The sequence below is a fragment of the Acipenser ruthenus genome, chromosome 2 (genome assembly GCF_902713425.1).
Source record: "Acipenser ruthenus chromosome 2, fAciRut3.2 maternal haplotype, whole genome shotgun sequence".
Classification (NCBI taxonomy): Eukaryota; Metazoa; Chordata; class Actinopteri; order Acipenseriformes; family Acipenseridae; genus Acipenser; species Acipenser ruthenus.
Window position 1 is genome coordinate 65,830,746 of NC_081190.1, and position 122,624 is coordinate 65,953,369.

Genomic DNA, 122,624 nt, shown 5'->3' on the forward strand with positions numbered 1-122,624 from the left:
TTAAATGCAGTTATATATGTAGAAAATATTTCAGTAGCACTCATGCGTTTGGTTGACCCCAAAGTTTCTTGCTGTGATCATGACATTTCTGGCTATAACTATCACAGACTGGGTAATATGTCTCAGAATGCTGGTACAACACCGTGCATACAGTGGATTTGTGTTATTTGGATTAACCAAGCCATTTATTGAGTGATCTGTAGAAGAGAAATAATTGTGTGACTTAAGTTTTCTGTTTTAAAGGACTTTGTTCCTTGGTATTTGAGGCATGCATTGATTTAAGGAAGATTGAGACCTGTGTTCTGGCAACTTTTACCAAACATTATGTCTTAATTTTCTAAAAGGTAAAAGCCTTCTCCAGCATGAATAACTAAGCAGTAATTATTTATTATTCTATTAGTCAGTAGTTTATTAAGGATAATGGTGCTACTGCATTTAATACTTTTTGCCCCTTTTTAGCAGTATTGATTTTATTCAATATGGTGTTTCAGCGCCACCCATAAAACAATAAAATACAAAATCAGAACTATTTTCAATTTAAGTGTGAACGAACGGCATGATATATTGAGGCAGGAAATTAAATGTCTTGATCTGTAGCAGAGTTTATTGCATTTCCTGCAGGCTTTCTCCTGGGCCTCAGTGACCAGTAAAAACTTGCCTCCTAGTGGTACTGTCCCTTCCTCTGGAATTCCACCCCATGTTGTTAAAGCACCAGCCTCACAGGTAATCAATCTGTGAATGGATTGGCCATTTCTATCTTTTCTTCTCCCCCACCCCCCCCCCCCCCCCCACCACCACAAGTAGAGTAAACGGTAATTGTTGGTTTGTTTTGTATGAATCTAGCAGTATACATTCTCCTCCAGGGCTGCCTTTTAGTTAGAACCTGGAGACTGACACCGGATGGCTCACTTTATTCCAAGCTATGTCTTCATTTAGGGCACAGCGGTGATGGTTTATTAACAAAAAAAACAAAAAAAAGCTGCTTTCTTTAAAGTAGTTGCTTTTCTAAATGGACATAATCAGTAATCAGCTAGCCTCCCCTTAGTCTTGAAACTGACTGCTGCACCATTACTGGTTAAGGTGCTGATGTCTAATCTTTCTGGTCACATGGGCGACTTCTGTCGACGGCAACAAGAGGAACACATTTGTCGCCTGCATGTTGCGGTGGTCACACGAGACAAGCATGTGGTCGACAAGCTGGCAACAATGTAATGCAAATCACTCATAATGCACGTTTTTGTCATGAGACGTAAACATGCTGCGAAGGAAGGCTGCTTCCACTGCTTTAATAGCAATGTTAGACGAGGAGGAGAGTAGGAAAATAAAATAGTTTGGGTTTCGACTCTGGGTTTTGAATGAAAAAATATTATTGTATCATTTGTTTTTAAACTTGCACAAAAAACAAACCTTACGACTTTTTTTTCTAAAATGTGAAGTAGGTTGTTTTTTTTTTTACTGTTACAAAAATGCAACCATTACAGTTTTTTTTTTCTCGTGATTAAAAAATAAATGTCATTTTGTTTTCATTGTAAAAAAAACAAAACAAAGGAAACACGAACTAACAGATGGCATTCATGGGAACCTTTTATTTTCTTATATGTAATTATTTCTGAAATCAAATCATGCGTCCGCATCGTCATTTGATGATCATGTGACACTGCTGTCAAATATGCTTGTGTTGCCCTTGTGTCGCCTGAAAAATAGATCGTCCTAAGTGGGAGACACGTTGCTGGTGTGTCGCCGTGGTGTCGACCAGGATGGTCACACGAGGCGACAAGCCGGCAACAGGTGTCGTCCCCTTGTTGCCGTTAACAAGTCACCTGTGTGACCAGGTCTTAAGGATGACCAAAAAAAAGCTTTTTAGCACTTTAGTATCTAAATTGCAATCTTTTAAATTAAGTTAATTTTATATGCTTAGAGTTGAAAAGCTGTAAAAAATAAATAAATAAAAATAAAAAAAAAAATTCATTCAGGTCTGCATTGTCACATTTTCCTGTACTCTTCATGTTAATACTTTCTTCCACTGTGCTATTTCAGAACAGAATGGAGAACAAATCAGAGGTACAGGCTCCACCCCCCAGAGTCCGGGATCAACGCACCAGGGAGAGACCAGGGTTTGTTCCCAGAGGGCCCAGGCCTGGTAAGTTACCTTAACGAGACCTCAAACCCACACGTTCATTTCCTTCTTTTTTTTTTTTTTTTTTGGTTTGGTTGGGCCTGGTATAACACATGCAGTTTTACAGCTTTATTGTACAGTGGAAACACTACTTAATTGGCTTTTACGTTTTTTTGTTTTGGGGTTTTTTAAATTTTGAAGGTGTTTAGGGCCATAAAAAGATATCTCTAGAGGGGTCATAATTAACCTGGTGATTCTCTTGCTCTCATTGAATTTGTAGGACGAGGAGAGTCTGAGCCGAGTGACATGGATAACCGGAGAACAGTGCGCTATCCAGATAGCCACCAGCTCTTTGTTGGTAATCTGCCTCATGATATTGATGAGAATGAGCTCAAAGACTTTTTCATGAGTAAGTTGTTTCATTTTTTTTCCCCCCCAGATGTCTTGTCGTCTTTTTTATTTTATTTATTTATTTTATAATCATGGCTACATATGTAACTCCTTGGATATGGCAAGATGATGGCTGCTTTGTTCCATCTTTTTGTTTGCTTAATTACTTTTTTTTTGTATTTGGTTAATGTATGTGCATGGAAAAATTATGTATGTTTATATATATGTATGTAGTCGAATACACGAAAATAAACTATTAGAATAGCATATTACATATTCGAGGTACACGAAAAAAGCCTTGTATATTAGCTACTAGTAGAGCAAACGCATCTTTAAGTGTGAATAGCAAGATACTTGAAAGGAGGTTGTTTTATATATATATATAAATGCTGGAATGCAGTTCAATGTAAAACATGTACTGTTGACTTTCTGTGAATGGATAGTGATGTCAACATTTGAACTGACCATTAAGTACAACCAGGTATGTTCCAGGTTGTTGAACAAAGTAACTTAACTGGTTCATCTGATGTTGGTACTTAGTGGCTAGTAGTAATGTTAAACTATTGTAATGTTGGCATGTGTTTTCTATTTTGACCAGGTTACTATATTTGCACTATTCAGATTACTTAATGAATGTTATTTGTTAGAATTAAACAGATGTAGAATATTTATGTTGCTATATGAGAAGTGTTTTATTCTGAATACAGCAAAACAACATTTTTGGTAATCTGTTTTGTACTGCGCAGCATTATGCTACTGTAGCTTTAATTGGAAGAGATATGACCTGTGACATTGCTGCTCAACTGTGTTTTGGTACAAGTTTCATTGAGTTCAGTATTTAAATTCAGTAAACAAAAGGAAAAACCGGTGCTTAAGGAATTGGAGTAATGAACGAAGAAATCTCATCCGAGACATTGTGCGTACACTTCGTGAACCTGGCTGGCTTATCCGAAGAGTAAACTTAAACTTTACCGTCTTACCCTATTATGCTGTCTACTTGTGGTACACACGTTTGTCTTGGGAGCATAAGAGCATGGACTAAAGTTCGGGTAATCGAATACACAAAGATGTTGGACCCTGTTTGAAATTATTTGAATAATTCCTATCTGCTATCTCTCTCCATCTAATCTAAGTTCAAATGTATTTTTAAAGATTATTGGCTTGTAGGAATTAAATACTGTGTTTTTCATCCATTTTAGCATTTGGCAATGTAGTTGAACTGCGCATCAACACCAAGGGAGTTGGCGGCAAACTACCCAACTTTGGGTTTGTGGTTTTTGATGACTCCGATCCTGTACAGAGAATCTTGGGTGCAAAGGTAGGGGGGGCAAGTATTAAAATGTTCTTTTCCCTCATCCACGGGTAATATGGTGGTGACTTAAAATAATGCACTATTACAAAATGGATCAGAGATTTCCTTTTAGCTAGTTTACGGACCTCATATTTATCAATCTCTGGCAAATGTTATCTTTCAAACCTGTTTTAATCACTGTTGTAAATCAAGCTGCTGGAAAATGCATCCGTTCAGTATTTATTTATGCAATTTACCTTTTGTCTGCTTGAAGAAAGAAAATCTCTAGTACGTGCCGCCTTAATGTTGTCTTTCAACGCAGACTAAAGTCTGCGTCCTTGCTGTCATCCGTTCAATCTATCTGTTTAAATGTAGTATAGCAAATAACGGTATACAGACAGATCACAAAACATGTTCACCTTTGCAGGGCTTCAGAGTGCGACTAAAATGGTTGCTACTGTCTTTTGGGGATTAGGTGCCATGGATGTCCAACACAAAAATACTGACTCTCGCTAGCTTTTAAGGACCGTGATCGGGTAAACACGATTGTACTAAAGTGTCATTCTGGGACCGTGATTGGGTAAACGCTCTTTGTTTCTTTGACTTACTAGGCCACCGTACTTTGCAGTACAGTTTAACACATATCATTGGAGGTGGGGGGTGAATTTCACTGCTTGCTTGCTTTTTTTCATGATGTCAGAGGGCATTTAATTTAAAGGGCCGACACATTTTTAGCAAGTACGCAGAAACAAAACGTGACAAGAACTTGTTTACAGCTAAGAAAAAATGTGCAATCACTGTAAATCTGTATTTGACAATTATATTGGAGCATTTATTCTGTCTTGTTTTAATATATATGTTTACAACATTTATAAATACCAAAATATTAGTGGAGATAATATTACATGAACTAAATCTATCTGGTAACCCCCCCCCCCCCCCCCCATTATTACTGATAATGTAATGAATAACTATTTCATTTATACATAATTATTTAAGAAGAAAATAGAGTAGTGTCCATTATTGCTTATAAAGACCCTAAGAATGTCTTGTAATTTGCCCAAACGTCGGGTAATAGAATAACACGTTTGTATACGTGTATCTACGCAGAGTACATAATACTAAAAAAAAAAAAAATACTTGGTTTAAAAAGTGTTGAAACAAATAAAGCAAGCTAAAAGTTGGTACTTTATAATGTTCCCCAGAGTGTTCTCACATGTGCCCCGAAAACCTTAGTTTAGTAATGGTCTTGCGAACAAAAGGGTTGAGAATTAAACAAAATAGCAAGAGGTAATTGAAAAGGTTACCATATCAAGCTGGTACAGGTTTGTTTGTGAACTGTGCAGCCTCCAGTAAACCAATGTAGACTTTGCTGGTATAGTACAAAGCCTTAGTTTTGAGTCATGTCAAAGAAATACCAGATTTGTTCTATAGTTTGCAGTACAACTAGTGCTAGATGCAGCAGAGTCTGCATCTACAGTAGATCTAGACTCCGCTCGTGTTAAATCGAGAATTTGTCAAAGATAATTAAAAATTGCGCAGCAGCATTACGATTCAGACCTCCACGGCCAAAAAAGCAAGCATAGCATTTTAAGAGTTACCCTGGTTACAGTACAATAATGATAAACAGAAAATGTTTTGCACTGAAGCAGGCCCAGCTGTTGCAGGGAAAACTTATTTATTCTTGGAAGATAAATGCTAGGGACTGTTATTGCAAAGTGTACACCAACCCAGAGAATAGCCAGAGCAATGGCTCATGCTACTGAAGTGAATGCAGAACAAAAACCTACAGAGAATTAAATGAAATTCAATGCAGCTTATATGATTGCAGTAGAAGAACTGCCATTCACTAAACTTCACTCTTGGATTGTGCTAATGAGGAATGGTTTGGAAGTATCTAAAACATGACAATGATACAGCATGTGCTTATGAAATGAGGTGATTTACAGAAAGGAGTTCAAAAGTGTAGCTGGGAGAGAATGTAATGGTGTACAGGCTTAGAAACTTAACAATTTTGAAACTTGCTAGTCCTGATGTAAACTTACCAGTTCTTATGTGAAGTGCCTAAGTTGGAGTCCCTAAAAATAGGCTTATGTTTTATTTTCCTAAAAAATAGTATTAAATTGTAGATTTAAAAAAAAAAAGAAATTTAACAAAGCCACATTAGTAGACGCTTCTACAGATTGATCAATTGCCTGTTTGCACCTCGTTACTGAGCGACTGCTGTACTGTGTGCTGAGAAACTGACACTGACAGCACCAGATGGGATAACAGGAAGAAAATTCTCTCGGGCGTGTCACCAATTTCTGCCTGAAATTGACAACGACACAAATAAAATGTTTGTTTTATTGTTCATTACATGTGTTGCTATTTACAAAAATGCTGGCTGGTTTGTGGAGTTGGTGGTTACAGCCTGCAAGTGATTTAAATAACTATGAATTACTACCTACAATAATAAATTACTAGCGTACACACGCGGTCTTCACTAAAGTCCTAATTTAAAGACAGTACTTTTCACTGTAGCCCTCGGGATGAAATTGTTAGCTAGGTGGCTACATTTAAATTATTATTTTTTATTTAAATTAGCAGTGGGAGAAAAAAACTTCAGTACGTCCAGTAGAATCTGCCAGAACTGACGGACGTTGAATCTACTAGGTTGGATACTAATAAGAGCATAACAAATACAAAAGAAAAACTAGGAAAACGCAGATCTTTTCTAGAAAGCTTTGTATAAATGGATTTCAGTATATGAAGGATCACCTTCAGGTTTGTCCGAGCTGCCAATAAATGTTTTACTTTTTAAACGCTGCAATAACAGTTCTGATTGTGAAGCATCCACACTAATTTGATGGAACAGGTGATTTATTTGCACTTTGTAGGACCTTATTTTTTCCACTACTGGTGCTTGAGCCCTGGAGCACTCGCAGAATCGCCACCTACGCACCTAATATCAGTGATTTTAAAGCCTGTTTTTTAAGCGAACTGATTATTGCTCACCAGTACTCTATTGGTATAGAAAAGTAATTTCAGCTTCCAGTCACTCAAGTATGCTGAAGATAATGTAAACAACACCAAGCTAGATAGCGAGTCGCAAACGTTTGTTACTGTTTATAGGTAAGAACTCAACTTCATTATGAATATTGTTGTGTTTTAAGCAACACTGCAATGATGTTCATTACGGTAATTGTTTTTTAATTAGTTTTAAAATGTTTACTAAAACGTGGCCCATTTTTTCACCTCGTTGGTACAACCGCGGCCCCCTTTGCTAATTACATCTTCAGTCTTTTGAACAGCATATTAATTTCATTGCTTGCCCCATAGGCTTGAATTAGCAGAGTTAAGTGCTCAGATCCGTTTCCATGATTGAAAACGTAGACGACCTTCTGCAGTTGGTGTGGAAAACCTACCCTTCCAGTCCAAAAAGAAAGTGAGTTGAAAGCAATTGGTGCTGAGTTAGGCTGTACAATTAGGACACCTTTGGCTGTAAAGACACAGCGCTGGCTGCCTCACATGTATCGTGCATTGTCTGGTTGTTTTTTGGGTTTTTTTTGCAGTCAAATGAGAATCTTGCTACTGGAGAGGAACAATAAACTGCTGTGCATCACCACATGGAGCACCTCGCTTCCCATTCTAAAAACAGACATTAAAGGAAGAGCAAAGCATGTTGTACAGGAAATGGAAAAACTTGCTTTGTAGTGTTGTCATTTTTACATGATCTCTCTTCAGAGGTATCAAAGCTTAGTCTTGCACGCCAAAAGAATAGTCTAATTCTTCCCCAAGCTGTCGCAAGCAATTGAGAATTGTGTCTTGACAGTTAAAAGTAAAAGGGAAAAGCCATTAAAAAAAAAAAAATGGCAGACAAGAGAAATTTTTGCAGCAAGTGGATTCCCAACCAGCCAGATCCACAGCAGTAAGGACAGAACCACCAACAGTATTTCCCAGCATTACATTTCAGGATATTAAACCTTGGCCCATGACATTTTTAAAAATTACCTAAAGGTGTCCTTTTATGTTTACTTGTTAATTTTAAATAGTGTTTCCGCTGTGCGGATGTTTGTGCCGTGCTTGAATAAAACTTTTGAGTTGTATCGGATAGGTTTGTCAATCCTGATGTTTAAAATGTAACTGTCATAATGACTGCCTGCGGCGGTTTTAGGTGGGAGTATAACCATGACAGTTCTAGTGTTAACATTGTAATAATAAAAAAATACTATTTTAACAGAAGTAATTTCTATCTGAACTATCGTTGTTCATTACTGTTAACATTATGTCCAAAAGCAAAACATTTGTCTTAATCTCACAAATCCTGACTAATTTAACTATCGTACTAAATTGTTGCTTTTTATATAATATTGCCATATAACCCGAACACAACATTCTTTGAAACCAAAAGCTAAATTGGTAGATTTAATAGATTTAAAACATTTTGCCTTAACTTTTAAATAAATTTTTAAAAAAAACAAAAAACGTGAATACAATATGTCTACTTCTGATTTGGCTTGTCTAACACAAATGTAGAGGCCTGAAGTGTGTAGCCTAGCAACGCGCTAATCTACCGTACTAGCACTAAAAGAAGCGCACATATTCCAATACATTTTCCGAAAACAACTGTGTTTACATGACTTTTGATATTGGAATTAGTTTTCTGAAAACTTAGTTTTCCGAAAAATATCGGAATTCTTATGCTCATATTGTATAACCCTAGTATGTTTTCAAATCTATAATTAGGGCTTGATTTTTGGTGTTTTACTCCGACTTTTATACTCTCCTTTTAAGAATTCAATTGATACCCGTTAAGGCTTTTGTATCTGTCACAACTGAGATATGTGTTAACGGTAAAATTGATTTAATTTTTTTTTGTTTGTTCTGTGAAAAAAGTTGCAGTTAAAAGAAAGTGTGATTGCACTCTGTCAGTCTATTCTCAGGTGTCATTTACATGGCACATTTAAGTTCACTCCCTCCCAGCGCACACTCGCGTGTACTACAATACCCAGTTCGACTGTGTGTGTTGTACACACACTTTGTAAATTACATTACAAATGCGACCTAAAGATTTAAAAAAATAAATAAATAAATAAATTAACCATGCACATTTAAAACGAGGCATTTTACATTTTTCCAATAAAGAAATGTTTGTTTTAAAACAGTGCTATGTCCAAGATATCCTCTTTACAACACACAGTAACGCTTACACAGGCTTTCTTCTACTCCCAACCCCGACCTAGTGTGTGCGTGGTTTGTCTGTGCCCTGAAGATTTCACATTCTGCAACCCCGTTAGAACCATTGTGTGCATTTCAACCTACCCCCTGAAAAAAAGAACACATATAAAATTATAATGCTGCATAAATCTGAAATGTTTTTTTGTCTTCCTGCCCAGTAGTTTGTTTAGTGAATGAGTGAAATACACTTCTGTATTGTTTACACCAATTAAACTACAGAAATTGTTTGTGTAAAAAAAAAAAAAAAAAAAAGTTAATAAATATTTCCTTTCACTTTTTCTTTAGCCCATAATGTTCCGTGGAGAGGTACGGCTGAATGTGGAAGAGAAGAAAACACGTGTGTTCAGGGAGAGAGACATGCGAGGCGGCGATGACCGCAGAGACATGCGGCGCAATGACAGAGGCCCTGGGGGACCCCGCGGCATCGTGGGAGGCAGCATGATGCGGGATCGGGATGGAAGAGGACCGCCACCCAGGGGAGGCTTGGCTCAGAAACCAGGGCTTGGCTCAGGAAGAGGAGCTGGCCAGGGAGAGAGCCGCTTTACAGCACCGCGCCGTTGAGAGCGCAGCCTGCAGTTTGGAAGTAGTACCATGTTCATCTTTGCGTTCTTGTTAACGAATTCCACGTATATAAATATATATAAATATACTTTTTTTTTTGGGAGGGGGGGGGCTTTGGAATGTGACACAGCCTGTCAACCGTTTCTTTGTGAAAAACTGCATTACTTTACCAACTATACGAGCATTAACATCCTTGCCTGTGTTCAACAGGGTTCAAAAACAATTTATAGTTTAAAAGAAATCTGAAAAGTGAAAGGGACTGAAAGACTTCATTTCAATAGTACAGCCCATCATTTGGAGAAGAGATTAAAAAAACAAATGCCTCAAGTTAAAGGGGAGCTTGTCTTTGAATCCCTCTACTGCACATTTTGTAAAATCGTGATCTGCCCATTACTGTTGGAAACAAATGGTGAAAACGTGCAATTGGAAAAACTTGCCTTTTTTATTTTTTTTGTTAAAACAAAAACTTGCATTTATGCACTCATCAATATGCACTAATGGGTACTCTTGTAGTTTTACATAGATATCTGTGGGATGAGGCTGGAGAACACCCTACAGTTTTCTGTTCTATAGCAAGTCAAATTACACAATGGCAGGTCTTAAATTCTGCTTGCTGTGACAAATATACTTTTTTTTCACACCTTTAACCCTATTTATGCTTCATTTACAGTTGGATAACGAGAAGTCTTTTTATTTTCTTGTAAACTAATAGAGTAATCCTGGACTTCAAAGAAAAAAGGAAAAACAAATACCACCCTGAACACTAGGAGAGTTTGGTGGGTCATTTTTTTGTACTTTTTTAAAAAAAAAATTTGCCCAAATGCAATATCGGGATTGGTCCTCCTCTCAGCCCTTCTACTGAAAGTACTGGACAATGCAAATATACAGCAAAGTCATAGCTTACTGTATGCTCTTGAGTTCTTTTTTGTAATGTAAAAAAGCATGATGGTGCCTTCTATTACATCATTCCAGTCTCTAGTAACTGCAGCGTGATGCTCTATTGTATCGTGAACGCCAAAAATGCTGCAAAGTGGTTGCTCTGAAGTTTTGTAAATAAGTTGCAGTATCCTTGTAGGAGGAAGGGTTTGCATACCTTTCTTCTGTTTTCTGATCCATTTCCACCTTTTGATCGGTTCAGGGAGAGTTAAATTAATATGTTTACTATGATTGATCTAGTTGGATCCAAAGTCCATGAATTGGGTTTCTGCTTTGAAAGGCAACATAGTATTAAAGCATCTAGCTCTGTAAAAGGTGCCTACAAGTTTATATTCAATTTGTTTGGATGTTTTAATATGTTAAAGTATGAAGTTTATTTTTTTTTATTTTTGGGGTTTCTTAATTTTGTTTGTGACATCACAGCCTGGCAAGGATACTGCGCCTTTTAATACAAGTAACAGCGGCTTTAAATAGTTAAATGATTTTACTGAAATACCTAATTTATGTTGTATGTGGTTACCCAGTCCTAAATACAACAATGTTATAAAGCAGTTCTAGAGGTTTATAAATCAGCACTTCAGACAAAATGTTTGGGCAGCGGAAAAAATGGCACTGTGTGTAAAGCCTTGATGTTTTTGACAGCACTGATACAGGGATCATTCTCTCCATTCATGGGGTGACCCAGTAGAACATAAGCTGAACAGTTCTAGGATGAACAAATCAAACGACTAAAAAAAAAAATAGACTTTAGTCAATTCTGTAAGTCACATTGAGTGAACATCATCATAGCACTTCATCTTACGGACTGGAGTACTTATTTCTGATTCCAAGAATGAAAGGTGCTGTGGGGTGTGGGTGGTTTTTTTTTTTTTCTTCTCTGAACACTTCAGAACCGGTAAAGAACTTTTGATCTTTTTGCCATCATTCAAATGCTGTTGGCAGCCCTTTTTGTAATTATCTGTTCAGTTTTACAGAAGGTTATGGCCTTTTTGCCCCCCCCCCCCATTTATTTTTCCTTTCCCCATCAATATGTTTTCATGCTGATATTCAGTGTGCTTAACTGCATTATATCTCATCCTAGTTTTGAGGCAGCTGTCAGTTGAAAAGGTTATTCTAGTGGTCTGCCAATAGGCATGGAAGCATCTTAAAGCTGCTCTTGGTAACGGAAGACCTCCATAGCCTGCAGCTCCTAGGGGATGACAAATGCACAAGTAGTAATTTGTTTACACACTGAACTGCAGCGGTTGCTTACCAACCGGTCTTCTCAAACTTTACTCTGATTTTTATATAGCGCCTTTGTAAATTTACTTTTGAGGTCTTCCTTGTTTGATGGTAGTCTTGCACAATTTCCAACATTTCTGGGACACAGACACTTGTTTTGTTTTCATCACATGAATTACTTTCTTTTAGAATTTTCAGTACTGTTGTGGCCTAGAAGTACACATACTTGAAATTTCCCATCAGGCAAGGAAGGGAGTAAGGTGGGAGTCTCTCTCTCTCTTTCTCCTCCCCCCCCCCCCCCCCCCCCCAATATTTGATGGTTACCCTGGGCTTCAATTCTTCCAAATCATTTTTGGCTGGTCAGTTTAACCTGATTTTTTTTTTTTATTTCTTTAGATTATCAAACTTTCCATGCTTTGGCTCGCTCACCAGCTTTTTTTTTAATTTTTATTGTTATTTTTTTGACAAATCATCCTGGAACTAAAGACCTAACTAATAAGAACTGAAATAGAGGGGGAGAAAATAAAAAATCTGAGGAGCTCAAGCTCTGGCTAACTTCCGAAATGAATGCTATGAACTAAACTCTACATCAAAGTTTACCTGGTGTTTTGTTTTTTCTCCTTATTTACTATGGACTCTACTGTTCCCCCTCCCCCCCTCTTTGTTTTAAGGTACCTCCTAAAGCAAAGCCAGTAAACTTTTCCACTATGGCGAGTGCAGTAGGTGGTTTGTATGAAAGTTATAAGAGAGCAATATGTGTATCATTCCAGTCCTTTATTTTGTTTTCAAGGGAATTGACTTACCTTCTTGGCTTTGGCAGGTATGGTAAACAGTGGTTTGCCATCTTAATTTTTCTGTGTTAAAGCATCTTTATGCTAGTAGGAAACTAGTTTAATGTATTGCAGGTGGAGAGTATTTTTATTTTGTTTTCCATTTTGAATGTGTTGGACTTGACATACAATAAACTACTGATGTCTGCATAATTCACTGTCCTGTTCTCTTCCAAAGTTGCAGTTTCTTATGTTGGACACCACTCTTGGCTGTTACAAAAAATGTATATGGTGGTTATGTATTCTCATGTGAAGTCATTATGGGAATGTTAATTTAAATACAATGCGGTGCTTCAAAGCTGAAACTTGGTCAGAGGCGGCCATCTAGGTTCCCCACCACCCTTTAGGGGGCCCCAAGCTCAACCGGACTGCCGTGAGATTTAATGTCTTCGTTACGTGTACGCAAAACGTTTGTGTGCAAATTGGGTACCTCGTATAGCCGGCCGGATTTTCGCAGTGGATGCAGCCCAGAGCCTCAGATTTTAAGGGGCCCCAATCAGGTTACGTGCCACTTTTATCAGGTGTGTTGTGGTGTGAACGTGACGCAGATCAGAATCTGTCATCTGCACCTAGGATGTATGAGAGTGATGCTGAAAAGCAGAAACACCAAGTACAGTGTCATGGCAAGGAAGATATGTTGAACAAAACAACGATGACACGCTATTTTACTACAATGCCAACAAATGTAGGTACCAGTACTTCAGAAAATACATTGGAGAGAAATCAACAGGAAGAAATGACCTAGGTTTATATGGATTATAGTGGGGCAATCTCCATGGAAAAATAAAAATGTCTCGCCTTTTTCTCACTATTTTGGTAGTAGTTTTGTGTTGTGTGTTTCCATGTAGTTTTCTTTTTAAACTGAAGTTCACGTTCCAAATGCAAATAAACTAATTCATATTAAAATACGGGGGGCTGGTTTTGTGCCAGAGTTACAATTTGGCCTTGCGTGACTTACTGATATCGTACAGCTTTATTAAAGCGGGTTTCCATGAAGTTTTTAGGTTGTCTTGAAACACAGACTTCCTCATTTGGTCCCCCCCAAAAAAGACAAGCTGTAGCGTTACACAAATAATAATAATAAAAAACATAAAGCACTGTGCTATCCTTGTATTTGCTAAACTTTTTTTGACTGCATATATATTTACTACAAACCTACGTATGTACATATTTGTAAGAGGTAAGGACAACACATTTCCAGATAACTTGGTTTTACGACAAGTCTGCAGTTTGCTCTTACCACTTTGTATTTGAAACTGCCAGTAACTAACGCCGGAGCCAATGCTCATTTTCAAAACTGGTGCTAATTCAAACATCGAATCAAGTCAAATATGAATCCGCTAAGACTGAATAATTTGACATTAATGTTAATCAACTGTGGTGGTAGTAAAACAATAAATGGAAGCAAATTGATATGCAAAACGATAACCCCAGGCCCCCATTAAACTTAATACGGCCCTGCGTATAGCGCCAGCAACATTAAATTCTGGCACCAGTAGACGTTTAAATTATTCCTTAGTAACCATAGATGATAGTTTCTCATTGGGTCTGGACTACTCCACTTACATAGGAGAGAAGGTTTGTGTTGTAAAGTGGTATCAAACATGTCGCAGCACATTTTTTCACGGTTATCAGTTATATCTGTTCAGCATGTGATGTGGGCAATAGTAGACTTTAACAGGTAACAGAACCAGATCTCTTTCCCAGAGATCCTTTTAATGATCCTCATTGATGCCAAATATGTGCTCCTCCTCCATAACCCCCACCCCCCCCCCCCCATATACCCAAGTCAGGTTGTCCAAATTTCTCCTGCGTTTGCTTTGGTAAAGACTAACATGCATTTCGCTTTATTTTATTTTTAATGCTTCTATGTCTTCCATCTGTTTTAAGTGTGGTTGCCCATTTTCCCCATCTTCTAACAAAGTTATGTTTAATGTGTGTAGATACGTCGGTCATTCCAACTCACAAGGAAGTTCCATCCCCTTTGTTGGTTCACTGTTCTGATAAAGGTCATTCTACACCCTCTACTTTTAAAAAAGCAGGCAGCCCCAGAGAACAACAGGGTTCAGGTTTTTCTCCTTCTAGGCAAAGAATGAGAAAATCCACACTCCTGCAGCAGCAGGGAGAGATGTGCTGGAGAAATCAGCGACCACCATTACAGAGGCTCCAGTCACAGCTCAGCCATCCCCTTCGCAGTTACCAATGCCTAAAGATATATTTTTTCAATGGCTAAAGGAATATGAGCAGTTAAAACAGGCTCAACCTTTACAGCCTGTAGCTCACAGCAAGTTCTGGGACCGTTGCACCTGGAAGTACACAGGAGCAGTACTTTCCAGTCACCCTAGGGGCCGATGATGTCATGGATTCAGCCCCCTAGGAGGATGTATTTGAATACACAGACGGCTCCTCTCCCATATACAGAGATGCAGATGCTGTACCGAGAAGGATTTCATCCTCTCAAAGTACAACCCCAGACCTGTGCAGATCAGGATGACTTCCTTAGCATCTTACACAAGGGATAAAAAAAAAGCCTTTGAAGGGTACCATCTGCTACTTCTGCACCATACCTGCCCAGAGTAGATTAATTCTGCAGAGTACCAGTGGATCATAAAAACCACCTTTTCAAACAACCTAAACTGGATACCATCATGGCTACACCAACTGCAGGTATGTCCTCTAGATCTGCTTCTTTGAATGGATCTGATTTAAAAAAAAAAAAAAAAAAAAAAAAAAAAATGCTAATTTTACAGTCACCTACACCTGAAAATCTAGAGGTGGCCATGCAGCTGGCAGAAGGAAAAAACAGCCAAAGTTCAACTGCAAGCAGCATGTGACACCAGTGATGCACCAGAGCTGTAGCTAATGTCATCTCTGCAAGACGGTGCATCCAGATGAAAACCTTCTCTGTCTGGGGACACCCAGACAAAAATATTGGAGTTACCCTTTCAGGGGGATCTTTTATTTGGCACCAGCCTGAAGGATTCCCTGCCGGACATGAAGGAGGCTAGACAGATGATTAGATCTTGCTCTGCTACAGGGAGAGGTGCACCGTGCAACAGGGTTTTTTTCAATAGACAAAGTTAATTCAGAAACCAGCCATCTCTACCATGGTTCAACAAGCAGGGCCGTTTTCAACGTGGCCAGGAGTTCAGACCACATAGAACAGTACATGGCTATTATAAAGATCTCAGCCTTCCAATCCTAACCCGATCCCTTCCACTGCCAAAGGGAGGAAGGGTGTCTCATTTTCTAACTAGCTGGGGAAAAAAAATACATCAAACCCCTGGTTCCTGAGGCTTATTCAGCAGGGTTACAGGATTGTGTTCCACATTTTACCACCATCAACCAGCATCATCCAGACACTATTAGACTGGTCAAAGCCAAAGGGCCTCCGCCTGCAAGAGGAAACAACAAATATGCTGTATTCCCATGCCATAGAAGAGGTCCCCTTATTTTCACAGACCCAGGGCCATTACTCAATATACTTTCTATTTTTTTTTTTTTTCTGCAGACCCTGGCATTTTTATCCATTTAATGACAATTAACTTGTTTTGTCAACATGAAAATATACTAGGGAATGCAGTTATTGTGACGTCTATATTAAATTATTTATTTCTGTTTTAAAATGGAACATTTGCCTGCAAAAAAAATCTTTATGTAAATATAAAAAAAATGGTCTGACATACGTGGGATTTGAAACTATAACCTACAGTTTGCAAGCGTGTTGTGTTATTGTCAGTGCTACACGATTTGAAAGACTAAGTTAGCCAGCTGAAAATTCATTGTGTAATATTTTGGAGATATTTCAAGTCATCATTCATCATCATCATCATTCTGAGATTCTGATCCTGTTAGTGTAACGCTCATTGCGGACCCTATTGGCACAAGGAAGTACGGTTCCTCTCGATACTGTTTACTGTGGTGGGTATCCAGCGATCAGAGGGGCAAGGAGCTAATGTTTACAGTCGGCTTTTATACTTTTCAAACAACGGAATTATTTGAATTTCCCACTGCATGCTCTGATTGACTAGTTTGTGCCTGAATGGGCTTGAAAGCTTGATTGATCGCTGCCTCCTTCCTCTTGTCTGATTAGTTTATTATCATAATCTGGAAAGGGGAACCTTTTAAAACGTGCATAATTTTTGCTAAATAATTCTGATTTTACCATAAGAAATTACATTTCTTTAGACACCAGATATGTCGGGTTGCGACTTTGGTTAGACATTGCAAACAGTTTAATTCTCTTAGGAATTTATTACCTGGGTTCTTCTTTAAAGTTAATTGAATTAACTTTAATTTGTCTAGCTTTGCCTAGCAATAAGGGCAGCAATGTGGAGTAGTGGTTAGGGCTTTGGACTCTTGACCGGAGGGTCGTGGGTTCAATCCCCGGTGGGGACACTGCTGCTGTACCCTTGAGCAAGGTACTTCACCTAGATTGCTCCAGTAAAACCTCAACTGTATAAATGGGTAATTGTATGTAAAAACAAAAAGGAAAAAAAAAATGATATATTGTAAGTTGCCCTGGATAAGGTTGTCTGGTAACAAATAAATAATAATTATGTGCTTGTTAGGCTGTTTTAAGAATAAAAACGTTTGCATCTTGTACTTGTAATGAGTTTTAAATCTGTATGATGTGAAATTTGTCTTAAATCTCTTGTTTTCTTTAAGCTAATTTAAAGTGGTCATTTTTCTCTTTCTTTCAGGCTTTGTGTTAAACCACCTTCCTCTCACTTGACTGGGTAATTCAATCGCAGACAGGTTTGATTATCCTTTTGTTTCCTGAGTGCTTGATGCATTCAAGGTATTAGATTGATCATTATCGCTAGGCAAAGCTAGACAAATTAGATTAAAGTTAATTCAATTTAGCTTTCTATTAAAATATACAATATCCATGACATTTGCAATATATTTCTGATGACAAAGACTGTATGATCTACAGCCCTAAGGAGGACAGACGGTCCCATTCAGGGGCCAGACCTACAGTTGGAGTCTGCCCGGTTCTGGGTGCCAGAGGGTGCCTTGCGTCTGACTGAGGAGATCCATGCGTAGTAGGATCTCCCAGGGCTGGCCCTGCAGCAGCTGGCAAAGATTCAAAAAACACATCTGCATATCACTCCAATCACTGCATCTTCGCGCAGGTGGGAGGTTTGTCTTCACCAGCTTAGGGCTTCCCAATATGAGAGAGACTCCGTCAGCCAACGATGGCTGTCTTGCTTGGGGTGTAGGCAAAAGGCATTGAGCCACGCTTGAAGCGGGTGCATACGTAGTAACCCCAGTTGGATAGCTGATGAGGCTGCGGCCATCAGACCTAATAGATTTTGACACAACTGTAGCTGCACTGTGGACCACTATTGAAACCGGGCCAGACAGTTTTGAATAACCACTACTCTGTTGTCTGACAGATAGGCTCGCATGGTGAGGGAATCCAGCCGGAGACCCAGGAAAACCCAATCTCGCTAGATGGGTTGTCACTGTCGCTGTGTGGGCCACTGCTCCTTCCCGTGACTGGGAACAGATCAACCAGTTGTCCAGGTAGTTCAGCACCCTGATCCCTTGCAGCCTCAAGGGAGCTAGGATTGCATCCACACACTTCGAAAAGGTGCAGGGGGCTAAGGAGAGGCCAAAAGGCAGCACGGAAAACTCGAAGACGCTCCCCTGAAAGGGGACGGATAGGAACGTGAAAATACGTGTCCTTCAAGTCCACTGTTGTAAACCAATTGCCCGGCCGGAACAGACTGGAGGATGTGGCGATGCGTGACCATCTGGAACCTCCTCTCCCTCAATAACCCGTTGAGATGTCTCAGGTCTAGGATGTGGCGAAAGCCAACGTCCTTTTTTGGCACCAGAAAGTATCTCGAGTAGAACCCCTGTCTTTGAGGGGTGTGTTCTACGAGACGCAGAGCTTGCCCCTGAAGGCCGGAGATCTGGAACAGCATGCCTGAAAGGAGGCGTAATTCAGAAGTCACCAGCTCAAGGAGCAGGGCTTCCCACAGTATGCCATCCAGATAGGCAGTCAGGATACTCGCTGTATTCATCAGGCAAGTCATTTGTGATTCAGCTGCGTATGCCGCTTCAAATACGTCTCTGTGACCCAGCATTGCGGTGGAGTCCACTGGGGGAAACCCAGCCAGGCCCATCTTGTCCACAACCTCTAAAGAAGCGAGCGGGCCGCTTGCTTCAGCACACTTGAATTAGCATTTTTTGCAAAACTCAAAAAATGCTAATTCAAAAGTATTCATACACTGACAAGGAAAATGAAACGAATAGCTAGTTGAGGCACCTTTAGCACTAATAACTTATTTTAAACTATTAGGATATTTGCCAATGAACTTTTGGCACGATTCTTTAGGGATTTTTGACCATTCTTCAATGTGTAATTGTTCCAGTTCATTCAAATTCCGAGGATTCTTGTGCACAGCCTTCTTCAACTCATACCAAAGAGCTCGATTTTTGTTTCATCACTCCACAAAACCTTTGACCGGAACTCATATCCATCATTTAAATGCCATTTTGCCAACTTTAAGCGATTGTCCTTGTGATTTTTTCCAAAGAGTGGCTTTTTCCTTGGCCTGAGACCAATGAGACCTTCACCATGCAATATTCGACCTATGGTTGAAATGGAAACCCCAGTCCCACTTGCAATCAATTCACTTTGAATATTTTTGGCAGTCAATCTTGGATTGTTATTAATCTTCCTCACAATTCTTCTACTTGTTCTTGGTGAAAGAACCTTCTTTCTTCCAGACCAAATAGGCACAACTGTAAAACTGGTGGGGGCCAAGGTTGCCCCAGTTGTTTCTTCTAACTTGTGTAAAAAACACAAGCTAAGTTAGAAGAAACAATTGGAGCAACCTTGGCCAGCACCAAGCATATAGGCACAACTGTAAACGCGGAGGGGTTCAATGTTGCCCCAACTGTTTCTACTAACTTGGCTTGTGTTTTTCAGGCACAATAAAAGCGGATGGAACTTGCATGAAAAACACAAGCAAAGTTAGTAGAAACAATTGGGGCTACCTTGGTCGGTTTTACAGTTGTGCCTATATAATGTGATATCTTGTAACAATTGTAAGTCGCCCTGGATAAGGGCGTCTGCTAAGAAATAAAAAAAAAATGGCTGGGCACTTTTGATAACTTGATGTTTTTTCACATTTCCAATGTGTTTTTGTTCTATTATTTATATATATATATATATATATATATATATATATATATATATATATATATGCGTGACCAATTTTTCAAATCTGAAAAGATTTCTTACACCCGAGTAGTAATTTCCTTATTAGCTTTTGTTAAGTTGATAAATACAGTATTGGTTCTCTCTCCACCCTGATAATGATGGTGATGTCTCCTCCCCTGCACCACCAAATTCAGAGTTGCCTTTTACATTAAACATTCCATACTTTCAAGCAGATTCAGTTTTGTTGTTTTTTAGGCAGAATGGTGATTTTGCAGATTTCTGACCAATCTGCAACTCATGTTGAGAATGTTACTTCACTCATAAATGTGACTAAACAGCTTACCTTGTTGTCCCTAAAACGATGAGAAAATGTGCATTTGTGTAACTTTAAGCATTAATATTATTTTTTAATTAATCTGGCCAATGATCCAATGAAATGCTGAAGATAGACAAAAGTTTTCAAGAATGTAATCCTCTGATAACACTAGTGGGTGCTCAAAACAAAATATTCAAGTATGTAACAATTTACAATTGTATACCTGATTCACTATGTGACACAATTGTTGTTCCAGGGTAGTAAGTGTTATTTCCTAATTGCTTATGCCTCAAAAGTATAGAAAATGGCTATTATTCCCCACAAACTTTGCTTTTGTGACCAGGACAGTGATATTTTGAAATGTACCTATTTCCAATGAGAAAATGGGCGAATTTGTGTCTTTTCGTTCACATAAAGTCAGAAAAAACAACATATGAATCCAAATTAACATGTATTTTTACTAAAGTAATACAAAAATGACTACAAAAGATTTAGAAGTGAGTAGTTTTTCGAGATTTACGATTGTACTGTAAATCACTTTCATGAATCAGCCCCCAAATGTAGTCTCCCATCATGTTCTTGTTATACTGTCCTTGGTAGCAGCGTTCAAAGTCCAGTATATCTTGGCGGAAGCACTCGCCTTGCTCCTCCGAGTACGCTCCCATGTTCTCCTTGAATTTATCAAGATGAGCATCAAGGATATGGACTTTGAGGGACATCCTACAGCCCATTGTGCCGTAGTTCTTCACCAGAGTCTCAACCAGCTCCACATAGTTTTCGGCCTTGTGATTGCCCAGGAAGCCCCGAACCACTGCGACAAAGCTGTTCCAAGCCGCTTTCTCCTTACTAGTGAGCTTCTTGGGGAATTCATTGCACTCCAGGATCTTCTTTATCTGTGGTCCGACGAAGACACCGGCTTTGACCTTTGCCTCAGACAGCTTAGGGAAGAAGTCTTGAAGGTACTTGAAGGCTGCCGACTCCTTATCTAGAGCTCTGACAAATTGTTTCATAAGGCCCAATTTGATGTGCAGTGGTGGCATCAGCACCTTCCGGGGGTCCACCAGTGGCTCCCACTTGACGTTGTTCCTCCCCACAGAGAACTCGGTCCGCTGTGGCCAGTCCCACCTGTGGTAGTGCGCCTTGGAATCCCTGCTGTCCCAAAGGCAAAGATAGCAGGGAAACTTGGTAAAACTGCCTTGGAGACCCATCAGGAATGCCACCATTTTGAAGTCTCCTATGACCTCCCAGCCGTACTCATCATACTTCAAGGTGTCCAGCAATGTCTTGATGCTGTTGTAATCCTCTTTGAGGTGCACCGAGTGAGCCAGGGGAAGAGACGGGTACTTGTTACCATTATGGAGCAGCACGGCTTTGAGGCTCCTGGATGAGCTGTCAATGAAGAGGCGCCACTCATTCTGGTTACAGGCGATTCCGATTGCCTCGAACAGACTGGTCACATTGTGGCAGAAGCAGAGCCCATCTTGACGGGTGAAGAAGCTGGAAAAAGGTTGGTGACGCTTCCTCTGATCTGCGACTTGCACACTTTCATCCAACAAGTTCCACTGCTTGAGCCTAGACGTCAAAAGCTCGGCATTGGACTTGGTGAGACCAAGATCTCTTGTCAAGTCGTTGAGGTCTTTTTGGTTGGGGTAGTATGGGTTTCTCTCCTCAGCTCCACCTCTGAAATTGTCATCTGGATCTACAACGTCTTCCTCGCTCTCTGACTTGCTGCTCTCTTCTAAAGACGGCTGCTCTCTCTCCGGAGAAGTGGGTACGGGGAGCTCATGGCAGTGTGGCACCGGGGCGATGGATGAAGGAAGGTCCGGATACGTGATAGCAGGTGCATTCTTGCCAGTCCGACGTTTGGAAGGGTCCACCATGCAGAAGTAGCAGTTGCTTGAGTGGTCAGTGGGTTCCCGCCAAATTCTTGGGATAGCGAACTTCGTGGCTCTCTTTTCCCCTCTGTACCATCCTACAAAAATACATTTATTTCACCCATGACTAATGTGCAACATTTTTCATATATGATATATTTTTTCAATAACATTGAAAATTGTAAAACATTTTAAAATTAAAAACTTTTACAATTTTAAAAATTTTAACAAATTTTATAACATAAAATTCCGAGCAACAATTGTCCATCTTACTTTCCAGAGTTTTTTTGCAGTGCTCGCAGGTGAAATGAGGTGCCCAGGGTTTGTCTTGATCCCCGACAGGCATGCCGAAATATGCCTTGTAGGCCTCACACATCTTAGCAGATGCTTCCACGGAGTACTTTTTCGCTCTTGTCTTGATAAATTGGCCGCAGACATAGCAAAATGCGTCTGCCAGATGCTTGCAGCCTCTTGATGCCATCTCAGAAAAATGCAGATATGTATCCACTTAGGCAGCTGGAACTAAACTGAACTGGTGGGCTTAAGGCCCCTGTATTTATACTACTATTTATATTACTGGAAAGTTCTAGAAGTTACTCCAAGTTTACTCAGCACTGAATCTATCTGGAATGTTCTGGAAAATAGGTAAATTTCAAAATATCACTGTCCTGGTCACAAAAGCAAAGTTTGTGGGGAATAATAGCCATTTTCTATACTTTTGAGGCATAAGCAATTAGGAAATAACACTTACTACCCAGGAACAAAAAAAAAAAAAAAAAAATTGTTACACAGTGTTATATTATATCCAATACTGAGTGATCATTTTTGATCTGCTATTAACAAATCATGTGACACTGTGACCTTTTAACTCTGCCAGCAACCTACTCAACATTTATAGAGACAGAAAAGGGAAAATCAAAGCCTGGTTATTCTCTCAAAATTGGAGCAAAATCAACCAGAATTCTGGCAATGGTTGCAAATACCATAATATAGACTGAGCTCAAGGGAAGTTTCCTTCCTGTGGTAGATTCCAGCAATGACCAGCATTGGTGGTTTGCAGTTTCAGGAGTCTTGGTACTGGTTAAGGAGCTGATTAAAATGGTCCTAGAAATCATTTACTTTAAAGTTCAGGTCAGCTGTCTGTCTACACTCCATGCTAATCTTACCTGCTGAATATTTGTTCCAATTTCCAACTGGTCATCATGAGTAGTAGCTACAATTTTCCAAAGTTTACTTTTTTAAAATTATTATTATTATTAATATTATTATTTATTTCTTAGCAGACGCCCTTATCCAGGGCGACTTACAATTGTTACAAGATATCACATTATACATTATTTCACATATCACATTATTTTACATACAATTACCCATTTATACAGTTGGGTTTTTAGATAAAGTACCTTGCTAAAGGGTACAACAGCAGTGTCCCCCACTGGGGATTGAACCCACAACCCTCCGGTCAAGAGTCCAGAGCCCTAACCACTACTCCACACTGCTGCCCTTGGACTGTATTTATATGTTTTAAAGCGTTAATATATAGTCTATATTAAATAATAAGCCACACGTGACACTTCTGTCTCCCAAAGTTAAACATGTTGAAGGACAGCTATCTCGGTCGTTAGGGTTAAACTCCAACAGTGTGCAAATTGCAAATATTTCAATATTGAGATGTGGTGTTAGCTACAGTATCCGTATATATATATATATATATATATATATATATATATATATATATATATATATATATATATAATCACACACACTTTTAGGGATTTCTTCTTTATGGGAGGTGGGGTAATGATGTAATTAAATAGAGTGATTTTAATTAAATAAGATTTACCTCTCGCCGCGTCTGTTTATGAATGTGATACTAGTGTAACTGAATTTGCCCTTGACTGTTGTAGTATCAACAGCATGACTGCAGCGGTGACGTTTTTTTTCTTCTGTTTACTGAATATGAGATCAGTTGCTATTGGTAACGCTTCTATTGCCCAGTGACTCCTACTTCATTCTTTTTGTGAAAAACAAACAACCGAACATAATCGTAAATCATCCTTCGATTTACACGACACACGCATGCTGTTTCTAAACAAACTTGTTGTTTCTGGTAACATTTAAGGTTACATACAAACTCTAAAACAAGTCAAAAATTCGCAAGACAGACATTTTTTTCAAACGTATCCAAAGAGGCAACTGGAATTTGTATTGTTTTGTTTATTATTTTATTTATTATATATTAAACTGTGAAGAACACAACGGCAAATGTTTGAGTATTGTTGATGGAGTGGAGTTAATCTGACGGACGACAAAACAAGCACAGAAGGTAAGTCAATGCAAACATCGTGACATGTTTGTAGTAGTTTACGATACTTAATATTATTAATATGTCGTGTTTTGCTTTTTGGATGAGTCCTGGTCAGTCGGTTGACCAGGAATTAGTTTTCAGCACATTTTAAAACAAATGAATGGAACAGTGATTCCAGTATACCCTTTAAATGTATATGCTCACATTTGAAAGGATACACACAGTGACAGATAATTTAGTTTTGTGTTTGCTGCTGCTGCGACTTGACTCACTGAGATAATAATTATTAAAGTTACTCTAAGCAGTAGGAGGATTCTAGAGTAATGACGACGTGCCGTTAATATATTAATATGAAGTAAAAAAAAAAATCGGTATGAATTTATTTTCAAATGTTACAAATAAGTTGTAAAAATATATTTTTAAACTGGTTATAGTTCATTAAATCATTGTATTTTAGGTCAAACATTTGAATGTATCCCTTTCCATCCGCAGTAGTCTGAATCAGGTTTTTAAAAAATGACATATTGTAGTAACCTTTTGCCCCCACCATCGTTCACTAGCAGAGTCCAGATAGCTGCTGGGCTATCCTCTGGGCAAACATGGACAAATATGAGAACCTGGGGCTTGTCGGTGAAGGCAGCTATGGAATGGTGATGAAATGCAGGAACAAAGAAAACGGAAGGATAGTTGCAATAAAGAAATTTCTGGAAAGTGATGATGACAAAACGGTGAAGAAAATTGCCATGAGAGAAATAAAGTTGTTAAAGGTCAGTGGTTTGTTGAGGTGTTTTTTAAAAAAACAAAATAAAATAATTAACACTGCAAATTGTCATACATTTAACAACGAATACCTAGAGAATATGGGCCCTATTTTCTACCATGGGCAAGTTGCCTATAATGGGAAAATACAAGAATCTTCATAAAAATATGTTCCTCCACTAAGAAAATGTCTGCATTTTTGGAACTTAAAAGAACTGTACAGTAATATTACTTATCCACAAAGCCCACAAAGCCCTCTAATTGTAGAACACTAAAAGTGGTATGTGGAATACTTTGTACATTCCCAGTCCATGGCACTCTGCCCTAGAAGTCATGAGCGCATAACCTCACAGCTCAGTTAGAACATCTGGTTCCTGAACACTAAAATATGCTGCTCTACTGCACCAGTGGTCAGTATATTGTTGAAAGGTAGTTGTGTTGGTTAGCAGTTAAGCTAGGCTCACCACTAGGGTGACCACCTGTCCCTAATTGGATGGCACAGTCCCTAAATATAAAGATCAAGTCCCAGTCCCGGGCTAAATGATTTCGGGATGGAATCTGTCCCGGATTCCTAGACACAGTGCAATCTTACAGTTTAGCGCCACAGTCAAACCATAGTATATCTGTTTGGAGCAAAGCCCTGCCCCTGCTGCATCATTTTGCAATACCTTACAGCGCCCCAGAATGATTGACACATTGGATAGACAATCTAAGACATACAACTACATAGTCCCACTATCATGTGACTTTTTACACTCACATCACAGCAAACAAAATACAATTTGTACAATATTTTAATTTCAGTGTTCTCTTTGTTTATGTGAAATGGCTGACTGTAAAAGTTGACGTGACACTGGTAGATACGTCGGTAAAGGGAGTACCCTATAAGGCCTACTCCACCAAAAAAAAAGTAAGCACCTGTGCAAATTCAGAGAGTTTTTTTATACATTTTGTAGAAAACATTTTAGAATTGGATACTGAGGTGAAAACGATATTAAGAAGCATTCAAAATTGGTAAGTTAATATTTAATTTTGAAATACTGTTATTAAATATACAGTATAAAATATGTTAATATACAATCCCCCCCTCCCCTTTTGAAAAGGTGGTCACCCTACTCACCACATATTTGCATAGTTTTTCATGCAAATACATACATACACAAATGCAACAACATTCTGAAACCTTGTTTCAGTGATACGCTAAGGGACACCTTTGTTATGACCTGTTGTGTGATCTATATTTAAAACAAGACTATCCTGTTTCACACATTCGAGCACCTAGCTGTCAAGATTTAATAATTTATGTTTAAGGAGACGATGAACAACAAAGTAAGTTCTTCTGGGGGGGGGGCTTCCTTGTTGGGGGAGATGTCTGTAAAAAGGCTTTTCATGATGCATTACTAGAGCAGGTTTTGTACAACTGTGTGGTGTGTTGGATCTCTTGAGAAGCACCTGTGGTACGGTTGTACAGACTTTTCTGTGCCATCGGGAGTTTAGGGGGACTGGTTTTACCAGACATATAGGATACGCATTAAAAAAGTGTTTTTTTCTTTTTTTGATCATTTGTTGGGAGTCCCCAATCCCATTTCAAAGTGTAAACTGTATACAAATGGACTGATTTTCGTTTGCCACATCTTCTCAACCTACTAATTTGTATTAATGGTGAACCACATACAATTATCGCTGACCATTTAATGATTACAATGGGATTGTTATACGTAGAACTAGTGTTTTTTTGAAGTTACTGAAAAGTTAGGGTATTTTCTGGTTAATGTTTTATGCTTAATATGTTATATGTAATCTATTCATTAACACGTTAGTTAATGAATAGATGAAAGAATGTTTGTTTGTTATCCTGAAGCAAGCCCCCCTGCATGGAAGGACAAGCCCAGGCAGTCTCTAATGCTGCCGACTGGAATGTTTTTGATATCTTATGCTATGCTCATTACATTATAATCCTGCTGTTTCAAATGTGTTCACTCTTGAGGACAGGTTTTCATGTGTAAATAGGAAGTCCTTCAGACTGCATTTATTACAAAATAAAAGCCATAATGAACAACAGTTGAGCTGGTTTAATCAATCACCAATAGAAGGGCAAATTAATTCCCTATTTATGTGTGGGTCCACAAGCTGTTTTGGCCTCAATTGTTTTACAGTCAGGTCTTTCAAAGCATATGGAGGTCTGGATTGTGCCATCGATGTGGAGTATTTGTGGTGTGGTAATGATCATTAGAAAATGATTCAGTATCATCAGCCAGTCGGCTTTAAAAGCAGATTTTAAATCAATCAGCGCAAGTACTAGCTTTTTCATTTTGGGTGGGGGGGTTGGTCTTTTTAGCAGACCAGTTCCTAATATCTGTTATAATTGGGCTTTTGTGGTGTATCTGTTTTCTTTAGGTAAGTTCAGTTCTAGTGATTAAAGGTTAAGACTATCAAACACACAGTAAATTTGCTGTCGTCGCTCAAACAAAGCTAATTGCTGCTCTTTACAAACCCTACTGATGTTAATGGAAGTTGGTGATTAACTTTTATTATACCTGTTTGTTCCCCTGGAATCACAAAGCAAACAAGTCAATACAAATGGCTGACATTATAATTTGCTGTGGCCAAACAATTCATATACACAGGCTGTCTTTTGCAGATAATTTCTACATGATTTAAAATGACCCAACAAACTTAAATGGTAAACGGGCCTGTATCTGAAAATATGTATTGGCTTTGAACTTTCTTGACGGTCTTTTCTGGTAATACATTTTTATTCCCGATTCTTCAGAAGTCATGCAATTTCATGTTGGTGGGGGAGAAGACATTCAGAAAGAAATATGTGAATTTTGTCTTTTTTTTTGTGTAATTGTTCACTGCCAGTTTGTCTTTGTTACAGCAACTCAGACATGAGAATTTGGTCAATCTTCTTGAGGTGTGCAAGAAAAAGAGACGCTGGTATCTCGTGTTTGAGTTTGTGGACCGTACTCTCTTAGATGATCTGGAACAGTTTCCAAATGGACTTGACTACAACAAAGTCAAAAAATATCTCTTCCAGATTCTGAGGGCCATCACTTTTTGCCATCATCATAGTGTGAGTGTTTCCAAATGGTCTGAGGTGAAGCCTGTTTTGTTGGCAATTACTTAAAAGAACTCTGCGTATTACACCAGTAAATATAGAGTGCACTTATTGGTATGTTAATTATCTGAGGCATAGTGGTATTGCTGTGGTGTGTAATAATGGAGTTCCGGAGTCAAACCTTGAGACCAGAGATAGAGATCAGTATTTCAACAAGTGTTTAATTATTACCAAGGAACATGCCACACCATCACCATTGTACTACAACTTTTTAAAGTTATTTATTTACCTTTGGTTGTTTTAAATAAAACATTATAGTCCACTGAAATAAGTAATCTTTTTCAGAAAAGGTGAGCTTTGTTTGCCATTTGGTTATCGAGTAGTAAAAGAATGGCTCACCACCTCCATAGAAATCAATGGGAGAACAGTATCCTGTTGTGTAATTATGAATATAGATCAATGTATCTTATCCAGTGCCAAATGACCAATACAGCCAATTGGAAGTTGGGATTTTTTTTAAAGTTGTTTAATATTAACTCCCAAAAGAGGAGTTACAAAGTTATACAACCACCTACATCCCCTCCCTATGTAGTATGTATGTGTTTTTTTTTTTTTAATGGTTCTTCATGTTGACCTACTTCCACTACTTATATGTATCATGTATACATGTATTTATACTTTTATACCCTGGATGATGTGTATCAGAGCACAGTATAATTTTGTATGTCATTTTCTGTTGCAGATTATACACCGTGATATAAAACCTGAGAACATATTGGTATCTCAGTATGGGGTTGTCAAATTGTGTGATTTTGGTTTTGCCAGAACGATGGCAGCCCCTGGTGAGGTATATACTGATTACGTGGCCACACGCTGGTACAGAGCTCCAGAACTACTCGTAGGAGACACAAAGTATGGCAAGTATGTACATTGAAAAAGGCTTGTGATCAAGGTAGAATATGTTCATTAAAGTAAATTTAAAGTTGAAGTTACTACTACAGAAAATAGTCCACTGGTTAGTTAATGAGTTAAAAGATTTTTAAATGGGCATGAAAAGTATGGAGGATTTGAAGGGACAGAGGTCATATGTTATGGATGACAAAGGTAAACGCATCATTTTCTGCTATTGTAATTCAAAAATCGTGTTACAGTGTGGCATAATATCACAGGACCTATCATCAGAAAGAGACAATTGACACTTAAGTGGAAGACCTTTTCCTGACCCAAGCTACACTTCCCAGGTTTCACAAACTGAAACATGATTCCTGTGCTGCGCATGGTGTGCACTCTTTCTGTGTACTGTTATACCATGATCTTTATTTTTCAGAGCTGTAGATGTATGGGCTGTTGGTTGTTTGATTGTTGAGATGCTTACAGGAGAACCTCTTTTCCCAGGAGATTCTGATATTGATCAGGTGTATCATGTCATGAGGTGTTTTGGTGAGTTTGCTGTCATATTAATAGATTGTCAATTCTCCATCAGAGATGACCAACCTTCATTTTACTTTCAACAGATCACCAAAATAAATATGACCATTTTAAATTATATCATTTTTTTTTGGCAGGTAATTTAACCCAAAGGCATCAAGAACTATTCTACAAAAACCCAACTTTTGCAGGAGTGAGACTCCCTGAAATAAAAGAAATGGAACCTCTGGAAAGACGTTTTTCAAAGCTATCATCAGTTGTTTTAGATTTGGTAAAGGTAACTGTCTTTCCGTGCTTGGTTTTACTGTCGGATAACTATTTGCCATCCTGCTTCTGTACATACTACTGCTAATATCTCAAAAACCACTTCAGCTCTGGCAAATCTAATTGCACCATTCACTTTGACTGTGACCTAATATGTCTGCCATATTGTGGTAATGTGACTTTTTGGTTTCCAGGGGCTGGTTTTTCAAAACTTTTAATCTGGATCAAAGTGATCTGGATTTTGTAATCCTAGATTTTGTGATCGAGAGTACTTTTATCTGGATCATTTTGATCTGCTTTTTCAGAAAATGTCACTGCTGGATTACATTTATCCAGATAACAAATAATCACGATTACAAAATCCAGTTTTTTGAATAGGCTAGTTATTAATATGTATTTATAATTTATTTTCTTTATTATTTAAGAGGCCTTATTTATGATACCTAAATTAACAAAATAAATAAGATTGTGGTAATAATAATTAATACATAACGTTATTTATTTTGTTTTATATTATTTTTTTTTAACAAAATCTAAATCACTTTTAATGTTAGTGCACATATAATGCATGCAAATAACGGTTATTTTATTTATGCCTACTTAGCAGAAATTAAATAACTAAATCTGAATTGAATAAAAATAAAACTTTTGAAAAAAAGGATATGTGTTTTTAGACATCTTCATCGTCTTCCTCGTTGGTCGGGAGTCCAGCATCTCTCAGACGAGCTTTAAGGAGGCGTATGTGTATGCTTATGCTTTTTTATTAAAGCTATACCACTAAATACGTGTTTTCCTTTTTGCTTGGATACAAAACTTAAATAAATATGTAAATATTATATTCTAACACTGTATTTGGACATATGGTGTGTGTTTGCTATGACAATTCAAACAAAATATCGATGTTCTATGATTTAAAAGCTGAATCCACCTCCGTAGTAGGATCACAAAAATCCTGGTATTTTGGATCCAAGTAATCCTAATCTCCTCTTTAAATTCTGAAAAACCCAATTGCAACATTTAATCGTGATTAAAAGAAATCCAGATCACAGTAATCCCGATCGCATTTCGATGTTTTGAAAAACCCAATTGTACAATATAACCCAAACGCAGAAATTCGATTACCAAAGCAGGCCCGGCTTTACGGGCGGGCCTAAGGGTGCCTGGCCCGTCCAGTTTAGGTCCAGTGCTCCCCCTGTTTCAGATTTTAAAATTGATTCAGTACCGTCAGCTTCCAGTTCTAGCAGTAGATGCCCGCTGGAATGTCTCAGCACCAGCTGTGAATCAAATTTAAAATCAATCCGCGCAAGTGCTGTTTTTTTCTTTTTGACTTGCTGTATTTTTAAGTGTAGTTCACTATTGGACAGTAAATACTAAACAAAGACACAATTGGTCCAAATTAATCTTATTATCCACCAAAACCAGCCAACCAATACTTTACGTCGACGAAAGCAGCCAATACTGTACCTGCAACTGCCGAAAGCCAATCACAGGCTGTCAGCTCGACTGGAGCACAGACATGGCATCTTTCATCAACAACAAAGCGAGACGTGGACAGTTCAGTAATATTGCTCCACTCATATGTAGGTTCAAGAGAGAAAGGCTTTGGCTGAAGGTTGAAACATGGTGAGTTAGGAGGCATGTTAGACTGTCCTGCAATTGCTCTGTTCATTCCTTAGGAAATGTCCAGATTATAAATAACAAGTTAATAAAACATTTAAATCAATTTACTAATTAAAAATGCATCATTTTTCTCTTTATATGTATGTCATCCTTGTTTTTTATTAAAAAAAAATGTTGGACTATTTTCTTAGAACATCTTTACTCAGAGTTAAGGTACCCGGCGCATCAGTACAAGTTCAAGGTAAATTTAGGTTTTAAGGTGTTTGTTTTCTTTAAAAAAAAAAGAAAAAATGGTCAAATAATGTTCTAATAGCGATAGTGCCCTCTCGATGATGGCTCTACCGTGTGATAGTTGACTTTGACTTTCGTTAGTGTCCTCGTCTTGGGCTCAGGACGCATAACTCCAGTCGCGGTCAACTATCACACGTAGAGCCATCATCGACGGGCACTATCGCTTAAACAAAAAAAAAATCTATGAGAAGTCATTAATCAAATCAAATTAAAGTAAAGCAAAGCATAATAATAATAATAATAATAATAATTTAAAATGTCTAGTTGCTTCTGGTGTTTGGAAACCCCTTCGTAGGGCCGCCTTGTCGGATTGTTTACACGAGCGTCTGCTTTTTAGATTCAGTATTGAATAGTAAGCATTATATGTACATTCATTACTTTACAGTAATTTGGAGTGTGTGGGAATCTGTTTCAATCTCTGTAGAGGGTCTGCTAACTGTATGATTGTATTCATTTTAAGTATTGTTGCTCAGACACCCCGTTGTTGCTAATGCGGTAATAATAATAATTTAAAAGAAGAAGAAAAAAAAACTTTTCCAGAAAGAGCAGTGGTAATTCGTGCTGTGTGGATAGTTCATAACATTGCCCTGTCATATGATTTATTTATTTATTTGCTTGTTTATTGTCATCACAGTTAAGTAAAATAGTAGAGAATATGAGCTGATTGATTTGTTTTTCCAAAATGAGCCCGTCCTAAAAAAGTGGATGCCCCCCACAGCGTTCACGCTGCCACCGGGCCTGTACCAAAGTTTTGAAAAACCAGCCCCTGGTGATAAAGACCTAATGCTGTGCACAATGTTAATATGTTTGAGTGGCTCTGACTGTTTTTAAAGAGAAGTAATTAGTAAACATCATTACTTCCATTGTTTTAAGCTAATGGTTATATAGAACATTTATACAATTGTAAATTATAAAAAATAATTATATATTTACATATTACATTCTGAAATGCGCTTTTGGCTAGTTTCACAGACCCTGGTACACCTAAGGCTGCATTTGGTAATATAATATGTGCTTTATAGGGTAGATGAAACCAGCTGGTTGCGCTATTATTGAACTTGTTTTTATTTTGTTCTGTACAGAAATGTTTACAGATTGATCCAGACAATAGGCTGTCCTGCAGTGAGCTGCTGCAACACGAGTATTTTAACAAAGATGGCTTTGCTGAAAGGTAAGAAGAGTTATTTCTCCATTAAAGCTACTCTTAAAAAAGCACTGTTAACTAAACTTTTATGCAGATTTACCCTTAATCTTTACCAGGGGGTTCTTTGCGTCTACATTCTCTGACTGTATTTCAACATATATGGCAATAAATCACACATACCAGGCTTATCCAGTTCCTTCGAAATGGACACCCATATATTACCTTTCAAATCTGTATGTTTATAATTGCAAGGATCTTTGTGATAAAACTCTGGGTAATTTTCCACGGCAAGTATTATTTTTTCATTTTGTCATGTTGGATAGTGCGTTACCCTGCTGGACCACGTGTATTGAAGCTGTTCTCTGATTGGTCAATTCTCTAGTTGTCACATGACAAATTGCAAAAAAATAGGATTCAATCGTATTTATTTAGTGTCGCCCCCGTGTCGCCTGTGATGTCAGAGATACTTATCAAAAGTATAGGGTCTATTCATTTTGTCGCATCGCTGCACAGTTTCGCCTGTCACGTCGTATCTGGTGTGTAGCAGCCTTTGCACAATGTAATGTAAAAAGTGTTTTACTTGAGTAAGTTCAATGTATTACACACATGTGGGTTACAAATCTGATTGGCTACTTATTTAAATAAATATATAAAAAACACCAGGACACAAACCTGGTAATCAAACAAAGTAAACTGATGTATATGAATTCTTACCGTTGTCTGGTTCATTTATTTATCTGAAGCCTGAAGATGTTACTCTCTGGATGCCCACGTGCTGAATTTGAACATGAGGTTTTGTTTTTCACGACAGAAGGGTAATTCGGAGTACTCGCTCATTGGTTACTAGTAATGATGTTAGAACATTTACAATTGTTACAAATTACCAGAGAGAGAAAAAAACTGGCCTCTTTCCTTTCCTAGTCTATTTTTTACAGTAACATCTCTTTTTTTCCACACAATTTAGTATTTTATGTATTCCTTTTTGTGTTTTCTAAGAGAAATGTACAAAAGCATTTTATTCTATATTTGAAATATTGACAAAATACAAGACAGTCTTTCACCTGAGTGATTTTATGGATTTAGAGCCTTTTTGTTAAAAAACAAACGCAAAACATGGTTTTAGGACTGAACATTTATTAAAAAATTATAATAATACGGAGAACACCTATATTATATAAACTGAACCACTGTCAGAAAATTCTGATTCACAAGAATCAGACGCCAGTATTTCTGCCAACAGTGATTCATCTAATCATCTTGCCATCTTGAAATGAAATTCTGTAGAACAGAAGTGTTTATATTATTGTGTATATCAATTTCTGTACATAAACAGTAAACATATACACAGAATATCCTATTATAAAAGCAGTATTTTACAAACAGCAAGAACAACAGAATAAATCGTGCTAAATAAACTACAAAATGCTAACAAGTCTCAAAAGTTTGAGTTTGGCCTTATTCCTTTTGAGGCCATTAATTGGCATTTGGAACATTTGGCCTGTCATTGGGTAAACAGTAAAAAAACACACTTTATTTTAGTCTTACTGGGCCACCAGAGTGCCGTACAGGTCGGAAATGCAGATCATTGGATATTTATTTTTATTTTTTATTTTAAAAGGGTGGAGAATGTTTTCAGCAGCACATAGAGAGAAAACGTCACAATAACTTGTTTAGAGATAAGAAAGAAACAGAAAAACACTGCAAATCTGATTATATTACAACATTTATTCTGTCTTGTGTTTTATTTATATGTTTTTACAAAATGTATAAATATCAAGAAATGAGTGGATATAAGCAACTAATGTTTCATGAACAAAATGTATATTAGTTATGTTTTTTTTTCATTACTGATAAAGGAATTAACTATTTTTTTTATAAATATTTATTTTGAGAAAAAAGAGAGTAGTGCCCATTATTGCTTATAAAGATCCTGAGAATAAACGTTTATTATGGCATTGCAATTACTGTAAAGCCATAAATATGTGAGTCTTTTATGAGTTTTTCGCATATGAAAACATATATATAACAGTTGGAGCCAATATCTGTCCTCGAGTCTGTGGGAAAAGCTTTGTGTTCTTACCCAAAATCAAGACCTGTATTGCTATACAGAAAGCCCAAGCTAGTGTGGTGAGTGAAGTTACTAATGGCAACCCCCCCACCAAAAAAAAACAACCAACCATCTGTTTTTGCTGACTATCTCCAGTCACCTGATAAGTGAGATACAGTAGGTTTGCTTTTACTGGCAAGCCCTTCTGATGCAGTCCACCACCGCCCCCACCAGGCTTTTCTTTTTATTTTCTTTTATTGACGAGTGTTTCAGATACAGTTTGTAAAAGTGGCACATTTTTCAGAAATTCTTTGTTCTTCCAGGTCCAAAGGTCAAAGTCCTGTAGACAGAATGAAGATAATACACACCTACAGTACAACAATGTGTAATTCTTTCACTATAATTGGTTGGTTCCAATGCTTCCTGTTGGATCCTTTACAAATAGGATGCTTTTGTTTTTGGAATTTCCCTACAACTACTTTCACATAAAGTAACAAGGGAATCAATTGTGACCTTGAGAAATATTATTTTTCTTATGCACTGTAATAAATCTTCCCTCAACCCCTGCCCCTCTTAAAAAATATTATTTTTTGTTTATTTGTTTTACAGTAAGGTCATACGTTTGTGTATTTGAAAACATTTAAGTTGCTTTTATTTACCAGATTCACACAAGAGCTTAATACTAAAATCCAGAAGGGCCTGAAAGAGAACACTCCTGTACCCAAAAAGTCAAAAATGACAAAAAGGGATAAAGACGATTCATTAGTAGAGGATAAGAAACTAAGAAGCCAGGTTAGTGGTCTCTAAAATATCTATGAAAGAAAAGTGCATTAATCTGATCAGTGCAATGATCATACATACATGGAGCCCTCCACTTCTTTTTTTGCTAGTTGTTGTTGTATATATACAATGCCTAAATAAACAAGGTGTATGACCTTTGTTTTTGTTTTTTAGGACTCTAATGCAGATATAAAAAACAAAGATAATAAACCCAATGTCAAAATAAGGTCAAAAGAGTTGAGAGCCGAGGTTGAAAAGCTTGGCAGATCAGCTACTACAAATGGGAATGAGATCCTGGAAAAGACTACCGAAAGCAGGGCAAGCCTCAGCAAGGCTGTGCCTCCATCTCTTAAAGATGTAAATGGCAACCATGACCGTCCCAAGTCTCCAGCGGGGACCCTCATTCCTCCCATCTCACACTATCCTTTAGCCATCACAACCAGCTGCATGAACCTGAATGCTGGGTCTGGGACTGTTCCAGGACCTCACAGCTTCAGGTACAACAACACCTAAAGTACCAAATGAAACTGCAACCAGCGCAAACATATTGTCTTGCTCGGGGGGTCTTGTAAAGCAATAGCTTAAATGGTTACAAACTGCTAGTTGCAAAAACACATTGCCTAATAGTGCTTGGCAACATAATAGTTTTGCACAAAGTGCATTTCAGAAGACAAGGTCAGCTGATTTTATTTCCATGAATTAACACAAAAGTAGTTTTGCCATTCTTAGATGGCTTGTGAAAGCTAATGATAGCAGTGAAGTTGACAGGTAAGTTAAATAAGTATTAATCAAGGATGCCAGTATCCTGAACTTACACTTTTTTTTTTTTTTAATCGGTGTTCTCCTATTGTTACCCAGTGAAACTTAATACTGACAGGCAATTTTGTTGCGCTTTTGTGCTGCTTGAAACAACCAAAAATGAAAAATGTCAAAGGATCTTGCTTTAAAAATAATATTGTCACTAAAAGACCTACTGCCTTTTGTAACTTTACTAATTTCACATATCCATGACATTTTATATATTTTCTTTTTCTTAAAGGGCAAATGAGAAGATGAAAAAACATATGCCCCTTTTTAAAAAACAAAGCCAACAACCCATGTCGAGTCACTACAATGTAAGCCTTGCTGCCCGGGTAGGTTATTTGAAATAAATAAATCACTACATTCTGTAATAGGTTTGTGCTGCCTCCTAATGTTTTATACAGCTATGTCTCCAGTGAGAAGATGTATTTCAGTGCCATAAGCCACGATTAGTAAGTGTAAACTGAAATACGTTAACAGCATAGGATAGGTATCTAACAATTGCGGATTATATTTTAAGAGAGAGAGAGAGAGAGAGAGAGAGAGAGAGAGAGAGAGAGAGAGAGAGAGAGAGAGAGAGAGAGAGAGAGAGAGAGAGAGAGAGAGAGAGAGAGAGAGAGAGAACAATGTTTGTCAATAGTATTAATCAACATGTAGTTAATCAGCAGTGACTTATCATATAGTTTAGGAAGTATTAGACATGTTGTGTTTTTTTGCAAGCTCTTATTTTGAAGCTCAACTTTCAAGTCTGACCATACAGGCTTTTGAAGAATACGTACAGCTCTGTGATTATATTTTTTTTATTTATTAAGTTGCAATAGTATAGTGTTTAGTTTTTGAGCTCTGTTATAATATATAAGTGTATTGGTTATAACAAATGTTTTAATCACTCCAGTTCCCAAATGAAAGGAGTGGTATTCAAGAGCGGTCAATTCATACTGATCGAATGGGGCATGCAATCAAGAAAAAATGGGAATTCTGCAAATCAGATGTTCATCTCCCAGAACTGAACAGTAATCATCTACCTGAGCTAAAAGGAGTCGAAGGTGCTTTTTGTTGTTTTAGCTGAGGCTTAGCACAGCAGAGCAGTAATTTCATAACATAACATCCGTCATTCTCCACCACCTTAACAATTGGTTATAGTTTAAGGTACAACAGGTTTAAATGTACAATTGTCCTATTCAGAATACCTAAATAATACATGATAATTGCATATTGTTGATCATTCATTATTTAGGTTGTGTGAATAATGAAATTGTATACATAATGTTTCAGGTAAACCATTCCAACTAGACACTTCACTATTAGAGTAAGGGTTATTTTCCATGTGTTTGTCACACTTAAAACATTTCTGTGACATCTCCCTTGGATATTTTTGATTGATTGATTCTACGAATATTCTAACGAAAAGTGTCTGTGTGGCTATGAGTCCACAGGAAACTGTTTATTAGTCAACTAAACCAGTCACAACAATTCAACAGAAAAGCAAAATCCATTTTATTACACAACAATCATTTAAACAATTAGTTAATTATAGTTAAGGATACAATTTTGTCACGGAGGTCACAGAAATCATGAATTTGTAAAAACACATTTGGTTTTCACAATAAAGTAAAACCTACCATTTATCAGTTGTTTCTGACAAGTCTAATACCATACAATATAACTTGATACTGAGGTGTGAATCACTTGTAATTAACATGCATTTGTGTATCAGTTGCAGCACAGCACATACCTGATTTTAGAGAATTTTTTTTCCACACTTCACTGGTACAGTATTTATTATTTAATACTAAAGAAATAACATACCAATACTGCAGTAAATATTTTAACAGAGGTTGTAATCTAAGTACTGAACACGCACTTGTGTATTTTTTGTATGTTTATATCTATATTAAAAGTACTATATTCCCATTTAGGCAAAAATTCAAAGATATTAAAGAAAGAAAACAGGAAAGTTCCAGAATCCCGTATACCTTCTCTAGCTGCAATGGACCTTCACTCCAGTGTGCCTTCGCAACAGGTACTGTAGTAGGATAAAGATTTATAAAAGAATGTACATTTCATATACAATAAGATATTCAACTATAAAATCCCTCTCTGTTGAACACCACTACCATGTCCTCTTTCTTTTTAGATATCTGGAAGCTCATTTCACGAACCCACAGAAGCAAACTTCCCCCGTGTTGAGTACTAAACCGTGGTGTTTTTAGAGCATTACTCTGTACAAATTTACTCCTATCTACAGAATCCGTTTGTATACAGTAATGGATATTTATCTATATATATATATATATATATATATATATATATATATATATATATATATATATATATATATATATATGAGAGAATGTATTGTATTTTGCTTGTAGGATTTGCAATATATTCAATAATTTAATAAATATGTAGTGTATTTCTGAAATACTATGCATCATGGTCTTTTTTTTATTTCATTTTTGACATGCTGTAAAAAAAGAGTAAACTTTACTTACTGTATAAAGTAACCCTATTTAAGGTGGTTACATTGTAAGATTTGTATTTTATTTAATTTGATCTTTTTAGTAGTTCATTTGTAAATCCTGTCTTATGGAGATTACCAATTTCTGTGTGGTCTTTTTTTTTTTCTTCCCCAATTTATGCTGTGATTCAAACACAAATTCTGTGATATGTTAGTTATAGCCATGTCCGTAAAAATACAAAATAAATGCAACCAACTGTGTTTGGTATAAGATTGTGTGCATTCAGTTGTGGGTTTCATTTTAGATGTAATACTGTATATTCAGTATTATTAAGAAAGGGAGTTTACACCCGATGATGCACAGTTACTGTAACCATCTTTCGACCAGGAAGGAATATTTGTTTTATTTCATGTCACTGCTGTGTTGGACCAGGGCCTCGCAGGGTCACAACCCTGCTGAGCCTTGTTGCTGGCTCCAACATGTCACCCTCCTGCTGAAGCTTCAAAGTCAGTAACAGAACCGATATGCTGCTGGGTGTGCAACGAGGTGGGGCATATCTCCAGGGAGTGCGCCACCATGGATTGCCATTTCACCCAGTCGGCTCGGCCCACCCAGCAAGTGCAACCACTCCAGCTCAAGGGTTTTGTGCTTCCTGTGACAGTGGAAGGTACACAAACCCGAGTCCTTCTTGACTCGGGGTGTATTCAGTCTCTGATTCGGGAAGAGTTGATCTCACTGGGGCACAGGTGATTAAGGGGACGGGTAGCAGTATGTCCATATCTATCCAAAGGTGAGTATGATGGTTAGAGACCATACTGACAAGGAGGAAGCGACCCGGCTTGGTTTTGCAATAAATTCAAACCCTGTAAAACGAAAAGAGAATGCAGGCTGCTAACAGTGAGGGGTGACAGTGGAGGCAGTCCGGTTCAGTGCAATTGGGGGGTGGTTGATGAAGGTTCCGGGGCAGAAGTGGGGGAGCTAGCAGCTGCAGCTGGTCCCTCTGAATCTGTGGGGGACCCGAACGATCCCAATCTCAGAGCCAAGGGAACTGATTTTTTTAGTTTGCTCCCGTGACTTCAGGCTCGAGTAAAGTCGCACTGTGCTGGCTCTTCGACCAGGCAATTGTCATTATTGGTCGGGTGGTCGATTCCAGATGTGCAGCCGTCTACCCCCATTTTGAATCGATTCCTTTTCGGGACTGGCGGTCTATTGCCGAAAAATGTATCCCAAACCTTGCTTCCATAGCCACTCCCTTGACGACCTCACCTGGAAGGCCAAATACAGTGTAGTGGACAGAGCATGCAAGTGGGCCTTTCAGATGTTGAAGACGAAACTGTGTAACAAGCCAGTGCTGCGCAGTCCAGATTTCAGCAGGGGGTTTATCTGAGACAGGTCTGGGTGCAGTGCTGTCCCAGGAGGGAGCAGGGAAGAAGCACTCAATCTTGTAGAACAGCAGGAAGCTCCTTCTCTGCAGTGGTGTAGTGCTATATTTAGAAGTGAGGGGGTCGCTATTATCTACCCCCCCCCCCCCCCCCCCCATCCCCGCTCTCTCAACCCTACCACGCTGCCTGCAGTCCCCGTTTCCCCATACACTCAACAGAACTGCAGTTTATCACTAGTAGTTACGATATTTGAAAGGGCTAACAAGTGTACCAATTGATTACAAATTCAGATAATCAGGTTTTGAGGTATAACTGTAAAGAAACTAGACTTACAGCTATTTATATTAAAGATAAATAAATACACACATACTGTACATATTTTCACAACCAGTTTCATACACTAATACACACATGATTAAAACACTGTTATTATTATTATTATTATTATTATTATTATTATTAATCCTATGCATAATACTCCCCCACTCCCCCGTATATTGAATGGTTTGGTCCAGAATCAGCTCGTTTCACTGTCGTATTGCAGCCGCTTAAGAGCGAATTAGACTGAGGTTTTGAAACAGAAGTGCATCCGTTTGCAAAAAAAGATGTGTAAGGCCACAGGTACCCGTTATTTGCTTGTTGCGATTCACTTTTATCTTTTAAATAAATATTAAGCTTATTTTATCTACATTATGTCTTATATATGGGTCTAAAAATAAGAACGATTCCAATTATTACATCTAATTGTAAAACGCTGCCACCTTAGCACAGCGTTAATACAGGTTCCCTTCACCTCTCTACATTATTTACACCTGTTGTTCCAGACCAGGCACGATATAATCAAACTTTTTTCATTATTTATCTCAAGGGTTTCTTACAGTTATTGTATTCTTTGCTTATTTGTATGGGTTATACACATGTATATCTCCATATATTAATTGGAACATAACAGTTCAATAATCTACATGTGAAGTACAAAAGCAGTGCTCTCCCTGCCCAAGAGAAGTGGGGGAGCGGCACCCCCCCCCCCCCCCCCCCCCGTGACCCCCCAGCACTACACCCCTGCTTCTCTGTAAGTAAAACCACAGTAACATCGAGGAGTGCCTGCAGTAAAATGGGCAGTCAAGGTACTTAACTCTGGGTTGACACTTAACTCTGGTCATCGACCATGCCCCCTTGAAATGGTTTCACCAGATGAAGGATATAAATGCCAGAATCACACGGTGGTACTTGACTCTGCAACCCAGTGCTGACAGGGTAATTCACCAAGCAGGGAGAATGCACCAAAATGCAGACTTTTTCTCTCGGGGAAGGTGTTGGATTGTACAATTGAATGGACTGGTGGTGCCATTCTGAGAGAGAGGGTATGTTACAGGGGAGGGCCTGTCACTGACTTCTTATTTGTTGCTGTGTTTTACTTTTGGGCACTTGTGTCACTGTTTTGTTTCGACTGTGTATTGTTTTAAACGTAATACTGGTCACCAGGGTATACCATTGCTGGTACTCTAGCAGTGGCCACCTGCAACTGCAAGTGAATAAATTAACTTTGTAAAAAATAAATCTGAGTGCCTGTGAGGCGTAGTCAACAGTACCATCTGTGTCCATCTGCTATATACCATGAATTACTCACTCCCCCTTCCACAGAGGGAAAAAAGTAATGAAATGTGAATGTACCCAAATATGGATACTACTTGCCAAGTGAAATTGTTGCGCCTGGTAATTTCTGCACAGGTCGTCATATGCTGTCTTAATTATAAGTCAATTACACTCACCCGTAACGATAATTGGGAGTAGTAAAGATTATTTTATTTCTTAGAAAGATTGAGTGAGTTTTTTTGCTGTTAAATCTGAAACACACATGTCTAACAAACTTAATCCAAAGCTGATGCCAGAGGGATGTATTCCTTTTGAATACCTGTTACAAAATCTGAAGTGTTGGCAAGGTTGCTTTAGGCTTTTTGTATGTACAATTTTTTGCAACATTTCCTCAATAATGTCATACGTACAGAACATCCAGTGATTTATGGTAAACAATTCTTACAGTAATTAACTTGGTTTTTATGATGCCACAGAACATTTTGAGAACTCTTGTTTAAAATCTAGTAAGTAATGCAACTATGTTTTCAGAAATTGGTGCCTTTATCAAACTGAGATGCCCTTAAAGTATATATATATATATATATATATATATATATATACATATATATATATATATATATATATATATATATATATATATATATATATATATATATAATGTTACCTCACCAATCAACAAACCTTTTGAGAGAAAACTAAATCAGAGACAGACCTTTTCTTTACCCCGGATACTTACATACAACAGTGAACACCATTTAGCCATGCATTGACAGCACATTAGTGTGTATGCAAGAATCCATCCTTTATAAAAACATGAATATATATAGTTAATATGGGCTTCTATATACAACCTAATATAATGTCATTCATGCATTACAAGTGTGCTTATGTAGACATGTAGATTACATTCACATATAACACGACAATACAAACATAAATGTATAAATGAACACTATTAAAAATGAATAAAAAAATCTGAGGATCAGAAAATATTGCATTGATCATGTTCTGCTTTCTCTTTTATCTCAGATAGGTATGTTGCTAAGGAGCTGTAGCCCACACTTCTGTCATCCATGTCTGTGTCTGTTTCTGTTGGCATTTCAGAATGGATGACCTTGGCAGTAGGATTAATGTTTACTGTTTCCAGTGTGTCAGGCTTTATGTCAGCTGCCTTCCTTGACAAAATGTTCTTAATTTTATAGTGGAGCGAGAACAAAATGCCTGTTTCTCCTTCCCTGATGGCATTGTCGTCTTGTGGGTGGATTTCCCTTTTCCCTCTTTTGTATTCTTCAGAAGATTCTGAGACAAATCCCCAGCCAAAGCTACGCATGGGATAGGCCGAACCAGGCCCATTGGGCACAAGGCCATTTCTGGGATATAATCCATTGGTGGAAGCAAAGACATTTGGTAAAACCTGTGTCTTTGTGGGAAATAACCCGTTTGTGGGTGCAATACTATTTATTGGTACCAGTCTGTTTGGGGGAATAATGCCATTTCTTGGAAATAATCCAACAGTTATAACTCTGCCATTTGTGGGAATGAAGCCATTCGCTAGCACCCTTCTGTTTACAGGAATGAAACCATTATCTGGTGCCAATCTGTTTGAGGGAATCAGGTCATTATATGAAACTAAACCAATAGTGGGATCAAAAAAGCGGCCATTGGCATCATACGTGAACGCTTTAGGTCCTCCATATACAGTGACATGTGGAATAATTGCAACTTCACCACCAAAAGGGTTATTAGGCCTGTTTTGCACCTGTGGGCCTTTAGGATAAACAGGGTGTGTTGGAGGTATTTTGTGAGCTGTTTTTGTTGTAATTGTGGTTGGCTTTGTGGCTGTGGTTGGAAGGGGATTGTTGGTGATTGGAAAAATCTGGCAGGGTGTCCGTGTTGGCTCTCCGTCTATATCAATGGACTCATATCCATTTAATGATGTATCGTAATAGTCTGCACACTTCTGCATTCCTGTTAGGAGGTAAAGGATGGAAGAACTACATCAGGTAACTGTGCTTTAATCTAATAGAAAAGTAAAAGTCTAATAAATTATTACTAACACAACCAATACTATCCATTAGTTGCTTCATGTTACTAGCGTTTGAAATGAACATTGCAATGAGGCTGTTAAAATGCTGAATCAGCAAGGTAGTAATTGTACAATTCAATGCTTTTCTATTTTAAAGTGCCATTTTGTACTGGAGATCAAGACACAACTGCTGCAAAGGAAATAAGAGGCTGGGCTGGTATTATGAAGTAAGTCTTGTTGCTCATAACTGCAACTGCCATTGGTTTCTAAGCAACTGTAAAACTATAATTAAAGAAAAATACAAGTAGTAGGATATCTTGCAGGTGTACTTTACTAAAATAAAGATTGCAGAAAAATGTTATCTAAGAAAACGCTTTCAGAATGGACAATTCTGTATTAAGTTTTTGATATTGATAGTAATTTAAAATATAGTAAAAGTAATCACATTACATGTAATTTTAGTATATAATCCATTCATTTAAGCAAGCAAATATCTAAAGTTTGTTCATTTCTTTACATGGATTTTTTTTTTTTTTTTGATAAATTTAGTCGTTGCCAATTATTTTTATTATTTTCTCCTCATTTAGAATGGCCATATATATATATATAACTATATACTGTACTTATGTACTCCAATATTCACACTTACCTGCATCTACAGTTGCTGCAGACACTTGAACGATGAATAGAAGACAGTATGCAGACTTGATATTGTTTTGGTTGTCTGCGATAATTAATGTTTTCCATCAAACTCAATGTGGGTGACCACATATTTTTCCATCAGGTTTGTTGGTGTTTGTAGTCAAATGTATTTGTTGCTATGGGTATGGACATGGATGGAGTCTGCCTTTAGCCCTGACTGTCTGTCTATGACATAGCTCATTGCTCACATTTCATTTTTGATGAATCGGTGCTTCTGTTGTTCTGCTGCAGTTCAGCCTCGTTCTAAAGGTTCTTGATTATTTTCTTTGGTAGTAATCTTTTTCAAGTTATTTGTCTAGGACAAAGTTTATAAAAGTTATACCTTTTGCAAGAGTCAAAATTAGAGACAACCAATTAAAGTGATGGGAAATACAGACTTACATTGCAATATTAAACTTGTCGCACAAATCATTACTAGAGAGGGGACAGCAAAATACCGTTGCCAAACTCCAACACCCAGTACCATCTGCAATGTAGTGAGCCAACTACGCCACAGAGTTATTAAACAGGTTACTTGGACCCCTAAACCAATAGCAACTTGAGCTGACAGAATATTGAAAGAAAGACATAGAATCCTTATTGCAACTTTGAACTGATTCCCCTTCCCACAGGTTCAAAATGTGTATCTAGGTTTGGAACAGCTGTACCACTCCTCCCATACAGAGGGAAAGACACACTGACTTGTTTGAAAGAATACTTTTATTCTATAAACAGTATTTTAAAAAGGCCAAGTAAAACTCCACCAATTGTAACTAGGAGTTAGTGTCAATGGAACAAAACCCAGGGGTACTCCCTCCTTTAACTGGGAGTAAAAGGAACAAAAGAAAAGACAAAAATACAATAAACAGTCCCAAGAAAATCCTTGCAGGCTCTTCGTACTGATGGTACTGACGCAAGGAATCCAACAAGTTCAGTGGAATATAATTGTCCCAACGAATGTGTTCAGGTTCGAAAAACAAAACAAAAACTTGTGACAATAAAATCGAATTCTTTCCCAATTAAAGGACTAACCCCCTTCTCTTGTCTTCACTCTTAGTAGCTATATCGGGGAAATTTTGATTTATAAATGATAAAATCTGGCCAATAGTTTAAAACAGTCGTTATCCACTTAAAATGCAAAGTCACGATTTATCATTCTCAGTTATAAAAAAAAATAGAGTGGGGGTTCTCTATTAATACTATGTTACATAATAAGCACAAAAACTTAAAATAGGGGAACTTATTTCAGGAAAGTGACTGCAAAGACCCCCAATAGCGAGTGCACTGCTGACAGACCACAGTCATCCTGTGTCAACGCGTTGTACCCTCGATCCCAGCGGTCTGGTTCCTGGGCCTGGTCTTTCCAAGCTTTTGCTCGCTCCTCTCGCACTATTTTGTCTGCTGAATGTAATCCGGTCTGGCTGTCCAACACGCCCTGTTCTGCTCTTCTCTCCCGCTCCTGCACACAGCTTTGCCACACATTGCTAAACTACAACTTGTATTGTTTATACGTAAAATCAACTGTTGTAAAAAAAAAAAGTGATTTATAAGGCATACCAAGCAGAAAATATCAAAGGTTACAGTATATATAGTATGAGGCTGTCATGCCATGGACTGCAAAGTGCTAGCTGAGTGTGAGCAAGAAGATGTTCTACCACAACTGTACGTTTTAGGCATAGCATAATTCATATTTTTGTTAATTTTAATTCCATGCATTTTCACCCACTCACTTAAAAATGGTTTGTCCCTCTCATGAAAAAATAAAATGTCTCGGAATATCAGTCCCAATTTACTACATACCTTTTTTCAAAGCTCAACACGTTATTAAATTCCAAATCTGCTATATTTTACTTGCTTCCTAATTTTATTAAGAAGATTGGCCACAGTGGTAATTTTATAAAACTAGCCTACTAGCGCCAACATTACCCGCTAACTTTTATGACATTTTTGAAGCAGATAAAATGGGGGGAAACTTGCACTGGTGCAAACAGAATGAAAATGTAATCCTAGATGCATTCTCGTACTTAATTGCAATGGGTATCAGTCTGCATAGGTAGGGTTTCTCTTCTATCCCTGTTATACTTTTTAGAGGAGGAGTCAGCTTTAGGTGTTTCAAGTTGTGGGGACAGGCGTAAATGACAGAAACGACAAAAAAATCGGATGCAAGTTTAACATTCACTAGGTAGCTGGATCATCACTGGTCAATCAGGTCTCACTTGAGATCCAAAATCTGAAGCCTATGATGCTGAACCACGACTGAGTACCTGAATAATGACCAGTTGATTAGATCTTACTTGAGATCCACTTGCTGAGGGATTAGTCCCTGCACTGTATATAACTGGATTACAGCTTCTTCTGGGAGGAATGATGACTGTTGGTAGTGAAGGACCACTATTACCATTAATATTTACATTTATGGGTACTTTGGACCCACCTGTGGAGATAACTGATGGTCCTTTTGGACTGTGGCACAACTGAGGGCTGCCAACAACTATTACAGGATTAGATAAAGCTCCATTGTTGTTAGTTGATAATGAGGTAGACCCAAAAGAGCCCAAATATAACCAGTGTTGACATACCTGAGAAAAATATCCCCACATTAAGAGTACAGCATGAGGCACTATTTATTTTTGAAAGGTTGGAAGCAGAATATGTCTACAATAATTGGGCATAGAAAATATCCACGGTCAGGTTTGTAGCTTTTGTGATGTTGGAACAGGGGTAGTGACGTCATAGATCTGGCACTTGTTTTCCCCTTCAGAAGAACCCTAAAACCTTCTAAAATTAGTAGTCATAGTCTGAACACTTTTGTAATCCAACAACAGTAAGACCAAAGCAGTCAACACAAGTTCTCACTGTTACATATGTTACCTGTTTTTTTTTTATTTGCTATTTTATACATCAGATCTTCAATATTATTTTCCAATAACGTTTCTTACATTTGTTAAGACTGAAAGCCTGTGTCGACAGCCAAACCTTTTTTTTTTTTTCTTTCCTGGCATTTTATATCCAGATGACTTGAAATTGGAAATAGGCAGGTGAAGGTGTGATTGACACTTGGTGCATCTGTATGCACTGAAATGGATGCAGCAGTGTTTATTAAGAATAAAGTACGATTACCCGTGTTTATTAAAAAAACAACATTTTATAGGCCACTAAAATGTGATTAATGTGGACCACGGACCACGCCTACCAAAAACACAACCTTTTTGTACCACATCACGTGTGACGTTTCAAAAGGGAAACAGTTATCGGCCTGTATGTCTGGCCTACAGGTCTGTAGCATTCAACTTGACTTGACTTGTAGGTTGTAAGATAAAACTTGACTGTTTATGTAACACAGGCATGGATCTATTACAATTTTGTACTTCTCATAAATTACTTTAAACACTATTAAATGTTTATTTTTAATAAATATATCATTGAGGTTTTATAGGATACCACCAGGATAAATATATACCCATATTAGACCAAATATAAGGCAAGGTTTATTTTTTTATGAAAATAAGATTTTAAAAATACTGTACAACTCCCTTGTCAAGTCAAGGCTGTTGTGAAAGTGTGTATTGAGTACAGTATACAGTAATGAAAATGGATAGAACTAGCTGCAGTGATCATGTGGAAAGGAGTGGATTGAAAAGTGGTCAAGTATCAAAGGGATTACGAAGAAGTTATGATGCAATTTTTAAGATCATCAGAAAAGCTGATTCATCCAGCAATTATCGTGCTGCTGAAAAATTCGTGTCACCTAAAACAACACAGACGGGGACAAAACAACTGCTATTGAAATCCCACTCAAAGGAAATCATTTTGTGGACTGTGGGTTGTCTGTGTCTTAATTTTCTTGCTTACCTAACGAGTAAGTAATTTACAGTATTTCAGTTACATTACTATTTTTGACAGAAACTTACGGTCATAATATCGGGACTCACTTTTTAAATTATATAGAGACTTTAATTATTGTGTGTGCATCATCAGGATACAAAGCATGTAAATAGTTGTTATGGCATTACCATTTTGGAATATAAACCTGTATTTCTGGATTACAAACAACTATCTGAACTTTACTGCATCAGAAAATTTGTACCACTGACGTAATAGTGAGTAAAGAAACATTTGTTTTTCTATATTCATTGCTTAAGTTGTCTTATCTGCTTTATATAATGCCATCTTATCAATCCTTATGTCTACTGTACATTATTGCAATGTTTGTAATTTATCGTCTTTGAAAAGATTTCACCGTGTCATTGTCTGTGGTCTGCTGTTCTGTGACAGTCTGTGGCCTGTGATCACAGACAAAATATCTATTGATGAAATCTATACAGAAATGTATTGGTGTGTTTGACCTGCAAGATACACTTTAAAGTGTGGTATGAAGTCTTTTTGTAACAGTTATTGAAATTGCAACCCCTCGAGGGTCAAAAGCGTATTTCAAAATAAAAGTCTCAAATAATCTGCTAAAAAAAATGCCTCATTGTATTTATCTTTATTTTTGTTTATATTGCTTATTGTATTTATATTTGTTTATGTTGCTTATTTTATTTATATTTCTTTATATTTCTATTCTATTATATATTTTGTATGTAAAGATCTGTCGTGTATATTTCATACATTAAGCGATAAAAAAAGGCCAATAAGATGCTCAGATATATAGTGAAAAGGGTATGAATACTTTTGAATTAGCATTTTTGGAGTTTTGCAAAAAAATTGCTGAAATAAATAATTGTAGACATCTATTTCTTATAACTTTTTTTTCTCCTCATCCACAAAAGCAAAACTTGCTACAGAAGATTGTTTCCTAAAAATCTTTGTTTTCGATAAATTTCTAGAAATTATAAATTTCCATTGGGGTATGTAAACTTTTGACTACAACTGTATGTGTGTGTGTATATATATATATATATATATATATATATATATATATATATATATATATATATATATATACAAAGACAATCCTGCTGATGTAAATTTGTACTAACTGCCTGGCATTAAGGAGATCTAAAGACTGTAGTTTAATCAAAACCCCTTTATATACTTGAAATCAAATTGACTGAAATCAACTTGTTTGCTTGGAAAACAAATGCATATGTAAAGTAATAAGGTATGGGCATATAAATATACAGAGCTTTGAACGGGTAATCGTACTTTATGCAGCAGCTGAAAGTAGTATTAAAATAGTCACGACAGATAGCAGTTGAACAGTTGCTTTGATGTTCATGTCTGCAGATGAACAGAAGACCCTGCAGGAAGCTTTGCTTTTAATGTGTTCAATGTAAATCATGCCCTTTTCTATTGCCAACATTTGCAGAAAAACAAATGTGTGTCATAACTATTTCATTATGAGTTTTGGCTATCAGGGTATAATCAAACTGGGCATGCAATTGTATGCAGATAATTACATAAGATGTGATTTCATTAGTGTTTGGCTTTAAGTTTAACATGAACACCACTTCATTAACTGACACAGGTTTTCTTTATCAACAAAGTTTAAACTGATACTTGACAAGTATTGAAAATGACCCTTCATTTAAGTTAAATATTCCATTATAAAGGGAATGTAATTTGAAAATAAATGTAATATACAGAAATGTAAAAAAGGTGTAATTATAGAAAGCGTGGGCATCATATTTTGACCTTACTAAATTAAATGTCATGTCTGATTATTATAGAACTGTGGAAACTAGAGCTCTATGGCACTTACAATTGAACCAGCTGTCAATGTAGAGGATATTTTTACAGCCATATTGTCTCTACATGCTGCTTCAGCAGAGCAACAGAGACACTTCAAATTATAGGAACATGTATGCACACTGTAGCTATAATTTTCTAATACTGATCACATTTTGCAATCAGTCATGTGATTTGTGAGGATAAAACTCCATACATTAATAAATGTAATTAATTATGTTGTATGTATAAGTACATACATTAAATAATGTAACAAATGGGCAAGTACAAACCATTTTTAAAGTTAAGCCCTCTATGTGACAAATGGCCATTTTAGGCACCTAATCCTGTGACATATATAGGCTTCATAGTCATAAGCGGCAGTACTGTCCTAAGAGAGAAACACATTTCTGGGCAAAGCTGAAGCAAACCATTAGTACATTATTATAGAAATGTGTCTTCTTGCCTTGGGGAATTACAAGTGGTTTTGAAGACATGACCAAAATGTTCTTTGCTAAACTTGCTGATTTCTGTTTATACTGTATGTCCAGAGATTCTTACAAAAATATGAAATTAATCTGACTAATGTAAAAAATCTGAGACAAGGAATTGAAAGGTTCTCCTTTGTGAAGAATCAGGATATCAACTGTACTGTTTCTCAACATTCCCCTTTTAAAATAATGCTCAACTAACTAGAAGGCTTTTCTGAAATATCTTTTAGAATAATCTTTTTTTTTTTGTACATTTGAAGATTCCTGCGCAATTATGAAAGAAAATCTACAATTTAGCTGAGCTTTGAGAGCAAGAGAAATGTATAGGCTTATGATTGATACCAATGAAATTAAAGTCAGCTCAACTGGTTTTGTTCAGATAATATTTGTATTCGTATGTATTCTCCTCTATTTTCCAGGAAATTGAAGAAAGGCCAGCTGGCAAAGTTCCTTCCATCAATACCAAACAGTTGTGTTTATTTGACCATAGCCAGAGGCAATGCTGTTGTAATTAGATTGGAAAGTTGAGATAAGTGCTGAACTGACTTAGAAGAGGTGTCCGCAAGGTGTGCCTCACATTATTGTGCAGACGTGCATATCTCTAGTAAAGAAAATACATAATAAACCAAAACGGGGACATGCACAAGCTGAAGTTTATGCAATAACCATCTTCATTTTTACAGCTACTGTAGTTCTTTCCTTTTGGAAAGTGTTAGAATAAAAATGACCCAATATTCCACAAAAATAAAAGCTACTGTTACACAACCCAGGATGTGACCAAATAAATGATTGCAGGCGGGTTTATTGTGCAAAATAATGCTATATTACCATACAAATGAAAATGAATGCCTTCACCCAAATCATTCCAAACGTGTCTCCAGATTGTGAGAAGAGTATGGTATGTGTCTACACTGGTTTCATTTGCAATCACTCAATTGTTTTCTTATTTATAGACTAGGGTTCTCTTCTCCTACATGATGCTTTATTAAGCTTACACTGTAGAAATAAGCTTATTTAGTATGTTGCTTTTAAAATAATTTACTAAAATTCAGAATTACAAGAACATTATGGGGAAGCTCTTATTTTGCATGCCCATATCAATAAGAATGTACCCTCCTTATAATGGCGTTACCACCCTTTCATCGAAATGTGCTGGTGATGCCCTGTATGTTGTAAGGTTTCATTTGCTAATTGATTTGATAGTATCACACACAAGGTGTGTATTTTATTGAGGGTAAAAAGGAATTTAGCATCAGGATTCAGCATGTCGTATGGTTTCAATAATATGCCATCAAGTTAATATGCAATGTGAATTCAGAGTGTGATGTTTTCCTGAACTGTTATCAAAAGAGGTGATACCAGTACATTGTGTGACTTTGTGCACATTTCTACACAGTGAAAAATAAATAGTAACATCATTGTCATGTTTGAAATCACTTTGAGCTAAAAGAAGTCACAGGAATAATACAATAATTCTCTCAATTTGGGAACCATGAATACAGGAGGCAAAGGAATAACGTTTGGAGGGTGTGCTTGCTTTTGAATATGTTCCATTTCATCCATTCATCAATCTGTACATCCATCCATCCCCCAATTCATCTATGTATTACTGCTGGACTATCTTAAGACTGAACTTACCTTGAATACAAGTTTAACCTCAACAGTGTTATCCCTGGTAACAAATATATTTTGATTTAGCTAAATCGGGATTTAAGAAAAAGAACATGATATGTTGGCTGCCCAGTATTTACATTATCACAGTTTGATAGTCAGAGGAGGGCCCTTGAAGAAAAGTGAATATCTCCACTGAAACAAGCCAGCCTAACACCATACAAGTGCCAAAGGCAATAAGGAACTAAACAGCGAAAGTAAAAGCAGGACTACAGAGGAAATATCGATTATCTCAGGACGTCTGCCACAGTACCCACTAAAATGGCAACACATCCCACCAAATTAATACAGTGCTCCTATAAAATAGAGTTAAGCAATAAATGCAGAGATGTCGATAACAGATCAGGAAAGGTGTTCCGTATTAACACTACCTGACTACAAAGAATGCTTTCAGTTTAAGGGACTTTGACAGTTATGTGTGATCTTTCTCCTACCTGGATTGACTACATAACAGTTTTGATGGGACACTCCTAATCAGTGTCTGATAACCGTCACATATTTTAAATGTTTGCAGAGTCATGAGTCACACACATCTCTTGCACAATTGTCTGATTTCAGTCAGTCGTCCTTGTGATGCAATGAAGAAAACATTAGGGACTTCTATTACAAACTACAGTAATACTTTAAGAAGGCTAATATTTTTTTTTAGTAAAAATGCTGACGAAGATTACAGCAAAAGTTCATCCTATGACTGTGCCACGGGTTTAAAGCTGCTTTATATATCGGTTAGTGCAGAGACCCAGGGTTTGGAATGAATGACTGACCTTACTTTTAATATTTTATATATTGTAACGTTGAGCACGTGGTGAGGGAAACAAGACTCGGGGAGACCAGATGGGATTCAAACTTGCTGCTTTTAATAACTGAACTTAAAATAAAACAAACACAGAATCCCTGTTTGGGCCAGGGTTCATGCTAAAGTAATCACATAAACTAATGCCCTCACTTGCTGCTTTTTCCCTCGTTTTTATCATGCTCACTGCTTGTCTTCTCTCATACACTCGCAGACACACTTCGGGTTCGTCTCACTGCTTCTTAGGTGAGGACCTCACTTCCAGCCTCACACTATCCCTCACAGTCACAACAACCACTCCAGTCTCAGTCTGTGCGCCTTCTCCCCCTTGTGGCTCTGCCCTCCACTACTTATAGCCTTGGGGAGGGTTCTGCCCACCATGCACACGCACACACACACACACACACACACACACACATACACACACACTAACGACGTGCCCTGTACCCTTATAATACACATAACACTAAACGAGAAATAAAAAAACAAACAAGACAAACAGATTGTCCAGGACAATGTCATCACCAGGGCCGTTACATACTCCCCATCATGAGCAGGGCTGGAGTGCAGGCAGTTGAGTCCTGCACAGCAAAACAACAGGCCAGCAGCACCAGAGGCAGGTGGGCGTCCCAGTCCCTTTGGTGGTTGGCGGTGGTCACAGCCAGCTGTATGGCCAGCGTGCCGTTAAACCGTTCCACCAATCCGTCACACTGCGGGTGGAGTGAGCTGGTCCTGGTCTTCTGGAACTCCAGGCGCCGGCACATCTCCACAAAGACCTGGGACTCGAAGTTGCGCCACTGGTCTGAATGCAGCTCTTGCGGGATCCCGAACCGGCTGAAAACCCCCTCCAGCAGTGCTTCAGCAACCGTCTCCGCCTCCTGGTCTGGCACAGAGTATGCCTCCGGCCACTTGGTGAAATAGTCAAAGGCCACCAAGACGAACCAGTTCCACTTCTCTGAGTGTGGAAAGGGCCCCAGGACATCTACGCCGACTTCGCCAAACTGATACTGCTGGAGGGGGGTGTGTGACCGGCCCGGGGGTCCTTTCCGGGCAGTGCAGATGTCACAGCACCGACAGTGGTCCTCCAAGTCCTGTCTGCACTGTCCCCAGTAGAATGCCTGAGGGACCACCACCTGCCACCTCACCTCCCCCGTCGCTGGCTCGTTCCAGTGCCGCTGGAAGACTCCATTGGCTAAATTAGTACGCGTTGTATTAGAATTACAACACATAGTAAAGTCAAATGAGAATTTGTAGTAATATGGAAGGCCATCTGAATGTGCCACGTTTCAAATAAATTACTACGTGTAGTACTGTGATACACTACGCGTTCTATTTTGTTAACTACATGTACAAATTTGGGCCAATCAGTTCTTTAGAACCAATAAAAAACAGCCAATTGGTTCTAAGAGCCAATAAATTTAAATAAACTAGTACGTGTACTAAATGATCCAATGAAAAGTTGCCTCACATTTTCCATGCTCTTCCAAAAGTGCTCTTGCAAATATGGTGGCGAGAGATTTTCTTCTGCGCTGGAAGCATACATTTGCTGAGTGCAGCCGTCTCATTGAGGTTTGGCATTTGTTATTTTACGTGGCGTGGTCCTGGTCCGGACAGGGACCTTGTTTATTATCAAGTATAATTAATTTGTTAATAATTGTTATCTCTCAGTCTCCTTCTTTACTGTCAAACATAGTACGGGTCATCACAACCTATTATTATTATTATTATTATTATTATTATTATTATTACTACTACTACTACTACTACTACTACTACTACTACTACTACTACTACTACTACTACTACGACTACTACTACTACTACTACTACTAATAATAATAATAATAATAATAATAATAATAATAATAATAATTTTATTTTGTATAGCACCAGGGGCGTTTCTTTACAATATTTGTCAGAAGCCCTGCCAACTATTGAGACCCAGTTTTTATTACGTAACATCACTAACATCTTCAAATATCGGTACTTAAGATGCAATCATGGAGAAGCCACTAACATACAAACTTACAGCTTTAACATAACTAAATTGCAGCTTTCCAGCAACATCATTAAAAGGTTATGTCAGTGGGTATTAAGAAACAGTTTTATTTTATAACAATGCCACTGTATTGTACGCCCCCAAAGTATAAAGTAAAAGTAAACAACGGTATGCAAAACGTTAGAAAATGAACAAGCAGAAGAACAAATCTGCATTGAAAAACTGAATTGCATCTACCACTGTTAATAATAATAAAAACAATGAAATCCACAGTGTAACGCGCATTATATTATTATTCATAACAAAAGACCTGGCGATTATTGGAAGTTTTATGGTGGCAGAAATAAAAAAAAATAAACAAATAAATAAATACTACAGGAAAAGTAAATGTATATAAAAAAACACTGTACAAACAGAAGTTAAACAATTGGAAAGGCAAGTTTAAAAAAGTATGTTTTGAGACGGCTTTTAAACATATTCAAAGGCTCAGATTCCCTGATTACTTTTGGAAGAGCATGGAAAATATGAGGCGACTTTTCATTGGATCATTTAGTACATGTACTATTTTCTTTAAATTCATTGGCTCTTATTTCATTTCTAAAGAACTGATTGGCCTAAATTTGTACGTGTAGAACATAATACATACAGGGCATCGTGGTGATTCAGGTTCTGCACTGGAGATTACCTCATAATCCAAAGGAATAGAAAAAAAACATGCATGATAAAAATCTTGAAGATACAAACCAAAATCCCATGAGTTGTGCCGGCCATTCCCCAGAATCCCATGTTCCAAATTCATTACAATTTATAATTCTGGTTTCGGCTTTGTGAACTTGTCTACTGGCTCAAGATTCGCTCACTTCCTAGTACTACCATTTTGTGTGTCTTGAGCACCTAGAAGTACTTGAGTGCCTAGTAAAACCACTGTCACTTTAAGCAAGTCATACAAGCTGGTTTAAATCCCTTTTGGGGAGCATTGCTGATTTTCTCTGAGGGTCACAAGGGGCGCTGACCTTAGGGTGTCCTCTGTTATCCTCCTCTGATAAATATTTGCTTCTACCCATTTCACAGTCAACTAAGTACATGGTTTAGTTCTTTTGCATACAGTAACATTACCTCATGATGTGACTACTTTGACTGCTCCCAGTTTTAGCTGTTAATTAGCAGTTTTTAGATGTTAATTGTTAAGATATCAACTTGAATGTATACTGTGAATTTAATTAAATTAACTTAAAAAGTTCAGAAAAGGCAATATTATTTGACAGCTACCAAGTTTTTTGTGTTACTTTTTATTTTTAACAGTGTATAACAACTAGAGAAATATACTGACTATAGTATATCAGCAATATAGGGCTATACTTAATTTACAGTGCAGTGAAACTAATGTAGCCTTATTGCAGTTTTTCATGTCATAAAAGCACATCTGAGGATCTCCTTTCTACAAATATTTAATATTGTGGTCCAGTGGTTAAAGAAAAGGGCTTGTAACCAGGAGGTCTCCAGTTCAAATCCCACCTCAACCACTGACTCATTGTGTGACCCTGAGCAAGTCATTTAACCTCCTTGTGCTCCGTCTTTCAGGTGAGACGTAATTGTAAGTGACTCTGCAGCTGTTGCATAGTTCACACACTCTAGTCTCTGTAAGTCGCCTTGGATAAAGGTGTCTGCTAAATAAACAAATAATAATAATTTACATTGCACTTCTTTTACAAATCCCTGGGTCCATATTTGATTTATACATAGGAAGACTATCTCACCCTGTTGCAATAGTAATTCATGATTCCCTGGTCAAACCTTTCAGCAGAACAATAACACAAATACTTTGTCAAGCAGCCCCACCCAGGGGAAATAATGCACAGCCAAGTCTGAATAATCAGCTAAATAAACTGGAGACATCTGCAAAAACAAAGAATCAGCCATAATATAATCATAAGACACAAAAATGACCAGGAAGAAAAGACATTGATCTGTCCAGTCAGTTGTTAACTCATATTGTTAAATACTGACATACGGTCTCATGGGCCATGTACCATGAATTTTCCTAGAAACAGGAGAAAATGCTTTGAATATATGCTCCTATTATCGAGATTCAAATGAACTTAGTGCATCGTTTACAGCATTTCCTAAAAGGGAAAAGCCAACTGGTAATGTTACACATGTAGCAAAAACAAACGGAACTAAAAGTTATTCATTTTAAGTTTTGGAACATTACCAGTTAGTTTTTCAATTCAGAAATAAAATGCTGCAAACACAACACTAAAGAAAACATTCTCTGCATCTGGTCATTGAGTCATACCATTTGTTTCCAAGGGTGTCCTAAAGGGACAACAGCAACACAATATAAACCAGCAGCAGTATATAAATGAAATAAATCATAAAATTAAATACATTGGAAAATCATTTCAGAACTTTGTCCATTTAAACAGCAATTCTGAGGATGTACAGATTCAATGATGTCATTTATTTCTGCAAAAAGGGAATCCACCCCCCCCCCCCACCACATTCATTAATCCAAGCATCCCTCACTCTTCTGAGACTTGTGAGCACTCCTTTAGATCTTAAAGAATAGGAGGACAAGTTGACATGTGCAAATTTCTAATCGCCGCATCAGGAAGTGTACCACAGACGCCATCCTGAAGCCAATGCGGTCTCTGCAGGTGTGTGGTTTTATACAGCTCTTAATTACTCACTTCTACAATGGTTTGCACCTTGTAAGAAGAGGTGTAAAGTTTTTGGAGGGTCAGCAATTGCCTAATTGCAAGGAAAATCCTTACATCACATTATAATGTTTGCACCCGCTTAGTATCCAGATCCCAATACCAGGCCCTTTTCTTCATTTGAAAGCAATTCCAGGCTCCTTTCTTCATTTGAATGTATTTTTGAATGCATTTGGATTAATGATGGCAAAGTGCAAATTTGATAGCGGGTGCAGAACGCCAGGTGAACACCATTCTTTACATACGCCACATTTTTAGCGGCCACAAAAATCTGACTTTACAGCTGCTAATCACTTTGCGCGTATCCTTACAGCTACGCATAGAAAGCATAATCAGTAGTATCAATTCATGAATAATTGGATATAAAGGATCCAGCTACTTTAAGGATTTTTCTTGTTCAGTAAGGACTTTCTAATGCTGTATATTGATCAACTATCAAACGTATGGGTCAATAGTAGCTACTTGTATTCTGTATCTGAAAAAAGCCTATTATTATTATTATTATTATTATTATTATTATTATTATTATTATTATTATTATATCTCATAACATCAAGAAGCAAATCTGGTAAACCTTGACTTTTTTCAACAGTGCACCTGACACCATGTGATGTTTTTTAAGTCTTTGCTGCTGGAACACTTTACTGCAGCTGCAGTCTCTCTCTCTCTGTTATTAATTGTTTGAATGTTTCAATGTCCTCTGGAACTATTGTATGTATTTTTACATAAGGGCATTGTAAATGGATTTTCACATCTGCAATTTACTGATATTCTTATTTTATATTACCAAAGGCAGCTCCTAACTCCCTCAAGTACTGAGATGTTGCTTTAGAATGCCTCAGATCAGCTGTGATTAAACATTTGTTGGAAAGCAATAGATATAAATACAGTCATTTTTACTTGCAACAGACACTCTCCTCATCCCTGCAATCCTTCACTGGAGGGCTGCAATTCATCTTGTCTTATCCAGTTCAAGATCTAGAGCTTGATTTCCAAATCCTGACATCATTTCCCAAAATAAACCATGGTCTACACTGCCAGTCACATTAACAAAAGGTTCTGTAACTTGAGTTCTGAAAAAGGATAACTATAAACAGAAGAAGTGATTAAATGCCCAATTAGATTGGGGGTTACGTACATGTTACCAAATTTACTGTGGGGTTCAACATTGTACTCCACACTAGTAACACCCTTGGTTGGCAGGCACTCAAAACTTTAAACTTGTGGAAGTACTGGTATGGTAAAAATATAAGAGCAAATCTGTTTAAATGCACAGAGAGGGTAATTATACAGGATGACCAAAATGTTTGGTGTATGGCTCATAATCACAAACAAAGAAATACAACACAGGGGTTTATTAAGTAATAAAAAACTAAGAAAAAAGAAAAAGCTAAATATTAGTAATGCCCCAAGAAAGCTTCACAAATGTGAACATTACACTATGTAACACAATTTTTATTCCTGGGTAGTAAGTGTTATTTCCTAATTGCTTATGCCTCAAAAGTATAGAAAATGGCTATTATTCCCCACAAACTTTGCTTTTGTCACCAGGACAGTGATATTTTGAAATGTACCTATTTCCAATGAGAAAACGGGCGAATTTGTGTCTTTTCGTTCACATAAAGTCAGAAAAAAACAACATATGAATCCAAATTAACATGTATTTATACTAAAGTAATACAAAAATGACTACAAAAGATTTAGAAGTGAGTAGTCTTTTTGGTTGGGGTAGTATGGGTTTCTCTCCTCAGCTCCACCTCTGAAATTGTCATCTGGATCTACAACGTCTTCCTCGCTCTCTGACTTGCTGCTCTCTTCTAAAGACGGCTGCTCTCTCTCCGGAGGAGTGGGTACGGGGAGCTCATGGCAGTGTGGCACCGGGGCGATGGATGAAGGAAGGTCCGGATACGTGATAGCAGGTGCATTCTTGCCAGTCCGACGTTTGGAAGGGTCCACCTTGCAGAAGTAGCAGTTGCTTGAGTGGTCAGTGGGTTCCCGCCAAATTCTTGGGATAGCGAACTTCATGGCTCTCTTTTCCCCTCTGTACCATCCTACAAAAATACATTTATTTCACCCATGACTAATGTGCAACATTTTTCATATATGATATATTTTTTCAATAACATTGAAAATTGTAAAACATTTTAAAATTAAAAACTTTTACAATTTTAAAAATTTTAACAAATTTTATAACATAAAATTCCGAGCAACAATTGTCCATCTTACCTTCCAGAGTTTTTTTGCAGTGCTCGCAGGTGAAATGAGGTGCCCAGGGTTTGTCTTGATCCCCGACAGGCATGCCGAAATATGCCTTGTAGGCCTCTCACATCTTAGCAGATGCTTCCATGGAGTACTTTTTCGCTCTTGTCTTGATAAATTGGCCGCAGACATAGCAAAATGCGTCTGCCGGATGCTTGCAGCCTCTTGATGCCATCTCAGAAAAATGCAGATATGTATCCACTTAGGCAGCTGGAACTAAACTGAACTGGTGGGCTTAAGGCCACTGTATTTATACTACTATTTATATTACTGGAAAGTTCTAGAACGTTCTAGAAGTTACTCCAAGTTTACTCAGCACTGAATCTATCTGGAATGTTCTGGAAAATAGGTAAATTTCAAAATATCACTGTCCTGGTCACAAAAGCAAAGTTAGTGGGGAATAATAGCCATTTTCTATACTTTTGAGGCATAAGCAATTAGGAAATAACACTTACTACCCAGGAACAAAAAAAAAAAAAAAAATTTGTTACACGCTGTTATCACAAATTAATAGAATATGCATGTGGGCAAGTACATTTCAAGATAAATGTACCACAGAAACAAATGTAAATGCTTAAATAATTTGTTGTATGGGGAAAATATGTGATTACTCAAATATTTTCTTTCAAACTTGCATCTATATTGTAGTTTCTACAATAGTGGACAGTGGGCTTTCCATACATCTATTGAAATAATGTATTAACTATACATCACTTATTCTCTTCTTTTTTCATGTTGTTTCTAGATTTGTTAAATTCCTTGTTTAGGCTTGCATTTCTTTTCCCCACCCTTCAGATACTGATTGGATTAATCGTGACAGTCACTTTTATAGCTGGCCTCTTGCATCAAATTTGTACAGAAAGATGAAGTGGGGATGTAAGGTTGCCTACAATTACATAATAATGTAATTGTATGTAAAAAATAATGTGATATCTTGTAACAATTGTAAGTCGCCCTGGATAAGGGCGTCTGCTAAGAAATAAATAATAATAATAAATAATAACAAAGTCAAACATGCATAAATAGTTACCTAATGTTGCTGTGCTGGTGTGGAACATGCTGTATTTTAGCCACTAAAGCTGCTGAATTTACAGTTTGACATATTACTGGGACTTACTTGGTGATCGTGTTTTTTTTTATTGTTTTTGTAAAAAATAATTCATCTTGGCACTGGTCTTACATATTAATAGGCTTTAACATGAAGTACAAAACATTATTTTACTAGGTGTAATGCTTGTCCATTTATTAACAATAACAAAAATATGTACTTTTTCTAGTTTCCCCCAATACTTGTGGTCAGTTTTCTATCACGAGAGGCAAACTCATTAATGAAAGCAACATTATACCCACACAAACACCTTACACTGATTTTACTAATATTTACTACAAAAAGTTTTCATTTAGGACATTAACACAAGTGCTTGAGTAACTTGTTTTTTGCAACACCTGTTTGTTTGTTTTTTGTTTTTTTGTTTGTACCAAAGGAGAGTCGGTTTGAGAAATATCTACCAGGAAGAAGTATTTAAAGTAAATCATAACTTAGACATAGTTTACTTTTAGTAGGCTACCATAAAACAAATGTTGTGTCGACCACTAGATAATAATATACGAACAAATGAAATGTGCATGGTTTTAATTTAACACTACCACATCCATGTTCCATGTTAGCTGAGCAATAAATTAAGAAAATTAAAAAAAGACTTGCAGATTAAGTATTATATGCTGTCAAAAATAGTTATATAGGACTTTGCCGGCATTTAAATTGTGGCAATTTATTGTGGAAAAAACTACGCGTACAGCTCCTGAAGCCACTTGGGTTTGTGATGACGCTATAACGAGCCTGAATGTAACCCGATTCCAACAAGTGAGACTCCGAGAGTTTGAGAAACAAGGAGGGACAAGATGGCTGGCTTTGGTATAAGTGTTTTTCTTTAGTTTTAATTTGTGAAGTATACTCGGCAATTTATGGAGTAGACTTGGGACAATGAAAATAAAGAGGTTTTTCTTTTGGTTTTGTTACACTGGGTAATAAAAGGGACTAGTTTGACGTGTTAAGGAAGTGTAGTTGCAGGTCGGTTTCCTTAATTGTAAAGTTGCTTTTTTTGGTTCGTTGCTATGATGATCTAGCCTACTGTGAAAAGAGACGAACAATTAAAAAAACAAAAAAAAAAAACAAAAAAAAAAAACAGAATTACATTTTAAAAATTGCGTTTTATTTGGTCTGCGTGCGAATTACTGTACTTTGGTGAAAGTTTTCACCATACCAAAAAAACATAAAGTAACTACATTTTTTTATTATTAGATTTTCTGATCTACAGAATATATGAATGTGTTTACTGTGTAAAGATTTCTAATGAAAGAAGGAGAACAGTATTTCGTGTGCATGTTAAACTAAAACTCAAAGTAAATAAATGCAACTAACATTCCGTGCATTGAACTTGAACGGATGCGATGAGCTCAAGTCGTGTAACACCTCAGCAGCGGCAGCCCCTGCCTGGTCACAACTCCTCGGGCGCAACTGGTCCGACAGGCACTAGACGAGACCCAAACGATCGCGGGATGGATATAGAAATGATTCACCACCCGGACCGTGGTCCCGGGAGTACCACCGGCACACCTCCCTCTTCTTCCTGCTCCAGACAGGCCTGGAGCAGGGTAAATCCTGGATTTGAACCCGAGGAAGAAATGCTGGAGGCAGGCTGGCCTCCTGCGAACCCTGGAAGAAGGTCGGTGTCCACAGCGTCCAGCAGTACCAGCAGCGGGAGTATAGGTTACATCAGAGGTGGTGGTACACGGGGGAATAGGGGACTGTGCCCGACCCCTACTGTGGAAATACTGCACCGCCAAGATAGAACTGAGCACAGTGGGTGTGGGAAAAGGATACTGCAAAAACTTCGAGGTAAGTCTTGATTAGCTTTAGTCTTTTTGGGGGAATTATGTACAGGACAAAAAGAAAACTTATCTGGCGTGTGTTATTTAGGGTGTCTTTTAGTGCTCATACTTAAGAGTATTGAAGTGGGGTCAAATACTTTATCCCAAGGTTGCCCATCGTGCTAATTTTGATGGTGGTTAAGAAAGAGTTGAGTCCTTGGCTGGACTGAGAGGAATGCAATTGCAGAGGCGGCAGGTTTGCCAGTGGTAATAACTGCTGCAATAGATACTTTATAAAATGTGACCACGTAACACATAATAAAATGTAGCCATTTATTTCCAGTAAGCTGCATAAAATAACACATTATGTCCCAAAGTATTTCAGATACATAACTCTTTCAGTGAATTTTTGCTTCATTGAGACCTTTGTTGGTGGGCATGCCATCATGAATCAAATACTGTGTGTGGTAGCATAGCAGGTGCTTTAGGTACAGTATGCGATGCACAGCACTATATATGTTTTCTGTAATAGGTGAAGATGCCAAGGAGGGAGTGTTCTTTATCCTCAGACAGTTTATACTTGAAGCTTCATCCAGTAGTTTGACTTGGTTTAATATTTCATTTTTTGTGTTCATTTTCAGTCCTATGGGGAACGAGGTTGATGGAGGATAGCGGTGCAAGCAGAGAAAAGTACCTGAAGTATGTACTGCGAGAGCTGATTACTTACATCATTTTCCTGGTGATACTGTGTTTTTGTAAGTATCACACCTTTACTATGTTGTGCTTGTAAAACATGTAGGGTGAATGGCTGACTGAAATGCTTTGTTTGTGTACATGCCCCCTTCCTAGGATTCAGAATGTATCTCTTCCTCCATCAGTAGCCATTCATTCATTGTACAGAAAGTGTTTGAAAAAGTAATAATTGATTGCATACAATGAATGATTTGTGATATGGACGTGGTGGGGTCAGATCAATTGCTGTAAACTGTGGCAGATTTGAAAAAAAAAAAAAATACGGTTTAATTCTGTAAAGATACGGCCCCATATTATTATTTAGATATCCCACTGTTTTGATCAATTGAATGGACACTCATACATAAGAACATAAGAAAGTTTACAAACGAGAGGAGGCCATTCAGCCCATCTTGCTCGTTTGGTTGTTAGTAGCTTATTGATCCCAGTGTCTCATCAAGCAGCTTCTTGAAGGATCCCAGGGTGTCAGCTTCAACAACATTACTGGGGAGTTGGTTTCATACCCTCACAATTCTCTGCGTAAAAAAGTGCCTCCTATTTTCTGACTAGGCGAGCACTATGAAATGGATTCAAAGATTAGACTGCCTGTATAGATTAGATTAGACTAGACTGCCTGTATAAGGCTGAATTTATATTGCATGATCCTGGGAGCATTTAAATGCTTAAAATTGGCCATTTAGAAATTGAAAACTTTGATAGGATTACATTGGTTATGTTAATTATACAGCATGCCCATGTCCCCTTACTAAGAATCTTACAATGTTAATATAATAAATACATCATTGTACTGGTATCAGTTATGAGACAAAACAGAATAGTGCATTGTACAGGAATTCCTTTTCTGCATGTCAATGAGATGTACTGAATGTTTTTCAGAACTTTGTATTTCCACCTGTATCTACAATTTAAAAGCCACAAATATTTACTGATCATGTTAATATATATATATATATATATATATATATATATATATATAGTGCCGTGAAAGTATTTGCCCCCTGTCTGATTTTCTGCATTTTTGCATATTTTTGACACTGAATGTTATCAGATCTTCAACCAAAACCTAATATTAGATAAAAGGGACCCTGAGTGAACAAATAACACAAAAATGTGATACAGATTTCATTTATTTATTAAAGAAAGTTATGTAACACCCAATGTCCCCGTGTGAAAAAGTAATCGTCCCCTTAGACTCCATAACTGGTTATGCCACCTTTAGCAGCAATAACTGCAACCAAACGCTTCCTGTAGTTATTGATTAGTCTCTCACAGCGCCGTGGAGGAATTTTGGCCCACTCCTCCATGCAGAACTGCTTCAACTCAGTGACATTTGTGGGTTTTCGAGCATGAACTGCTCGTTTCAGGTCCTGCCACAACATGTCAATGGGGTCTAGGTCTGGATTTTGACTAGGCCATTCCAAAACTTTAAACTTCTTGTTCTTCATCCATTCTGGTGTAGACTTGCTTGTGTGTTTCGGATCATTGTCTTGCTGCATGACCCAGCTGCGCTTCAGCTTCAGCTCACGGATGGATGCCCTGACATTCTCCTGTAGAATTCTCTGATACAGAGCAGAAGTCATGGTTCCTTCAATGGTGGCAAGGCGTCCAGGTCCTGATGCAGCAAAGCATCCCCAAACCATGACACTAGCACCACCATGTTTGACCGTTGATATGATGTTCTTACTGTGGAATGCAGTGTTTGGTTTTCACCAGACATAACGGGGCCTATGTCAGCCAAAAAGTTCCACTTTTGACTCATCTGTCCATAGAACATTGTTCCAGAACTCTTGAGGATCATCCAGGTGCTTTTTGGCAAACTTGAGACGAGCATTCATGTTCTTCTTAGTGAGCAATGGTTTCTGCCTTGCTCCTCTGCCATGAATCCCATTTTTGCCCAGTGTCTTTCTGATGGTGGAGTCATTAACACTGACGTTAGCCGAGGTGAGAGAGGCCTGCAGATCCCTGGATGTTGTTCTAGGGTTCTTTGTGACTTCCTGGACGATTTTACGCCTTGCTTTTGGAGAGATTTTGGCAGGACGGCCACTCCTGGGAAGATTCACTACTGTCCCAAACTTTCTCCATTTGGACAATGTGGCTCTGACTGTGGTTAGGTGGAGCCCCAGAGCCTTAGAAATGGCTTTGTAACCCTTTCCAGACTGATAGGCATCAACAACTTTTTTCCAGAGGTCTTCAGGAATTTCTTTTGTTCGTGGCTTGATGTGCCTCTAGAACCTGTGTGCTGACAACTTCACTCTGATGGTATGGGCCAAAGTTAGTCAGATTTATATTGGGCAGGGCTGGCCCAAATCAGGCCTGGTTGTTAACCTAAGTACTCAAACAGCTGACCCTAATTATCCCTTTAATTGGGTTGAGTTAACTGGGGGGGGGGCAATAACTTTTTCACACCTGATGATTGCATGTTTGATTACCTTGCACACCAAACAAATGAAAGAAGCACCAAACTTTGGTGTCATTTTTTCTCTCAGACTCCCTCTATATACTACTACAACCCACAAAAAAATCTGACCAAATACAATGTGAAAAATGTGCAAAAATGCAGAAAATCAGACAGGGGGCAAATACTTTTTCACGGCACTGTATATATATATATATATATATATATATATATAATATAATATATATATATATATATATATATATATAACTTGGGCGTATATATATATATATATATATATCTCCATGGAATAAGGTAACCAAGTATTTTCATAGATTCAAGTATGGCCCTCAAATTAAAAAGGCAACTGTATGCATAGAAGACCAGAGACTGTGTATGCTTTGAAAGCTGCAGTGAAGTACATTTGTCTTGCACAAGGGCAGGTGCTGTTCATTTCTTATAAATATGTTACCAATCTGGTCTAGCCTTTCATAGTTACAGATGTTTGGAGGGAAAGTAAGAGAGGCGGGTTACCCGTGCCAGAAAATGCTTTTTGGGTGGATCGAGAAAAGTATTTCCTGACAGACTGGATAAGTGTCTGTCTGAGCCAGGACTGTGTTGTACAGAGGTGTTTTATACTGTATTTGAGGTTTTTGCTGGAAAACTAATTAAAGGCAATGAAGAAATGTGAGGCTGAAAAGAGGTTAAAATCGCAAACATTCTGCCTGTGCCTGTATGTGTTTTAACATGTTTGTTTGGCCGTTATTAATTCACTTTTTATCATAGTCAGTATTGTGGTTTTATTTTGTGATAATCCACCAGAATTGAGGACCTTTGTTAATACTTGTAGTGTTTTTCACACAAAAGAAGCATTACTTGTCTTCTATATTAGATTAGATAGACAGTTTGATACTAAGAAGCATATTTGTGTTTTTAAATTTGCACTACACTACTGTATACTGTGCTTCCCTAATGCATTCAGCTTTCAATATGATTATGTATGATGTCAGTGACATGCTTTTTACTGTACAGTGTCTATTTCGGTATTTAAAGAATGCTTCTCTTCTCCACAGTCAACCCCCTGCAGTGTAGATTCAATTCTGGAAACAAAAGTAAATATTAACAAACCAGTGAACTGTATAACTTGGGCGTATTGACTGGAAATTGATCTTTATTTGTATCTAACAGCCTTAGAAGAGAATGATTAAAACAGTTGTAGAAGCCAAAGGAACGCCAACGTTGTTGCTCATTTAGAAGCCCATTGTACAGTATATTACAGAAAACAATGTAAAACTGTATTATGAAATCCACATCCGCTCTAGTGTTTGTCTGGTGAATCAAATAAATCAGCAATGTAGCTTTTTCTGCTGTTTGAAAATTGCCATGTTATATTTTGTGACCCACTCACAGTCAGGTTCAGTTTAGAATTAGTTTTGTTTACATTTTCCAAATTAAATAAAAAATGAATCATCATAGCTTTTCTTTAGAGTCATTCCAAGTGAATACTGTGTTGGTTACAGATCTGCAGGTATTTATCATTTCACTGCTTTTTAAAATTGATACTGTGAATAAAGCTTGTTCTGGGGAAAATCTTTATTTTATTATTTTTTTTTTTACCCCCACTCCCACTGAAAACTATAAGCTTGCAGTATTGCACCCAACTGCTGGGATATATCTTGAAAGAGCTGGTGTTAAGATTGGGGTTTTGATGCATCTGTGTTTATTTTTAAACTTTTGTTTTAATGTCTTGCAGTGACATATGGGATGGTGAGCTCCAGCATGTATTATTACACAAAGGTCATGTCACAGCTGTTCCTGGACACTCCTCTATCAAGTGGGGAGAAGACAAATTTCAAAACTTTGGCAAGCATGGGTGACTTCTGGAAGGTACTGACTGTTTCAGGTCTGCTTCCTGACATCAGCAAGAGGAAGTGACACATGTAGACAATGGTTTTCCAAATTAACCCTTCCTGTTCTCCTAATGATGGAGACCATCTAGTGTGATGGTGTTCTTGGATTAGTATGTGGGACATTTCACAGCTTTGCAAAACAGCTTCCAAAGAAGGTTTCTCTTTATTGATAAGGCTGGGTGAAAGTCATTGAAACATAAAAAGAGAAGGAATTGTTTTGTTGTGGAAAAAGCTGAAAGATTTTATTGTAGACTAAATAAACCCTGTTTAAAAAAGCAAACATGAGGGAGAAAACTTAACATTGAACTGTGTTGCTTGTTGTGCTTTCCTTCCAGTTCACAGAAGGTCCATTAGTGGGTGGCCTGTATTGGGATGCCTGGTATAACAACAAAACCCTGCCTGAGAACCAGAGTTTAATTTACTATGAGAACCTGCTTCTGGGTGTACCTCGCTTAAGACAGCTAAAAGTTAGGAACGAGTCGTGTGTGATCCATGAAGACTTGAGAGATGAAATCCAGGATTGTTACAACATGTATTCAATGGGAAATGAGGACACCTCTCCATTTGGTCTTTTAACTGGAACTGCGTGAGTACCCGTTTTTAGGACTGCACAAAAATCTATAAGTCTGACCTCTGGTTGTTTGTTTGAACTGTTACACAACATTGCACTGTTTATAAATTTATTTATGTTACAAGAAATAATTTACTGCCCTTAGTTGCTTTTCCACAATGCTTCAATAATTAGGGGTAGCAGCAGTAAGACTAACAAAAAATCTTAGATTTGCATCTGAATGATGAATCTTTTGAAATGGCCTTTAGCGTAATTCGCACTTGACTAAAAACCAGGTGTCCCCAGTGTTGGTCAAAAGCAGGGGACGTCTAGTTACCTCCCAGTCGTGGATTCAAAATGAAATGCGAAGTTGTGGCCAGAGAAGGCGCTACTGTGCATGATTTGTAAACCATTAACCGGGTGTAGGTAAATTATTTCGTTGTACCTTCTTTTCCAAAGGCTAGAATAACCATTTCGGTCAGCAATTATGTTTTGTATTTTCACCCGTCCCCAGTTTGGTTGTGCACAATCGTAGCATTTTACTGAACTGGAGAATCTAAGGACAGATCATGCAATTTTTTTTTGTTTGTTTGTTTTTTAATAAATTTAGTCGTTGCCAATTATTTTTATTACTTTCTTCCAATTTGGAATGGCCAATTATTTTCAGGCTCAGCTCACCGCTACCACCCCTGTGCTGACTCGGGAGGACGAAGACGAACACACGCTGTCTTCCGAAGCGTGTGCTGTCAGCCGACCGCTTTTTTTCACACAGATTCACCACTCGGGAGCCCCTTGATCATACTAATTTTAATATAATATTATGGTTTATTATCCAAAACCCTGCTGCTTGCCTTGTCTTTTCCCTTCCTCGTTTCTCCCACGCTACACTGCTGCTCCGCTCACTGCACTAACTCCATATCGCTGCTTGCATCCAATTCAAAGCTCTTGTACTCGCCTATCACTGTCTTGACCTTTCTGCTACCTCCTATCTCCCTACACCCCCTCGCCCCCTCTGCTCCTACACCTCTGGCAGACTAGCTGTACCCCCCTCTGCTCCCCTGCCTAGTGTAAACACCTTTTTTTTTTTTTTTTAAATCAACAGCTGGACTTACGCTAAAGAAGAGGATTTGAATGGAAGCCATCACTGGGGTCTGATCACTACCTATAGTGGCGGGGGGTACTATCTGGACCTCTCACGGACCAGAGAAAAGACAGCTGCAAAAGTGAAAACACTTAAAGAGAACCTGTGGCTGGACAGAGGAACCCGCGTGGTGTTCATTGATTTCTCGGTTTACAATGCCAATATCAATCTCTTTTGTGTTGTCAGGTAGAGTGTATATTGAAAGTAAGAATTTGGTATCGTTTTGTATATAAGTGTGTTCTTGAACAAAGGTTGGCAATTAAAAAAGTAAATAATAAGCCACATTCCTAATTAGCTACTCATCCTGTTTGATGGCTTTTTTTTCACCATATTTTTTTATTGAGACAGATCTGATGCTATGTTTTAGCTCTGATGTTTATAAAATTATTATTTGTTTATTTAGCAGACGCCTTTATCCAAGGCGACTTACAGAGACTAGGGTATGTGAACTGTGCTGCAGAGTCACTTACAACAACGTCTCACCCGAAAGACGGAGCACAAGGAGGTTAAGTGATTTGCTCAGGGTTAAACTGTGAGTCAAGTGAGTGAGCTGGAATTTGAAACAGGGACCTCCTGGTTACAAGCCCTTTTCTTTAAGCACTGGACCACACAGCCTCCTAAAATATCTATGGTATACCTAAGGTGCAATACAAAACCATCTTCAATATGAGTAGTCCCTTGTGGTCAGGATTCATACGTAATATAATATTATTAATCTTTTTATAGGTTGGTGGTGGAGTTTCCTGCCACTGGTGGCACTGTTACCTCTTGGCAGTTTCAGACCGTGAAGCTGATCCGCTATGTATCCAACTTTGACTACTTCGTAGCTGCCTGTGAGATCGCTTTCTGTCTTTTTATCCTCTACTATGTGGTGGAGGAGATCCTGGAAATCCGCATTCATAGACTCCATTACTTCAGGAGCCTCTGGAACTGCCTGGACATTCTTATCATTGTGGTAAGTGGTGTAGCTGCAGTCAGACCATGTGACCTACAGAACAGGTATCAGGATACAGAGGTCGTATTTAGCATTGTATTTGGAATATTATAAATTTATGTAAAAAAGACTAGTGAAGATCAGGAAGATTCTCAGCACAGTAACAAGGGGAACCAGTAATATGTTTCTTTTTTTTTTTTTTTTTACAGCTATCTCTTGCGGCTGTTGTTATTAATATATACCAGACATCTACTGTGAAGGCTGTTCTAAAGTACCTTTTGGAAAATCAGGAGACTTTCTCGAACTTTGAGCAGCTTGCCTACTTGCAGATCCAGTTTAACAACCTGGCAGCAGTGATTGTGTTCTTCTCCTGGATTAAGGTATGTATTTGGTTTTGCTGTCTAATACATACTTGCATAATACTATTGCCTCTATGGGAACACTATTTGGTTTCCTCTTCCTTTTAAATTTTACCATGAACCACATAACCCGGGTACGTGCTCGAGTTGCCCCCCACACCCCCGTTTCCATGTTTTTAAATTACTTGAGTTGCCTCCCAATTCGGATGGGAGCCCAAATTCTCTGGTCTGATTTCACTCCTTGGGCTGGCCTGAATTCTGAAGTCTGAATTTGGGCTGCGAGGAAATTACATCACTAAATGTGAATCAGAAATGTTGTAAGGGGCAGGAACATACCGTATAATGGGACATTTTGGCTGGTATTAAATTCTCCGGATTTGCTACCTTGTGCATGCAGTGAATGTAGCTCATGGTAATGTACCTTTTTTACTTAGCACGGTCACAAAAAAAATGCAACCCAGTTTTGCATTTATACTTTTAATTCCAAAAAGATATAAATATATGTTTACTTAATGAAATCTGTCTGCTAAAACAGTATCTCATTTACAGTAACTTGTTATACTAGCTTCTACAATGTCACTGCAGCAACTTGGAGAACAACAAAGAAGGCCTTCTAATCAGTTAGACTAGCAAGCACTGGAAAAATCAGCTCAGTTTTATATGGTGCAGAACTAATTTATTTTAAAGCTTTGTTTTGTTTATGGACTTTGTGATACCTGCACGGTGTCTTTAGTAATATTTACAACACATCGACAATAACAATCAACCATTTTGTTACAAACTTTCTAACAAGTCTGGCATAAATAATTTTGGATGTTACTTAATTAAACCCAAAAGAACACAAAAAATGCTTAACATGAAAAAAACATCCGTCCTGCTACAGTAGCAGGCCCAGTTTACACTGCCTCTGGGTTTCTGATCGCATCAGATCAATTCCAGATTTTATTAATCCTTTGATGGAAATGTCCGGTCTGCTTTTAATGTTTTCAAGCAAATTGGTTTCATCATTCCCATTCTCAAATCCACTTTGACATCTGACATTATTTCCTTTGTCCAGCTCTTCTTTACCTGTTCTGCTTACCAGTCTGCCAGAGGTATATGTACTGCATGAAACAAATGTGAAAGAATATCTAGATGGATTTATCTTTCAAATCATTAACAATTTGACTGTAATACCATCTGCAGTGAATGCACGTCTTGACCTTTAACTCGCAAGTATTTCCTGCCCAACTCACGTGATACCGGATTCTGCCGAGTCATCGCCCTGGGGGCGTAGAGTTGACGTTAAGGCAAAAGTGGGGGGGAGAGGCGTTGACTCGGCAGAATCCAGTAACTCGGAAAAGCATGGAAACGCCTCCTTTTTCACCAACCTGAGTTGTCCATCAACTCAAGTTCTGGGAGAATTCAGACCAATACGAGTGCACTCGAGTCGACTCAGGTTGGCTGTCCATGGAAACAAGGTATTTGAGGCAGTTCAGCAAACTTCTCTCCAGAATGTGGTCCTCTCGAGCGGCAATGACCTGGATTTCATTGCAGCTGAAGTAAACCAAATTCCATTCCTTCTACAGTAAGTGAAAAGCTAAAATATCCACCTCCTAAGGCTTTACTGTAATTGGTGTTTAATCAATTTTACAATTGCAGCTCATGTTGTTTCTATACTTTGCTACTATTCGATTTTTTATTTTTTTGCCAAATCGATGACTAATATTGACGTTTATTTTAGAAAGAATTTACCAGTTTTTTTTTTTCAGTTCAAGGAGAGAATGGATGAAATCGACCTTTATGCTTAAAAATATATATATATATACTTGAGAAACATCTCATTTAGCAAAACACCTTTATCATATTCAACATGCAACAAAACCAAGCTTTTTTCAAGTTACAAAAAAAATCAAAATATCTTACTGTTTTCTTAAATGTTCTGTGTCCACAGCTCTTTAAATTCATTAACTTTAACAAAACAATGAGTCAGTTATCTTCCACCATGTCTCGTTGTGCCAAGGATGTCATTGGCTTTGCCATCATGTTCTTCATCATATTCTTGGCTTATGCCCAGCTGGCATATCTCGTGTTTGGAACCCAAGTTAATGACTTCAGTACATTCCAGGCCTGTATGTAAGTAGCTGTGACAGAAAGAGTTGCCTAGGGACTCCAAGGGATACATTTTTACATGTTATCATATGTTTTTATATCTTATAAACCGACATTCTATATTGACAGTATTTTTACAGGGTATAATTTAAGACTCACATTATGCAGCAATTAAAGCTTATAGTGTTACTTTAGTTAGACACACCTGAGCTTAATTTTACACGCAACATACCTGACATTTTTACAATTTAAGGTAACTTCAATGATTTCCTTTTTTATGTCAGTATATACTGTATGTCACTTAAAGAAATGTGCATGTGCATGCAGTGAATGTAGCTCATGGTGATGGACTTTGTGTATTTAATATGTGTTTACAATAGTCTTGTTGATATTGTAATAATGTTAAGAAATGTAAGGTGCTAAATGACATGGTATAAAATGATTGCTCCGTGTTTCTTGTTCTGTATTTCAGCTTCACGCAGTTCCGCATTATTCTGGGTGATTTTGATTTTGCTGAAATTGAAGAAGCAAACAGAATTTTGGGGCCAATTTACTTTACAACATTTGTCTTCTTCATTTTCTTTATTCTTCTGGTGAGCATTTCATTTTTCATCCCTGTGTTTTGAATACATGTTGTACCTTCACACATTTGCTCATGTTCTTTTGTCTTCTAAATGTTGTTGTTTTCAGCTATCCTTGTTTTGAGATTCTGTGGGACGCTGCAAAAATACTGCAACCGGTCTCAGTGAAAATATATTAAAGTCTCTTCTTGTTTTTTGGCAGAACATGTTTTTGGCTATAATTAATGACACCTACTCAGAAGTAAAAGCTGACATGGCCCAACAGAAATCAGAAATGGAACTTGCTGATCTCATTAAAAAGGTATTTCAGGCACTAACAGTGTTGACCACCACTATCCTTTTTTTTTGTCTTGAAACTGCTTAGTCATTTTTAGTCACCTGGATATAAAGACTTTAATGAAACCGCTTTCTGTTTTGTATTAAAAATATATAATACAGTAAATAACCTTCAGGTTACATAATAATAATAATAATAATAATCATGCTTCTAGGTAGAAATAAAGGTTCATATTATTCCGCAGTTGCTTGAAGCATTTTTTTCTATTTTGAAAGGTCTGTGCATTGTTGTTTAATTAGGGATGTAACAAGGCCATGGTTAAACTCCGGCTCAAGAACACCACAGTTGATGACATTTCGGAGAGCCTTCGACAGGCGGGAGGAAAGCTCAACTTCAGTGAACTGCGACAGGATCTTAAAGGGTATGTGCATGAGGCTTCACTTTACAGAAAGATTACTGATTTTAAATAGTTAAAAAATGAATGAACAAAAATATAAATACTAAAACAGATAACTTTGCTGATCTGCTGCTTTGTGTGGACTTTGTGTGTACCTTCTGTAGTATTGAGAGAGTAGGGTCATTTCTGACCTTTCCCAGCAATTTAAAGGATTTACAGTTTTAAATATTGATTCAAGTGTGTATTAAGTAATTTCTGTATATCAATTATATTAACATATTGCTTGCTGATTTACTATTTCATTAATGGACAAACACATTTAAACTACAACTGTAAATTACGTCTGATAAAATTGCCAGAAGGGGAGCTGCAGGTGAAAGCATCAGTGTTTGTGTGAGAGTGCTCGCTTTGTGCCTTGTGGGAACTTTTTCTTTTTTTCTTAGCTTCTACAGCTCTGCTGGTGTTACTGGGGGATTGTGTATTGTTTTGTCTTTTGTCTTAGTTTTTTAATTACTGCTAAGAATATGTTATGTTGTTAGCATTGTTAAATTCAGCATCTTTTGTTAAATTCACTTTTCTGCTGTATGTTGGGTCTTTTAAAAAGCGATTGACACCAGTGAGCTCGCAGATTTATAAAGCTTGATGTGCTGTACTGCACTCTGTCTTTATTCCCCATGAGAGCGACATAAAATTCCCTGAGGAGACTGTTCAACTCACCCTTAGAAAGTACATTAAATGTAAGTTTTTTTCTTGGAGTCTGTTTTGTAGGATATGCACAGCCCATTTGAAGCCTTTGTTGTTGTTTTTTTGTTTGTTTGTTTTTTCGGTCACATTTGAGTTGATTCAGTTCTGGTTCCATTATTTCACTGTGCTGTTTCTTTAAAAAATAAAAAATAAAAAAAAAAATACTGGTACTTTCTCCAGTTCAGAAAATTCATCTTCATACCATTGAGCAGTTTTTCCATTAAAAAGATTATCATTTGATTCTGCGTCTGACATTTTTTTAAAGTTAGATGTTACTTATAGATATTAAATGTTATAGAATTAGGACAGGTAAGTGGCGGAGGAATTTGAATCAAAGGTGATGTGTCACAGATGGCTGCGTGATGTGACAGAACAGAGATATGCATGTGTTACCCCTTTTTTCAAACAATCAATCAATATAGTTTCCAGCTTTGTTGCAACATGATTTTCGTTTCGGAGGCAGTTACGCAGAGCGCGCTTTTTATTAAAACAAAAGAGTTGACTTCACTGCTGAGGTGGCACCCGTGCGTACAGACCGAGATGTTGACAGTGTGTGTTTTATATTAACTTTTTAATTTTTTTTTTATTTGGGGTCCAGGGGCCAGGTTCGTTATAGCCGAAGGTTTGCTGTAATTAAGGGCATTATAGCGACGGTGTACTGTACAAAACAAGTATTGTGCTGGCGATAGTAGCAATTGTTTACCTTCATTGTAGATCTCTCTCTCACTCCTCTATGAGCATGTGCTCTCTCTCACTCCTCTATAACCCTCTCCCCTCTAAGAGCATCTGCTACGCTTTTATATATGTGGGCATCTCCAGATTGGTAATCACTTAATCAATTTGGAGATGGCCACATTCCGCACGAGTTTAGAGGGATGGGGATTTAACCCCATCCACGCTGCCAAACAATAACAAAACATTTTTTTGTTAAATAAACACATAGCAATACATTTAAATCATAATAAACACAATTCACAATAATAATAATAATAATAATAATAATAATAATAATAATAATAATAATAATACAAAATAAATATAGGGGCGTCACAGTCTGTCGAAAGGTTGTGTGAAATTAACGTATGGCTGATAGAACGCAGCTAACCAATCAGAGCGCAGGATTTGTCCAAGCAGGTTTATAATGTGTATTATTGACTTCTTAGGAATTATCATTCATTGTATTCTGTAGTAAAGCTGTGACAAACTGGTTGGTTTGATAGGCTTTTTAATATTTTGAAATTAATCAGAAGGATTTAAACAGTATTTTAGTTCCTTAGATAAATACATGAAATGTAAGAAGTGTTTCTACAGGATATGCAAAAAAACTAAACAAACAAATGTTTACCCGGAAGATGGTTAACAGTTTTTTTGTTTTTTTTTTAATATAATTTATTTTTGCTATTATTGTTGTTGTTGTTTATTAAGAATGTATTTTTGTATAATGTAAACAATAGTACATATGTAGAGTGTTTACATATTGAACTATCTGCCTTTTCACGCAGCCGAGCCGAGCCCTCACGGTACGGTTAGTTTCACACTTGTCATTTTGTCGAGCAGAGCCAGAACCGTGAAACTCTGGCCTCACAAGATATCTGTACTGGCTCGGTGTTGAGCAAGGCTGGGGGCGGGGTTAACTTGTACTGTCCGAAACATTAAAGTCTACCAAAAGATTTCACAGGATTTCACAGGAATTGAGAATATACTAAACCACAGCACGAAACAGTGTTGTGAAAAAACAAAACAAAAAAAAACAGGATTACAAAAAAAATAAGTGGGTCAGACCGCAAAAAAAAAAAAGTAAATGTTATGATTTAATGGAAGCAGTTCTTGGTCACAGACCTGCAACGACCGGCGTCGATATGTTGAATTCAGCGACTTGTCTTCTGGAATCGATGTGCAGTCCCACATGGAATGAAGCTGAGTTTACATATTACAACATTCTTTAAGCTTTGACGCTTTTTATTTTTTTTAAGTATTTCTCCGGCTTTAAATTGTTTAACGCTGACAGGTATCATTTAAAACAGACAAAAAAAACTTACTGTGTTAACTACAAGATCTATTGCTGTTTCATTAATTGTATTCCATGTATTATTTTCTAATGAATAAAGTGATCAGTAATTGCGCATATTATTTTGTGGTTCCTTTATAAACCAGAAAAAAAAAAAAATAAGATACATATATTGGAAATGTGCAAAGTAGCTGAAAACCACATTCAATATGGTCATTTTTTTAAAATACCATATATTAACATTGCATGTATTAAAAAGTATACATACAATATGTTCTGCTTAGATTTTGTTTTTAATAGGCCTACTTTAAATCTATTTTTCTTAAGTGTTTACTGACATTTTTCAAATACTAGCTGTAACTTTTTAAAGTTATTATTATTATTAGTAGTTAAGTAGTTGCAGCTTCTACTTTGAACAGTAGTGTGAACACACCCGAGCTGCGCTGGGTGGGCTCTGCTTGGTTCTGGCTTGGCTTGGCTCGGTTCGGCTCAGTGTGAAAAGGCTATTAGTGGGCGGAGTTCTACCGCATATATAAGCACAGTGGTTTAGACATTTAGTGGGAGTTTCTTTGGAGGTGCTCCGGTTGTCTGCTCACCATGAATGGTGACTTATGCAGTTCAAAATTGTTAAGTAGATGGATCATTTAGAGGGCATACATGTTCCGAAGCCAGTGTGACACAGTAAATAAGCGGTGGCAGTAGTAGTGCCAGGGGAGAGGAAAGTGAAACTGATAGTTTGTACCTCTGTGCCTGAAGCGGTTTGCCTGCAATTTGTATCATGTGTGACAAACTGTTTGTATCCTGTGTTACGGAATAAACATTCTATTTATCTACTTATAACACCAGTGGTTCCCAGCCTCCGGTTGACGTGATTGTGGTGGAGAGCAGATTGCGGGCTTTTCCACTTCTTCACAATGTGATCATATTGTATCAGGAACGAGAAATAAAAAAAAGGGTTTTAAAGACGTATTTGTTTGTTTGTTTGTATAATGTGCAGAAAAGGCCACACAGATGCTGAGATTGAAGCCATTTTTGCTAAATATGATCAAGATGGAGATCAAGAGCTGACGGAACAAGAACACCAACAAATGAGAGATGATTTGGAGAAGGAGCGAGTGAGTCCTCTCCACTTGCTTGTGTTGTATTATTTACACCGGACACTGTACATTGTGTTGTAATTCTTAAACCTAAAATAATTTTGAAATGTGGCTGGTTGATCAATACACAGTTGTCATTTTATTTATTTATTTAAGTATCTATTATGTTGCCACGTAAACTTTATAAACAGCTTTCTACTCATAAACAGTGGGAAAAAATAAGCTTGGTATCACTGGACAATGCCGCGGTAGTTAAAGTGGTATGACTCGTTAGATCAGGCCTGACTACCGCCCTCCCCTGTGTCTGCTGCAGGAGGATCTGGACCTGGAAAGGAGCTCGTTGCCTCGGCCAGTCAGTGGACGCAGCTTTCCCCGCAGTCTGGATGACTCCGAGGAGGACGATGATGAGGACAGCGGCCACAGCTCCCGCAGGAGAGGCAGCAGCTCCAGTGGAGTCTCCTATGAGGAATTCCAGGTGTAAGTTCAGCTTCAGTTCTTCTGTATCCTCTTGTCAACGGGTGCAATGCTTTTCTTGTGAATATGTACATAAGTGAGTGTTTGATGCGCTTTGTTTTCCTTGTGCAAATTCAATTAACTTTAACACACAATTCTGAATGATTTAATGCTGGACTGTGCTTTGGCAGTGTACAGTTATGACATTAGTTTATTAGAAAGTTAGTGCTTGAAACAGAACATAGATTTTCCTGCTTTAATCCTCTTCATTAGGCTGGTTAGACGTGTGGATCGTATGGAGCATTCGATCGGAAGTATTGTGTCCAAAATAGATGCTGTGATTGTAAAGCTTGAAGCAATGGAGCGAGCCAAACTGAAGAGAAGGGATGTGCTTGGCAGACTTCTGGATGGGGTCACTGAGGTAAGCTTGTGTCACAACATGAAAAGAAAAGCCTGTACCTTTTGTCTTGCTATCCCCCACCAGAACATAAGAATGTCACACTTTACAGTTTTATATACATGTAGAGAACTTCTGATTTATTTGCCATGAAATTTAGGTAAGACATTCTTAAACACAAGTTATTGAGAGTATTAGTACCTGTCTTTATGTATTTATGTACGTGTGTCCCTTTTTACTTTTAACCCTTACATCATGGATTATTGAAACACATAATCAATATTTTTTGTGGCATCAGGAGGTCATCATGCTTTTGCGTCTTCCATAGCTTGTCTGGCTGAAACATTGCTGTTTTAAATAATTAATAAAGAATGAAAATTTGATCTGTGGTCTATTATTATGGTGTTACACCTTTACCGACATCAATCAGTGTTTTTATTCAACCCCATATGAGGTCGCCATACATAAAAGGGTTAAAAGAACTGCTTTTCCAAATGTGATAAAACTTGGTTCTGACATTCTTTACCACGAATTATTGAGAGTGTCATGATGTAAGGATATATGGAGGAACCTCTGTTTACATATATACTGTATGTGACACATTTGTATGGAAGATGGTCAGTAGGTTATGGTGATCTGCTTTGTCAGAGCTATAATTTTGTATTTGCAGACGTGGCAGGATTTACTGTATGTTGCCCACATGCTTTTTGCAAGGTCATCCTGAAAACAAATGTTTTTGTCACTGAAAACCTATATTAGTCCGAACGGATAATCCTTTAGTCACAACCTGTCCGCAGGTAAGACCAGTTTGGCAATAAAAACTATAATTCAGTACAAGAACATGCCATCACAAGTCTCCAAAGTTAAATAGTAGGCTTAGAAATTAATGTGTCTGGGTATTAAACCATTCTGAACAATATTTATTGAAAAAATGTATTGACTTTTACGTCTATCACAGCTTATTGGAAACTACTGTCACACGTCAGAGTTTTAGTTATATCTAGAGTACTGCACCACTTATTCAGTTTTGATAAAGCCGCGGTGTCCGTCTGTCACGCTCACATTTTTACATATACTCTGTGTCTAGTGAATTGCTTATCAAATTGTGAAGAAACTTGCTAAGGACATTCTTTAGCATGTTATTGACAGTGTCTTAATTTGGGGGTATGTTTGTATTAACAGTCATGGTGGAGGTATAAGTACAGTACAATCTCACTATAACGAACCTGTTGGGGTCGAAGCCTGTTGTTCGTTATATAGAGGGGTTCCGTATAGCAAAAGGATAATCAAAATGAATGATAAACTGTTGGAGTAAGTTAATTAGTCCCTGCGGAAATCCGCTGTAAAATTTCCTAAAATCTGCAATGAGAAAAGAGTGTTTTCTACAAAATTCTGCACCAATGACTTTTTAATGAAAAACATTGTTAATGAGTATAAATAAATAAGAAAAAGTAAGTCACAGTTGGTTAAATTCATTTTTTTATTAAATCGCATTACTAAAATCTGAAGAAAAAAAACAGAACAAACATGAAAGAAAAAAACTGCATACAATAAAGCAAAGAGAGTAAGCAACTCTTACAGCACTGACTATTGGATGCCATTTCTTAAAATGTACATAAAACATAACAATTTTAAAAAAATAAATTCAATACAGTTATGGCCAAAACATAGGACTATATTTAATCACATTAAGGTCTGATTACACTGTGTGCGGTAGCGGAAAGCAGAAAGCAGTAAACCATGCAGCAAAAAAAATAGAATCTTGTTTTGAATGGGTGCAATTACACTGAGTGCGGAACAGAAAAGCAGCACGGCGGAAAACCACGCAGGATAGAAACCAGAGCGATTTTCTGATAATACCGCGCAGCAAATCTCTGAAGTGTTATTGACGTTATCTGTATGTACAGTGAGAGATGGCGAATGAAAGACTGGTTTTCAGGGTGCAAAAATGCCCTCAACTGTATGATACGCCCAGTCCAGATTATAAGGATACGCTAAAGAAGCAAGACCCCTGGGACGCCATAGCGGCCAAACTGGACATGTCAAGTAAAAATATTTGCATTTGAAAACACACACTATATAGCGTACTTTTATGCCATAGACCTCCAAGCAAAACACTTCAAAGTTGGAAAAAAAAGGGGTCTCAATAATGACGTGTTTCTTGTAGTATTTCATGGTGGTTTTTTTTTTTTTTTTTATACAGGTTTTTAAATTATATTGTCACAAAACTCTTGAATTCACCATGCCAGATAAACAATTCAGTCATGCAATGCACACTATCTTTATATCGTACTGAATAACATTGTTTGGTTCAGACATGAGTGATATATATATATATATATATATATATATCACAGTTTACCGCTTACCGCTTTCTGCTACCGCTCCCAGTGTAATCAAACCTTTAGTAATAATAACATTTGCCTAGCAGAATAAGATTGTAGTTGTGCACTGGGATTCAAGTTAGCATTTTACAAATGCTCTGTTTTACAAATGTGTACTAGGCTTGGAGCATTTTGTACAAATGTAACAGTATTTTTAGAAACATGTTGTTCACAAAAATGTTTTAAATTTAAAACGTATCCACATCAAGACAGCACATAGAAATAGTTTGGAAGCTGTGACAAGTGCTTGGAAACAGTGACAGGCGACACTGATTGGCTGATAAACTGATTGGCTGATAATCATTTTTGTTTCTTTGACCAAGGCCACAATGTGAAAGTGCTACCATCACATACCACAAAACAAACAGGAAAGTAAAGATTTAAAAAAAAAAAAAAGGATTTTCACAAAAGTCATCCAAAGTAATCTGATAATATCTAATACAGTTCGCCGCCCCCTTCCTTATTGAGCATTCATGTTACTACACCATGTACAAAAAACATGTGTATTTCCATATATAATTAGAATGAAATCTTTCAGGACCTGCAACATAGGGAGTACAAGCAAGGGCCTAATTGTTTTTCTCTGACCTTTCACGTAGGAGTAACAGAACAACGCTTCGCTTTGAACTTGCGACTAAACTATGAAATCCTTTTGTAAAATAATAATAATAATAATAATAATAATAGTAATCTGACCTTCTTTCGTTCTTCAGTAGCCACTGTTTGTCTATCCATGGTCGTTGTCACGGTCTTCTGTCGTTTTTTGCATTTGTTCCCTATCTTTTGCTGTTGTATTTGGTGCTGAGCTCACCAATGGCCTTAGAAATCTCTCCATGGCTGAACTAAAGCTCGCACTGAAACCCCGCCACACTTCTCACTAAAATAGCGTGTATGCGCTCTAGTGACATGTACAGTGATAGCAGGGAGCAAATGTTTGTGTTTTCGTTTTTTTGCAAAAAATTGAAAATTCCGCGGAATCCTGGAGGGACTAGTTAATGAGATGAGATTGTGAATAAAAGTAGAATTACATGTATGTGTGTGTGTCTCATGTATGCAGTATTCTGCCTTTTCTTTATCCTATTTGTTAAAGAATTAAAACACAGTACAGATAGCACAAATTCTGAATTGAAGCTGAACATTTATTCAAAATCAATCTGACATGAATCTTAATCCAACATGCAAGAATCCAAACTGATCTTTTATTCCAGATCATCCCGACTTGAAAAGTTTGACATGAAAAGTTCATGAGATCCTCAAGTTTCTTTTTTTTTTTTTTTCCTTTAATCAATTTTGCTTTGCCGCATCATTGGTAAACAAGCCAAAAAAGTGCTTATTGACAACCTATATTCACGACAGATATGCCTGCGTTATTCCTTTTTTCAAACGATCAATATAGTTTCCAGCTTTGTTGCAACATGAAATTATTTTTGTTTTGGAGGGAGTTACACAGCGCACACTTCTTAAGACAACAGAATTCACTGCAGAGGTGGCATCCCATGCGTACAGACCAGGATGTTCAGTGTGTTTATATTCTCTTTTTTTTTATTTTTTATTTGGGGGTCCAGGGGCCAGGTTCGTTATAGCGAGGGTGTACTGTATGTCACTGGTATGCTTGTTGTAATAGTAGGACTTTGAATACCTGTAGCTTGGATTGATAGAATAAAGCCTGTTGATGCTGGTGTGCAAGTCTTTTGGTCCTTATTCCCTTTCTCTGGGGCTTTGTAAAAGTACCACAGTCTACTACCAGTCCTTATTTTTAATTTTTTTTTTCACAGGACGAGCGACTGGGGCGTGACAATGAGATCCACCGGGAGCAGATGGAGCGACTGGTACGAGAGGAGCTGGAGCGCTGGGAGTCTGACGACACTGTGTCCCAGATGAGCCACCGTCTGGGGACCCCGCAGGGTGGGAATGGACAACCTCGTTCGCACAGCTCCCGGCCATCTTCCTCGCAGTCCACAGAGGGTCTGGAGGGAGCAGGAAGTTCGGGCAGCCATGTGTAACCTAGCAATCCAGTGACCTCAAGGAGGTGCTGCTGAATTAGCCTGGAGAGTGAGCCGGTCAGAGTGGTGAAAAGAAGAAAGGATGTAAAAAAGGGAAGACTAAGCTTTCCTGTGGAAATCAGAAAAGTTAGGTGGTGTGCAGACTGACAAAAGGTAACAGTGCAAAGGCGGAAAGGTAAAATGATAGTTCATTAGGCTCATGAAAATGCTTGCAGAGCAAGTAAAACAAAGATTTTAGTTAACTAAGTCACAGCAAGTATTTTCCTTTTCCTTTTTATTGTGTAAATTTCACCACTGCTTTTTTATATTTATTTTGCTTCTCACTCTCCAAGCTGATGCAGAATCCACTTTTTTTTAGGAAGGAATTCAATGGTTTTAATTTTTTTTGGCTGTTATTTAGGGCCTGAGGGACTTTTAAGGATCAAAGCTCATTTTTGGTTTAGAAGTAAACAAATCAACTATTTATGGTATAGACAAACAATATGAGGGAATGATGAAAACAGTGTTTATTGCGTATAATAATGGTTGACATGGTACAGTAGCAATTGTTAGTTAATACCCCTTTTTAATTGTGTAGTAATTTATAAACCTTTGATTGACATTGCCCCATGTCTCATTTTCCAATGTTTTGAACTAAATGTGTCTGCGCATGGTATGAAAATGCAGTTTTATTTTCTTCAAATGTTGTAACCATACTATTGGTTTTGTAAAATTATAAGTCATGTTTTGTTTTGTTATTTTTAAACCAAAAGGAAAACCATAACCTCATATCCCAAACCTAAAAGGGGCAAGTTCATAATTCAAGTTCACAAATAATTTTCTAGAAGCTGTTCATAGAATTTTCAGAGCAGCGGAACTCTGAAACAAATAGTGATGCATTCGTTAGAATTGTATTCAGATCATAAGAAAATACCAGAACTCGATGCAAGTTTTATCAGCATTTGAAACTAACGGCTTCTTGAACAACTTACTGGATACAAAACATCATTTAATCTGTCAAAACCTATTGTAAATAACTGCCCCTATAGAAAGATGTTTATTTAGGGTCCAGGGTTTCTAGAATCTTTTTTTTCCTAAAAGTATGATACTTTTTTGTTACACTCTTTATTGCACATACATTTTAGAGCTTAAAACATCAGATATTGTACATTTAATAAACCTGTTTGGTCAGTTAATATACATGCTACATGTATCATTTTTGCATTAGAACAGCAGATAGACAGCCTAATTAATGTGGCTAGCTTATTGCTTTCAGTTTATGAAAACAAAATTGCCTTGACCAAACTTTTTGCAAAGCATCAACATTTTAAAGTGAATTTGTTGTTTTGTGGCTGTTTGCTAATATAACATTATGTGATGTATTGCACTGCTTTTATGTACCAAACTATTCCTAATAGACACATTGTTTATATATGCCTGTAATGGTGTAACTTTCAACAAACTTCATTTTGAAGTGCATTTAGTTTCATGGGATATCCATGTGTGCCATACCTTCAAAGTATGGTATGTTGTAGTCCTTTTTGTAAAAGCATTTTACATTGTGATTTTTATCTATATATTATTGAGATTGTGTGAAAAAACAAAACAAAAAAAACCTTTATTTGTAGCATTGGACAAACAATGAACGGTAAAGCTTGTCACCTTTTCACTTACTCTTTTGGTTATTAGGAAAGTTCATTGTATGTTGTGTTAGTCTTCCACTAGGTGATTTGAGAACATAAGCACTATATCCTAATAAAGACTCTTTCCTGTACAAATTGGCTTCAGTCTTTTATGTAGTAATACTGTCCACTTTGTGATTTGAACCAACTTGGTACTAAAACGCAGCTCCTCATTTCTTTGTTCTTTTATGACCAGCTCTATAGAGAAGGTTTTAGCCTTTGGTGATGAGTCCACTGTACCAGATACTGATACAATGACTCAATATATAATGCAAAGTACTTGGAGTTGCTGCAGAATTGTACATGTGTGAGAATAAACACGTGAGATGTTTTTGTTCACGCATGAGACAAAGAAGCATCCTTTTGGTGAATCACAGTATCAAAATCTGTTCTTTTAAATTTCCACTCTCACCTGGAGACCTTTTTATTTTTTGTAAGCTAGTTTTTTGTATATCCTGTTTAATCCAGTAAAAAGTCTTCAAATCTTGTATCATTGTTACATTGATTTAACACAAGAGTAGCAAACTAGTGTTTTGTAACATGTTTGCATGTGTGTATTACGGGCCCAAACCTAAATTCAAAGAAAACTGGGGCTCCAGCACAACAGAAATTTTAAAACCGCTGCCCTAACATTTTTGTGTATAAATTGTTATATTTTAGTATCCTCCTAAAATCATACATAAACTTGGGATTTTTTCTCTTGATCCACAAAAGGGTAAACCGTATACTGTTAATTAACATTTAAAGTAAACAATATACTGTCCCTAAGAATATGACAGGTAACATTTTAGGTCTAGCTAACAAAGTGTATGCAATTATCATGAACCATCTTGTTTTAAACAGTAAATTGTTAATACAGAAAAACTGAACTATCAACAGTTTTTCAATGGAGTGAACCTAAAATAGACAACAAAAAATAAAATAACATAAGCCTTGTTTATGTGAACTTCTTCATAAAGCAGAGTTTTAAATATGCAATTGCCAGGAAGATTAGGGTCATGCTTGCCCAAGCTAAGTGGTCCTCCCACAGACCCCTTTCTGTTGCTTCCATGCCCTGCTTCTGTAAGAACTGTTCTCCAGTACACCTGGAATTGAAACAAAGGCATCAGATTCCATATGAATTAAAATAAATTAACAAGCTGAGAACCAATAGATCTCCAGCACAAATAAACAGGCTGCAGAGACAATGTTGTTGGTGCAATTAAGTCAATAGCTAATATCTTGCTCTTATTGTATTACTTGTATTGTAACACTTGAAATGTATTTGTTTACGATTGTAAGTCGCCCTGGATAAGGGCGTCTGCTAAGAAATAAATAATAATAATAATAAATATATTTTAAAATGTTTATTACTAATGGGCTCAAGTGAGATTAACATACCTGACTGCAGTAAATATAGTAACAATATTTCAAATGGTTTGATGATTTAAAAAAAAAATATTTAAATATATTTGATTACTCTATATATGTCTACTCTCGACATGTGTTTGGTTTTTGTTGGTGTTTTTTAAAGAAAATTCCATTCTGAAATAGCAGTATGGTTTAAAGTTCATGTGATTTGAAACACCTTCAGCCTGGTTTAATGTCTGGTAATTCTGTGTTGGGAAATGAGTCAGTACACTATATAACATCACATAAATATTTCTACAAATACGTGGTCAATCTTCCACAGTGTAGCACATGCAGGTAATGTAACATGCAATTTTATATGAAAACACATTACTTACAATTCAAATGCGGAAGACACGCTACAGTTGCTGTTATCTCCAGGAGGCACTGAAGATGTGGAAGAATTTTTACAGAAATCAAGTCCAACAAACTCGTTCACTTGCAAAGCCTAGCAGAAGAAGATTGCAAAGGTAAATATCACTGGTGAGAGGCACAGTCCCACCAGAACACTTCACTTAGTCATCATAACTATAAAATCTTCAGAACTCGCTGTCAATCCGTAGTGGGGGATGCTTAAGTATTTAAACCAGGCCAGCCAGTTCACAATACTTGGCAGATTGACAAGCAGGCCAGAAAAAATCTGAGAAAAACAGAAACATAAAAATGTTTAACAGAAGCAGCATTAAGTTACACCATGTACAATACACAACTGCACAACATTTTCCCATGTACACTGAGCAAGGCCACTTGCACAAATTCAGAGAATTGTGTCATGGACTGGTGATGTCGACTAATAGCCACTGAAGGAGAAGTTGAGATCATCAGACTGAACTTCTGATATGACCTGGAATCAAAACGATACCACTCTAGAAGTGAATGAGGTATTAATCAAATAACCCCATAAACCATTACAGGTAGTGTAGTTTAGGTCAATCTCACCTATCAAGCATTTCCATTCACTACGTACGTGTAGGTCTCTCACATGCTTACTTTCATGTAGTCTGGTTATGTTTGACTTCATAGGTCATTTCACTTCAGTATATAACTGGCTGCAAAAGACATGTCATTAGGGTAAGCAGCTTGTTTGTTGGGGGGGGGGGGGGGGGAGAATGGAGCAGGTAAATGTACTCCTCTTACTATAGCAGCAAATTCATATCGCCTTGGTAAAAATACACAACAGTCAACAAACTTTGATGAGGTTAAATCAATTACAGACAATCCCACTAAAAGTAATATGACTCAGTCTGCAGATGCAGGGAGGGATATGTCTATTTTTTTTATACATTGGGTGCTTTGGGGCTTTATCTCCACAAGTTGGAATTCAAGTGCTCTAAATCTAGAGGAAGCTTGACCTTTAGATCTTATTGTGAACACTTCTTGTGTTCCATATTTAACCAGTCTTTAAAATGGTATTTTGGTCTTGTCACATACGACACACATGAAATGACCACAGCCCTTCTGAAAAGCTGCTGCTTACCTATCATGAAGCAGGCAACGCATGTGAAGAATATTGATGGCACTGTCCTTAGAGTTAGAGTTAGTGTATCTGCCATTATTTTTGAAAGAAAATATACCGATAGTCTGTAATATCCACTGATTTAGTCGTGTCTGAGAAAAAAGAAAGAGGCAACAGTTCATGTGACACACATTCCATAGGCCAGTCAACAGCCTTCAAGTGTTATTTGTATAGCATCATATATTTAGAAGTGATAGAATTGATGTAACCCAGACTTTAAATTCAGCTCGAGCCATAGCAAGCCTTTAATTAAAATCCAAGCCTTTGTCTCAAGCAAGCAACTGGAATATATTTGTATATATTGTTATATATACAGGTTGCCAATACTGTATGTAGCATATTACCAACTTAGTGGTGCTATTGGGGTAGTTTAATGTTACCTAGAGAAAATGTACAAACAGTAAAACTGTGAAAAGGAAAGAAATAAGTATACTGTACTTATATTTAAACTTTACACCTTAAAATACAGAACGTTATTAGCAAAATCTTACTGTACTGTAACAGAATTGCTAAAAACTACGAGTGATCCAATTTTTTTCTCTGGGTTTCCAAATAGGGAAAGTGCACAAACTATCTACAGTTTTGGTAGTGGGGTCATTTCACACTCACATAAAGATTTTCCTCTCTGCAGAGACAGTGCTGAAACACTGATTGATAACAACAAAGAACAACGCACCGACTCTGTAAAACACAATAAGATTTATTTATTTGATTTTTAAATATGCAGAGCCCATCGTCAGCAGTCTTTTCTGACTACTGTTGACTGCTATCTTCTTGTGTGTGACCATTCTTTAAAGACGGACAGCACAGTGGTTTTTGATTTCTTGCAGATGCAGATGCAGTCTGGAATACATGTACTTAGACTAGTCAGGTTCCTTCTATCACGCCCCCTTTTAGACTGTCTTGATACTGTATGTAAATTGATGCTTTTACCCATTTTACACGCCACTAACAGCTAACTGCTTTTGCCTTACGACAAAGTCAATCACATGGCTTGTCACGTGGTTCACTCCATTAGCGTAACACATTTGAAGCTGGTTGCTATAATAAATGCAAACCAGTAATTGGTTGATTCTGGGTAACAAAATAAAAAAGTTTACTAACCTGTTCTGGATCCCACTTTCATCGTCCTTAATTCCAAAGAATGCAGGGCTAGGAAAACAGCGATACCAATCTGACAAAAGTTGTGTTAGTATATGTTCATAATATTTGAATCAACATGACTGTTGGGATTTGCTGAAAAAATAAATACATTACAGCACTGCAGTGCAGTAGAGAAACAATGTAGATGTCAAACTAAAACCTCTACCCATGTCAAATGGTCTTACCAATTTAAGAAGAGAAACACTGTTTCGTACATTGGAATGTGTTTTATTTAGCTCTATCTTTTTTCTACACTCATGCTTATTTAATAAGTTTGTTACTTATGGCAAACACAACTATTTTTTTCACGTAATTCAGAGAGGTTTGTTTAAATATTCAAATACTCAAAAATACGTAAGACATTGTAAACTAAAAATGCAGCGCTAGGGAATTCCCCCCCCCAAAGGTACCATTCTAGTTGCTAGTCAGAGACATATTAGTGTAACATATGCCAAAGTTATGTTAGTAAGCCCCAGGACCATCTAGTAAACACTTGCATTACAAAAGTAAACTTTACAAATTGTTTCCACTAGATGGCACTGGTGTTTACTTACATAAAGACACTCAGACTGGTTTAGTCTATGTAATATGGTACATGGTTTGACCATGTAAGCCCATGACTGACATCCTAGGACAATAAATGAAAAAACGATATTACTTTAACAGCTGTTAATATGGGTCTGCGAAGCGAAACCTTTAGTTCTTGAAGCATGTTCTTTTTTTACCCCTATGTTCAATTTCTACAATATGGTAGCTCTTTCAGATTTCTTGAAACCTTATGTACTTATAGAATTCTCATTGAATATTGATTGTTCAGATCTGTCGCCAATATAAATTTGAAAAGGACACATGCAATTAGCTAGAAATAAGCAGTTTCATACAGTATTGTGACAATGCTTCAAATCATCATTCCCTCTTCAGCAAGGCCACAGCACCCTTACTCAGTACCAGCCATTCCACAGATAAGTGGAGTGCAGCAGCACAACTTACACTTCCTTCTGTGATGCGTCTTGCTTGAACCAGAATGGTACTTAAGCATAACAGTGAAACGGTTTCCACTGTATTTAAATGAATATTCTTTTTTTATTAATATAACTAATGAAACACATTTTCAATGAAATATATTTAAAATGTGTATTTCATTACTTTTTATGAGAAGATCTTGCAATGCTGAAGGCAATTCGTCCACAGCTTTAAATACTCTAAATTATAGATAACAAGGTAAAGTGCAGAAGAAACTACTATCTATAAAGTTGACAAATGTTAGCTTTTTCACCACATGTGTTTCTTTATACAAACAGAACACTGTGGCAGTAATAATAAAGTTAACTTATTAATGAGTTCATTTCTACAGCTATAGTTGTTGGAAATATGATATATTTATTGCAGTTTTGAGTTTCATGTTTGGATATAAAGTGGACAACCATAGATTTTGTTATATCTATTTATGTACAGTACAGGGCGCTGGAGAGCAGGAGATTGCCGAATGCGATACAGTATTTCATTGGTATTTTCAGTATCATGCCACAAGAAATGCTATGTGATTAAAACAAAATGCTATGTTATTAAAACAATGCATCCCCGGAAAGGAATCTCTAATCAAATTATTTGTAAACATGAACTAAAATGGATATAGAAAAATGTTGCCAGTGACTAAAACAAGGTGGCAATTAGTTCATAGTAGACAATTCGAGTAACAGAATCTCTATCAAAAGGTCCCCAACACATTTACTTCAACTATAAAATGTGTTTAATAAATGTACATATTTATTTTGGTGCAGATACTTACAATGAAGTGTTTTTTAGTTATGGATGGTGAACACCACATTTAGTGTGCAGTATTTATATAACCCTGTAAATATGAAGTCGCTTCCTCGAGGGGCCTCTGGAATATAAGGCTGTGACAGGACAACTGGGCGGTGACGTCACGGCAGAAGCAGGAAGGGAAACTGACACCAGGGACTGCAGTTAAAGTAAGAAAGACACGGCTGGCCTCCGTTTTTATTAACAAATAACAAAAACAAATAGAAGATTTGAACAAAAAGAAACTTGCTCACAGAGCGAAAATAAAACAGGTAAACAAAATCACGAACACAAAATAGCCGTCACTGATCCTTTTCCTTTTCCTTTTCCTTTTCGTCCCCACACCCCACACCCCACACCCCACACCCCACACCCCACACCCCACACCCCACACCCCACACCCCACACCCCACACCCCACACCCCACACCCCACACCCCACACCCCACACCCCACACCCCACACCCCGAGTGCAGCGAGCTGCAGGCTTTTTATATCGTGGCCGAGGGGTCTAACTGGCTAGTAAATTATTCCATTACCCCTCGGCCACAATCTGCACGAGTCTATTAATTACTGCTGTGGATGGGACTACTCATCAACGCTAGTACAAAACAATCGGCTACGCCGTCAAAATACAAAACAATAACCGTCGCCGTCATGTTTATAAATACAATAATAAATCATAACAACAATAATAATCAAATACAAAATAACACAGGGGCGGAGGGGGAAACCCCGTTCTAAAATAAACAAACCCTGTACAGGGCTGCTCGCCCTGTTACAGAGGCTTTTAATAGTGCTGCAGCGGCAGTAGAATTAGATCAATGGTCAAATCAAAGGGCATGTTTTTTTTACCAGAGGAACATCGAAAATATTGTATGAAGTTGGCATAACAAGTGGTTTATAATATATTTGCATTTTTGTATTTATCTTGCTCTTAATTGTATTATTACTAGTACTGTGATTCTTTAAATGTGTTTTTATTTTACGACTGTAAGTCGCCCTGGATAAGGGCGTCTGCTAAGAAATAAATAATAATAATTTTTAAAAGGAGGCAGCGGGGGGGGGGGGCTCTCGAGTGGCACATCCAGTAAAGACGCTCCGCGTGGAGTGCAGGATGCGCCCTATAGTCTGGAGATCGCAGGTTCGTATCCAGGGTATGTCATTGCCAACCATGACCGGGGGGTTCCTAGGGGGTGGCGCACAATTGGCCGAGCGACACCCGGGTAGGGAGGGATTAGGTCGGCAGGGCAATCCATGGTTCACCGCGCACCAGTGACCCTTGTGGCTGATAGGGCGCCTGCGGGTCTGCAGTGGAGCCATTCAGATCTGTGTTGTCCTCCGGCACTATAGGTATAACAGCAGTGCCATGTAAGCAGAAAATTCTTCAGTTGCAGAGTCACTTACAACAACGTCTCACCCGAAAGACGGAGCACAAGGAGGTTAAGTGACTTGCTCAGGGTCACACAATGAGTCAGTGGCTGAGCTGGGATTTGAACCGGGGACCTCCTGGTTACAAGTCTGTTTCTTTAACCAAGATAAATACCTAATAAAAAAAAGCTGGAATAAAGACAGGAAATATAAAAAAAAAAGCTCTTTTAAAAGCAAGGTTTAAAAAAGTGGGACAACATACAAATGTACTGTTAACAAAAATGGCAAAAATGGTTTGGACGATTTTCCCAACCTTCAGCTTTCACATGGGTAGCATTAATGATTGTTATTGTTTTATAACAGTCAAAATCAATCCACTGCTGACAATGTTCACTTGTGAAAGCCAAAAACACTGAGAAGCTATTTCACCTCCCAAATACAAAACACACAATGTCAACATGTTTAAAAATCTCTGTTTGCCACTTTCATAAATTCTACAAATATACAGTACTTGCGCTTTTTCAATCCATTCACAATACTATGCATCCTTTTATTCATGTGCCATTAGTTGTAGCTAATTTCACAAGGACCAGTTAATCTTTCATGTAATTGTGCAATGTACTTTATACTGTACAACTGAGGCTGGAGATATAAAGGGTTTCCAGTATGTTTTGAAGGTTTTAATGACGTATTGTGTTGCTTTTGAACCAGGAACTTCATTCTGTAAATATTAGAAGAATATATGATACACTACAGCTTTTGATTTCTGTAGTGTCTGAAAAGGAACTAGTTTAAGCTTGAAAAAAAAAACATTGAATCACTATGGCAACCGTGCAGACTACCGCAGAAGAGAGCAAAGTAAAAAATTCTGAGAAACCCACTATAGGATGGCATTATCTCAATAGCAAAAAGTTCACTATCATGCAAAAAGTGTGACAGCATGGACAGTATATCAGCCATCACCTGCTGCATAAACGTTAAGATAAATATTAGCACATGATAAGGACATACTGCTAGGATAACTATAAATGTTTCACAATAAATGTCTGTAGCATTGGTAGCTTGATGGATATTTACAACATTGCAGTTGAACCGCTAATAGTACATGTCCTTATTTACCAAATATTTGGACTAAAATGCTTACTTACCCTTTCCAGAAAAATACTATTACCTGTTAGTACCAGTGTACTAACTAGTAATGAAACCTTTGCAGTACCATTAAGACCACATAATTCCGAGCAATGGCATAGTAATTAGCCAAAACGTTACCACAGAAGCTCATACCATTGTAGTTAGTTGCCCTTGTCAGATCACTCAGTTATTATTATTATTATTATTATTATTATTATTATTATTATTATTATTATTATTATTATTATTATTTCTGAGCAGATGCCCTTATCCAGGGCGACTTACAATTGTTACAAGATATCACATTATTTTTACATACTATTACATTATTTTTTACACATTATTTTTACATACAATTACCCATTTATACAGTTTTTTTTTTTTTTTTTTTTTTTTTTACTGGAGCAATCTAGGTAAAGTACCTTGCTCAAGGGTACAGCAGCAGTGTCCCTCACGGTACACTATTTACTGGGTGTGCTCTCTCAGTTCACAGATTCAATCTGCTCTATATAACGCTCTGAGCTGCTCAGATGGAGCATAACTGAGCATTCCGTTACCTCAGTTCTTTCACTGAGCTGCTCTGAGTGGCTCACTTAACGTGCCCACTGGCTTTTGATTTTCTTTAGTGTATGAAATGGAACTAGTTTTGACTGAAAAAAACTACATTCCATTACTACCATGAAGACTGCCACAGAAGTCAAGAAAATAAAAAGCAAAAATGTAACAATAAAAAGGGCAGTTTTTACAGTGCTGTGAAAAAGTATTTGCCCCCTGTCTGATTTTCTGCATTTTTGCATATTTTTTACACTGAATGTTATCAGATCTTCAACCAAAACCTAATATTAGATAAAAGGGACCCTGAGTGAATAAATAACACAAAAAATTGATACATAACTCATGTTTTATTAAAGAAAGTTATGCAACACCCAATGCCCCCGTGTGAAAAAGTAATCGCCCCCTTAGACTCAATAACTGGTTCCGCCACCTTTAGCAGCAATAACTGTAACCAAACGCTTCCTGTAGTTATTGATTAGTCTCTCACAGCGCCGTGGAGGAATTTTGGCCCACTCCTCCATGCAGAACTGCTTCAACTCAGTGACATTTGTGGGTTTTCGAGCATCAACTGCTCGTTTCAAGTCCTGCCACACCATCTCAATGGCGTTTAGGTCTGGACTTTGACTAGGTCATTCCAAAACTTTAAATTTCTTGTTCTTCAACCATTCTGATGTAGACTTGCTTGTGTGTTTCGGATCATTGTCTTGCTGCATGAACCAGCTGCGCTTCAGCTTCAGCTCACGGACGGATGGCCTAACATTCTCCTGTAGAATTCTCTGATACAGAGCAGAATTCATGGTTCCTTCAATGATGGCAAGACGTCCAGGTCCTGATGCAGGAAAGCATCCCCAAACCATGACACTAGCACCACCATGCTTGACCGTTAGTATGAGGTTCTTACTGTGGAATGCAGTGTTTGGTTTTCACCAGACATAACGGGGCCCATGTCGGCCAAAAAGCTCCACTTTTGACTCATCTGCCCATAGAACATTGTTCCAGAACTCTTGAGGATCATCCAGGTGCTTTTTGGCAAACTTAAGGCGAGCATTCATGTTCTTCTTAGTGAGCAATGGTTTCCGCCTTGCTCCTCTGCCATGAATCCCATTTCTGCCCAGTGTCTTTCTGATGGTGGAGTCATGAACACTGACCTTAGTCGAGGCGAGAGAGGCCTGCAGATCCCTGGATGTTGTTCTTATTATTCTTGCTCTTATTGTATTACTCTTGCTCTTATTGTATTACTTGTATTGTAACGCTTGAAATGTTTTTGCTTACGATTGTAAGTCGCCCTGGATAAGGGCGTCTGCTAAGAAATAAATAATAATAATAATAATAATAATAATAATAATAATAATAATAATAATAATAATAATAATGTTGTTCTAGGGTTCTTTGTGACTTCCTGGACGATTTTACGCCTTGCTCTTGGAGAGATTTTGGCAGGACGGCCACGCCTGGGAAGATTCACTGCTGTCCCAAACTTTCTCCATTTGGACAATACGGCTCTGACTGTGGTTCAGTGGAGCCCCCGAGCCTTAGAAATGGTTCTGTAACCCTTTCCAGACTGATAGGCATCAACAACTTTTTTCCGGAGGTTGTTAACCAAAGTACTCAAACAGCTGACCCCTTTATCCCTTTAATTGGGTTGAGTTTTTTATTTTTCTTAAAAATATTTCCCAACATAAAACCAATGTCACCTTACAATAATTGATTTTGAGTTTCAGTGTTTTAAAATAAAATATCAAACCGAACGAAATTTCAGTGTACCATTTGTAATTCAGTAATATGAGAGAATTGGTCAGGGGTCTGAATACTTTTGCAAGGCACTATATATATATATATATATATATATATATATATATATATATATATATATATATATATATATATATATATATAGTTCAAAGTACACAGCATTAATTTTAGGAATCTTCAACCAAATGATTTTGGAAAACAGACATCTCAATTCCTTCCCATAAGTGTAAATGTTTGATAGGACATTCTTGTGTAACCTAGTACTTCTGTAAGGCATTGAATGTTGTCAATAGCTGCACTAGAGAACACAAGACACCTCCGAGCCTTTGTAAAGCTTGAAATATAAGCATTTATTAACTACGGTCCACCCAATGTGGTAAATTAATATTACCTTAAATGACCATTAGATGGCGCTAAACGACTTGTTTTCCAATACGTTGTTGATTTTTCTACAAGCTTAAACTAAAATACAGTACTATATACATGCAGTATTCCGTGGGTCATTTTCTACAACTTGGGTCGGTTAATTTTAAGTTGTATTCAGTGATATTATCAATATATTGCTTTTCTAGTTTCCAACCAAGATCAAACCTAATTATTATTTTTTTTAAATAAAAATGAACTGTAAGCCTGCCTATATGCTTCGCAGAGTTCTGAATAAACCAGTTACCAGAGAAAGAAGCGTCTGAAGATGTTTAGATTTGATTAGAAAGCCCAGACTGTGCAAATCTACTCTAAAGCAGTTGGATAAGTAATTATCCACACAATCACATTTTAAAAGTGACAAGTCTTGTACAGCATCTCATCCTTTATCCTCTGCCAGTAATGCATTACTCTTTGGAACCGAGTAAGGTTTCAGAGAAATCATATGATATCTTTACAAAGTTGCTCACACATAACAGAATTAACAGGACGAAGAGAGGGCACTGCAAATTAGCAACTTTTTGAGAGAACACTAAAAGTTCCTACTGAAAATACCTATAGAAAACAATACATGCTGGATTAATTTCAATTATCTTGGCATCTGATTTAACCATTTGACGATCAATGTCCATAGAAAACAAACAATACAAAATGAAATGGCCATACAGGAACCCAGTCTGCTATGGAATATTTATTTTTAAACTTAATCAGAATAAATCTATTTTAAAAAACAACAGTGGCTGCTGTCGAAATCTTTTATTCAGGCTGGCTTTATTGTAGAAGCATACCATTGTTGATTTAAAGACAATATGCAGCAAAGGTCTTACAAATGCTCCCACGTGCACCTTTACTGTATTTGCAAAAGCAACTCATTTGAGATATGTTGTGAAGGGGCCACTCAGCAGGGGTCCTGTATCCAATTCAAGTCACATGGATCCTTAATACCAGAGATATTTATTTGAGATATTATTTTTAGACACAGCGTATGCAATGGAATGGCAGTTGTAGCTCAAAGCCGATACAAACTGTTTGGCAGACTATCCACCTCATTACCTTCAGTGACACGCTGAACAAGGCTGTGGGGAAGTTTCATTGGCACCAATGTTCTTTAAGAGACACACAATATTTAATATATAACAGGCAGTCGGAGCACTTAAGAAGTGGTGGACTAAGGGCATTGTATGTGGAAAAGTATTGAAATGAAATTTCTCCATATTTTTTCTATACTGATTTTGTATAATAGAAAGGCGAAAAAAAATAAAAGTTATTTACCCTTAAAGGAAACAAGGCACCATAGAGACCACTCTTCATCTGTCAGCTTCAGCACAGCTAGTGTATCATGAACCCCTTAAAAGTGTTGCAGCCCAGGCTGCCTTGAACCACTGTACGATGCTAATGATAAACAAAATGGCTATATAGGCTTCTAGGCACAGTCACACATTATGTACTGTAAAGTTACTGCAACGGATTCAAAGGCTTTCTTTGTTTGGTGTTTCAGCACTGAAACAACAGCATCTTTCATTGCTGTGCTCTGTACTAACTTCAGCAGTTAGGGTTAAAACCTGGAGTCTGGTTGCCTGAGACGATTTGTGAAACTGAGTAATACCAGTATTTGGTGATGTACAGGTTTTATTGTGCATGTTAGCCGGCATGTGGAAACATGTAAACATAATAATAATAATAATAATAATTCCAGCTGCGTGTGCGAGTGTCCGTGTGCATGTTTACTTTAGCTTTGTGAAAAGTACTTTAAATGCACTGCTATAAACGTACACAAAGGCAGTTCTGAGCACCAGTAAACAGTAACAGGGCAGCTTTCATGGACAAGCCTGACATTCACAAGGTGATACATAGTGCACCACTATGGGGTTTAAACGTCACTGCACTGCTACTGCACTCTGGAGACCACACAGCCTTTTCTACAATTAGGAGTTTCTGTGTTAATATCAGTTGAGGGGTTCTACGTTGCGACAGTTCATTGGCTTCAAATGATTGGACCTTTATACAACTAATTCAAGTTTGAGGCCTACACTTATTTCAGTTTCCAACAATTATTTGTTTAAATGTGTTTGAAGAAAAATATTGATGGTATGTTGCTTGTTTGAGGTTAGAGCACTGTGGACAAATACTTGAAGCTCTACAGCACACCACCACACAGGTTCACACCCACTGTGCCTAAAAAAACTTTATTTTAAGATCATTTATAACAATACACACATTTCTTAGTTTTTTTTTCACAATTCCCCTAGCGAAGGCATACCTTCGGTACAGAACGCCACCGTGGCCCATGTCACCTCACTGTTATGCTCAGAATAGCCAGCACTAAGTGGAAAATCTTGTGCAACAACAACATTATCAAGCACGCCATTCTGTGACACCTCCACCATCAGACACTGAAAACTGGATGTTACAAATTAATCAGCAACAAATCTTGGTTACTTACTTAATTGTAATTATATAGCTTCACATCTTAAAAGGCACAAGCACACTTAGTCTAGTATGTACAGACATGCAGTTCTGCTAAGGTTGAAAATCAAACTCAGAAAGGTTATTACAATCAACATAATCCACATTTTAAGGGAAGACTTGGCAGTTTTTTTATTGTTACATACAGTATAATAAAATATAATTACAATATCAAAGTATAGTATTTATCCTTTTGACTGGTCTGTTTTATGTTATGTTTTATGATTGCTAGGGGACGAGAGTAGTAACCCAACATGCAATTAGAACCTATAGCCTTAAAAAAAGAGGTGCAACTTCTGCACAGATTTGTTAAAATGGTCCTGCCCTTATGACATTATTAGAGTTTTAAAGCCTCAACATAGGTTGGCCACAAATTCAAAATGTGCAAAGGGATTCCCACACAGGATCTGAAACATGTGTAACCACATGCGGTTATACCGGACGCAGTGGACCGGAGAAGCAATTTCTTTGTATAGGACTACATTGCTTTATTTGCTTTTGAGAGTTTTAAGATTCTCATCTTAAGAGCGTCTGACCTCTGCACTCTTCTGTCCCAATTGGACGATATGAGTAGTGAGGTTTGTAATGTAAAAAATGATTGTTTAATTGTGCTTTTTTGTGTGTGTGCGTTTCTTTCCATGCTTGTGTAATTTAATGAAGTGTGCAACAAATTACCCAAAGGGCATTCTTGTGATTGAGGAATTTGTGAAAATATAGAAATGCGATTTTAACAAAGCTCCCAATAAATGAATGCTTTCTGTTCAAACTTTTGATACTGGCTAGAATCACAATCACATTTAGCATCCAGAAGAATCTGAAATGTGTTTTTTTTTTTCCCCAAAAGCTATTGCTTTTTTAATAGCAGTTTTAAACGTCCTAACTATCCCCTAACCATCTTTTCAGGGTCCACAACTAGGAAGAAGAGATTAGGATTGTGCTATGTAAAGCCAAAAAATATGTTATTAGTGACTTTTCCTTTTAAGACAATGCACACATTTGAAAACTGATTTAACAATTCAATCACATTTCTGTATTTACAGATTGCTAAAATAATTATACATTACAACGCAATTGATGAAACTAGAGCGATCTGGAAAGAGTCTCTTTCATCTCAGATGTGAAATACGAGAGGAGCACATTTTGTTCCAGCTTCACGACAAAAGGTACTGTATTAAGCTCCTACAGCCTAAATTATTTCCATATTTCCCAGTCTGTAACAGACAAGCGTTTGCTTTTAACCAGTAGGCGTGTTTTTGTTCTTGGGCTTATGACTTACACACTGTTCAACCTGTGACCACAGCTGCAGTAATGCTAGACATCACGAAACCTGCTTGAACACAGTTAGAACCAAAGCCATTTCAGGTATACCAGGTTAATGATATCACGGCCATACTGTGCTAGCACAACCTTTGCAAATTGAAAACCTCTTACTTCAAAGCAGCTTACCATTTAGAAGAAATATATTTACAGAAATAAATCTAAAACAGCAGCAATTTTTGCCTAGTGACAAAAAATATAAATATCAATATATACATTATTATTACACAAATATGAGTGATCTGTATGCAAAGCACTTGAGATTTCACAAACTCATTTTTGACCTTTTTAAAATAATATTTGAATATTTTTAATGTACATTTTAAAAACCTTCTGGTGAATTCTTTATTAAACCCTGTATTTCCTCTATTTTAGACCAGCTCCATTTCAATAGTCAATAAAGAAAACAGTGCTTGAAGAATAACTTCAGTCTTTAGATAAATAATTGAGGCACAGACTCAGCTGAACTGGGTACATAGACACCACTGGTTTCAATACAACTCAGGGCATGACATAACTGGCATAGTAAAAAATACTTGCGGAGGTACTGCACTGCACATACAAATCTTCCCATATAGAATACTTGGTGCACTGGGAAGTAGGCTTTTGTTATGAGAAGAATCTGCTTGTTAAGTGAACTTTAGGTTAATCTTTATATTTAGCTTCTGGTAAAAATCAGCCAAGAACCTTTTTGTTAAAAGGGTTTAGCTTGCGTCAGGTTCTTTTTTGAATATTAAAATCAACATAATTTATACATTTAAATTCCTTTGACTGTGGTGTCGTCGTCTTTGTTTTTGGAACAATTTCTGAAAATAAATTATTCAATATATATTAAAAGCATTTCCTTAATATTTTTTGCTGTATTTGTTCCCTTGTTCTCTGAGTCCCCTTTGCTCATTGTATCTGCTCACCAATATAGTTCGCAAATAATATATATTTTTTCTAGAATTGTATTTAAGGTCAACTGCCCCAACTGTGGTTTCTCCTTAGTGTATATGGTGCACTGCATACTGATCATATTGCACGTTTGTTGCAACAGTGGAACTGTCTTCATGCCCATCTTCCACTGGAGACAAAGCTGCGGCTGAATGAGAAGCTGACATCGGCATTCTTGTGTTTTCCCCAGGCACCGAACGGGATTACAATGATTGTGCTGTTGTCTTCTGAACCATACTGAAGGGCCTGCAAATAAAAACCAAAAAAACAGCTTTTTTATATAATTGTTTTATAATTGTCAACTGCAAACTTTCCTAACTGTTCTCATTGGCTGGGTTTACATGCACGTGAAACAGCAAAAGGATGTCCTTTTGGAAGCGCAACTTTAAGGGCAGGGTCAATCGCTTTCTCACGATACAAATAGCTGTAAAAACCCATGTAAACCGGAGCAGGAATCGTGCTTGTGGCTCACAAGATTTCAGCAGTCAAAATCCAGTTCTTCTGACTTAATCTCACATAATCTTCAGCAGAAAGGCCGTACAAAACATACACACAATTATTATTTAAGGCGACTTACAGAGACTAGGGTGTGTGAACTATGTATCAGCTGCAGAGTCACTTACAACTACTTCTCACCCGAAAGACGGAGCACAAGGAGGTTAAGTGACTTGCTCAGGGTCACACAATGAGTTAGTGGCTGGAGGTGGGATTTGAAATGGGGACCTCCTGGTTACAAGCCCTTTTCTTTAACCACTGGACCACACAGCCTCCTATGGACTACTTTAACACTAGAACTGCCGACGGCATTATAAACATGGTACATTTTAAACATCATCAATATTAAAATGAAAGACAAACTATACAACTCAAAAGTTTTATTCAAGCACATCATATCAAACATCTGCACAGCCGAAACACTGTATTTAAATGAACAATTAAACATAAAAGGGTCTATTTTCTAACTTACCACATATAAAGCACTACTTCAAAAAATGAAAAACTATAAGAAAAAAAATATTTCAAAAGGATCTAGTGTGTAAACAGGTTTATGTACATACAAAACTGTAAAAACAAAAGTAGTTTTTAATCTAAAACGAAAGTAACATATGATTTCTCTTGTGTGTGTGTCACTCGCAGCACAGAATCCAGGTTGAGCTGCTGCAGCCTGCAGCTTTGCAGTTATGGCTGCCAGGTCCAGTAGAGATAACAACAGGCTTGTATATATAAAAAAATAGAATATTGTAGATTATATTCAAAATAAAACATGTATTATAAAAGGTGGTTCTAGTGTTAATGAAGTTTAACTTTTAGATGTTCCACAAACACACACACAAACAAACACACAAAAATATAAATTCTAAGTAGTAAGTAGTAAAACTTATATTTTATATAATTGTGTGTGTGTGTGTGCGCTCGTGCGTGCGTGTGAGTGAGTGTGTGTGTTGGAAAGGTAACCAGACAAACAAGTAGCTAATGCGTGGTGTAATTCAGAATGTGCGCGACAACATGTGAATTAATTTCTCTTGTTAAATGTTTTTATCTTCATGGCAACGCATGAAGCTCTCCTCACGATATTCAGAGTTGTTCTTTTCCTACTTAGTAAGCAGACACAGACATTTTAATATCCCCTCCCCTAAATGACTTTGAATTGAGTAATCTGCATTGGTACGACTGATTTTTTTTTCCTAAATCAGAACTGCATAGCAACGCATTTCCTGAAAAGTGCGGCAAACAGGTTGTGAGGAAAACTGTCATGACTTGTGCATGTAAACACTGCCAATGTTTCCTAAATAGTCCCAAAGAGCATAATCTATATATGGATTTCACATGGTCAGAAATCGGACAAAAGAACAATGGCTAGAACTTTATATTAAATTGTCAGTACTTGAGCGTGTTTATTTTTACTTTTAGAATTATACCGAAACAAACTGAGTAAACAGCTCTGAGAAACCATTCATTATTTCAACACCGGGTGAATAGAACACGTGCCAAATCGTAATATTAAGAGTTTAGACTAATTATCACCAAATAGGGAATGGCAGCTCAGCCAATGGTAGAGTGGATAGCACACAACAGATATTTGTGCATCTTTTGTTAACAAGCATATGCAGAGCTCAGATCATATATTTAGAAAGTGAACGGAGAATGATTACTTACTGAGACAAAAGTCATTTCCTGAGAGTTACCAGAAAACGTGATGAATGATTCACAGTTTAAAGCCAAGGGCACAAAATGTTATTTTCATGCATAAAAACCACTAGATCTTACTAATACAAGAAACTAGTAGATTACATGTATCTGGCAACAGCTATAAGAGACTAATCCAAGAAGCATATAAAAGAGAAAGAAATATTTATTTTCCATTCCTTCTGGTGGTTAGACTATGCTAAAGTAACACCAAGGCCTTTTACAACCATTTTCTACACATCAGTGGATAATTGCAAATCCAAGGTCGCCACCAAAGACCTTTCCTGTGGAATTTTTAAACTGCATTGTTCCCCTTTATTCCAGTGGCTTTCCTCACTCAACACAATGAAACATGAATTAACCTGTAATCAAAGAGATTGAACACTTTTAATTCTGTTTTATAAACGTGGAAGCTTTAGTATCTGAACAAGCCACAAGAACTTAATATTTAACTATTTTCATAGAGCTTCCCCCCCCCCCCACAAACACAAGTCCTCATTGTTTAGTGTTTCCTAATTTAGATGCAAGTTGTTCCACTACGTTAATCATTACTGGTGCACTGCATAGTTTAATCAGTTAACTGTTTAACTTAAGTGCAGTAGTTTACTGAAATGCTAGGTTTTGTATTTTATTGTTTTAGAATGAAATTTGTCTGAGCAAACTTGTTTCCTACCTGTTCAGAGATCACCTGAGCAGCTTCAAGTGGATCATGGCACTGGTTAATGACATCACAGATCTCCTGACTGTTCATGATGAAATTGATCCCGTCTGTCGTCAGCGCCAGGAAAGAGTCGTAAGAATGATGCAGCTGAAATTACAGACATGTTTACAAATTGGGCAGAGTAAGGCAAAGTCATAATCCATATCTCTGATACCACGTTTTCATGAAAAGCACATTACAACACTTTTAAAAGTCAGGGGAGTTTCCCCTACTTCGTTCCCCTGTTTTGTTTACAGTAAATATCTATTTACATTATACTACTCTGTACATTATAGTTCCCTGTATTATTTGTTTGATTCCACACACATATTTTGATAGAAGTACAAGTTGTACCATAAAATAACACACACACACACACACACACACACACACACACACACCACATTTCCAATATATCTTGTCTCTATATCCTTTTTAAATAAACAAACATGTAGTTTACTTGTCTGAAATGTGCCTAGCACTTGTGCATACATAAAGAAAAAAAGCCCAAAAGAGGCTAAATACAATCAAACATTCCACAACCCAGTTTCATTTTTTTTTTTTTACAATACATTACAATATATACAACATTTTAAAACCTCGTCCATTTTGCTCAAGCCTATACACAGTATGAGTTTGTGCTTGCATGTACTGTATGAGTGACTGATCTATTTTTTTCATCAGTTCTGGTCACAGAATGTCATTACTATTACATTAGAAACACAATAGTGTTCAAACATTGAAGTGTGGGAATGCATGTTAAAACTCTCTCATCAGATATACACTATATTTGACTTACTCAAGCCCAGCAGCTTAGGTTGTTGTGTGTTGTGGAGACTAAATATAGAACAGCTGTCACACCTTGTTAAAGTCAGGGCTCCCCCAGCAGTCCTTGACCATTGTTTATGTGGTGTTGCTGCTGTACACACACTCATGTTGAGGTATAGCTCTCTTTAGACCGTGACTGAAGACAGCAGCATCCCTCTCCCCTCCCTCAGCAGACATAATGCCTGGTGAAATACCACACTGCAGGACTGTTGTGTACCCTGCCCTTTTAATTACAGTTCACATTTTCCAGACTTACATTAATCCTTTTTGTCTCAGGCTCAGCAATGACTCCGTTGCGCTTCAGGTCGAAATCTCCGATACTCCGTGTCATAGCAAGCCTGCCATTGACATGAGGCTGGCCGAGGCTGTTCCAGGCCACAAAGCCACCACTTTTTTTTATCCTGGGAAACAAAAGGCAGCGACAGAAGTAAGAAATAGAACTGTGAAGTGAATAAATCAATCCTACATGACAGAAGAACCTTAAAAAAAAAAAAAGAGAACTAAAGGATGTTCTGGCCATTTCCCTACCTTTCATTAGCTTCAATACTGTTTACAATTAATGTCATAACCTCTTAAAGAAGTCCCTGCGTTCAGTGTGTGGTGCTCAGAGAGTTTAACCAGAAGGCATTTATTTAGTGAAGGCATTATACCGTATTCAATAAAGTGGCAGGAAAAACAGTTGCTGTTTACTTTTATTCTTGCATGTTTTTGTTGGCACAGCCGTTGTACATTTTAAACGTATAATGTATACAATTTTAATTACATTTAGTGAAAATATAAATTCGTAAAATGGTACTACGTATTACACTGTACAGTCCACAGGGGCGTGTTTTGTATAAATAATAAACTCCTGTTTGGTAGTTAAGCTTTCTTGTATTGTTTATATTTAAGTTACTTATGTTCGCAGTTACATACAGCATTTCGAATTGTGTTTACTACGTACTTTGTTTATAAAGTAGTCATTTCTATTGTCCCTTGTAAGTAAGTGCGCACGTAGAGTAGTGAGCCTAACATGCGTGATAAATCTGAATTTAGTGCCCCATTTACCAACAGAAAACGCATTAATTTACATTCACAGTATTTGGCTAATTTACATACCATACCGTGCACACTATATGTATTGTGTGCGATAATTTAATGTGCACGATAATGTCAGAGACTTACCCGTGATATCAAAAGCCCCACAGTCCAGGTGTATCTTTTGGTCAGTAGCTTATTGTGAAGGTGGAGGGGACTTGCACTGACCGAAAGTGAGCGATCAACAGACACAGCACTCAGCAGGGGACAGACTGAGGCAACGTAAAGTGAAACCGCACTGCTTATCTTTTAATTTTAACATGTATTCCTTGTCTGATGCAAAAAAATTAAAAAAATGCCTTTTTCCTTTCTCCCAAAATTGCATTGTACTGTAGCGTTTTGGAATTCTTCTTTTAAACACCCTGCCTCTAATATAACGTGCAGTCTGCATTGTATGAGTGACATTCCCATTAAGCCAATCACAGCTCACAGAGGTAGTAAAATAGCCAATCAAATAACACACAGGATCTGTTTCCTCACGCACACAGCACACATAATTTTGATTAGGACAGCGAAGCAAAGGCTTGTTTAAACTATTTATTTTACTTTGTGTAAAATTTAAAATCAGTAGCAAAAAAGTAGGTGGAGATGTCACGGAAGCGAAAGGTGGAGGCGGAACACAGAAGATTCCAAAATCGTTAGCCAGATGATTATTTGTTCAATGAATAATTTTGACGGCAAGGCAATATGTCTGCTTTGCAGTGCAATGGCTGCAGTTATGAAAGATTATTATAACATACAGCGTCACTATGACACGCTGCACAAAGCAACGTATTTTGAGTTTATTGAAAATGAAAGAGGCTATGGAGTCAACAAAAGGTTTTCTTCTGAAAAGTGCTGTGCTGTGGATTTTCACAACTTGTCAGTATCCTTTTTTTTTTCAGTGCTGTTAAAAATGTTAGATTTTGGAATAGAAGTTAAATATTGAGACTTACAATTATATACTCCGACATCTTTTTTTTACTGTTTGAGATTTCCATTGAAATAAAATACTCTAATTCCCATTATATTACATTTGTGATATTGAGTTTTTTTGTCAGTGTTCTAGGAAAACTGCTCCTAGTTATTTGCCTATTTCTGTGTAAAATACATTAAGTAATATGTTGATTAATTGATTGAAACCGTGCCTGCATACTTATTGATAACTACGAATCATGCAGTGAGGGTAATGTGTTTTGAGTAGTATATTGGCCTACATACAATTTGTATAGACATTTTCATGTACATTACTATATATATATATATATATATATATATTTTTTTTTTTTATTATTTATTTATTTCTGTTTTTTTTCATGATGCGGCCCACCAAGTGAACAGTCTTAACTTAAATGGCCCTTGCTGCCAGACTTCCGTTCAATGCCCACTATTTTGTGCAATAATGAATAAAATTGCAATAGTAAATACAGAAATCATTAACATGCAAATTAATTGTTTAGCGCCCTTTCGTAAATGATGCCCAAAGAGTGAAAAATAGAACACATGCAAATCAATGGAAGAAATGACCAAAGAGCAGACCAATAGGGTGTGGCAGAAAATATGAAATTAAAGTCCATTATACGATTTAGTAAGTCAGTAAAGGTTTACACAGTGAAGGAAAAATACAAATCCTAAACTGCATAGTATTTTACAAAAAGTTTAATCCAAAATGTACTGTTAAGGACGTTGCATTGATTAGCTCATCATGACTTACAGTATATTAAATCACTGTCAACTACTGTAACTGAGCACATTACTATGTCATATTTGCAACACAACTTCCTAAACAAGAAGCCACTTGAACAACCCCTGCACATTTAGTGGAAGATTAGGAAATATGGCTTTTCCACTTTACCATAATAAGATGCAGTATAAAAACGTACATAATTTAAAAGAAACCGGTGTAATTACAGCATAATGTTTTGACCTTACTAAATTAGTCATCCTGCCTTATAATACAATGTAAAATACGGGCCCGCTTTGTTGACATACCTTTCTTTCTCATCTTTCCGCTCAGGAGTGTGGTCCACCGTCAGCTTGCAGGCCTTCCACTTCCTGGACAGCATGGCCCGGCTGTCGCCCACACTGGCCACGACCAGCTCGACCCCGTCACGCAGCAGGGCCACCGTCGCTGTGGTGCCAGCAGTCAGCAGAGAGGCTACAAGCACCAGGAAACACACACAAGTCAGAGCACCATTCCTGCTCAGACAACCCATCACAAACACACACAATAAAGCCTGTCAGACTGTTTATTTAAATAAAAGGGAACATTTGGTTTTAAAATCAGAACACTACATCTGCATGGTTTCTACTGCAAAATAAATCACTACATGGCATGCAAACTACTGGTAGCCTTGGTTAGAAATGACATGTTTACAACAGGGTTAAATGCAGAACTGAGGATGAGGTAAAAAAAAACAACGTCAGCAAGCATTTATTACTATTTAACATTCTTTTATTTTGCTATCGCTTTTTAACAAGACTTTCCACAACAAAGTTTATTTAAGAACATAAGAACATAAGAAAGTTTACAAACGAGAGGAGGCCATTCGGCCCTTCTTGCTCGTTTGGTTGTTAGTAGCTTATTGATCCCAGAATCTCATCAAGCAGCTTCTTGAAGGATCCCAGAGTGTCAGCTTCAACAACATTACAGGGGAACTGCAGTACGTAATCATTTAGCCCTGTTGTAAAAGAGGAACAAGAGACTACTTAGGGAAGGAAAAAAATACAAATATTCTCTATTTAGCCCCACAAAAAAAAAAAAAAATCAGTATCTATCAAACATGTAAAATAGAACAGAACAAAATGTTCACTTATAGCTAAATATAACAGAATAAAGAGCAGATACCGTTATTGCAAGATGTTAATGAATTGATCAGAGCAGGAAGAATGATTTCTCCTTGGGATAAATCCAATTACAGAAGTGGCCTGCTTTGTGATGTGTGCAGAACTACACAGTACGAAGTGTGGGGAATGAAGTGCATCACCAAATCAAGAACAAAAAAGGTGTTTGTGGCAATGCGCCCCGCCCCTGTGTGCATTTGTGTGTTGTGTTGTATGTTGCGTGTGTAAATGTTGGTGTATAGTCATTGGTACACGGGATATAAACGGGTCTGTGTTTCACGTGTATTTAAAAAGTGTATATTTGTATTTAGGCACGGGATTGCACATCACGCACGTGCATTTAAAATATAATATGTGAACACGGGGTTTCACGTAATGAATTCACGTGCTGGGATTCAAGTGAATAATTAATTAGTAATTGAATCCCAGCACAACAGTATAAATAGATGCACGTTTAGTCACTCGGAGGTTGGTGTTCGGTGAGTGGAGAACGAGTGTGGAGAAGGAGAAATTAAATAATAAGAAAGAACGTAAATATAAAAGTGAATAACTGTCTCACTCACCGTGTTTCGTTTGTCTGTCTGTGCACTGTCTGTTTACTGTGTAGTCCGTTTTGTTTGTCTTTTTATTTTGGCGTGTAGTGCCGTGTCCAGTGTTTTTGTCTGTTCCAACCTTTTATTTTTCTGTTCTGTTTATTAAATGCTGAACGCGATCACGCGTTCAGCCTCACCAAAACCCCATCTCTCTGTCGTTTGTGTTCCTGTTTCTGGTCTGACGCCACCCACTCCGGCCGTCTTTGTGACAGTGTTCAATTCTTTTTTTTGTGCCAATATGAATGTAACTTTGCATAAATTTAGAGGCAGGTGCTTAAAAAGAACAGAGGACTGTCAAACTGAAGTCCTAATGCTTAAATGATCACAGGAGGCACTTCTGTTACCTTCACTGTACAACAGCACATCGTCTTTACATTAATGCAGCAAAACTCTCAATTGTATACAAAACAACACTGCCGTTCCAGTTTGAGTACACTTCCAATAAATTAAGCTGATATATAAACACAATTCTTTTTGACACAGTCATTCAAACTAGAGAGGTAAAACAGCTTATGAATGTCATCATCAAACTTTGTTGTAAAGTTAATTGGGAAGCAAAAAACTATTTTTTCCATATGCTTCTTGTTTTATATACTGATAAAATGTATATGGTCAAACGTAAGTAGCCTACATCATGATAGCACTGAAATATTTATTTTTACAAACCAAGAATATTAAATTAAGAGCTGACCAGTATGTTTTTGTTGACTTCTAGTTAAATGAATCAGTAACTATTACCAAATGTAACCCTTTTCCACATATCCCACTGTAACACATGATTTTAAGCATCCAGTTCAACCTTCAGCAAATGTACAAAAGCTGGGGCAGCAAAAAAGTCGGCTTTGTAATAAACTAATAATTTTAAAATGTTTACATTTTATTTTATTTTTTATTTAACGGATAAGTTACTTTTTGGTTCTTGGTGCATCTAAATAATTGACCATTACTTGAACAAGATGTAATTTTGATAGGAATGAGTTAAAGCAGCTGCTTTTAATTTTAAATATTGCAGTTAATACTGACAAATATTGCTTCCTGATCTATTTGTACACTTTAATTTGATCAAAATATTGTAACTTTATTGTAATTGTTAATGTGGATAGCGATATTGCTTCTGGCTGCCACAGTAATGAACAGCAATGATCGCTTTTATATGCACACACACATTTTTATTGGTAAATGTCAGTACATTTGCCAGTATATTATATATGTGATAATTTACACTTACTAATTTACACTTACTAAGATTACTGTACACTGTTAGATTGTCATGCAATTTTACAGATTCTCTTAACAGTGTACATACAAAAATAAGAAAAAATAGAGCATTTTAAAAATTAATGTTGCGTTCTGACTTTGCGTGGTTTTTTTTTTTTTGTTTGTTTTTTGCTGTTTTGGTTTTTTGATTGTGCTTGTATAGTATTGCTTACACATTTGAATCAGAACCATTTTTCTGGTGGATTACACAGTTTAAATGAGCATTACTTATTAATTTAAAGCTCTTAAGAGCTACAGAACATTATGCATGAAATGCAATCCACAGGCGGGTAAAACTGAGGATTACTTTAGAAAATAGGAGGATATTTTTAAACAGACTACCAGGTGGACACTGAAACTGAAACCCCTTTCCAAAGTCGGGCCCAATGTGTTGTTTTAGCTGGACAGAGTAACAATGATGGTTAATATGAAACAGTAGCTAGGTAAGTGCACATAGAAGCTGTGAGATTTACCTATAGCCACCCCTGACCAAAGCCAGTAAAAGATCAAGATAATTGACTTGAAACCATCTTGGTGAAGTGGACCTAGACTGAAATGAGCAATTAATAAATCGCGAGACAGGTTTTCTTCAATATCACAGTGAGTACTGCTGCCACTTCACAATGTTAACATCAGCAATAACAGTGTCGCTCTCACTCAGTAAACAAGAGAGAAAGGAGAGCAGAAAAGGAAATAAAATGGAAAATCATTCAAGGGTAGCTTAGTTCTTTTTGGAAGGGCAACAAATGACTTAACTAAAATTGTTTGTGGATTGTTGTCATAGAAACTGCCAATTGCCAATATTTCATTGCGTGTTCATAAAGCTGCTTTTTACTCATCTTTTGTAAGAAATCACATTCTTCAAATGTATTGAAAATGTATCATATGTATGCGCACCAGGAACTGGAAGTAAAATATGTCGGAAAAAATGATTTCTTGGTACCGGTCTAACAGGGAAGGCAAGCATTGTTTGTGTAAATGTGTGGATTGATATGGACTAAACTGTGAGGTATCTTAATAACAAAATGAGAAAACTGATAGAGTTGTGTCACATATCGCACTTTTCTCAATTTTTTTTTAAATGCATTTTTGCATGCCAAACGAAAATTTATTTGGGGGAAGTGATACATGCAAATTCATTTTAACTTGACTTTAACAGTATGTTAATGAAGGCATACCAGTATATGTAAATAAGACTGAACATTTTTGTGCTAGCTTAAAAGCACAGTACTTGCCTTTTTTCAATGTACCAGCAAGTAGCTTAAATAAACTGCTTACCCCTTTTCCATGAAATAGCTACAGTCATGGAATAGAACCATCAGGCACTAGGAAGAAATAGCCAGGGGTATGCTCATTCTAGGTCCGGCCTGTATTCATGCCCACATATTTCAAGGGTTTTTATGATAATATTTACTTGTATATGGCATGCTTAATGTCTATAGAGCCTTTTGTCGTCGCCTATTTGTGCGAGTGTGTATCTATCAGGTGACCACAGCCATTTGGCTCAATTTGTATTTCATTTGGTCGACTTGCAATTGATTTTTGACAGGATGTCTGTGCAGCATTAATCCTGTTCAAAGCAAATGAAAAACAGGGAAAAGTTAAGTGCTGCAGTGTAAATTAAAACTAGGACAACAGCAGCTTCAGCAGTAAGAGATAAAGAACAGCTGTAAGGCAGTTTCTAGAACTAATGGAGCTTCATCAACTCAAAAGTGTATCTAAAGTGTTAAGTAAATTAACAAATGATTTTTTTAAATACCAAAAAAATAATAATAAAATACATAAATAAATTAATAATATATGTATCATTCCCTGACATTTGACACTACAAAACTAGTTGTTTTTCAAGAGATCTTAACACTCACTGCACAGTTTTTACTGCATGTGTCACCTCAACTAAAGTGTGAGAGAGAGAGAAAAGATGAGGAACCTTCCAATAGTCCAGACTAGGAACCGCTGGACTCCTTCACCTGGGATAAAATTAAGCAGGTCTCCTTCCACTGAAGCCCAGCAAAAAAGTGTCCAGGGCCTCCAGTGACTGTAAGCTGGTCAGCAGCTCTGCCACAGATAACACGTACACAGAGGCAAATAGGACAATTCACGACGGAGTAGTGGCCGAACATAAGAAAACCACCTGCAACACCAGAGACTAAAGCAATAAGAGCTCCAAAATGTGTTTTCTAGAACAGTTTAGCACTTTGGAATATTTTTAACATATTCACAGTTATGGATTAAAGGTTAATTACACAGTAGTTGAAGTAAAGTGCTTTCAATTTTTTTTTTTTTTTTTAAGTCCTGATACATAATGTAAATCAACATTACAAAAAAGTTGAGATGGAAATTAACATGTAGTACAGCTACACAGCCTACAGTATTACCTAAGTTCAGATCATTATCAAAAATGCAGCTCCCATACATAGCATCCCCCAGTGTTGCAGGATAAAATGTATCACCACAGTAATATCAATGATGGGATAGTGTTAGCTAAAGTACCAAGTGTAGCTACTATTAATACTTCAAACAATAAAAACTATTCCAGTGATAAAATGGACATTGATTGTTGAGTTTAAAATGTGTTGGGCTGCTTGCCTGAGTGCACCTCTTTCATAATAAAAGTTTAGCAAGTTCAGTTGTTGTGTGTTATCAAACACTACTCACTTAGATTGGTATAGTTTAATAAAGTTTGCAAAACAAAACTCATGTTTAGTTTAAGAGACATGATCTTTCACTGTTGCGTGAAGACAGACCTTGTTCAGTTTCTTGCTTGTGAATTGCTTTTTCCTCTGTAGTTTTTGCCACTACAGTATACATTACTATTATTCCCCTAATATCAAACAAAATACTGTGCCTTGAAATGTTTGTTGGCACAGTTTGGACTGGGACTATTGTGATAATGTTGATTAAAAAATGATAATCGGATTGGCCGATAATGCAATATTAGGTACAGTTTATAAGTGAAAGTGTGTAGAATTATGACAGAACTGGTCATTGGTGTTTAAATGGTCTGATGTGGGAGGTCCATAACACAATGGTTTATTGTTTTTGGTTTGGGTAGCATTGCCTTATCCACTGCGTTGGTCTTTGCCTAGCAACACTGTTTATCAAACAGAGTTTACATTGTTTGTGGAAACTGCATAGATCTACTCATATGTTTTTAGCTGAATGTATTAGAGAGGCATATGTGCACCCTGCATTGAAAACAAAATTGATTTTTTTATGTCAATATTAAAACATTTTCATGTAAACTGGATAATACAATGATTTGTTTTAACAGATTATCAATAACACTGATCGATTGTTCATAGAAAACGTCTTTATGAAACAATACAAAGCACAATGGTTTTTGGTTGCACAGAAGAGCAGTAGAGCATGCTTCAAGAAAAACTGATGCTTTGGGATCAAAGCCACACTGCACCAACCGCAAACTTTTACCTCCGTTTCCTGGGAAGTAACATCATAAAAGATGCGTCAGATAAATGTTTTTTTGTTTTTTTTTTCAAATTTGTTTTTACTGTTACAATTTTAAAACCTTTTTTAGCAATGTTAAAAGCGAAAGAAGTGCAGTGAACCATGGAAACGGAGACAACATAATGACTCATTTTATCTGGAATAGCCTTTGTGCCAAGAAAAAAAAGTTGCTTTGTTAATTACTGAGCTAGTAACTCGCAGTGAAAGCTACTGCTGTGTGTGTCACAGTTTGGGTCTCAGCACTGTAGGTGCTATTTTGTTTTTCTTTTAAAGAGGAAATCTCTTCTCGTCATTATTCATTCCCACTATAACTAGATTCTCTCGTGGTTTTCCCGTCAGTGAAGCTAACAGAAAATGTGCAACGAGCAGTGAAACTACAAAAGGGAGACTTTGAAAGAAAGAAGCCTCTTCATGTACTGTAAGCAGCACGTTTTGATCAAACAATCTGAAATTACCGTACAACAAATTTTATATTTCTATTATTTTTAACTACTCTTTTTTTTTTTTTTTAATTATGTACAAATGCAATGTTAACACTTTTAGTATGGCAGGGGTTATGTTTTGTCAATACTTCACTAAAACAGCATGCATATCTATAACTAACTCCGATGTAAATGCAGTGTTTTTACAGAAAACTGATTGTATTGTTTTATTATTTGTCATTTAAAATTATGCAAACAGTCTCCAATGTGGTCATTATTATACCTACCATTCGCAGATAGGTGTATATGCTCTGCCAATGCTTTGTCTATTTCCAAGAATGCTTTGGTCAGCACCAGCTCCAAGTTATCTTCTTCAGCCAAGTAATCCCTACAGCAGAAATATTAGAAGGTAAAAAAATATAAATTATTAATGACTACGATACAATCAATTACTTGGAAGTGACGTATGAAAACTTAGGCAAAGAATATTCTGTGTTTAAAAGACTTTATTGTTACATTTACCAGGGAGATTTAATTACTTATTTAAAAAAAAATGAAGAAAAGTCTAAGGAAGAAAGAAAGCCACATTAGAGCAATATGAGTCATTCACAGTGACTGACCTTCTAGCAGATCATCAATACAGGGTATGAACCACAGGCTCAAAAATCCATTAACATGCAACAATGCCATTAACTTTACAAGGCAGCATTCTTGACTTTACACACCAGGCAGAACGAATATACCTACAGGGTGTGAATGACTGGCTAGCAAACCAATGCATTAAAATCACCTACGCAATGTATTTTTCCATGTATTTGTCACAGAAGTCGGCCGCCGCTGGTCCACCGTGTCCATCGAATACAGCAAAGTAGAGGATGGCGTCAGTCATCTGGGCCACTTTGAACCGGTCCTCATTCTCTCGCCGCTTGCCAATCTGCGAGGCACAGCCCACCTTCGACAGACTCACTTTGGGAATGGGCTTGCCATACTTAATGCTAGAGGGGAGGTGAATGGGCTCGTCGATGCGGTTGTCCCAGATGCCGAAGTTGTCCCAGGTGGTGGGGCGGCCACTGCTGTCGGGATCAAACCTGGAGGAGCTAAGCTCAGGGGTGGAGCTGGTGCGGAACAGCCGCTTGTCGTCTTTCAGAACTCGGGAGGTCAGCAGCACTCGTCTTCTCACTTGGAATCCACCAGACCTGACCAAGTTCAAAAGTGCAGCTGCTGACATAACTCAGCCCTGTGCAGACACCCGGAGGAAAACACCTTGAGCACGTCTCGAAAAGCAGCTATCTTACTACGCTTTCTGAAAGACAAGTAGGAAAACAATAAAGGCAGTTAATAAAACAGTACGCCATTCATTAATGAGATGATTATAAATGCTGGGGCTCTAACATACAGTAATGGAGCTGGAATTTTCCATCTGCTGCACTGACAGTGTCATGGGAAGCAAGCCATCTTGTAATCTATCTGAAATTATTTGTAAAAAAAACACAACCCGGGGGATTACTATTAACCCTAATCCCTCTTTGTTTATATAAAGAAACAAACACATAAACATCACTCTTATGACAACTACTATAACACAGACAGAAATATACCACGGGCAACAAAGTTACTAAGACTCAGCTTGCGCTTTCTAAACAGCTTCAACTTCACAGTTGAAGCTGTTTAGACCTATAGTGCCAGAGGACAACACAGATCTGAATGGCTCCACTGCAGACCCGCAGGTGCCCTATCAGCCACAGGGGTCGCTGGTGTGCGGTGAACCGTGGATTGCCCTGCCGACCTAATCCCTCCCTATCCAGGCGGTGCTCGGCCAATTGTGCGCTGCCCTCTAGGAACCCCAGGTCATGGTCGGCAATGACATAGCCTGGATTCGAACTTGCGATCTCCAGGCTATAGGGCGCATCTTGCATTCCACGTGGAGCGCCTTTACTGGATGCACCACTCGGGAGCCTGCATTTTCTGATTTGTATTTGTTTATTTGTATTTGCGTTTTTTGATTTGTATTTGTGTTTCTCAATTTGTATTTGTGTTTTGCACTTCAGGGCCACTGTCCTTTCATGATTAATTGCAAGATTTTTTGTCAATGTCAGAATCTCCTAACATACATGCTACTGCAGCAAGTATGATTTTTAACAGAGTTGCAAAATATCATGGTACAACAAACAGCAAAAAAGCAGGCTGAAAGAAGTTCACTAGCTTTCCATAAAATACAGCGATATACATATACATCCCCACGTGTTGCTACAACTGTTTAAATAACTGTAATTGTTCTTTTCATTGCTAACATCCTGACAACTGTTTACACTTATAACAAAGTCTGTTTCAAAGCTCTGCTCTGATAGTGTAAGGATTATTGACCACATTGTCAAACAGGTAACACAGCAATAACGATGCATGATGTGGTACGGAACAGAAAAGCCAGAGCACGTGTAGTTATGTTATATGATGGCAAATGGCGAAGAAAGACTTTATTGTGCTCTGTTGTAACAAATGAAAGGCTAATGGAAAGTAATACAGCAGTGTTGACCCCCTGGGTATCTACTGCAGTTCTCAATAATAGTTTGTCAGTCAAATAACTTTATTTAATCATTAGACCGACTAAATCAAATGTCTAATTGTCTGAGATCTGATGTCAACTAATGTTAGACATGAAATAATACTGTTTTAATGGGTAAAAAAATATTTTCTACACAACGAAAACTAAACTTTCTATAAGAAAATGTTTTCTTCTGAGTGAAATTTTCTTTCATATTTCTAAATAAGAAAAATACAAACGTTATGCTGTTGTTTAATGATTAAATAATATTGCTATGATAAATTAGTTTTGGCACTGCGTTCTTCCTGAGTTTCAGGTAACTATATATAACTGGGTGGCTTTTACACGTTTAAACTTAACTGTGATTATTAGTCTCTTGCTGATACTGAATGATCTCTCATTCAAACAACGCAACTCTGCTCAGAAATTTGTATTGTACCTCACTTATTCTAACCAATATATCTATCCCATGATGAAAATAAACTGTGCTTTCATATTTTGTTTAGTTCTGTTATCATAGCATTGTCAGAAAGTATTAAGTTATTTAAATAAACATTGCAACGGGTGGCTTATATATATATATATATATATATATATATATATATATATATATATATATATATAAAATCGCTCTTCCTGTAGTGATTAGAGGACAGATCTCAAACTCCAGTGCACTAGAGCAGACTGTTTGAAAAGAGCTTTGAAACAGACTTTAAAGTTATAAGTATAAAAAGTTGTCAGGATGTTAACAATGAAAATAGAAAATTACAATTATGTTATTTAAACAGTTGTAGCAACACATTGGGGAGGATAACGCTGTATTTTTCGGAACCCCACTACTTACTCTTTAATCCCAAGGCATTGTAATGACCTGGCATCTCAGGCCACTGAATTGAGTGGAAAGACAAAGGCTGGACGCAAAACGAAACCCATACAGTTTCAACGCAGGTACAGTAAGTATAACACCTGGGTAAATGAGGGACACCAAGTATACTGAAAGCAAGAGCTTCCACACAGGTGTGGCTCATGCCTTAATTAAGCAAATAACATCCCAGCATGCTTAGGGCCATGTATAAAAATGCTGGACAGGCCTGGTTGCCTATAATTATGGCTAGCATGGCTGCAAGAGGAGACCTCAGTGACTTTGAAAGAGGGGTGATTGTTGGGGCGCGTTCGGCAGAAGGCAGCTCAACTTGCTGATGTTTCACGAGCAACATGTAACGCCAAGGTTAAGACATCATCAGCAAAGGGCAAAAGTGGGCGGAAGCGCATACTCCAGGATCGTGATACCCGTTCATTAATTCGAAGTGCAAGGCAAAACAGACGAGCAACTGCAGATCAATTGACTGCAAATTTTAACCTGGGGCGCGAGCTGCCAGTTTCATCAAAAACGGTCCGCCGAGAACTCCACAGAGCGGGATACCATAGTGGCCCAACGCCCTATTAAATGACTTTACATTGGTGTTTTCATTTTTTGTCCACTACCTGTAAGTATTATTACCGCATCAGCTGCTAGTAGGAGATCTAACAGTATCTTTAAAAAACAGATTTTACTTATGCTCGGTCTTAACCTACGTTTCCAATAAACCTGAAAATAAGAGATGGCAATACAGCAGGTTGCAGCAAGACTGTCTACAGTACTGCACTATGAAGCCTTCCAAAAAACTTGGCAAAATGTATTACTCCACGCTTCGTGTGTGTGTGTGTTTGTGTGTGGATTTATGAACGACCCTGCTGCTTCTACCACTGACGCACAGACAGAGATTGTGACGTCACTGCCCGAACCTTTCAATCAACATTGTGCAACCAGAATCATTAACTTGAAGGTTACAATTAATACTTTCACACATTAACCGTGTAGTGATCTAACTAGCATCTCTTTTCACAACAAGCGGTTTATTTTTGTATTCCTTCAATTAACCATGAAATCCTTGGCTTCTGTAAATTGCATTCAAAAAAGTGAGGTTATTTTATTTTATTATTTATTTTTTTAACTAGATATTAAAAAAAACTTACCTGGTAAATATGTATGATATGATATCGTTGCCTGGATATATTAAGTTCCTGTGCAGTACCAGTAAAACATACATTAAGAATGCAGTGAAAAGCTGGTTCAGATAAAACACTAAGGTTGACAGTCGAATCAGAATGACAGCCTGATCATCCAATCTGAATAAGATTTAAAACTGCAGCCAGCCAATCGTGTGGCACACTTAACATGGAACCTGTCATGTAAATACAGCATGCGTTAGTGATTGGCAGATTAGTAGTCCAATTAAAGAAGACTCTAGTCGCTAATCCAAAAGGTTTTGTCCAATCACATACCAATAGGGGTTGGAAAGCGAGTTTTTTTTTTTAAAACTGTAGCCGAAGTAGATTAATCCCGATATGTGATTGAAGATGACTCTCAGTACTACAATAGGACATTATACTAATTTCCAGTATCCCAAAAAGTAACACGATTACTTAGGTCTATTTGAGATAGCATTATCCAGGCAGAAACTATATATAGGTGTCTTTCTGTTCTTTTAAGTAAAAATAAAAATAAAAACTAGAAACAAAATAAACTGGGTTAAACAGAAATATTGAAGCCAAGCTAACACGATAAAACAAAAATAAGATACTGACACTATACTGCTAGCTTGTTTTAAAAATGGTGACATCTCGTTCTCAATGTCAAAAAAAAAAAAAAAAAATAGAAGTCACTTACCACTACAGCGAGCAGTACAGATATTTCAGTCGTAGTGCAGTGCCGATATTATTGATGTGGTCGATTATGCTAAGCAAAAGCTGCACTTAATATTATATTGAGGCCGGACCCCTTGAGCGTCTTAGCTTTGTTCTGTATGAACCTTCCATATCTGATGCAAGAAGAATTGGAATTAATGCTTGCACTCCCATATGTGTAACACGCCTCCCTTTTTTTGCAGCTCGAGCATGCTGGGTGAATGCTTGTGTGATGGGCGTTGTAGCTGAAATCTAGATACTATTCGTCAGAGTCACAACGAATAACAGCAAGCAGTCATGTTACAGGTTTCACAACGATTCTAGCTTGAAAAATGTGAAAGAGCATTCTTTAATCATGTGATGTGTTTGCACTGTATATTTTGCACTGGAAAAATGAAAACAAATATTTTGTTTTTAAATAAAATAAAACTATAGGCTATGTTCTACAGGTTTGCCTTTCCAAAAACAAATAGGTGAATTAGTCTACCTTTTTGGATTTCCCTGGATTAAAGACCTGACTGCAGTTTTTCTGTGACTCATTAAGGACAGGGATATTTATTTATTTATTATTTATTTTTTATCAATGTCATACTTTTCATGTTTGTTTTTCATTTATTTTATTGTTCTTGCCTTTCTCTGGCCTATTTTAAATTGTGCAAACTTCTTATTTTCTGTCTCAATAAAAAAAATATTTTTTGTTGCCATGAAAATGACAACAAATAGACCCCTTTGATTGATAAATTAAATATAAACAGTATGAACAGAATCGATCTGAAACTGGTCTGGTCAGAACTGTTCTCTAGTTCTCTAGAGATCGGTTATCGTCTGAACACAGCTTTTGTGTGAAGTAAGGTTGGGGGTTCAAATCAGAACGAGTACAAGATTAGCAGAGAGGGTCCAGGCAGGTATCCATTTTCACGTTTTCCACAACTGGATGGACTGCTGTGCTGCTCAGAGCTCAGCCATTTTCAGATACCACATTTGGGTAGCAGCTTGCATGATAACATGGGGCATATTGGCTCGAAAGAACTTAAAGCCTACTAGGAGCTATGTGTAATCAGACAGGGATGCAAAGAGAGTTGGGGGTAAGGATCAAGAAATGCTCCTGGTGTAGTTTGTCTAAAATACTGGTACCAACCATGCATAGACCCAGCCCAGCTGCCTCGGCTTCACCTCCGACACTTGCTTCAGCTCCGCCTCTGGCAATTGCCCCGCATCCGATCCTGGTGGTCACCCTGGTCATCTCAGAGCGAGACGAAGCGATGAGCGTAGGCGAGCACAATGCCATATCCATCAAGGCATCCTGGGATGGAGACTCAATGGGGCGTCCCGAACCAGAGGTCCAGGAGACGACCCAGAAGACAGACCCCAGCTCTGAGTTTGCCTCATAGACTGAGGCGGCCCCTCCCTCAAGCTCAGTTTGGGCGCTCATGAAGCAAGCCTCTAACTTCCTCCAGGTTCCCTGGAAGGCAGTCCCTGAACAGCGCCGGGCTATTTTCAGACCAGCACAATCTCCGACCCCCGAGCCTTTTCCGGTGTTCCTGGATTTCCTGGAGGAGGTCAAATCCTCCTGGCACCGCCCGGCCTCGCCACCCAGTGCGCCAAGAGCGCAGCCACACTGGCCTCCTTGGAAGGTGCAGAAGCGATGGGGCTATGTGACAGAGAGCGAATTAATCTGAATCAACAGTCTCCCTCTTGACCTGTGAAGGCACTGTACAACAGGAACTGCGGGCCTCGTACTGAATGGTTGGGCAGTTCATTCCAAGGAAGCTGGCCATTCAGGAAGGGGGCAGCGTCACAGTACCAGGAGTCATCGTCCTAGTATGGTGAGCGAAGTTGCAGTCATGAATTGGAGGAGACGTGATTGAACTAGCTATCGGAGGAGACGGGGCTGAGGGTACTTTAGGGGGACGTGACGCCATAATCGGCTCCTTTGTTGTGGTTAATTGGAGGAAACAAACGCGAGCGAAGTGTTTTGTTTATTTGTAACCTGTGGGTATTTGTCTTTGTCAGATGGCTAATACGAAGCTGGGAGCTGCAGCACGAAGCCAGTGCTAAGCCGGGACCGCACTTGTAAATAGACCACCACTGCTGGAAGCACCGCACCTGCACAAAGAGCACACACCATCTGGAGAAGTGAGTAGTGGTTAGGGCTCTGGACACTTGGCCGGAGGGTCGTGGGTTCAATCCCAGGTGGGGGTCATTGCTGCTGTACCCTTGAGCAAGGTACTTTACCTAGATTGCTCCAATAAAAAACCCAACTGTATAAATGGGTAATTGTATGTAAAAAAGTCGCCCTGGATAAGGGCGTCGGCTAAGAAATAAATAATAATAATAATAATAATTATAATTATTATTATTTCGGGACTGCAAACCCCTTTTGTTATATGCTGGCAATACCCATTGTTGGGTAGAGCCAGCCTTATTATTTAACGGTATCAAACATAGAAGGAGACTGAATTAAAGGATTGTTTGAACCGTAACTTTGTGTTTGTCGTTGTTGGAGCACCTACATCACCTATACCCCTGCGCACTACAAACCACACATTCACAAGCTAGCACAGTTTCTGCCGGTGGACTCCTCCATAGTGACTTAGTGGACTGGTTTGTAACAGTATTTTCACATTCCTATTTGTCCAGCGCACAGGAAATATCTCCGCTTCACCTTTCAGGGGAGCGTCTTCCGAGTTTTCCATTAATGCCATCCTAGCTTCCTTGCGGCTGCAAGGGATCAGGGAGTTGAACTACCTGGACGAATGGTTGATCTGTTTCCAGTCACAGGAAGGAGCAATGGCCCACACGGCAATAGTGACAGAGCATCTGTCATTTAATACTGGTGCAAATACGGTCTACTTGGGTCTCCAGCTGGATTCCCTTAAGATGCGAGCCTACCTGTCGGACGACAGAGTAGCTGCCATTCGCAACTGTCTGGCCCTGTTCAACAAGGGTTCACAGTACAATTGGTGTTGTGTTAAAAACTATTGGGTCTGATGGACATGGCTTTA

At 37.5% G+C, this 122,624-nt stretch overlaps 4 protein-coding genes across 17 annotated transcripts in view; 3 read left to right on the forward strand and 1 right to left on the reverse strand.

The window, feature by feature from the left end:
• Positions 1 to 12,718, forward strand: part of LOC117408928 (ras GTPase-activating protein-binding protein 2-like) — a 21,884-nt gene extending 9,166 nt beyond the window's left edge. For 5 of the 8 annotated variants that reach the window (XM_034014392.3, XM_034014391.3, XM_034014390.3 and 2 more), the window contains 5 exons: positions 622 to 723; positions 2,038 to 2,140; positions 2,397 to 2,525; positions 3,706 to 3,833; positions 9,303 to 12,718. In XM_034014392.3, coding sequence (XP_033870283.2) covers positions 622 to 723; positions 2,038 to 2,140; positions 2,397 to 2,525; positions 3,706 to 3,833; positions 9,303 to 9,578 — 738 coding nt within the window. In that variant the 3' untranslated portion in view covers positions 9,579 to 12,718. The remainder of the gene's footprint in view (positions 1 to 621; positions 724 to 2,037; positions 2,141 to 2,396; positions 2,526 to 3,705; positions 3,834 to 9,302) is intronic. The other 3 variants (XM_034014395.3, XM_034014397.3, XM_034014398.3) reach the window with 3 other exon arrangements.
• An 11,092-nt stretch (positions 12,719 to 23,810) lies between these two features.
• LOC117408877 (cyclin-dependent kinase-like 2) lies at positions 23,811 to 38,709 on the forward strand. 6 transcript variants are annotated; one of them, XM_034014259.3, is made up of 13 exons: positions 23,816 to 24,261; positions 24,804 to 25,010; positions 27,884 to 28,078; positions 28,806 to 28,984; positions 29,391 to 29,503; positions 29,629 to 29,768; positions 32,749 to 32,837; positions 35,520 to 35,649; positions 35,812 to 36,134; positions 36,677 to 36,752; positions 37,334 to 37,484; positions 38,358 to 38,461; positions 38,576 to 38,709. In XM_034014259.3, the coding sequence occupies exons 2-13, from the start codon at positions 24,843 to 24,845 to the stop codon at positions 38,633 to 38,635; spliced, it is 1,728 nt and encodes a 575-aa protein (XP_033870150.3). In that variant the 5' UTR covers positions 23,816 to 24,261; positions 24,804 to 24,842; the 3' UTR covers positions 38,636 to 38,709. The 6 variants fall into 6 exon arrangements, 5 of the variants coding, with proteins under 5 accessions (XP_033870150.3, XP_033870148.3, XP_033870149.3 ...); XM_034014257.3 differs by having other exon boundaries at positions 23,817 to 24,261; positions 36,677 to 36,770; XM_034014258.3 differs by having other exon boundaries at positions 23,817 to 24,261; positions 24,807 to 25,010; positions 36,677 to 36,770.
• A 23,285-nt stretch (positions 38,710 to 61,994) lies between these two features.
• LOC117409296 (polycystin-2-like) lies at positions 61,995 to 85,290 on the forward strand. Its single transcript, XM_034015118.3, has 15 exons — positions 61,995 to 63,087; positions 63,701 to 63,814; positions 67,961 to 68,094; positions 68,453 to 68,703; positions 69,770 to 69,994; positions 70,535 to 70,763; positions 70,952 to 71,122; positions 73,035 to 73,216; positions 73,665 to 73,785; positions 73,976 to 74,074; positions 74,350 to 74,471; positions 78,197 to 78,314; positions 78,610 to 78,773; positions 79,023 to 79,170; positions 83,306 to 85,290. Exons 1-15 carry the CDS (start codon positions 62,640 to 62,642, stop codon positions 83,531 to 83,533), a joined length of 2,754 nt encoding a protein of 917 aa, XP_033871009.1. The 5' UTR covers positions 61,995 to 62,639; the 3' UTR covers positions 83,534 to 85,290.
• Positions 85,291 to 98,446: 13,156 nt separating this feature from the next.
• LOC117409203 (protein phosphatase 1K, mitochondrial-like) lies at positions 98,447 to 119,828 on the reverse strand. Of its 2 annotated transcripts, none has more exons than XM_034014857.3 (7): positions 119,603 to 119,828; positions 115,145 to 115,653; positions 114,638 to 114,738; positions 107,759 to 107,924; positions 104,967 to 105,111; positions 103,856 to 103,990; positions 98,447 to 101,241 (listed from the first exon to the last, which is right to left on the reverse strand). In XM_034014857.3, exons 2-7 carry the CDS (start codon positions 115,576 to 115,578, stop codon positions 101,110 to 101,112), a joined length of 1,113 nt encoding a protein of 370 aa, XP_033870748.1. In that variant the 5' UTR covers positions 115,579 to 115,653; positions 119,603 to 119,828; the 3' UTR covers positions 98,447 to 101,109. The 2 variants fall into 2 exon arrangements, with proteins under 2 accessions (XP_033870748.1, XP_058855267.1); XM_058999284.1 differs by lacking the exon at positions 119,603 to 119,828 and adding an exon at positions 118,909 to 119,099.
• Positions 119,829 to 122,624: the final 2,796 nt, after the last annotated feature.

Coding starts and splice junctions, on each gene's coding strand:
- LOC117409296 (XM_034015118.3), top strand. CDS start 62,640: ATGAGCTCAAGTCGTGTAACACCTCAGCAGCGGCAGCCCCTGCCTGGT. Junction 68,704..69,769: donor GGTCTTTTAACTGGAACTGC/GTGAGTACCCGT, acceptor TTAAATCAACAG/CTGGACTTACGCTAAAGAAG. Junction 69,995..70,534: donor AATCTCTTTTGTGTTGTCAG/GTAGAGTGTATA, acceptor ATCTTTTTATAG/GTTGGTGGTGGAGTTTCCTG.
- LOC117408877 (XM_034014257.3), top strand. CDS start 24,843: ATGGACAAATATGAGAACCTGGGGCTTGTCGGTGAAGGCAGCTATGGA. Junction 25,011..27,883: donor GAGAAATAAAGTTGTTAAAG/GTCAGTGGTTTG, acceptor TCTTTGTTACAG/CAACTCAGACATGAGAATTT. Junction 38,462..38,575: donor CCAGTGTGCCTTCGCAACAG/GTACTGTAGTAG, acceptor CTTTCTTTTTAG/ATATCTGGAAGCTCATTTCA.
- LOC117409203 (XM_034014857.3), bottom strand. CDS start 115,578: ATGTCAGCAGCTGCACTTTTGAACTTGGTCAGGTCTGGTGGATTCCAA. Junction 103,991..104,966: donor CTGAGACAAAAAGGATTAAT/GTAAGTCTGGAA, acceptor CTGTAATTTCAG/CTGCATCATTCTTACGACTC. Junction 101,242..103,855: donor CTCAGGTGATCTCTGAACAG/GTAGGAAACAAG, acceptor TTTTATTTGCAG/GCCCTTCAGTATGGTTCAGA.